This window comes from Delphinapterus leucas, unplaced genomic scaffold (assembly GCF_059928025.1).
Source record: "Delphinapterus leucas isolate spDelLeu-1000000601 "Yukka" unplaced genomic scaffold, BTC_Dleu_Yukka2 spDelLeu_asBTCV2_sq25, whole genome shotgun sequence".
In the NCBI taxonomy this organism is placed as follows: domain Eukaryota; kingdom Metazoa; phylum Chordata; class Mammalia; order Artiodactyla; family Monodontidae; genus Delphinapterus; species Delphinapterus leucas.
Window position 1 is genome coordinate 18,430,701 of NW_028322234.1, and position 134,919 is coordinate 18,565,619.

The 134,919-nt window shown below is 58.9% G+C and overlaps 7 protein-coding genes, 3 non-coding genes and 1 pseudogene across 24 annotated transcripts in view; 4 read left to right on the forward strand and 7 right to left on the reverse strand.

The window, feature by feature from the left end:
- Positions 1–1,580: 1,580 nt before the first annotated feature.
- On the reverse strand, positions 1,581–3,332 carry RPS15 (ribosomal protein S15). The gene is made up of 4 exons (XM_089905900.1): positions 3,075–3,332; positions 2,858–2,943; positions 1,823–2,057; positions 1,581–1,739 (listed from the first exon to the last, which is right to left on the reverse strand). The coding sequence occupies exons 1-4, from the start codon at positions 3,330–3,332 to the stop codon at positions 1,626–1,628; spliced, it is 693 nt and encodes a 230-aa protein (XP_089762026.1). The 3' UTR covers positions 1,581–1,625.
- A 3,070-nt stretch (positions 3,333–6,402) lies between these two features.
- DAZAP1 (DAZ associated protein 1) lies at positions 6,403–27,153 on the reverse strand. Of its 11 annotated transcripts, none has more exons than XM_022565613.3 (13): positions 26,922–27,147; positions 20,283–20,523; positions 19,867–19,907; positions 19,217–19,383; positions 18,878–18,943; positions 17,307–17,417; positions 16,433–16,481; positions 13,295–13,377; positions 10,836–10,989; positions 9,874–9,903; positions 9,634–9,774; positions 8,669–8,845; positions 6,403–7,300 (listed from the first exon to the last, which is right to left on the reverse strand). In XM_022565613.3, the coding sequence occupies exons 4-13, from the start codon at positions 19,328–19,330 to the stop codon at positions 7,128–7,130; spliced, it is 1,098 nt and encodes a 365-aa protein (XP_022421321.1). In that variant the 5' UTR covers positions 19,331–19,383; positions 19,867–19,907; positions 20,283–20,523; positions 26,922–27,147; the 3' UTR covers positions 6,403–7,127. The 11 variants fall into 11 exon arrangements, with proteins under 11 accessions (XP_022421321.1, XP_089761905.1, XP_089761906.1 ...); XM_089905779.1 differs by lacking the exon at positions 26,922–27,147 and adding an exon at positions 23,394–23,799; XM_089905780.1 differs by lacking the exon at positions 26,922–27,147 and adding an exon at positions 21,849–23,387.
- Positions 27,154–33,058: 5,905 nt separating this feature from the next.
- GAMT (guanidinoacetate N-methyltransferase) lies at positions 33,059–36,596 on the forward strand. Of its 2 annotated transcripts, none has more exons than XM_089905783.1 (6): positions 33,059–33,325; positions 34,355–34,500; positions 34,711–34,774; positions 35,062–35,129; positions 35,318–35,428; positions 35,707–35,976. In XM_089905783.1, the coding sequence occupies exons 1-6, from the start codon at positions 33,145–33,147 to the stop codon at positions 35,725–35,727; spliced, it is 591 nt and encodes a 196-aa protein (XP_089761909.1). In that variant the 5' UTR covers positions 33,059–33,144; the 3' UTR covers positions 35,728–35,976. The 2 variants fall into 2 exon arrangements, with proteins under 2 accessions (XP_089761909.1, XP_022421371.1); XM_022565663.3 differs by lacking the exon at positions 35,707–35,976 and adding an exon at positions 35,986–36,596 and having other exon boundaries at positions 33,063–33,325.
- A 406-nt stretch (positions 36,597–37,002) lies between these two features.
- NDUFS7 (NADH:ubiquinone oxidoreductase core subunit S7) lies at positions 37,003–43,720 on the reverse strand. 3 transcript variants are annotated; one of them, XM_089905785.1, is made up of 10 exons: positions 43,388–43,718; positions 42,338–42,472; positions 41,652–41,685; positions 41,190–41,312; positions 40,905–40,973; positions 40,268–40,385; positions 38,787–38,966; positions 38,609–38,655; positions 37,715–37,803; positions 37,003–37,171 (listed from the first exon to the last, which is right to left on the reverse strand). In XM_089905785.1, exons 5-10 carry the CDS (start codon positions 40,964–40,966, stop codon positions 37,074–37,076), a joined length of 594 nt encoding a protein of 197 aa, XP_089761911.1. In that variant the 5' UTR covers positions 40,967–40,973; positions 41,190–41,312; positions 41,652–41,685; positions 42,338–42,472; positions 43,388–43,718; the 3' UTR covers positions 37,003–37,073. The 3 variants fall into 3 exon arrangements, with proteins under 3 accessions (XP_089761911.1, XP_089761910.1, XP_022421372.1); XM_089905784.1 differs by lacking the exon at positions 41,190–41,312 and having other exon boundaries at positions 43,388–43,720; XM_022565664.3 differs by lacking the exons at positions 41,190–41,312; positions 42,338–42,472.
- TRNAN-GUU (transfer RNA asparagine (anticodon GUU)) lies at positions 43,667–43,740 on the reverse strand. The gene has a single exon. It is a non-coding gene; the product is annotated as a tRNA-Asn (tRNA).
- Positions 43,741–43,872: 132 nt separating this feature from the next.
- On the forward strand, positions 43,873–43,945 carry TRNAF-GAA (transfer RNA phenylalanine (anticodon GAA)). The gene has a single exon. It is a non-coding gene; the product is annotated as a tRNA-Phe (tRNA).
- A 1,282-nt stretch (positions 43,946–45,227) lies between these two features.
- PWWP3A (PWWP domain containing 3A, DNA repair factor) lies at positions 45,228–65,297 on the reverse strand. 2 transcript variants are annotated; one of them, XM_022565667.2, is made up of 14 exons: positions 65,193–65,297; positions 64,176–64,304; positions 63,512–63,597; positions 62,132–62,202; positions 59,851–60,582; positions 58,608–58,709; positions 56,845–56,915; positions 55,459–55,535; positions 54,937–54,997; positions 53,420–53,495; positions 53,032–53,082; positions 52,181–52,617; positions 50,949–51,037; positions 45,228–47,827 (listed from the first exon to the last, which is right to left on the reverse strand). In XM_022565667.2, the coding sequence occupies exons 2-14, from the start codon at positions 64,230–64,232 to the stop codon at positions 47,773–47,775; spliced, it is 1,965 nt and encodes a 654-aa protein (XP_022421375.1). In that variant the 5' UTR covers positions 64,233–64,304; positions 65,193–65,297; the 3' UTR covers positions 45,228–47,772. The 2 variants fall into 2 exon arrangements, with proteins under 2 accessions (XP_022421375.1, XP_089761908.1); XM_089905782.1 differs by lacking the exon at positions 65,193–65,297 and having other exon boundaries at positions 64,176–65,133.
- A 41,405-nt stretch (positions 65,298–106,702) lies between these two features.
- On the reverse strand, positions 106,703–126,058 carry EFNA2 (ephrin A2). Its single transcript, XM_022565644.3, has 4 exons — positions 125,761–126,058; positions 115,086–115,399; positions 112,965–113,030; positions 106,703–112,296 (listed from the first exon to the last, which is right to left on the reverse strand). Exons 1-4 carry the CDS (start codon positions 125,901–125,903, stop codon positions 112,175–112,177), a joined length of 645 nt encoding a protein of 214 aa, XP_022421352.1. The 5' UTR covers positions 125,904–126,058; the 3' UTR covers positions 106,703–112,174.
- Positions 108,359–108,484, forward strand: LOC115802306 (U6atac minor spliceosomal RNA). Its single transcript, XR_004022733.1, has one exon. It is a non-coding gene; the product is annotated as a U6atac minor spliceosomal RNA (small nuclear RNA).
- LOC115802304 (small nucleolar RNA U3) lies at positions 116,063–116,156 on the forward strand (annotated as a pseudogene).
- Positions 126,059–132,820: 6,762 nt separating the features above from the next.
- The window catches only part of FAM174C (family with sequence similarity 174 member C), a 2,796-nt gene continuing 697 nt past the window's right edge, over positions 132,821–134,919 (reverse strand). The window contains exons 2-4 of the mRNA XM_089905901.1: positions 133,972–134,088; positions 133,648–133,704; positions 132,821–133,201 (exon numbers count right to left, since the gene is read on the reverse strand). Coding sequence (XP_089762027.1) covers positions 132,898–133,201; positions 133,648–133,704; positions 133,972–134,088 — 478 coding nt within the window. The 3' untranslated portion in view covers positions 132,821–132,897. The remainder of the gene's footprint in view (positions 133,202–133,647; positions 133,705–133,971; positions 134,089–134,919) is intronic.

The window sequence follows — 134,919 nt, forward strand, 5'->3', positions numbered from 1 at the left end:
GTTGGCAGGCGGATTCTTAACCACTACGCCACCAGGTAAAGCCCAATTGCTCTTTTAAATTATGGAATTTCCAAAAAGACAACTGAGGCTACAGTGGAGGGAGGCTACCTACTTCCTTTCCAGTTGTGGGGCCGGGCAGGCAGGTCCTGTTCTGACTGAAGTGAATCTGGTCCATGTTGCCCAGAGACCTTCCATGGCAGCCCTCACAAAGGCCTTTAAACTCACTGCGAGGCAGACAGCTAATCTCACCTGACACCCAAGCCTCACGTGATGTATTCAAGTTTCTAGCTGGTTCTTCTGAAGCCCGATCAGGTTCAGGGGGCCATCCACAAGTGTGTCAGTGTTCTATCCATTGAATGGGCTGCCAGCCCCTCACTTCTCACCTTTGCCATCACCCAGGTGTCCTATCTAGTGCGCTGGACCCACGGGCTGCCTTCCCCACTCATCCTTCCCTCCTGCCAGGTGTAGGTCAGGCCCACCTGTCCTTTCTCAGCCCACGGAAGCTCATGGTTTCTGCAGGGCTCTGGCTCCTGGCATGTGCGCGTTAGGAACTAGAGGTCCAGCAGCATTTTGACGTCTGTCTGTTTATACATCAGCCCTGTTCCTAACGGGTTGCTCTCTTCTCCTTAAGGGTTTAAAGGAGCCCTCCATGAATCAGGGACATAAAACAGACTGCAGAGAATCTAGTCTCAGCACTTGGGTCCTTCTGCCAAACTGGGCCAACCCGAGTGCTTAATCCTGTCACGCAATCTGTGTCCTGCCTTCTCCACTCGAGGTTACACATGATGAGCTGTGCTTTCTGTTCAATTTAACTCCAAACCAAGATATAACAGTACAAGCAAATTACGTTAAAACTGAAATTCCGGAAAAGGAGCCCAGAGCAGCAGTCACAGGGGGAGAAGCTCCTTTCAACCATCTCCTCCCCACCTCCATGGCTGGACTGTGGCCACCCCTCACATTCTAAACTGAGGTGCAGACTTGGGTGCCTAAAGGCCACCTGCAGGACACCCCCCTGCTCCCCACCTTGGCTGATGGCAACTCCAGCCTTCCAGTAGCTCAGGCCAGAACCTGGGAGTCCCATCCACTTTCTTCCACATCCCATCAGCAAGTCGTAGGGACCCCTCAGGGCCTCACTGCTACTTGGACAGTCACGGTGCCTGTCCATCCACTGGGGCATCTGCCATCTTTCCCATCGTGAAGGAAACAAGATCTGACCAGGAAGACTTAGGGAACACGGTGGAGACCCCACCCACAGGACACCCCAGGAAGGCTCAATCCAAGGCTCGGGGCCCCGGAGTTACTGTGGTTTTCGGAAGCTGATCAGGAGCACAGGGAGAGCCGAGAGGAGGCACCGATGCAGGCAGCGCAGGCCCCTGGACATCCCGGGACTTAGCACAGAGCCCAACCCACCCATTCCCTAGCCTCAGCCTACCGGAGGGGCTGTGTCTACAGCAGGAAACCCAGGGCCACACGCTGTCCAACAATGGCCCGTGACCCACCTGAGCCTCCAGGTTTTGTGACCAGGCCCAGCCCCCTTCCCTGGGGGGTGGACCGGAAGCACCACACGTGGGAAGGACTGGTCGCACTCGGGACTAGACGAGTCTCTACCTTTATTGGCCAGCAGCCTACTTAAGGGGGATGAAGCGGGAGGAGTGGGTGGCCCCAATGCCGGGCCGGCCATGCTTCACAGGCTTGTAGGTGATGGAGAACTCGCCTAGGTAGTGGCCGATCATCTCAGGCTGAGGAAGAAGGGAGCAGGGTGGTCAGGCGGGCGTGGGTGGCCACGCCCCGCCCACCCCGGCCCAGCACAGCCCACACGCACCTTGATTTCCACCTGGTTGAAAGTCTTGCCATTGTAGACGCCCACCATGCTGCCCACCATCTCGGGCAGGATGATCATGTCGCGCAGGTGCGTCTTCACCACCTCCGGCTTCTCCATGGGCGGCGCCTCCTTCTTGGCCTTGCGCAGCCGCTTCAGCAGCGAGTGCTGCTTCCTCCGGAGGCCGCGGTTCAGCCGCCGCCGCTGCCGCGCGCTGTACAGCTGCATCAGCTGTTCACTGCAGGCACAGCGCACAGAGCGGGAGGCCTGAGACCCGGCTCACCCTCACCGCCCGCCCACTGACATTCCCGCTTCCCGTAGGGCCCCCAAAGCAACACTCGCAGCCCGGCCAGGGCCCACGGCACCCGCACCGAATGTTCGGGATAAAGCCCTCCGGTTCAAGAACCGCCCCCCGCCCCCGCTGTCTACAAACGATGAAGCCGAGCCAGGAAAAGAGGTAGCTCAGGTGAGGCGGCGAAGCCGCCGAACTTCACGGGCAAACTGCTCTGCCCCGAAGGCCTCAAGAACCCAGGAGCGGGGCCACCCTGAGAAACCCACAGCCAACGAGGACCCTGTGCTGTGCCCCCAGGAAGCCGGCCCCTCCGAGCCAGACCCGCGTACACCTCCAGGAAAAAAGGCGTCCCTGGCTGTCCGCAAGCCTCCCTCCCCATCTGGGGGCCAGGTCGTCGCACCCACCCTGCCTAAAAGCTTCCATCTCCTCCAGCCAAACCTTATACCAGAGATCGGCAAACTCCCGCCCACGTACCAAATCCCAGCCTGCAGCTGCCCGATCTCAAGAGGCTCGCGAGCTAGGACAGCGTTTACATTTCCGAGTGGACGAAAACACGTCCAAAGAGGACGCATAGAAATCCTTTTAAATTCGATCCTCAACGTCTCCACGTGGAGTTTTATCCGCACGCAGCCCCGCCCTCTCCTTTACACACGGTCTACGGCCGCGGCCGCAGGTCAGGCTGCAGCCCCCAGCCCTCGGGCACCCCCGCCGCCGCCATCCCCCTCCCCTGCCCGGCCGCCACTTACTAGGACATGTCCAGCAGCTGGTCGAGGTCCACGCCGCGGTAGGTGAACTTGCGGAAGGTCCGCTTCTTCTTCTGCTCCACTTCCGCCTGCGCGGGCCGGGATACTGGTGAGCGGGACCCCGAGACCCATCTCCCAGCCTGCGGCGGCATAACCGGGCCCGCGGCTCCCACCGAGAAACGTGCGGCCCTCCCGGGCACGGAAGCCCACGGGGACGCACCACCTCGGGCCCGTCCTGGGGCGGCCCGGGGCTACGGGGGCTCGGCTGGGACAAGCGGGCCGACACAGGCCTTCCCTGACCCGGGTCGTTCCGACACCCAGCAGGCCCGCCCCGCGCCCCCATGTCCGGCGGCGGTTCCAGAGGCCTGCAGGAGGCTGCCGCAGCCGCGCGGCCTGACCCCGGCCTCCACTGCGCGCCCAGAGCTCGGATGGCGCCGGATGGGCCCGGGACGGACACATTCACCGCAGCACTCACCATCTGGTCGGCTCTTCAGAAAAGATCGTCCTTTCTGCGCCTGCGCAGTTATCTCGCGGCCTCTCACGTGCCCCGCCCCCGGGCTGCGCGCGCTTGCGCTTCCGCTTTCCCAACGGAGGACGCGCGCCCTCTGCTGTCCGGAGGCCAGAGCGCTGGCTGCGAGGAATAAAGGAGCCTCTGCCAACCTTGGGTGCTGGGACCCCCCAGGCTGGAGCCGGCCGCCTAGTATTTGGGAGCCCCTTCCTCAACTGGGGGACGTGGGACGCGTCGCCGCCCGTTTTGGAAACTCATATTCGTGCTCCTTAATCTCCATAATGAAATCCACGTAAAAAAGTGTTTATGGAGTGCCTGTTTGCAGTAAGCGCGTTGTCTGGGTTCGGGACTGGCCCTCCCCTAGGGAGCTCGCGTCCCAGTGGGCGAGACAGACCCGTAAGAAACAAGGTCATACAGATATCTGAGCCAAAAGGAAACTCGGGGGGTTGGGACAGTGGCTTTGCACAGATGGTCAGAAACGGCTTCCCTGATAGGGACCAGCCAGCCTTTAACAGACGAACTTATATCGATATAAAGTAACAACTGCAACATTGCAGTGCTAGGTTTGCAACACATAAGCATGTAATATGTCTAACAAGAAGAGCAAGGACGGGCCGAGGGATGAGAGCTATATAGGAGTACGCTTTCAATAGTCACTGGAACAAGTGTCCATCTGAAGGCAATTCTGGTACATTAAGATGTATGTGGTACCATGTGGCCCAGCAATCCCACTCCTGCGTGCATACCCCAAAGAACTGAAAGCAGGGACTCCAACAGATTTGCACACCCATGTTCACAGCAGCATGATTCACAGTAGCCAAAAGGTGGAAACAACCCAAGTGTCCATCCATGAATGAGGGATAAACACAATGAGGTCCACCCACACAGTGAAATATAATTGAGCCTTAAAAAGGAAGGAAATTTTGACACATGCTACAATGTGGATGGAACTTGAGGACATCAGTGAGAGAATCCAGACATAGAAGGACAAAATACTGTATAATCCCACCCATGTGAGGTCCCCAGAGGACCCAAATCCAGAGGCAGGAAGTAGATGGTGGGGGTCAGGGGCTAGGAGAGGAGGATGGGGAGTTAAGAGTTTCAGTTTGGGAAGAGAAAGTTCTGGAGATGATGGTGGGGATGGTTGCACAACAATGTGCATGTACTTAATGCCACTGAGCTGTGCACTTACAAAGCAGTTAAAAATGGCCAATCTTGTATTTTTTTAATTTTTTTTTTTTTGGCTGCGTGGCATGTGGATCTTAGTTCCCTAACCAGGGATCAAACCTGTGCCCCCTGCAGTGAAAGTGCGGAGTCTTAGCCACTGGACCACCAGGGAAGTCCCCTACCAATCTTATATTTTGTCACAGTGAAAAGCAACCCAACAGATGTGTGTGGTAAACTATAGAACAACCCCCTAAAAACTCAAAAAGCACAATGAAAAAAATTAAAAGAATTAATTTTCTAGCTACACTAGAAAATAGTCACTGAATGCAAAAGAAAGCCGTAATAGAGGCATACAAGAACAAAAAGACGTGATACATAGAAAACAGTTAAACATTTGGCAGGAGTAAGCCCCATGAATAGATAGAGGATGCAACCAGCCCTGCAGGGAGGCTGAGGTCCTGGAAGAGGGAGTGAATGTGCAAAGGCCCTGAGGTAGGAATGAGAAGATAAAACAAGAGAAAAGGCCAATGCCCTCCCCTCCCCCCGCCACATGACTCCACCGCGCCTCACTCAATTTGCCCTCACTCAGTTTGCGTGTGGGGCACGAGGTGACTGTCTCCGGCCCCCTACCGACCAAGTGGCTTTGGGGGGAGCTGGGGCTGGCCTGGAGGGGACGGGAAGTCTGAGCCCTCCTCAGCTATTTCCACAACGGGGCGGGGCGGGGGGGGGCGGTAACCAATTAGGCTTCACGCGAAGGAGGTGACGTCCCTCCGTGCCCCAGTGGGGTACAATCACTGTGTTTGGGACTGCAGGAAGTGTCTATCAGGGTGTGAAGGTGCGAAGCGGGCTTGCCCAAGTTTACGGAGGCAAACGTGGTCCTGGGAGCTCCTGGCTGGCTGGAAGGCCCTTAAATGATAGCACGGCACCCTTTGGCCAAGAGACTGTAATTTTGCAGAGAATTCATCTTGTTGATGTAAGGAGCTAACTTTTAACAATGCGACGACACGCGGTGGGGACTGGAGGGTGCGGGCACGAGGCCCCCCACTCTGCCTGACCCTGCTGCTTCTGTGAACCGGAGGGATGGGAGGAGGAGGGGTGCAGTCTTGGAGGGTCGTCTTGGGTCTGGGGGAGAAGATGCCCGTTTCACTGGCTTTCTGGGCTGAGCCAAGCTTCCCTTCCCCCTCAAAGTGCACTGGGCTGGGGCTCTCCAGCTGTCTAGTTCACCGCATTCTCAAGCCTGGCACACTGGAGCCATCCAGGATTTATGTCCTGAAATCTTGATTGTTGTTTTTACGACGACAGAACGGCCCCGTCACTTCACGTGGCAGAGGAGACTCTGCAGGTGGGAACTCGTCCCACCCCGCCTCCCTGGCCCCCAGGTTCCCTCTGCATCTCTGGGATCCCCCTTGGCTAGGACTCGAGCTGCTCCACTGCCCAGGCCTGGCCCTGCCTCTCGGGCCCTGTGAACAACAGCTGGGCCCCACCAAGTGCCCACCATGACGACCTTCAGCTCCCTGAGCTGCACACCACCGGCCCTGAACTGGGGGTGCCGACAGCCCCAACCCATGTCCACGGCCCACTTCATGGAAAGATGAGCGGCCCGCCCAAGGCCACAGTCCAGGTGTCACTCCCGCAGGGGCGGGGGTGGCCTGGCCAGTCCCACCCACGTGTGTGCAGACGTCTCTTCCTCGGAGCCTGGCAAGTGGCCTCTGAACCCTGGGACCCAGGGTCCCTCACAGTGCATCTGCAGCTCTGACCAGGCACCCCACCACCACCAGACCAGATCCCCCAAAGCCCCAGACCTGCCGAAGAGGGCCCGGGCTCCCCACACGGAAAGGGGCTCCTCTAAGCAGAGGGAATAACAGACACAGCGTGGGTTTCTAATCCAAACGCACTTTCTTTATTCAAACCGGTCAGCGGGGACGCCCTAAAGCCCCAAGCGCGGGAGATGGGCTGGCCCGGCCTCCTCCTGGTCCTTGACACCAGAGCGGACGCAGGCGAGCGTGGCCCCACGGCGCACCTGCAGACATGGCCAGGCACGCCAGTCGACAAAAGCAAAGAATAAACAAAAAACAAAACACACTCAGTAGATTTCTTCTTTAAGCTCCCAGAGTTTCTGGACCAACGAGTCCCAACCCTCAAAGCCAGGAGTGAGGGACTAAAAACGCCCCTCACCTCCACCAGTGCCGACAGAAACCCTGTTTTAAATTAAAAAATAAGCGAGTATACATTGTAGAAAATTTCTCTTAAAAATCTCACAATTTGTAAATGTATATTTTTTTCTTTAACATAAAAGTTTACAATATACGGTAAAATAAAGGCTCAGGAAAATAATTGCAAAAAAAAGGAAGAAAAAGAAACCTGAAGTTTTGAATTAAAGCTGAAGAATTTTTTTAACCCTGTTGTTGAACCAGTGACTTTTTTATTGAGCTGATGGGTTAGAGAAATAATACGTTTAAAAACTTCGGTCCAGATGCCCACAGCCACCGCCAGAAGCCCCCCACACTCCAGTTGGTATTTTCCCCAAGTTTGTGATTGTCACGAGTTCACAAGTTTGAATCCTGGCCTCAGCCGCCCGACATCCTCAAGGTGCTACGGCTAGCGTCGGTAGGGGTGGAATCCTTGTACGTTGTGGTTCTGACCGCGTCCAAAGCCACTTCCGCCGGCGGGGGGACCCCCCGAGCCGGGCACCGAGGGGCCCCCGTAGGAGGGGGGCTGCTGGCTGGGGTCTGAGAAGCCCTGTCCGAAGCCCGCCAAGTCCTGTCCGTAACCTGCGGGGAAGGGCTCAGTGAGTTGGGACCACTTCCGCTCCCACTGGCACCCATGGCCAGGGCCCTGCGCGGGGCAAGGCATGGACCCGGAGGGTGGAGGGCCCACCTGGGAGCCTTGGCAGGACCCTGGGCAGCTGTCTTGCACAGAAAGAAAAGCAGCTCTGAGACCCCTCGGACCCCTCGTCTGTCCCGTCTGCTCTCAGCCCCTTTCCCCACTCACTGCCCTGCCCTCACGGCTGGAGAGGCCCTTGAGCCTGGAGACACAGATGATCTGGCCTGTCTTGGTGGACCACAGGCTTCTAGAAAGCTTGTCCTCGGGTGGACCACAGGGTGGACCACAGGATGGACTCAGCACAGATTTCAGGATGGGAGGAAACGTGACAGGCCAGCCTGAGGTACAGGTACAGAGCTTGGCCCTGACGGTGCTGCCTGCACAGCCCCTCCAGGTTGGGCAGCCCCTCCTCCAAGCAGGAGCAGACCCACACCATGCGCGGTGGAGGGGGCCGTCCCGGGGGCCCAAACGCCCACCGTGCTGCCCCATGGAAGGAGAGCTCGGGGCTAGCCGGGCGGTGGCCGGCCGAGATCCTTGCCCCGGCAAGGGCCCGTCCCCGAGGGCACCGCAGAGTCCACCCCCGCCCAGGATGGCAGAGGAGGCGACATCGTGGCCCGGGCGCAGGCAGTGGGGACCGTGGAGGAGGAGGCGCCACCTACCTAGGCCACATCACTGCTCAGCCTGACCATAAGAGTGTAAACAAAGTGAGGGCCGAAGCCTGGCGGCTCTGGAGAAGAGGTACCCAGGCCTGGCAAGAGACGAGACCAGGCTGACTGCCCCAGGCGGCCTCGGCAGAGGAGCAGGGGCGGGGAGAGGCACACGCGCTGTCGCTCGCACACCCCCACCGGGGGCCGGCGACCCCACACCCGCCACCACCGCCACGTCCTGCTCCGGGTGAGGCGAGAACCCACATGCTCAGGGACCACGGCCGGGCAAGGCCTCCAGGGGAACAAGAGCGTGCGGTGTAGGGGTGCTGGGGGCGTCTGTTCAGCGCCAGCAGAGCCCCAGGCCCACCCTGTCCCCACAGGAGCTCCTCTGATGGGTGCGGACCCCGGGCTCCAGCATCCACCTGGCAAGCACCCTTGGGGATGCACAATGCTGACGTCGCATGGCCCTCACACCCGCCCTGCGCCCTACAAACCCAGACACCCAAGGCGGCAGGGCCCACCGGGGCGCCCCCAGGCACAAGGCCCCGGACGCCTGCCAGCCGCGGATGCTCCTCCGCACCAGCGCCCTGGCCGAGACCCCAGAAACCAAGCGCCTGCTTCAGGCCCGCTCGAGCCGCGGTGCGTGGATGCGGGGAGCGAGGCACTCACCATACTGGCTGTACGGGAAGTCGGGCTGCGCCGACGGCGGTTTGCTCATGTCCGGGGCGGCCTGAGACGGAGGCGGCGGGAAGGCCAGAGGTGCAGCCCCCGGAGTGGCCGGTGGTGGGGGGACCCCCGGGGGGGCGAACTGATCCGGTGGGGGAGGTGGAGGCCCGTAGCCAAAACCTGCAGGCAGACAGGAAAGACAGACACAGACACGGTGCTCGCCCTCAGGGAGCCGCCCAGACCACCTCCACCCAGCAGCCAGGCCTCGAGGACGCCCACAGGCCGGGCCCACAGCCGAGGAAACGACCCCCACCGGGCAGAGCCCGACCAGCGGCCAGCCTGGCAGCACACGCCTAGCGGGGTGGGGCCGCAGGCCGGGTGGCCTTGGGAAGGCGGGAAGTTGTGAGCCGTCCATGAAGGGCGCCCCGCTCTTCCTCATCAGAAATGAAACTGGCCGGGGGCTGCGCCGGGAGCAGGCGCCCCTCCTGTAAGGACGCGCGGTCATCAGGTGGCCCGCAGGCCCTGGTCCGGGCTACAGGGCTGCACTGCCCGGTCCCGGGTCCCTGGCCACAGGGAGCTGCTGAGCACGCCGCCCCAAGGAACACGAGGGAAGGAAGGCAGAAGACACTTCCTGCCGGCCAAACGACACACTCAAGTGGCTGCTTGTCGGCCCTACAGGATCAGGTGAGGCACTTCTCTTTCCTGATCGACACACGGTCACCACGTGTGGCCACACCCCCTCTACCCATGGTGCTGGGGGACGGAAGGCCCGCCCCAGCCCTCCAGGGGCGCCTCTTCAATTACAGCTGGGCACAAAGCAAGTGAATCAAGCCCCCTCAAGTGAAGCACGGAGAGCAGGTCCCAAGGGATTAAGGTGAGCAAGAGGGTGGGGGAGGGGGAGGGTCTCTGTGCCCGACAACTCCCAGCCCCCCCCCCGCCACCCCCCAACAGGGCCCGCGGCCACTTACTGAACTGCGGGGGCGCGCCGTAGCCCTGGGGGAAGCCCTGGGGAGGGGGGAACCCTCCAGGAGGGGTAGACACGATGTAAGAGGTGAAGGGCGGAGGCGGCGGGGGGGCTCCTCTTCCTGCGGGGGGCGGTCCGTAGCCACCTGGAACACAGAGAGCAGGATGAGGGCGGGCAGAAGCCCCCAGCCCCATCCACCAGTTTCACACCCTGTTCTCTCCATCTCCTCCCAACAGGGACTCACCGATCGCCTGTCCTGCTGGCACCCACATCCCTGCGGGGAAAACAGAGAGGGGTGGGTGCTGCGTCAGCGCCGTGGCGTGGACTGGGGACCCCCGCCCCCCGCGGGACCTGGTGTCCTGACGCATCACGGGTGCAGGGGAGACGTCAGAGGGGAGCCTTCCTTGGGTCGCATGGCCCCAGCCCTTCCAAGCAGCCCCTCGGTCGGGAGGGCGGGGACGCCCACAGAGCAGGGACTCAGTCGCATGTGTGGGACTCAGGCTGGGAGGCAGGAAGCCAGGGCGGCCTCCGGCCAAGCGCTGGTTCTTCCCCTGCTTGTAGGTGCGAGGGCATCTGGTCTCACTAGATGGTCCCCTACAGCCGTGGCTTGTTTTGCAATAAAAACCATTCTAAAAGCCAGCCCTGGAGAGACCAGGAATAAAGCCTGGGGCCATGCAGAAACGGGTCTATGAGCTTGGGGGCGCCCGGTGCCCTTCCCTGTACAGTGTTCCTTCTCTAGGTTTCTAAAGGGAATGGAGGCTCCTGGATCCTGGCTCGGGGCCCCTGGCCACCCCAAGCCTCCCCGCAAAGCTGTCCGTAAAAGCTCTGCCAGCCCCACACGGAGGGCCCACAGCCCAGGGAGCTGGAATAGACCCAAAGGGCTCAAGAGGCAGGACTCCATGCTTCCTCCCCGCTGGGTGGAAACCCCGCTCTCCCCAGAGCCTCCGACCAGAGCCTGCGAGACAGTCAGCCACGTCCATCTCCCACTCCGGCCTCGTGGCACCTGCCCTTGGAGACACATCTCCGACCTCCGCCGGAGGCACCAGCCCAGCACTCCCAGCGCCCGTGGGCGGCAGATGGGACAGACCCACCCAGCCCTGGACAGGGAGGGGCCCTGGCGCAGGTTCCGGCCCCCACAGCCCGCACGCGTGCCAGTGGGCGCATCCCAGCTGTGGATGGGCCCGTCGGGAGGGACGCCAGCCTTACCTTGCGGGCCATACCCCTGCTGCCACGTGGGCGGGGGCTGACCTGCCCAGCCGTTGGCGGCACTGGGCACGACCCGGCTGCCCCACTGGCTGGCCCCCGGCTGGCCTGGCGCTTGGCTTTTGCTGTCCCGTGGCTCGGCCCGTTTAACTTCCACCTAGACAAATCGAGCTCTGGTTTAGGGAGATGCTGAGGGTCTCAGACCCCCTTCCCTTCAGACACACCCTCAGATAACTTACAACTACACTTAGCATCTTATTATGACTTAAAACTAAATACTTAACTATAAACCTTATTTAGGCCAGTAACTTTTTTTCTTAAAAAAGTTTTTAAAATTCTTTTGTCTAAAAAATGTTTCTCAGGTACAACAGATCCAACTGTAAGTCACATGAAGCCCCACCCACTGCAGAGCAGGGCTGAGGGCCAAGAGTCCGCAGAGTTCTGTGCGTGACAGGGGCCTTTCAGTCAAGTTAAGGGGCAGTGTCAACCCAGGGTCACGCAGGTCAGGCTCAGGCCAACCATCGTGGCCCTCCTCTTGGCCCCCCCAGCCAGCCGTGCAGGCCCTCTCCAAAGCCCCCGCCCTGCCTTCGCCCTTCAGCTCATACCTGAGAAACACAGTTGGTTTACTTAGGTTTTTTATTTAAAATGTCTAATGGAAGATAAAGACTTACCTTCCCCAGGCTAACGCTTAAAGAATCTCAATTAACTCAAAATAATGTCAGAGGGAATGGATGTGATAAGAGAATCTTACATTACATCTAACAAAAAAAGTAAACAAACATGCAATAAAATGGACATTTGAATCAGTAAGCAATCTTCATACTGTGTTAGGTCAGCAGCCCAGGACCCTTCCGCTTTTGGACGTGCCAGGAGCCACAGCATGTGGAGGGTGGGACAAGGGGACCGAGGTACCCATCCCACCAGGCCTAGCCCCACCTACACAGCCTTTCCAATGTGGGCCGACTGACAGCAAAGACCCCCGATTCCAGGGCTGCGTTAGCATTCTAGAATCCCCAGTTATTCTTGTTTGTAGGATAAATTTTAGCAAGGAGAAAGAGACAATGAATTCACTTGGAGTCGTCCTTGGGGTCTCACAGCCTGGTGCGCCAAGCATCCTGTATTCAGAATCCCATCAATTCTGCCTAAAGGCGTTCCTGGGAGAGGACAGACAGGCGGGGGACAGAGGCACAAAGACCCCACCTTCCGATGCCCCGAGGATGCTCCATGGACAGGAACAAAATCCCCAGTAGCTCAGGGCGGTGCGAAAGCAGGACCAGAGGACCCATTTCAAAGAACTCAAATTAATGAGTCTTCACACTTTCCTTAAGGGAATTTGGTTCCTGCTTACAAAGCAAAGCAGCCCTGTGATTTAAGAAGTATATATATTCTTTTAGTCTTCCTATTCTGCCCTTAGCTTTTAATTACAGGTGGGCCCCAGCCCTTCGAGACGGGACTGGAGCTGGACTCTGCCCCTGGGAGCAGATCCGTGCACTGAGCGGGCCTCTCTGTCCCTGAAGGAGGACCTCACTTCTCCCCAGTTGTAAACGCCACAGGACCTTAAAACATGAGACACGGGCTCTTCTGAACGTGTGTTCATAACAGCGCACACCCTTGGAATCTGCAAGCTAACCTTAAACTAGGAGCATCAATGAACGTCTCAAACTGAGAGCATGACTGTGTCTCCTGCACAGTCAGGTTCGCGTGGAACTGAGTCAGCCGCCCATCTGTAAAGCGAAGGGGCGGGGGGGGGGGTGCCCCTGGGGCCAGACTCCCTCCACGTCTCAGCCGACGCAGGGCTCCAGCAGAAGGGCTGGGCTTGCCGAGGGGACGAGGACAAGCCGAGGGCCTGGGAGGGGCGGCAGCCTGGCCGACTGCACAGCCCCCCACCAGTTACTCAGGTGAAAGCCGAGTTCTCAGCAAGCTCAGGGCCGGAAAATGAGGGGTCGGGCCACCTCCCGAGAGGCTCCCTCCGTGGCAGCAACACAGTATGAAGATGAAACACCAGAGGTCACTTGACTGCATGGAGTTAAGAACTATCAGGAGCATGTGGCCGGTACCGAGTTCACAGTAAGTGACCCAATTTGGAAACCAATCCTTCAGGATGTTTACGTTGCCTTCAGTTTTACACGGAACCTGTTCTCAAAGGTTCACGGCCCGGCACTTTACGGGGCCGGCGTGGGACGGGAGGGGAGGGGAGGGGACACACATCTGAAGGAGTGGTCACTGAAACCAAGCCTGAGGCAACCCGTGACTTCACTGGACGCCAGCCTGCCCGCCCCGCCGGCCGCCCCCCAGGGGCTCTAGAGCCAGGGGCTCCCAGAACCGGGTCCGACCCCCAGCTGGGGGTCCCGGGATGACTAGCCCGGCCCTCCTCCTGTCAAGGGATTTCCTCTCCAGTGAAATCCCTAGGTTGCCTAAGACTTAGTTTGGTCTTAAGGTAAAATAAAACTACAACTACACACTTTTTTGCCCATGATGTCGTGAAAATGCATGTTGACAGCCTGGTCCACTGATTGTTCGTCCTCGAAAGTAATAAATCCAAAACCTAGCCAACGACGAAGAGTGAATCAAGGTAGCAGGGTGTTGTGACACAAAACAGGATGATGAACAGTATTAGGGACGGGCCGAGGGATCGACCGAGGGTTTCAGCGAAGCAAGTGTGCGAGGCTGTGGGGCATGAGCACGTCTCAGCCCAGACGCCGCTTCCTCCACAGAGATGACCGTGGAACCACAGGGGCGCATCTTAGCAGCAGCCCGGACAGCAGGGCGGTGAGGGCCCGGCTGGCGGGCAGCCCCAAGTGTGTCGTGGGTGCGCTTCTGCTTTTCTGAAACCCAGGGTCCTCCCCCTCGGCTGGCAGTCGCTTTGCAGCTAGTGCTGACAGCAGCCGTACATTGTTCTAGCGCCTTAACAGAGGTACGTCTCTACCAGTTAGAGCCTCGCCAAGCTTGCCCAACGCTGTTGGGTAAGCCCGAGGAGTCCTGCCAAGGTAACGTACGTATGTATACAGGTGTCTATCTATACGTAGCTGCATAAATACACAGAGATACAGGCCACAGTGGGTTCCAGCAGGTCAAACACTGCTGTCGGCAGCAAGAGCAAGAGGCACCATGTCATCAAAAGGACAATTTCAAAGGGAAAAACAATTTAGCGTTTCCCAAACACAAGAGAGTGCAGTATAAACGAAGTTTGCTGGTCTGGTGAGCGCGGCTGCCTGGCTAGCGTGGAGTGTCCAGCCCTCAGGCTGCTGCTCTGGCTCCCCAGGGCCCATCTGTGCTGAGCACTACAGGCCCCCCACGGCAGCCAGCTGCCGGAAGACCCCGAACAACAAAGGACAGGCCAGGGGAAGGACGAGGGCCCAGAAGGGGCGGAAGATGGGTGTGGGGGGAGGGGCACGGAGCACCGCAGGAGGTGGACGCAGGGGGCTGGACGCAGGGGGCGGGGGCAGCCCCTGGCGGCAGGGGAGGGAGCGCCCAGGAAGGAGCAGCTGCCTCCAGGCCTCTCAAGCTGAGCAAAGAAGGATGCGGGAGCACAGTTGTGTGGACCGTGTGGAAAGACTCCTGGCAGGACTGTGGTGGGAGAAGGATGGAGGAGGGAAGGCAGCTCAGAACGGTAGGCGGCAGCCTCTCAGGGAGGCGCGCCCTCTCCGCACACGCGCGTGCCTGAGCGTGACACACGCACACAGGACCTGCACACGGCGTGGGGAGGAAATGTGAACAGACCGGAGGAGACAGGCCGCAGTGGCAGGCACGCGGGAGGGCATGAGGGAGCAAAGGCAGCGGCTGAGGTGTGTGGGGACTGAGCCCGGGGCGGGGACAGGGAGCCTCAGATGGACCGAGGGACAGGGAGGAGGGAGGGGGGAGGGAGGAGGGGAGGAGGGAAGGAGGGAAGGAGGGAAGGAGGGAGGAGGGAGGGAGGGAGGGAGGCTTCGGAGAAGACTCAGGAAGGAGAGAAAGTAGGGACGAGCTCTCGGGGAGCCCGCTGACCAACTGCTGGCTCTGGCGCGGCTCCCACCCTCCACCCGCCTAGCACTGGGGGCCGCGCAGGGACTCGCCAAGCCCCACGGCGGAGGATGATGGCAGGAGCTACATGGGAACGGGGCCGAGGGGCGAGCCCCGAGCGCTCTCCCGCAGCCCCTCCTGCCCAGACCCCGCCCCGGCCGCCTGGCGCCCCCAGGCCCGGGCTGAGGACCACAGGCGGCCCACGGGGTGACTAAGAGCAGCCTCGGGACCCCCGCGTCCCAAGGCGTCCCAAGATCAGAGGCAAATGGTGGAACACAACATGGGTGATGAACGGCATGTGAAAAAGTGAACGTTTTCTCCAAGTGCAGGAGTGTCTGAAGCCACAGGGCTCGCGGTCCTTAGAGTGCAAGAGGCGGTGAGTCGTGGGGAAGGAGCCCCAGGGCGGGGCTTCTAGGGATGCGTCTGTCTGTCAAGAGGCGACATCACCGCTGAGGAAGCGGAACAGAAACACACTGAAACTTCGTTTACACCCCACTGGAGCAAAGCCCGCTCCCTCCTCTGACTGCGGGACTGGCCTGTACCTGTGTGATATAATTTAGCACCTGGAGAAGAGAAATCTAAAGAGATATCGTTAATCACAAACAATTCACAGAGAGAAAAGGAAAAACAACTTACTTAACATTACTGTACTTTACTATGAAACACTTAAGTATGTCACTAAGCATGTACGTCTACATTAAAATTAAGACTAAGACTTAACAGCTTAATCGACATGAAGTGAGGATACGTTACTTAATCATGGAGGAAGAGGAGGATGAGGTTCAAATGGCAAACTATTCTCCAGCATGGCGGGCGCATGCTGTGGGCGGCGCCGGCCACGCTTGGATGCCTCGAGGGGCTGGGCAGGGGCCGCAGGGCCTGGCGCACCTAGCTCACAAGGCCGGCCCAAAAGCGGTTCAGGAACCAAAACAGGGACAGAGGCAGGGACACATAGCAGCAGCCAGGGGGAAAAAAAAAAAAAAAGAAAGAAAAACAAAGGGCACGGAAATTGGGCGCCCAGTGTCCCAGCCCCGCAAACCACAGTGGACGTGCAGGTGGCGGCTGGGGGAGGCTGGTGTGGGTGCACTGGGGCGGCTCCTTGCCCTCCTCCCACCCGCCCCGCCGACTTAGGGGACTTACGGAAAAAAGAACAAGAAAAGAAGAAAAAAGCATGGGATGGATCAAGGGAACTCCACGTTCAAGCCGAGCTGGGGCAGACCTAGCCTGACGACATGAAATGAGACTCCTGACTTCGCTGGAGTGAACTTAAAACAGGAGACGGTCGTAATTGAGGAAGTTCACAATTTAAAAGAAAGACTAATCTTTCGGGACACCCTTAAAAACATAAACCATGTTGAAATTCATGCCAAGTTGTAAAAACTTCAAAAGAACGAGCTTTAAAAAAAAAAAAAAAAAAAAAAAAAAAAAAAAAAAGGTTGTACCGCCTGCCCTTGGGAAGCAGACAGGCTGGGGCTGCGTGGGAATGGACTTCAGTCTCCAAACCACCCTCTCCTGAGGCAAGGCTCGCTACAACCACCACCTAATTGTGAGATAGTTTGCCATCTGAGGGGAAGGCCAGGGACAAACTCCATCTCTTTTACCTCGAGGCCTCTGCTTTTCCGCGTCGTAGATCATGACCACTTCCGTGACCTGGAAGGGAGATGGGCGTCTGAGGGCCCAGGTCTGCAGGTGGCACAGGCACATCTGCCTACAACACTCCCGGCCCCCGCTGCCTGGGACTGCCTGCCGAGTGCAGGAAGTTCCGAGGCAAAAGGCCGGCTTCCTGGGCTCTGAGACCCACGGGGCCGAGAGCAGGCCGAGGGGTGCTCACGGGGCAGGGTAGGTGGCGGGTCACCAGGGGCCCAGGCCCCACGCTCCAGTGGGGAGACGAGAGCCAGGACCTCCCACCCGGGATCAGAGTCCCTGGCCTGGCTGGGCCACCACGTTCCCTTCCTCGTCCGCTCCGCACAAGTTCCTGCCAGGCCCTGGGTACAAACAGGTACCACCAGGCAACCACGCTGCAGCCGGGGCACGCGTGGCCGGTGGAAGCCTGGGGGGACTTCGTGTCTCTGCTTCGGATGAGGGGACAGCCTCCCAGCCCACTGGCCCCCTAAGTCCTGCCTGTGTCCTGTCTGCCCCGCTAGAACTCAGCTCCCCAAAGTTTTTTAGCCTCTTCCAGAAAACAAACCCACCCGCCCCCCATCCTAGGGGAGGGGGCGGAAGCCTCACCCAAGCCCAGCCCCTTCTTCCTGACACCATCTAGAGCTTCCCACCACAGTGGCTACAACCGACCCGAGGGCCTTCCAGGAGGTCAGTCTGCCCCATTTACAGTAAGCCCTCTCCTGGGATGGTAACTGGCCACGCAGGGAATGGATGGGGCTTTGGTCTGCTTTGTGCCAGGCTCAGCCTCCCCAGGACACAGGGCTGCGCCACTCCCGCCCTGACCGACCTGCTGCTGGTGCAGGGAGAACTCACCACTCCGAATTTCTTGAAGTATTCCCTGAGCTCTGTCTCACCACAATTGTGAGGAATTCCACCGACAAATATCTTATTTGATTTACTGTTATCACTCCTGGGTCCTTTCTGCTGTTTCAAGGAGGAGAAGATGGTTAGTTCACGTGGGGAAACTTCCTAACACTCCCCGCTGCTGTGCACGGTATGGCCTCTGAAGGTCAGACCAGACACCCCAGGAGCCCAGTGAGTCCAGAAAACCGCAACGGCCGCTGTACGAATGAACGCGTCCACCCGCCGACAGAGGATGGGGCGCCCCAAGCACGCCCACCCATGGCGCCTGCCAGCTCTGCGGTGTGGAACCCAGGGCTTTAGGAGAGGAGAACGAGTACCAGGGTGGCCTGCACAAACCAAACTGGCAGACCAGGCTCGCTTCCAGGGGCAGTGTGTAAGCTGGTGACGCACAGATGGTGGAGAGGGGAAAGCTCTGGTAACTGAGGCTCAGTTGCCACCTCTTCCGCCTTCTGGCCCGGACCCCGCTCTCTATGGACACCCCGCGCTGCCACCTCCTCCCACCCCCCCAGACACCAGCAGCTGGGGACGCAGAGGCTGCACTTTTGGGCGTGGGGGCAGGGTGCCAGCGGCAGGGGCAGGCGCGGAGGTGGGTACACACACGGCCGGCCTCCGCAGCCACGGGTTCTGCGTCCTTGGATTCCACCAACCGTGGATCAAAAATATTCAGAAAAAAAAATTCCACAAAGTTCCACAAAGCAAAACTTGAATTTGCCGCACACCAGCCAACTATTTACACTGTATCAGGTATCATGAGTCATCCAGAGATGGTTTAAAGTGCACAGGAGGACGTGCGTAGGTTACAGGCCATTTTACATAAGGGACTTAAGCGTCTGTGGATTCTGGTCACCTCGGGGGTCCTGGAAGCAGTCCCCGCAGATCCCACCGAGGGACGGCTGTGTAGATCACTGATGCTGACCACTGATGAATCTGGGCAGTGTTTTATTTAGGTGTTCACTGTACCACTCTTTTTCTGTATTTGATATTTCCTAACAGAAAGCGGGAAAAATACGCCCTTGGTCTGAGGCCCCTGATGGAAATGCAGGTGCCCAGGCCCCAGCCCCGCACAGCCCCCAGGCCAGCCCATCCAGCAGGGCTTTCCTCGAGGACAGGGCACTCTGGGTGACGGCTGGCCTGGCGCCGGGGGGCACACGCGGCTCAGAGTCCAAAGGTGGGTTCTGAACTCAGCAGGCCTCCTCCCTGGAGGGGAGCAGTCAGCAGAGCGCTGAGTGGTGGGGGGTGGGGGGTGGGGGGCCAGGAGCAGTCGGCGCGGATACAACGGAAGGTTCCTAACGACAGATGGCTGTGAGCCGTCGTTTGCAAGGTAGACTAATAAGAAACTTCTCGGCTACAAGATAAAAAACTTCCAACACCGAATCGACCCGCGCCGTTCTCAGCTGCTCAACCTCATGCTGGAAGCCCTCCTGTTGCTCAGTCTGAGTGAGCAAGGACCCAGGTCGGAGACACAGCTCCCCTCGCATCAGCGGCTGCAGGACACCCAGCAGGAGCCCCCAGCCCCTTACCCAGCCTTCCTTCGGCCGCGTCCTCTCCGGCTGCATCCCCCGAGGCGTACAGGGCTTTGGGTCGATCTGTTGGAAGTTTCAAAGGAGCAGTGGTGAACAGGAGGCTTGCTTCCCCCAGAGAGAAGGTGTGAGCAGCAGGGCCAGGGGCACAGGGCCCATCAGGTGGCCCGGGCCGCATCCTGGCCCAGCGCCCAGTCTAAGCTCAGAGCCTTAACCCCTTCAAACCAACCCCACGGGAAAGCAGTCCTCGACACACACACACCACAGCTCGGGCACAGAGGCACGCCCAGGAGCCACACACAACAAGACAGAGAGCTTTCTTCGGGGACCGGCACTCACGTTTCGGCCATCGAGGGTGTGTGGTCTGCTGGCCAGCACTGTGCCCACGCAGTTTGGGTCTTTGAATTTGACGAACCCAAAGCCTCGAGACTGGTTGGTTGTCTTGTCTTTCATGATCACGCAGTCCACGACCTCTCCATACTGGGAAAAGTAGCTGCGCAGCGTCTCTGCTCAAAGATCGAGACACACGCACATGCACAGCAGGGCATTAGGCAGGTCACACACTCCCAGCCCATCAGCCTGACCTGTAAAGTGTGCAACTAGGAACCTTTAAACTGGCTGATCCACTGACATGGGGGCAGCAGAGAGGGTGAAGGACGGGGCGCCAGGGAAGGGAAGGTGCACCCCATCTCCGCGGGAAGAAAAAAGGCCACAGCTAAGTAGGCAGAGCCAGCGGATCCCTAGCCCTCCTGGCTCCACCTCCACACGCCAACAGCCTCTGCCTTCAGAGCTGGCCACCCTCCCCGACTGTGACCATGACCATGACCATGAAGCATCAGGACGAGATCAAGTTCCAAAGCCCACCATCATTCATCTCTGCCCCCATCAACTCCTGATCAAGTGCCCCTTCCCAGAAACCAAGACAATAAATAAGTCAGGAATTAAAGACAATTCACACAATCCAAAGACCGAGGTCCATTCGCACCTACCTTGGGTGGTGCTCCAGTCAAGACCGCCCACGAAGAGCTTCCTGCAATGCAACGAGAAAACATTCAGGGTCAAGAGGGTTCTGCCCTGGGAACTCCCCGGTGATCCAGTGGTTAGGACTCGGCGCTCACTGTCGTGGCCTGGGTTCAAGCCCTGGACGGGGAACTAAGATCCCGCAGGCTGCATGGCACAGCGCCCCCCGCAAAAAAAGAGGGTTCTGCCCAAGGTGCCGACCATCTGGCCTACCCTAAGGTGGTAACCCGGGGCACGGCCATGGCCCAGCCTCATCAGTCAAAGGCATGAAAGAGGCCTCCAAGATCTGCCCACGGGGCGGGGGTGAGGGTTAGAACATCCCAAGTCGCATGTACACGCTGACCTCAACCACAGTAAGAAAAGAGAGACCGACGGCACCCCCTACCGTGCCAGTTTGGGAGCAGGATCACGGGGCAGCTTCCCAACTGCTCAGCAAACACCAAAGGTTTCCAAGTCCAGAGCTGAGATCCCACGCAACAAACTCGGACGACAGCGGGGATGAGGGCTTTAGGACAAAGCTGGGATATGCAGCACGTGGTCACAAGTAAGGACCCACAAATCACTGGGGAGGTCCCTGGAGCTCAGACGTGGCAGGGTGGCCCGGGCTGTCCTTTTGGACAGGTGCCCTAGAATGTTTGAGAGGAAAACTTCCGGTGGCCTCCCTGCCTAGTGTCCACATAGTCCCAGGGCGGGTCCAGAACCCAGGAGCCTTCCAGTGCCCGCCACTTTCAGGCTGGCTGGGCCTAAGTGAACGGAGAGGTGCCCTGTGCTGCAGGCTCCCAACCCGATCCGGGGCAGGTGTGATAGGGCAGGCAGGGGACGGGGCTCTCCATCCCACCTGCCGCCATGGGGAAAGGAATGACACCGTCACCCTTGGAACAGCACCCAGGCACTGTCCCCATCCACAGCCAACCCCACCTTGCTTGGCGTGAAGACAAAACAGCCCCCCGAGGCTGAGCGCGCTGAGCCCCCGAGCACCCGAAAACCGGCAGCCGGGATGCAAGGACAGACCCTTGCAGGGCAGTGGCCCTAGCCGCACTCAGGGGTCCCTCCCACTGCGGCTTTCTGCCTGGGGGAGAGAAACTCAGTGTGGAAGAAACAATTTCCCCACCCCAGACAGGTGGCCCCTGCCATCCTCAACATGCCCCCGTCCCCCGACACAGAGCGCGTTTCTGGATCGGGAGGCCAGCTCACACCTGGGCCTCGTGACCTTCCTGTCCTGTCCCCTACGCACCCCTGCGAGGTCAGACCAGGCTCCTCCTGCCTCCCAGAGACCCTGGGGAGTACAGCCCGCAGCTATGCCCCACTGCCCCAGGGCCTGGCACCCAGGCAGGCAATGACCAAAGGGCCCTGAGGCTGGCAATGGACCGCCTCTGTGCCCAGGCCTTGGGCACAAGCACAAACGGGTTTGTTGTGGAAAAGCAGCTTGAAGAAACAAAGGAGCTGGAGCATTCTCAAAAAACCTGAGACAAACGCCAACTCACTTAGAGGAATACCCACCTCTGTTTAGCCTGCATGTGATCAGGACAGGAAGGTTGTCAGCCAGTCCCTCCAAGCAACCCAACCCCCATGCCGCTGAGGAGGAAGGAACTGGTCTGACCAGTCCAGGTTCCAGCCCTCGTTTAAATTTCAAAATCAGATGTTAAAGGGAAAAGAGAGAGAAAGGCCATCACCTGTGCAAATTGACAAAACCAGAATCTGCCCTGTGTATTAGATGATGATATGGTGTTGATATGTGCTTCCTGATTTTATCACTGTGCTGTATTTAGAAAATGTTTCTGTTCTTGGAAAACAGGACACACAGGAGCGTCCAGAGGCGCACAGGGCTGGAACGTGGCATGGAAAGCATGCAGCGGGGCCGGCGTGAGGAGATCGTGGCGACTGTGCCCCCGCTCCTGTCACTGCTCTGCGAGTCCCAAGTTATATAAACTAGGAGGCGAAAGCTGCTCACCCCTGAGAAGATGCCAGGAGCACAGCTGGCACAGGAGAGAGCTCTATGTGACCGGAGACCCCATGCCAGCGCTGTGCTGGGTGCTTTATATATTTCCTTTCCTCCTGCTCCCTGTCTGCAGATGGAAGGTTCCGGAAGGCCCAGGGAGACCTCGCTGACTCGCGGTGGCAGGGACTTGGGGGCTCTAGGCAGACTTGGCGCCATCGCCGGTATCACAGCCAACACACCTGCACAGGGCGCCGGGCTCTGCCCACCCTGCTGCCGTCGGGGGGTGGCCCAGACAGACTTGCTTGGCACCAGATGACCTCAGGCCTTTCTGGGCGTTTACACACAACTCAGCAGATGAAGGGTCAGCTGACCCTGCGTGGCAGCCTCTCTCCAGCCCTTCCCTGCTATGAAGGGTGCCAGAGTCATCACTCAGCTGAAGTTGGAAACTGGGGGGCCCTCCCACAGACCCCGCCCCGCCCCCAGGGGACCTCCTGGCTCTGTCACACCCTTCCATCCCTGGAGACCCAAGGGGAGGTCTGCAGTCAGTGCTGGCTGCCGGGGTATGCACCCCAACTGCCAGGATGGGATCGCTGCCTTCCTCCAGGAAGGGGTTTGGCACAAGTGACTGGGTGCTGGGGTCTGGGAAACACTCACCCTCTTCCGGCTGCTGAATGGAAACCTGCTCTGGATGACTCCCCTGTCCTTGCTCTGGGTACTTTAGGGCAACTGTGTGGTATGTACACCAGAAAGTCAGGCTCCGGTGGCTTCCCCGGCCCAGGCTGCCCATGGCAGGTACCACATGCCGCACCCAGGAGGACAGGGGGCCAAGGCCAGGACCCCTCACACGGTCCGGCAGGCAGCCCTCTCCTCGACAGCCTGTGTTCACGCCTTTCTGCAGCCAGGAAGCCACCCCACTTCCAGTCCTTCTGCTGTGACAGACTGGACACCCCAAAGACAGTGGTCGGGGCAGGGATCTCACTCCGAAGGCCGGGCTTCCCTCCACCGGCCGGTGAGATCACCTCTCACAAACTATGGGGCCACACAACACATGGAAAGCCTGGGCTGACCTTCGCTGAGCACGTGGGAGGCGCGCCAGCTCCCAAAAGACACCACAGCCCACCAACCCCCGCCGGCCGGAGTCCCCCAGACAGCGACCTCCGCCGAAACACAGCCGCGCTCCCCTGCAGGGGTGCCCCCAATTCTAGCCTGGCCACCCTGGGAGTGACCTTGGCCGAGTCCCCTGACCCTTCTAAGCCTCGGTGTGCCCTGCCAAGGGAGGGGTCAGAGCTGAAGCTACAGAGGTCCAGCGCAACCCAGGGCAGGGGTTCTGAGGAGGGGCCCTGCACAGAGGGCAGCACGCCACCAGGTCCAGGTGCTGGGCCCACTGCAACGGCCAGAACCAGAAGGGAGTCAAGCAGAGCAACCCCCAGCTTCACAGCCAACTGTACAGGCGTCCAAACACCCCTGGGACACACGTCCTAACCCACGGAAGCGAGCGGCATGGACACACTGGGAACCAGGCCTCAAAGAGCAAATGCTCCCAAACAGGGGTCTCACCTGGACAATCCTGCCCCCAGGGGACACTGGACCACGTCTGGGGACATCTGTGGCTTCTGGCATCGAGGGGGTGGGGGCCAGGGATGCTGTTCCACACCCTGCAGAGCCCAAGACAGCTCCAAAATGCAAGAGAGAAGCCCCAGAGAAAACGCCCTCCACCCCCACCCCTACAGGGCAGGAGACACCTCTTGCCCCACCACACAGCAGCCCCCCCAAAGTGTGCTCACGCCCACAGGCCTCAGGAAGCTCGGCCCTGCGTGCTCCCGGTCTACACCCACGGGGCCAGCCAGAGCTCAACAGAAGGCTCTCTGCGTTCAAAGCCTCCGCAAGTAACCATTCCAGAAAGAGCCACGCCCATGAGGGACCCACAGGCTCCACCCCAGGACCCCTCCAGTGCTAAGTCACCTGAGCCCTCATGTGCCCCCCCCCATCACCCACCTCCCGCGTTTCTGTCCTGAGCAGCCGTGCCCACACCTCTCTCCAGAGACCCAGTGCTGCTTTCCCTCCCCTCCCCCAGGTCCCTCCTCGCCCTGGGACCCTCCCCTCCCCTCAGTCACATCCAAGGGTCCCTGTCTCACCAGCCCGGGGGAACACCAGCAGAACCACATCTGCCAGATAAAACCCCCCTCAAACTCCTCTCCGGCTCCATGACACATCAGCCCCCAGAACCTCAGTCCGGGGACCCCTCTTTAAGCTGACTCTCCAAGGCCACGGAGGAGACCGGGACACAACCCTGACCGCTCCCCGGCCCTCAGCAAGGTGAGCACCTGTCCCGCCGGGCGGCCCAGGAGGGAGGACATCTGCCCGCCCGTGGCACCTGGCTCCACGAGGCCACACGTGACACCTGCTGCTCCTATTGGACCTCTGCCCTCAAGACCCGCCCCGGCTCTGCTCGGGCCACTGTGACAACCAAGATGACGAAAACATGAACTAAAAGCAGTGGCCTCACCAGCCCCTGTACAGTCCAGACGCAGGGAAGCTTTGCCTTCAAAGGCTCAAACTCAAAAGTGCAGATCCCCGATGGGGCGGCACCCCAGGCATCCACCCACTTCCTGAGGATGCAGGTACCTTCGACAGTGGAGCCGCCCCTCTGGCCTGGGAGCCGCTCGGGAGGGGCTGACCAGACACCAAAGCGAAGGAAGTCTGAGGGGAGGGTGGGTGTCGTCAGCGATCAGTGAGACCGTCACATCCCCATAACATAGCTACCACTTCGTCTGAGCATGACGCACGCTCCCACACGGTGACCACCCCAAGTGGGCAACGGTGGTTCCCCCCCCACGGGAAACTCCAAGAGGGCCCATCACCAGGGAGCCGGATGAGGTCACGAGCACTGAACTAGAACAGCCACACAGAGTAAGGAAGTCAAGGTGGACCCGGACTTCCAACAGCAAACGGAAACAAGCCTCCCACAGAAAACAGAAACTGACCAATGTTTTGGGGCAAAGCAATAAAGTTTCTGGGACACCTGACATCTACAACTTTAGAACTCAGGTAACCTGGGTGCATTCACCAGGGTGGCGAGGGAAACGTGGCCAGGCAGGTCCCTGATCCTGATCCTGGTTCTGCTACTTGCTCTGCGGCCTCCCCAAGCTGCCTATGGGTCTGGGGTGGGTCTGCGGTGCCAAGGGTGGGACCCTTCAGACCCAGCCTTGGATCCTTGCTCCACCATCTCCCAGGGGTTGGTACAAGCTGTAGGGGTGAACCGCCAGGGACCCCTTTCTGGCCGTCTCCTCGAGGGCACACCGAGGGGCAGGCCTCTTGGATCTGGAGGCTCCCTGCCTTCCCAGGCGAGAGAAAAGGCAGCCCAGGCCTAAAGAAGTCAGCCTCTTGGCCGCAAAAGGCTTGGCTGTCAGGAAAAGAGGCCCATGTGGCTGTGGAAGACCTGCTGCTGCCGCTCCCTCAGGTCCTGCCCCTTTCGCCGCAACTTTCTTTCTGCCCACATCCTAGTTTCCCAGCGGAAGCGCTGCAACTTTTCACTTACCCGACACACAGCTCAGACTTCCAGTGCCTGTACGTCTTTCCTAAACAAAGCAGGCTAGGAGCTACACGCCTTCTTTCTGGTCCTCTAAATGCTGTGGGGTTCTGGAGGGGGAGCCCACAAAACACACTTTATGTCCTATGGTGTAACGTGCTGCTGGAACCTGGCAGGGGCTCAGTGAGGCCAGCCACCCACCAGCCAACAATGACTTACTCACCAAATCAAGCGTTTTGTAAACACCACATCTGTTCAACGCTAAGTGCACGGAGAAATGTACACAAGGCCTCGGAAACCCAGCCCAGGCTGTTTTGCCATCTCCGCAAAAAGAATTTAACCGTAAAATTACGCTGATGCTGTAGAAACCAGTCTCTGCAAAGAAAACTAGACCAAACCCCTAGACTAGGGCAGAATGGGATTTCCTAGCTCCTGTGGGATCACTCTCCTCTCCAGCTCGTTTAGCATTAGGCAAGACTATAATTAAAAGGGAAACTTAGCTATAACAAATCTTCTCTCACTAACAGTTGCACCAAGGAGAAAGACCTCAGGAGCAAGCCTGTCTGTCCACCTCCCAAGTTTCTCTTTCTCTTTATCTTAAACCCGCCCATGGGGGTTAGGTGGGGGCTGAGCAGGAAGGGGCTCCAGCAACATAAAAACAACAGTTGCAGACACCCCATCAGGTGGCGCGGAGGCGCTGAGATGGTGGACACTGCGGGGTGCGCTGCTTGCAGACCGGGGACGGCCCCCCATGACCTTGGCCCTCGGGCCTTCGGTTTGCGAAACTACACTTGGGAGGAGAGTAGATGGTGGAGTGGGCACTCGCTGAGTCCCGAGTGGGATAAGCTGGGCGGCGGCAGAACTGGAACCCCCCCCCCACCGACCGGGCCGCCACGTGCGCTGACCCGCCAAGTTCGTGCACGGGCTAGGGGCTCCCTGGACCCCACAGGTTCCTGTTCGAGGTCCCCGAGGAAAAGCACGAGCACGGGGACGGTCCCGCCCCCCCCCCCGCCCAGCGAGAAATCCAGGCGCGGGGGCAGACAGGGTGCCCCGGACCCCCCCACACCCCGGGTTCCCGATCGAGGGTCTCCCTGCGGTAAACTCCGGCTCGGCGGCGGGGTCTCCCCCAGTCAGGAAACAGCAGGGACCCCCAGGTGAGGCTCGGGGTTCCTGGCCAGGAAGCGACGGGGCGTCCGGACCTCCAGGACTCCCCGGATCCCCCGGTGGAGGTTCGGGCTCCCCGACCACGAGGCGGTGGGACACCCGGACCCCCAGGACTCCCCGGATCCCCCCGTTGAGGCTCGGGGTCCCCGGCCACGAGACGGCGGGGCGCCCGGACCCACAGAACTCCCCGGACCCCCGGTTCCCGCTCGGGGTCCCCGGCCACGAGGCGGCGGGGCGTCCGGACCCTCAGGTCCCCCCAGGGGCCCCCGGCCCATCGCGCCCCCGGGCTCCCGGCCGCCGGCTCGGCACGGCCCCGCGGCGTGACCTTGACGGGCCGGGCGGGTCTGGGCGGGGGCCGGCCGAGGCGGCGGCGCGGGCCGGCGCGTCCTCACCCGATCTCGTCGGCGCCCGAGTTGTTCATGGCGGCGGCGGCGGCGAAGGCGCTCGGCGTCCGGGCCCCCTGGCTCGCTCCCGCCTCCGGAAGGTCACTGGCCCCGGCGCCCTCCCCACAGCCGCGGCCCGGATCTGCGCAACGGCGGCGGCCGCGCTGCCTCCTCCCCTCAGCGCCAACGGTCACCGCGCGTCCCCGCGCCCGCGCCGCCGCCCTGCGCTCGCCCGGGCGCGCTCCCGCACGGGGCCTCCGGGGGCGGAGCCAGGGGTGCGCCCCGTGTGCGTGCGTGCGTGCGTGCGGCGGGGCCCGCGCCGCCGCCGCTTGGCCGCCGCGCGACGGCCTTCCTCCTCGGCGACAGCAAGCGTCGCCGCGGGGCACGTTGGGAAGTGGAGTCCCGCGCGCCGGCGCCGGCCCCGCCCCGAGGAGGAGAGCGCTCGGAGCGAGCCGCGTGCGTGCGCGTGCTGCGAGCGTGCGTGCGTGCGCGGCGGCGCGGGGCGCGTGCGCGGCCGGGCGCTCGGGGCTAGGCACCGCGGGGCGCAGGCGCGGCTGCGGCTTCCTTGTTCAGTCTCGAGTGCGGGGCGGGGCCACGCATGGGGTCAGCCGTGGGAAGAGGCCACGCCCGCACCCCGCCGGGCCGCGGGAGGCTTCGGCGCCACGTTCGGTTCCTGCGCCTAGACTGCTCCCGCTGCCCCCAGAAGACGATACAGACGGTCAGAGAGGCTCATTCACCTGCCCAAGGTCACTTAAGGAAAGAACTGGAATCAAATCCAACAGTTGGCTGTAGATGCAATGATTATGAAAACACATTGAGTCCCTGCCATGTGCCAAGGATTGTCCTGCCCTCATTTGTCCACACCGGTGGTTTTCACCCAGGGTGATTCAGCCTCCTTCTCCCCTCGGGGGACAATGAGCCATGTCTGGAGATACGGTTTTGGTTGTCACCACTGGAGGTGGGTGCTACTGGCATCTAGTGGGTGGAGGCTGGGGATGCTGCTAAATATCCTACAATGGGCAGGACAGTCTCTCCAGCAAAGAATAATCTGCCCAACACGTCAACACGGAAGGTGGAGAAACCCAGGTCTACACGGACCATAATAAAAGCTGACCTGAATGGTGTTGTCAGATGGTGGTTTGTGCTGCGTGACTTTCCACTCACTTTCTCAGCCTCTTGGTGGCCTGACAATATAACTGATTCACCATAAAATGAAACAAATGTGAGGAATCAAGGAACCAAGTCACAGGCAAACAGTATAACATAAAACATTCAAATACACCTCACTTTGGCCACTTTACAGTTTGCAAAGCACACTGGCATCATCAGATCCACCAGAGGAGAGTAACTTGTTAGTCCCCATTCACAGGTGAGAAGCAGAGGCTCAGCAGAGGGGAAAGGAGTGGCCTCAGGTGGCATTGGGCAGGTGTTCTGTCTTCCCCCTGGGGGCTCTGTGAAGTTTTTCTGGTCAGAAGAAACCAGTAACACTTGCGGGGGGTGGGGGGGCTGGCTCCCCACTGGGGGGGGCGGGGGAGCACGGCCCAAGTGCTCAGTCAGACAGACACGCCCTAGGTTGCTCACACTTCACTATTAGAATAGCAGAAAATTGGAAGCAACCCCCATGTCCATCCACTGGTGACAGGATAAATAAACCACGAAGGGCGTGAATGACATGCACAGGATGTGGTCAAATGAAGGAAGACAGACACAAACTGTTAAAAAGAAAATACTTTTAGGGCTTCCTGGTGGTGCAGTGGTTGCGAGTCCGCCTGCCGATGCAGGGTACACGGGTTCGTGCCCCAGTCCGGTAAGATCCCACATGCCGCGGAGCGGCTGGGCCCGTGAGCCATGGCCGCTGAGCCTGCGCGTCCGGAGCCTGTGCTCCGCAACGGGAGAGGCCACAACAGTGAGAGGCTCGCGTACCGCAAAAAAAAAAAAAAGAAAGAAAGAAAATACTTTTAAAATTACAGACACCTACCAGGGCTAAAACAACAAGCAGCTATGTACCTGGCACTGAAACGAACACATGTTAGCGTTTTTGTCACGTTTGCTTCAGATCTTTTTTAAAAAATGAACTTGACAGTTTGCTTTTCCCTCCTCCCCGTTCACTTCCTTCCTCCCACCCCAGGGCAAACGGTGGGACAAAAACGGGTATGTGCACACTTTCCTGAATTTACTCCTAACGTTGGTTCAGGCATACCCAATACACAGAATATAGTTTTGGCTCTTTTTTTTCATTGTGGTAAAATACATGTAACATACAAGTTATCGTATCCCTTTATAGATGCACAGCTTGGTGACATTAAGCACATTCACATTGCTGTGCAACCATCCCCACCATCATCTCCAGAACTCTCTCATCTTCCCAAACTGAAACTTGGGAAGTTTCAGTTGGACTCCCCAGCCCCTCCCCCAGCCCCTGGCCCCCACCATCTACTTCCTGCCTCTGTGGATGTGACTCATCCAGGGACCCCCTGTGAGTGGAATCAAACAGTATTTGTCATTTTTCATCTAGCTTATGTCACTGAGCATCGTGTTCTCAAGGTCCATCCACGTTGTAGCGAGTGTCAGGGCTTCACCCCTTTTCGTGGCTGAGTGATGTTCCCCTGCGTGGAGGGACCACGTAGCGTTTATTCATCATCTGTTGATAGACACTTTGGTTGTTTCTACCCTTTGACTATTGTGCATAATACTGCTAAGAACGTGGATGCACAAATAAATGCCCATCTGGTCCCTTTTACTTTAAAACATAACTGCATGTAACACTGTATACACAGAAAACATACAGCTACATGGACATTGCCTGGTAGAGGGGAGACCTGGGCAGAGGGTAGGGATCATGGGGACCTTGTTCTGTCATAGCTGCCATGTGACTTGTAATTATGTCATGTACTTATTACTTATTCTTGTCCATCCCCCCAGTAGGCTATGAGCTCCAGAGGAGTCAGGGCTGGGCCCCCTGAGGTGAGGAATTCAGTATGTGCTGAATAAATGGGTGACTTTCACTTCCCAGGAAAGAGCTGCGGGCTGCTCTGTAAGGGGGGCTGACAAGCTTTCTGCTCAGGGCCACACAGTAAATATGTTTGGCTTTGCCAGCCTTCAGGTCTCTGTGGCAATGACTCTGTGCTGTTGTAATTGGAAAGTGCCAAAGTCCATATGTAAACAAGTGGTCCTGACTATAAACTTTATTTACAGACATGCCAGTGTGACTGTTGTATAATTTTCACGTGTCTGGAAATAGTCTTTTGATTTTTTTCAACCATTTAAAAATGGAAAAAGCAGGACTTCCCTGGTGGCCCAGTGGTTAAGACTTCATGCTTCCCCTGCAGGAGACATGGGTTCAATCCCTGGTCAGGGAACTAAGATCCCACAAGCATCGCAGCATGGCCAATAAATAAATAAATAAATAAAAATGTAAAAAACATTCTTAGCTCACAGGCTGTATCAAAACCACAGAAGGGGGATGTGACCTGCAGGCCAGAGTTTGCCAACTCTATAACGTTAGAATGTTTTGATCAACTGTGTCCCTTTTCTAATCAGAAAATAAATATTTTCCTTCTTTTAAAACATCTTTTAAGACTGTGGTCTGGAGTCAGGCACACCCCTGTTCCCATCCCCTCTGCCACTGATTTGCTGTGTGTCCTTGAAAAAGCCACCTTCCCTCTCTGAGTCCGGGTCTGCAAACTGCAGATAACAGCAGCACACGCACGCTAGACTCTCTTGAGAAAAGTGGACACAATGAATGACCACGTGTCGGTAATTCATTTGAAGACATCAGCTGGGCAAGAGTGGTCACTCCACTGAGAGAAGAGGACCCCAGCCAAGGCTGGAACACAGACCCCTTGGCTGAGTCGCCAGCCAGATTGTGCCATGCCATCAGCCACTCTTGGGGCTAGAGTCCAGGCTGCATGTAGGTGACCACTGGGAGGTGGCAGCTTGGCCAGACACGGGCGGTTCATTATTTCCTGGGCACCAAAGCTGCAGGAAAGGATCCCAGTTGACCACCACCTCGGCTTCCTCTTAGTGTCTGTGTGGGCAGTAGCCTCTGAGACTGACCCCTACTTCTTGATATTCATAGCCTCCTGGGATTCCCTACCCTTGTGTACCTGGCTTCTAACCTGTAGGATACGGCCAGGGAGAGGGGATGTCCTTCTGTGATCAGATGGCAAACGGTTCTGACTTCCGTCTTGCTAGAAGCAAGTTGTCACTTCAGGGAGCCCCACATGGCCAGGGACTGAATGGAGTCAACAGCCAGTGAACAAGCCTGGAAGCGGATGCCTTCCCCAGCTCTGGGCGACACCTTGACTGCAGCCTTGCCAGAGGTTGTGAAACACAGGACCCGGCTAGGCTAAGCTGCACCTGGATTCCTGACCCACCGAAAAATGATAAACATGTGTTGCTTTAAGTGGCTACATTTGGGGTAATTTGTTACATAGCAGTAGCTAATGAATACAGCCTGCCTTCTGTCTCCGGCCGGGCATTCCAGGGCATTGCTTGAGTTGGGTGCCAGTAGTGAGTGCCACCTGTTTACGTGGGTGGCCCAAGGATGCTGGCATAAAGATGCCTGCAAAGCCCCCACCACAGTAACCAGGACAGCTGTAAGGAAACTAGACAACACAAATTCACATGGGCTCACGAATTCAGCGTGAGCCCAGCCCTGGTGCCTGGTGACATCTACTCATCCTGCCTCCGCCTGAGGGTCTCATGGAATCTGTGCTGTCCCATCCAGACCACATTAGACCCAATGTGCCCTCAGGAGTCATCAAGCATTTTCTGTGTGCCAGACGGGTCGGACAGACGATATACCCATGAAGAAATACCTTCGCTGAGTGAAATACCAAAGAGAGGTACTGAGAGATTAAACAGCTTCAAATGGGCCATAACCAGCCTGGGGGGACCCGGGGGGCCTCCCAGAGGAGGTGTGGGCTCGGGCATGAAGCAGAAAGAGAAGGAGACCAGACCAGGAGAGAGGAGAAGCTGTCCAGGCAGAGGGGAGAGCATGTGCAAAGGCCCAGGGGCAGGAGGGACACAGGAGCTCTGCAGGGAGTGGGAAGGGCCACGGGGAGGACTCTGGAGCCACGTTAAGGCTGTGAGCAGCCATCCAGAGGTGGACACAGAAGGGCAGGGCTACCTGGGTTCAAACTCTGTGACCTCAGCCTCTCGGGGCCTCAGTTTCCCCACGTGTTCACTGCGATGTGCAAAACACTTGGCCCAGATGGGGTGTTCCAGGCTCACAGCTGGTGGCCCCCTGTGTGCAGATAGATGGGAAGGGGAAGTCATGTTTCAGAACCTGGAGGAAACCCCAGCTTACCTTGGGGGCTGGTCTCAGCGTGGCCGGCAGAGGACACAGCTGACCCCCAGGGCTGCCCTGGGGCAAGGCTTTAAGGGTGGGCGCTGCAGGGCTGCCTCGCCTGCCGTCACGGGCTGGAGGGCCCGGGGACCGCTGGGGTGGGCATTTCAGTCCCAGCACCGGAGGCCCCTGTGCGCTGAGCCCCTCATCAGGCCCCTGGGGTCTGAGGTGCCCTGGGAGAGTGAGGTGAGCTCAGGAAAGGGGAGAGGCAGCCCTGCACAAGAGTCAGAGTGGGGTTCATTAGGGGTTCCCACACCCCACCCTCCCGGCCATGAGATTACCCGCTTTGCCTCTGGAGCCTGTTTCCCCACCTGTAAAATAAGGACGATAGAAGAAACCACTGCAGCGCTTCTGAAGATTAAGTGATTGTATTTATTTATTCTATTTATTTTGGCCGCGCCATGCAGCTTGTGGCATCTTAGATGCCGGACCCGCGTCCTGGGCGGTAAAAGCGCAGCGTCCTAACCACTGGACCGCCAAGGAATTTCCTAAGTGATTTTATATACTTAAGGCACTTCCAACCGTGTCTGGAAAATCCTTAGACCCTCACACCCCGGCAAGGAGGGGGCTATTGACGCGGTGGTGACAGACGAGGAAACCGAGGCAGGAAAGCGACTGGGTGAGGACTCCGAGGGCTCGCTGCTCTGGTGCCGAGTCCGCCCGCCAGGCGCTGGCGGCCCGGGAGGCGGGGGCGTCGCGGGGGTCCGGGAGTCAGTGGGGGCCGCCTTCCCCGCTGCGGCCGCTAGGGGCCGCGCGGGCCGCCGGGCAGTGCACTCGCGCCCCGCCCCCGCCCCGCCTCCCGTCCGCCCCCTGCCCAGAAGGCCCTGCAGGGACGCGGCCGTTCCCTCCCCAGCTCCCGGGGCGCGCCGTCCAGCCCGCAGCATGAGCGTCCCCGCCGCGACCCCTATCTTCGCACCCGGAGAGAACTGCAGCCCCGCGTGGCGGGCGGCGCCCGCGGCTTACGACGCGTCGGACACGCACCTGCAGATCCTGGGCAAGCCGGTGATGGAGCGCTGGGAGACCCCCTACATGCACGCGCTGGCGGCCGCCGCCGCCTCCAGAGGTAGCCCCCGCCGGGCGCGCGGGGTCGACCGAGGCCGGGGCCGCTGGGACCCGGCGCCCGCCCGCTCTCCAGCGACGTGGCGGAACCTCTGCGCTCTTCTCTTTCCTCGCCTGGAAAACGGGGCCGCTCGCGAGGGCAGCGGGGTAGTCCTGGGGCGCTGCGGGCGCCCTGAGTACCGGGAACCCTCTCTCCGGGGGTCACCGAGGCCCCGACCCCAGGAAGGGGTCGGAGTGGGCCGGGGGATGGGTTCTCAGACGCGGAACTCAGCCGCCGGACCCCACCCGAGGTCGAGGACAGGGGAGTGGCGGCCTGGCGAGGTGCTGCCCAGGCCCACGTGGGTAATGCTCCTGCCCAGGAGTCGCGGGAGGCCCTGCCCTGGCTAAGAATAGCTCTGGTATCGCTGAGGCCTGGAGACAGCTGTCGGGGGTGGCCCTGCACCTGGTGTCAGAGCCCGCGGGGTGCCGAGGGCTTCCCACGACCCCCAGAGGCCGGGTGCACCAGCTCTGGGCCTGTGTTCCCATCTGGCAAATGGACACAGCCAGTGTCCCTGCATGGTTAGGGCGTTTCTCCCCTCCTCTTTGACCCAGAGGGTCTCGACCCCTGCCCCTCACTGTTCCAGGCCTGGGCCTTGAATCCTGGTCCTCCCTTGCCCTTACTTAGTAGACTTCATTGTTTGTTGTGGGGGGGGGGCAGGGGATGCTGCCCAAATCAGGAGATAAGCGCCCTCAGTGCAAACAGCATGGGCCAGAGCTCAAAGTCCAGGGTCTGCCCTGCCCCGTGGGCCAGCCCAGAAGCCGCTGTCCGTGGCCTCCCCGGCAGGCCACCCTCTCTGGCTACTGGCCCCGGGCCCACGCTGTTCCCTCTCAGGGCTGCTGTGTTCTGTCCCACCCCCCACCTTTGCTCTGCCAACCTGTTGCTCCTAGTAGCAGTCGTTTCTCTCTGCCAAGGCCCTGCCCCCGCGCCCCCTCCTCCAGGCAGCCTCCTCAGCCCCACCCAGTGTGTAAGGCGTGGCCCCCTCTGTCTGCCCAGGGGGCCGGGTGCTGGAGGTGGGCTTTGGCATGGCCATCGCAGCTACGAAGGTGCAGGAGGCCCCCATCGACGAGCACTGGGTCATCGAGTGCAATGAGGGCGTCTTCCAGCGGCTCCAGGACTGGGCCCCGCGGCAGCCACACAAGGTGCCCGCCTCTGCCCGAGGTCCCGCTCCTCACGCTCCTTAGGGGGAAGGCCCTGCCCGCGGAGTGGGCTGGGGACCTGGGGTGGTCGCAGACTTGGGGGAGGTGGTCTTCTCTCTTGGGAGTTCCTCTGCCCCCTCCCTTGCAACAGGTGGAGAAGTCCTGGGCCCCCTTTGACCCTCAGCCTTCTCTTTCTTTCTCCCCTGCACCAAGGTGGTTCCCTTGAAAGGCCTGTGGGAGGAGGTGGCGCCCACCCTGCCAGACAGTCACTTCGATGGTGAGGGGCTCTGGGCACTGGGCGGGGGGCCTCTGCCTGGTTTGCCAGCCCCTCCTTTGCCTGCTTCTGAGGCACACATGCCTTGATGTGTCACTGGGGTGGCAGAGCCCGGGGGGCAGGCACAGACACACATACAGGAGCCTGGCACTCAGGTGCGTGGACATCTCAAGAACGACCGGATGGGACACAATTCGTAGGGGCAGCTGCAGCATAGCGAACTCTGGGTTCCCGGCCGCCTCAACTTGCAGCCAGTGTCCTGACCATGTGGCTTCTGTCCTCCCGAGCAGGGATCCTGTACGACACGTACCCGCTGTCTGAGGAGACCTGGCACACGCACCAGTTCAACTTCATTCGGGTAGGATCGCTTGCGGTGGGATGGGGTCTGCCAGCCCTAAGGTGGGGGTCAGCCCAGTGGGTGCGCCTGCCGTCCCCACAGGAGGCACCTCTCCTTCCGGCGTTCCTCTGACCTGGCGGGAGGCCCGCTGGGAACGCCTCTGCCCATCCCCACCCCCTCCTGACCACTGTCCCCCCAACCCCGGCCAGGACCATGCCTTCCGCCTGCTGAAGCCGGGGGGCGTCCTTACCTACTGCAACCTCACCTCCTGGGGGAAGCTGATGAAGTCCAAGTACTCGGACATCACCACCATGTTCGAGGTGCTGCAGCTTGGGCACTCCCTGCCCCGCCCCACGCCCCACCCCTGACAGCAACTTTGGGTGGGGAGGCAGATGGGGTCAGCTGAGACCTGGGGAGGGTCCCTTGCCTCTGGCCCTGGGGGCTCATCTCTTGGGTGGACTCTGAGCCTCCACTTGTAAGTCAGGAGAGGTTTCTCCCTAGCTCAAGGACCTTAGATGGCTCCCAAGTGCCCTCAGGATACAGGGATTCAGCCCAAGGTCCCCAGCGGCATCCCCTCACTCTGCCCTTGTCCACTCAGGGTGCATCTTTATGGGTCTAGCCACCCCTTGTCTTGGGCCTTTGCCTACTCGGTTCCCTCTGCCTGCGAGGACGTGTGGGTGAGCAGCCTGGTGATACCCCATGACAGCCAGGAAGCTGTGTGTGGACACCTGGAGATTCCCACCCAGACCTGGGCTTCAACATTTTCTTAGCAGCCCCGCCCTGCCCCCAAGGGCCTTGGCACTTGTAGGGGTGGCTGGCAGGGTGCCTCCTGAGGCCCCAGGGCCCTGGAGGTGACTCGGCACCTCCCTCTGGCCAGGAGACACAGGTGCCAGCCCTGCTGGAAGCAGGCTTCCGGCCGGAGAACATCCACACACAGGTCATGGAGCTGGTCCCACCGGCCGACTGCCGCTATTACGCCTTCCCACAGATGATCACGCCCCTGGTCACCAAGCACTGAGCCCACTGGGCCCACCGGCTCCGCTGCCCACGCCACCCTGGGGGCTCTGGGCTTCAGGAACCCCTAACCCCCAGACCCCTACTGAGCGCCTTCGTGGCCGGGAGTGCAGGCTCTGGCCCCTCGGCCCTGGTCCAGACCCACACCAGCCACATGACATCAACAAGCTTCCCTAACCTTCTCTGCAAGGGGACGGCCACTATCTTCCTACCATGGTCCTGAGAATGAAATAAACACTAACACTGGGTTTAGCCAATCAGCACGAGGACACAAACGTGTGCTTGCTTTACTCTTCCTGCCCCTCCAAAAAAAAGTGAAAGGAAAGAAACCTGTTAAATTGACCACCACCGAGGCAGTGGCTCTACCACCCCAAAGTTTCTGATCCTGCCTCTGAGCCCCCCGCTGAAGACATTGCCAATTAGTGCCCACTGAAGACATTGCCAATTAGTCACCCATGGCCCCTCCCGTGTCCCTCTGGTGGGCAGCTGGGGTCCCCAGAGGAGGTGGAACTAGGTCAGGACCTCATAGCAGGTGGCAGCCCCAAGGCCCAGACCCTCTGGTCCCACCCAGTCAGGCTGCACCACGATGCCTCGCTCTGAGTCGACGCCCCTCCAGCCCCAGCACAGGGACACCCTGGATCCGTCTGCCCTGGACCCTGGTGCCCAGCTGGTCGCCACGGTGTCATCTGCTTCACCCCGACCCGCTCTTGGATGCGTCCACTCCCCTCCTTCAGGGGTGGGGCCTCCCACTGGGCCACGCCGGGCCCGGCTGTCCACTCCAGGGGCCTCGGCACCTCCAGGCACAAGAGACAGGCCTGACCCCGCCCCCCTCCCAGGCCCCCACCCCGGCCCACACACCGCGTGGAGCAGGGCAGCCAGGCGGATTTATGGGCTTTATTGACCGCCTCTGGGGGAACAGCGCAGACGCCGCAGGGCGGCCAGGCAGCGGCACTACCTGCGGTACCAGATCTGGAGCCTCTTCTCGCGCTTGATCTTCTTCTGCAGCTGCAGGATGCCATAGAGCAGGGCCTCGGCTGTGGGCGGGCAGCCTGGGGGGCGGATGGCACCTCAGTCTTCCTGCCCTTCCCCCTCCCCTCCGCTCTGCTCCAGGTGGGGGCAACCAGGCCACTTCCCAGGGTGGGGAGGGGCAAGACAGGGCTCTGCACCAAGAGAGCTGGGGGGCTTGGCCCATCACGGGAAAGGAGCCAGAGGCGGGCAGGGTGGGCAGCTGCTGACCCCAGGGCCGAGCTCCCAGCCAGGATGAGGGAGGCCTGGGCTACCCCTCCCAGGCCGAGCTGCCCTGTCCCTGGCCCTCCCGCACGTGACCTGGCTCGGGACCCGGGAGGACAATGTGGGCTGCCTGCCAACCCCCAGGCCACGCCAGCGTCCGGTGAGGACCCTTGGAAAGGAATGGGGGCAGACTCTTCAGACTGGGAGACCCTCCAGAGACAGCGAGGGGGAAAGGCTGCGGTGTCACTCTTATTCTTGGACCCAAATCTGCTTATTCTTAAAAGGGGGCAAGCTGTCTCAGTGGGGCTGTGGGGATTCTGTGAATCGGGTGAGGGCCGCGTGGGCACCACCTGGGGGCTCACCTGGGACGTAGATGTCCACGGGCACAATACGGTCGCAGCCCCGCACCACAGAGTAGGAGTAGTGGTAGTAGCCACCTCCGTTGGCGCAGCTGGTGGGGAGGGGAGCGCCAGCCGTGAGAGTCTCTCCAGCGACCACGGCCTCCGTCCCTCCTTGCAGCCCCCAACCCGCACCCCCTTCCAACCTCAAGCAGGTGCCAGGCGGTCAGGAAAAGGGCAAGACTGGGACACAAGTCACAGGAAAGACAGCGGCCACCTGAGACCTTCTGTGGGACCGGGTAGGACAGAAACAAACGGTGGGACTATAAACAGACGACCCTCAGTGAGAGAAGCCAGATGTGAAAGGACACAGCATGTGATTCCATTGATGGGAAACGTCCAGAACAGGCCAGTCCACAGACAGGGAGTGGGTTCCTGGTTGTCAGGGGCTGGGGGGGGGGGGGGGGGAGTGACTGCCGATGGGGACGGGCTTCTATTGGGGTGATGGAATGCTCTGGAATCAGATAGAGGTGATGGTTACACAACACTAAGAATGCATTAAAATCCACAAAATTGTACGTTTTGAAAGGGTGAACTTTGTAGTATGTGAATTCTACCTCAACCAAAAAAGTCAGGTGACTAAATGGCTTTTAATGATATGGAGAAGTGAGGTGCTGGCTAGACGGTGAGGAGGCTGCAACGCCCCCCCGAGCAGGACGTCCTTCCTGTGGTCATAACACAGAGAAACAGAACGAAACTGGACAGGCTGTTGGGGTTGGGGAGCGACTATAACAGGACAGAAGGGGACGTTCTGGACAACCCCAATCAGAAAGCAGCACAGAAATGAGACTGGAAGAGACAAGCCAGCGTGTCACCGGCGTGTCTGTTGCTGGAGCCCCCGCCCCGCCGGGCACTCACCTCCCCATAGACACGACGTAGCGAGGTTCTGGCATCTGGTCATAGACCTGGAAGAGACAGGGGTCTGCGTGCCGCTCGAGCCTGGGGGTGGGGGGGCGGGGCGGGGCTGGGAGGAGGGGAGGGGAGGGGGTTGGGGGAGGGGGAGGGGAGGGGAGGGGAGGTTGACGGTGGGACCCACCTTGCGGAGCGCGGGGGCCATCTTGTTGGTGAGCGTCCCAGCCACGATCATCACGTCGGACTGGCGGGGGCTGGCGCGGAAGACCACGCCGAAGCGGTCCATGTCGTAGCGGGGCGCTGCCATATGCATCATCTCCACGGCGCAGCAGGCCAGGCCAAAGGTCATGGGCCACAGGGAGCTCTGCAGGGCGGGGAAGTCGGCCCGTGAGTGGACGAGTGGCCCACTGTGTTTAAAGAAATTGGACAATTTCACATAGAAAAATCTGTTTCTAGCCTTTTCTGGGCCCTGCCCACAGCAACCATGTGACCTCCAGACCCCGAAGGCCGCCCTGGACACTGGTCATCGGCCTGAGCCTGATGCCCCAGCCCAGGACTGTGTGACAGGAGGGCCAATTGAGTTAGGCCCATGGGTCTACACTTCCCAACAGCCACATTACCAAAAAGAAAAACAGACAAAAATAAAACCAAGTGCAATTAGCTTTAATAATATAGTCCACATAACCCAGCATATCCTAAATCCCGGCCTCCAACATGGGCACTTGCTGCTCTGAGTGCCCAGTGGCCACACACAGCACAGGTCTAGACCCTGGGGCTCAGCACCCTGGAGGGTCTTGTTCCCAACACCGCCTGGACTCAAAGTGCCAATTCCTCCCAGAAGCCCTCCTGGATGCCCTCTGACTTCTCTCCATCCTTTGGTGCCTGATATCGCCCCTGCCCCCACCCACAAGCTGTTCTCCACCAGAGCTTTCTCTGCTTGTCTGTGTCCAGTCTGGGATCTGGCCAAGGTCCCTGCTGTCCTGTGGATGACCCAATTCAGGTAACAGGGCTCGGGTCACACAGCAGGCAAGGGCTGCCCAACACGGCAGGACCATGACTCCACAGCACACGGCCACAGCGACCATCGCCACCCTGGAGCTGTGGGCCTGGAGGGACACTCACTGTGGACTCGCTGGTCACACACAGATACCAGGACAGCACCAGCCCGCCCGTCAATGGGGGATTGTTACCCAGCTGGGCGCCCCGAGAGCACTGAAAGGAACCACTGTCCTGGGACAAAGGACACACGTCCAGGGGGAGACACGGACAAGCACGTGAGCGAGCAGACTGTCCCACGGCGAACGTGGGGGTGGGGTGGGGGATTAGGATATTTGCTGGGAAGGAGCTACTGTTTCCATCGTGTATTTCCAATTAAAAACATGGGTTTTACGTTAAGAGAGAAAAGAGGGGAATGAACAGAAGATGGAAGGAGAAGAACAGGAGGGAGGTGGCTCATCTTCTCTGGGGGCCGATGCGGGGGGCAGGGAGCACCGAGGGAAGTCAGGCCAGGAACTGCTGGGGGCAGGGCAGGGGTCCTGAGACAGAATCAAAGCCACAGGTCCCCACACGGAGGGGCCCTGGGGGAGTCCGGCCCACTCCATAGCCATGGGAGTGTGGCTGAGCAGCCAGAGGGGGCCCCACGGACGCAGACGAGGAGGGGCTCACCCGGCGGGCCCAGTTGATGAGGTCGTCCAGCTTGGCCACCACATACTCGCCCCGGCTGCTGGGAAGGGCGGCGGATTTGGGGACCACGGCTCCGGCCTGGGACACGGCGGGGTGGGTGCTGGGCACGGGACACAAAGCAAGGGGAGGCGTCAGCCAGGCAGGTATCCTGGCCGGGCCCAGCCCAGAGCAGCCTCTCCGAGGGCAGGACAAAGCCGTGGTCACAGCGGGTCCCCAGAGCAGCACTGGGAGTAGCCGTGAGGCCAGGTCTGCAACGTCCCTGCGCCCCGGCCTGGGGCAGGACATGCCTGCTCAACACCGGAGTGAAAGATGGTGTGGACAGGCCTCTACCGCCTCACTGAGGCCCAGCAGGACCCTGTCTTCTCGGGGACTGTTTCCCCGTCTGGAAAACAGGCTCGGCTGACACACTCTTTAGCGAGGGCCCTCCTGGTCTGGAGTTGTGCAGCCATTGGCCTGGGCGCACAGGAGCGGGCTGGGCAGGACTCTGAGGGCAGGGACCCCCTCACATACCCCGCTGGGTGGTGGGAGTGCCCCGGAGTTGCCACGGGCTGCTGCTGTGCTGGGGTGGGGGGATGTGGAGACTTCAGGGTGTGTGGGCTCCCGGGAAGGCCGACCTCACCTGCTCGGGGTGTCAGCAGCCAAGCTCGGATGGACCCCACGCACCTGCAGAGCTGCGCCCATGCCGGAGCTGCGGGGAGACAGACTGCCCATGACTAGCAGCCCAGGGCGCCCCAACACGCTGTGACAGGGTTACCCCGGGGCCAGGATGGGGAAGCTGACCAGGGGGTCTAACCCAGCCCACTGCCGGCTTTCGTAAATAAAGTTTTATTGACACGTAACCACACCTATTCACTTCCTTGGTGTCTGGGACTGTTTTTACAGAGGCAGAGTCAAAAACGTTTACCATTTGGCCCTTTAAGGAAAAAAAAATTTGCTGATCCCTGGTCTAGAGAGTGCCTGGTTTTCATTTGATACTTCCTTCATTTTCCCCGTCTTCCCTTTGCTTTGCAGTGAGTGTGTATTTTATCTGTAGGAAAAAGGCCGTATCAAAACAAACTCAGCCCAAATCCGAGGGCCTGGCAGCCACCTGCCTTCCTGCCCCAAGGAGGCCTACACGGGGCTGCCATCAGAGCAAACGTGCTGAATGCCTTTCGTGCACCAGGTAGCGACTGGGCTCTGAGGGTACTAGGGCAGGCAGATGTGGGGCTGGATGCCAGGCGGCCCCTGGCCTGGTGCTGATGGAGGGCCCGCCCGGATCTGAGGCCCCCTGACAGCCCCCTCTGAACCCCTCCCTGCCAGGGCCTCACTGCGGGGTGTCAGGATCAGAGATGCAGACACGCAGGCAGGCAGGCAGGCAGGCACTCACCGAAGAGCAAGGATCCCGCGGAGCAGGCCAGGAGCTGCAGAAAGAACCACAGGGTGGGGAGTTGTGGCAGCACCAGAGGCCACAAACGGCCCAGACAGTCCAGCCTCCAGGTGTTTGCCCGTCAGGCCCCCCACGTGGTGCACCCGCCCTCTCACCCTCAGTCTATCTACATTCCATTTAACAAACAATTGATAAAGAGCAATCTTTCAGGGGAATTCCCTGGTGGTCCGGTGGTTAGGACTCCACGCTTCCACTGCAGGGGGCCCGGGTTCGATCCCTGGTCGGGGAGCTAAGATCCCGCAAACCGCAAGGTGTAGCCAGAAAAAAAAACCCAGTGATCTTTCAGAATGTGAACCAGACAGTGTCATTCCCCTGCTCCCAACCCCACACTCCACGTCAGAGCTACCTTCCCTTTCCTCAGGAATGTCAGTGTCCCTCCTGTCTCAGAGCCTTTGTACTTGCTGTCCCCTCTGCCTGGAGCACCACTCTCATGGGGCAGCTTTCAGCTCAAATGCCTGGGTCTACACTAGCTCCGCAGGCCCTCTAGATCCTGTCACCCCGTTCTAACTCTATCCACATGTCCTCCTGTGGCGCCTGCCTCCCCCTGATGCTAGGGCTTCCCTGGGTTCCCCAGTGTCTGTCTCGGCCTTGGCTCAGCCTGACAGGCATGTGTCAAGTCAACAAACCCATAGACATCAGCGAGGCTCCAAGGCCTGGGCTGGGAGTTCCGGGGTTTCAGAGGCTGGGCAAGGAGTCCAGGCCAACGGCCCAGCCCCGGACTCTTGTGCAAGCTGTTCCTCTCTGAGCCTCAGCTCCCCCACCTGAAAATGTAGGGCTTTGGGTAACCTCACAGCACAGTAAATGCCCTTCACCTCCAAGGTGAGGGGATTCCAGCCTCTGGACCAGACATTCTTAGCAAGGGGCCGCTGGTGAGGATTCAGCAGACCGGTGAGCTTGCACGGGAAAGAAAAATACCCTCTCTATTGTCACCAACGTCTTACTGAAAATTGGCCTTTCCTTAAAATCTGAGTGTAGCCAAAACCACACCAGTATTAGCGAGACCGAGGCTTTTCACCAACAGAAATGACAGTGGTTTCCTAACCCCGACATAGAGGCTGCAGCCAACCCTGTGTAAAGGAACGTGTCCACTTCTCACTCCTTCAAAGTCACAGCAGTAGGCAGATCCGTCACTAAACCTCGGCTTTCCAGGCATGAATAATGAAGCACCCGGGCTGCGAATTGACCCCCGGTTCCCAGACAGAATCCTGGCAACTGTCAGTATAACCGCTTTCCTTTGCAACCCTGTGAATCCATCCTATGCGTTTAATCGCTAAACGGAGGAAAGGTCCCTGGAGCAGCCAGGGTTTGGACGCCTTCTCTGCAGGTGACCGTCCCCTTCCCGGGGTGGCAGGGTGCCCCGGGGTCGCGTCCCTGCCCGGACAGGCCGCGTGACCACCAGCGGTTCCAGCCGCTCTCTGGGCCTCAGTTTCCTCGGATGTCGGGGCTGCTGCCCCCTCGCCGCCTCCTCCCGGAAACTGCAAGGGCAGCATCCCGGGCCGAGCCTGGGTCTCTCCGGCTCCCGCCCCGGCCCCCTCCGAGGCTGGGAGCCTGCGTCGCCCTCGGCATCCGCTTCCCCAAGCGGCCGGGCGGAAAGGCGCCCGGAGCGACCCAAGCCCCGGCCCCGCCGCCCCGCCCCCGCCGCCCCGACCTCGCCCCCACCGCCCCGACCTTCTCACCCGCCAGCGCCGCCATCTTGGCCTCGGCCTTCAGACAACCTCTATGGTCCGTCCTCTTCAGAGCTCCGGGTCCCCGGGGCCGTCGCCCAAAGTGCCTCGGCTCGTGCTCGGAAACCGGAACTCGGGCGGGAACGTTCCGCCTCTGTGGAATCCCCAGCACCGCGCGCCGCCGGACGCCCCACGCGGGATAGAAGGATACGGAAGCGCGCGGGGAGGGTCGTGGCAAAAGAAGGCGAGCCGTCCCCTTTCTTCTTACCCGGGGAAGGAAAAGCGAAAGCACGTCCCTGGGTGGGCTCGAACCACCAACCTTTCGGTTAACAGCCGAACGCGCTAACCGATTGCGCCACAGAGACGGTGCTAAGGTCTGCTTCCCGGCGCCACCCTACGAGGCATGCGCGGCCCGCAGGGGCGGCCCGAGCTGCGCCTGCACGCAAGCGGCTCAGTGTGGGGCGGAGTCGGGGGTGGGGGCAACGCCCTGCTGCGCAGCCGAAATAGCTCAGTTGGGAGAGCGTTAGACTGAAGATCTAAAGGTCCCTGGTTCGATCCCGGGTTTCGGCAGACTTTTTGGTGCCCCCAGCGAACAGCGTTCTGTTTTGCTCCAAGCTGATCCAGCTTCTCCCAGCACTTTTACCCAGAATGTGTCGGTTTTGACCTTTCCTCCCCAGAATACTCTCCATTCTTCAGATGAGGAGCTGGGCTGCTGGCTCATGCCAGTGCGGGAGGGCTTAGAACAAGGCCTCATCCCCACCCACCCCGGTCCACCCCCAAAACTATGATCCCAGCCCAAATGACCCCCTTCCCCACTCCCATTTACAATATTTTTTAAGTGGCAGGATCAGAACGAATATAATTGTCAAAAGGAACACTACTGAATACCAAAAGGGAGTTTGCAGAGACACCTTCTGCTCGGATGTCGTTTAACTGTGACAGTCCTGCTGGGTACCTATTCTGCCCATTTTACAATACATATGGGGAAACGGAGGTTCCCCCGTTCCCAACGGGGGAACGCAGATGAGGAGCAGGGCTGGCTCCTGGCGAGGGAGGACCACCCCAGGTGTGTCGTGGAGCCCGACTGCGCGGTCCCGGGAAGGGGAGGCGGGGCACCGGTTGGTGTCACCATCCCGGTGGTGACACACAGGAGAAAAGAGAGGGGCTGGGCCGAGGGCTGGGTCTGTTGGGAATCCTACACCTCCTTGCCCTCAGTTCCCACAGCTGGCCAGGCTGTGGAGCTGGAATTTTTTAATTAAAATAAACCTTGTACTTCCAAATAGTTTGATTCAGAGAAAAGTTGCAAACCTAGTACCAGAGTTCGCTGTACTCATCACCCAGTCTCTCCTACTGCTAACATTTTACACTGACCTTAGCAATTCATGACCCAATGTATATACATCGCCAACTCATGTCCAGACACTATTCAGGCTCCTGTTTTCTCCTAACGTTCCTTGTCCTGTGAGCCAGGCACCTGGGAGCCGAGCCCCCAGCCTCGCTCGAGCCTTCAGACATCTGACCGCGACCTCCTGAGACCACAGCCCAGTCAAGAGAGAATGCTGCTTCCAGCCGCCAGGGGCCGGTACAGTGCTAAGGCAGGGATGGATAACTAATACAGGAGGGGCCATCGGCTGTCAGGGTGATGGATTGGATGGGGAGCGGGGGGTGGACAGGGGAGGTAAAAGCCTGCATCAGGAAACTGGGACTGTCAAGGGCAAGCCCTGAAACGGAGAAGCAGGTCTGACAGGGCAGGGAGTTAACAGAGGGTTCACCATAATTCCAGGAACACTGAGGGTGAGGGGGTGAGGGCAGATGGGTAGGTGGGGAGGAGGTGGGGGGGGGAGGAGGGGGAGCCAGGGCTGGAGGAGGTGGGGAGCAGGACCTGAAAGGGGTGGAGCAGGGGCAGGAGGATGGGGGGTGCAGGGGCTGAGAGGGGAGCCGGGACAGGAAAGCCTGGCCGTAGAAGCCATGCACTGGGGGGAGGGCCACTGACCACACTGCATAGACGTGCCTGTCTGATTTGAGATTCTGTGTGTGTGTGCATCCCTCGTCTTAATCAGCTTCCTAGATAAATGATAGACTTAAAGAGGTGCTCAAGTGAACACAAGGAAAACTCCCCCTTCCAGGAAGTGGTTTTGTTGATGCACTGCTCCTCGCACTGGGGGGTCTGATCGTCCCCTCATGCCATCTGGGCTGGAGCGAGAAAGGTACAGCGACTGTAGGACAAGCATCGCAGGGTCTGGGGTCAGGGGTCTGGCTGAAAAAGGTTCAGGAAGGGTGGCTGTGAGTGGTGGGAGGTGACCGGGGCAGGGGTGGACACCTGGGGAGGGGACGGGACACAGTGGGGGAGCAGGGTGGCCGTGCAGAGATGTGGGCTGCTGAGACGCCAGCTGGACGGAGCCCAGACAGCTGAGGGGGGACACCGGGTGAGGGTGGGTGCAGGGAAGCTGGGGCTGTGGTGGACGGGGGTGCAGGAGGCCACGGGCCGGCCGGTGGGGGCCCTGGCTGCACCCCGTGTTGTGCTGGGTCTCTCTTCTTGATGCAGAAACAGCCCAGTGCGCTGGCTTCCCGGGGGCCAGGGCCACCTCACTGCTCCTCCTGGAACATTCCTCACTTGGTCGGCTGGCTCTGCCTTCCTAACCACTACCCAGCGCCAATTTGGGGCATCAACAGACGCCCACCCAGCACTGCCTGCCCCAGTGGCCCTGGGACAAAGTTTCAAGACGAACAAAAACATAATACAGTGGGAGTGAGGAGCTGAAGACACCTGCCGGGGCACAGGACTGGGATGGGGCTGGGCGCCGAGCAGCGGAAGCCTCCAGCACTTCTGGTCAGCACCCGGCACACCTGAGACACCGGCTCGGCTGGGCTGACATGGGACCCGCCTCCCCAGCCAGGCTGGGGAAGGAGCCTCCAGAAGCAGCCATCGGGGACAGCGTGGCCGGCCCGAGTGCCCGAGGTGGGCTGCGCGTGGGGCCCAGGAAAGAACAGGCAGGGCTGCAAAACGGCATTTAATTCCAGTCTGAATAGTTCGATTCCACAACCAGAGCTCAGAACACAGATATATAAAAATACTTCACGGTAACCGAACAGTCCACGTGGATGCCTCACCCACAAGAGCACCCTGGTTCTCCATCCTGACCCACTTCAGGGAGGCTTGCTGTCTAGACCTTTCTAGAAGGGAGCGAGGCCACGGCGGAGATGCTGGCGGGGCCATTCTCCCAAGCCTGGCCCACACGGGATGCCCCTCCGACCGCCCTGGGGGGCAGCTCAGCGGGACCTCCAGGGCCATGTCTGCACCTCTGCTTGGGTTTCAGCAAAACCAGCAGAGACGCCACACACAGGTCCCCGCAGTGATCTCTGCACCTCCTTCCCGCAGGGACCCAGCCTCCCGTCAGGATCAGGGCCCATGTCCCCGGCGCCTGCGAGAACCTCTCCCCAACTGTCTTCTGCAGCGGCCGCACGCTGGCCGGTGCGGCTTCAGGGAGGACTGGCCGAGCTCAGATGCCGCGGCGCAGCCATCACGGTGGGGACTTGGCCGTTTCCTTCCACAGGCAGCCTCGCGTCAGCTTAGAATAAATAGTCCACCGTGTGTCGCTTTAAACCAGAACAGAATTTCTGTGACCACGTCAAGGACCGGGCCTTCACACAACTCTCTCCAAAGGTGGGGGGGGGCCTGAGCCTGGGACCCTCAGGCATCGGGGGACCCATCTGTGCTTCGGGCTTCCAGACAAAGGACTGGTTTCCACTGGTGCCGGGCCGCGACTCCACGGCCCAGGCCCAGGCTGTGCACACAATGACCTTGGCCGGGCTGGGGGGCGCAGCAGCCCGGTGGGATCATCACAGCTATCTGGGCAGTTGGCTGTGCGGTGACAAGGCCGGGCGGGGAAACCCACATGGAGGCCGGGCGGAAAGAGGCTGGAAAGACTGCCGGTCCGTCTGCTCTCCTGCACGAGTCCCAGCAGAGGCTAGAGCACGGGAAAGCAGCGGGTCTCAGGTCCTGCCTCTTAGAAACACGGGTTTGCCTCAAAAACACGTAACAGAGGCATAGCGAACTCAGGAGCCGTCATAAGAGGAGCCACACACAGGAGGGAAACAAACGGAAAAATACACTGATGTTGCGGGAGCCGTACGTTCGTATCAGAGTCTTTGAAGCTCCTGTTTAATGTTGGGTACAGTGCTTTTCAACATAAAACACAAACGTGCACCTTCTGTGAACCTACACGGTACAGTCACAGGTAATGACATAAAGTTAAAAACAAAAAAATGCCTCTGTCCTTTCAAACCCTTTCAGGAGCTGTACCTTCCACAAGAGCCAGGAAAACAGAGGCGGCAGCCGTCAGGGAGGCCAACGGCCCGCCTGTGCTCCAGAGCGCAGGGCCTTGCCTCCACCGGCCTCAGCTTCGCCGGCTCCTTTCTTCCAGGAGCTGCGTATCAAATATTTCTTTTTCCCTGCAAAACCAAAAGGAGATCACTTCGTTTTGGTCAGCAATTGTGTTTTAATAAACATAAACCCTCTCCCAAGGCAAGAGAAATCAAAGAAAAATAAACAAATGGGATCCTAACCAAACTTATAAGCTCTTGCACAGCAAAGGAAACCATCAACCTATGGACTGGGAGAAAATATTTACAAATGATGTGACTGAAGAGGGCTTGATTTCCTAAATATACAAACAGCTCATACAACTCAATAACAGAAAAACAAACAACCCAATCCAAAAACGGGAAGACCTAAATCCAAATTTCCCCAAAGACATACAGATGGCCAACAGGCACGTGAAAAGATGCTCAACATCACTAATTATTACAGAAATGCAAACCAAAACTACAATGAGGTATCTATCACCTCACACTGGTCGGAATGTCCATTGTTATGAAGACTACAAGTAACGGGGGATTTCCCTGGTAGCGCAGTGGTTAAGATTCCGTGCTCCCAATGCAGGGGGTATCACCTGATCCCTGGTCAGGGAACTAGATCCCACATGCATGCCACAACTAAGACCCGGTACAACCAAATAAATAAATATTAAAAAAAAAAAAGTCTACAAATAACAAATGCTGGAGAGGATGTGGAGAAGAGGGAACCCTCCACCCTCCTCCTACACTGTTGGTGGGAATGTTAAGTTGGTGCAGCCAGTATGGAAAACAGTACGGAGATGCCTCAAAAAAGTAAAAACAGAATTACCATATGATCCAGCAATCCCACTCCTGGCATATACCCAGACAAAACTCTAATTCGAAAAGACAGGGACTTCCCTGGCGGTCCAGTGGTTAGGACTTCACCTTCCAATGCAGGGGGTGTGGGTTCCATCCCTGGTCAGGGAGCTAAGATCCCACATGCGTCATGGCCAAAAAACCAAAACACAAAACAGAAGCAATACTGTAACAAATTTAACGAAGACTTTAAAAATGGTCCACATCAAAAAAATCTTTAAAAAAAAAAGAACAGATACATGCACCCCAACATGCATTGCGGCACTCTTCGCAACAGCCAAGACATGGAAACAACCTAAATGTCCATCGATGAATAGATAAAGAAGATGTGGTGCACATATACAATAGAATATTACTCAGCCATAGAAAAGAACAAAATAATGCCATTTGCAGCAACACAGCTGGACCTAGAGCTTATCATACTAAGTGAATTATTTGTAGTTTTTTTTGGCCACGCCACACGGCTTGTGGGATCTTAGTTCCCCAACCAGGGATGGAACCTGGCTGCGGCAGTGAGAGCATCAACTCCTAACCACTGGACCGCCAGGAAAATCCCCATACTAAGTGAAGTAAATCAAGCAGAAAAGGAGAAATACCATACGACGTCACTTATATGTGGAATCTAAAATATGACACAAATGAACTGATTTACAAAACAGACACAGACTCACAGACATAAACAAACTTATGGTTGCCAAAGGGGAAGGGTGGGAAGGGATAAAGTAGGAGTTTGAGATTAACAGATGCACACTGGTATATATAAAATAGATGAACATCAAGGATTTACTATATAGCACAGGGAGCTATACTCCATATCTTGTAACAAACTGTAGTGAAAAAAATCTAAAATGAAGAACACAGACACACACACGTGTGTACATATAACTGAGTCACTTTGCCGTACACCTGAAAGTAACATAATATTGTAAATCAATTATACTTCAATTAAAAACAAACAAACAGGGCTTCCCTGGTGCACAGTGGTTGAGAGTCCGCCTGCCGACGCAGGGGACATGGGTTTGTGCCCCGGTCCGGGAAGATCCCACATGCTGCGGAGCGGCTGGGCCCGTGAGCCATGGCCGCTGAGCCTGCGCGTCCGGAGCCTGTGCTCCGCGACGGGAGAGGCCACAACAGTGAGAGGCCCGTGTACCGCTAAAAACAAACAAACAAACAAACAAAAAAACCTACCAACCAAAAAAAAAAAAACCATAAACAGAGAAGTGAGTGTTTCATAGGGACCAAGTTTCAGTTTGGGAAGATGAGAAAGTTCTGGAAATGATGGTGGGGATGGTTGCCCGACAGTGTCAATGTGCTCAATGCCACTGAGCTGTGCGCTTAAAAGGGTTAAGATGTTGAATTTTACGTTATGGGTATTTCACCACAATGAAGAAAAATAAACTACAAAGAAAAAATGGTGAAACAGCAAATTGTCCTTTAAAATGGCTATCTGTTAACAAAAAATTACATGATCAGTTAGTTGACTGGCTGCCCCTCTCAGGATCAACAAGGAATATGCTCCTGAGGGGGACGACCCAAAGGTAAACGGAACACAGCAGCCTAAGAACCCCAAGAGGAGACCCAAACCCTGTCGTGGTGCCGAGGCTCGACGGTTTGTGCACAAGAACCTAAACGCAACTACGGTGTGAAAAGAAGCGGGAGGTGGATGCACCAGGACAGACCCACTGCCCGACTGACACCCGGCCCAAAGGACCCTGGCTGCCCAGCCTCGGCGCCTGAGGCGGCAGGGCGCGGCCGGGGCACAGCCCATGGCCCTCCATAGGCATCTGGGGTGCCTGCAGCCGGTTGAGGCTGCGGGAAACTCAGGACGCCCTCCGACCGGCAGCCCGAGCAGGAGGGTGGTGCCAGCTGGAGATGGGCCGCTCAGACCTCACTCTCCCGGGAGCACCGTCTCTTTACCGGGTGTGCAGGGCAGCCGCTGAGGCTGGGGACAGTCTGTACCACGAGACCCTAGTTGAGTCTTCAGCCTGTCACCGCCACGCGGCCCCGCCTGCTCCCAGCCAGGCCTGGCAGCCCGCCCAGAGACGGGATTAGGGGCTCCAGACCGCCAGTCCAGGGCGCTAACCACAGCAACGTGAGAGGAACATCTTGATCGCCGCATTCTTCCCGCCAGCCGGGGACGTCCGGACAGCGGCTGCTGCTTAATCTCACTGTTTCCTCAAATAGCCGTGGCATCGAGGCCACGGGGAAGAACGCCGGGGAGGCGAACGTCAGCCCCACGAAGGACGCAGGGCACGGCGGGCCCAGCTCTGCCCGCTCGGACCAGGGCCCCTCAGCCCAGCCACCACAGCCGCCGGCGCATGGAGACGGAGCCCTTCAGGACGCAGCGCGGCCTGCCTACCGGTAGCTGAGTGAAGGTCCTCGTATGTACTTCTCCTCAGCCGTCTTGTAGTCCACAGCATCCACCGCGGAAATCGCACAGATGATGGCCTGCAAGAGGGCAGCACACGTCAGGCTCGGGCCAGGCCCGGCCGCTCGCACAGAGCTTGGAGGAGGTCGCGTGGGCGGGTGGTCCAGCCATGCCCCAGCCGCCAGGGCCCTCCCAGCTCAACATTCGTGCAGTCTGCAAAATCTCTGCTCCTGGTGTTTCCTAATTAAATCTACAATGCTCTCTTTTGGATGAGATGAGAGTTCATGTCACTAAAAGCAGCGGAAGGCAGAACCTGGGGACTTCCCTAGCGGTCCAGTGGTTAGGACTCCATGCTTTCACTGCCAGGCCTGGGTTCAATCCCTGGTTGGGGAACTAATAAGATCCCACAGGCCGTGTGGGGTGGCCATAAAAAAAAAAAAAAGGAAAAAAACAAGAAAACACAAAGAAGTAATCTGAATATACAATAGATGCCTGATATCAAAAGATCACTGTTACTTTTTGCAGTGAAATCATAGTATCGTAGCTATTTATTTTTGAAGAGTTCTTCTGGTTCAGAGCAGGGTCTCTCTCCCCTCGGCACGCCTGACACAAGGGCCGTCCTGGACTGTGGGTTGTGGAGCGGCATCCTGGTCCCCACCCACAGGATGGCAGAAGCCCCCCACTCGTGACAACCACAGACAACCCCAGACATCCCCCAGTGTCCCCAGGGGGCAGGATCACCCTCTGTAGAGACACACATGAAAGTATGCACGGATAAGAAACAATCCAGAAGGAGGGACTGGAGGTGCAAGTGGAGCAAGGCCACACTATTCCAGCTGGTGACGGACACGTGAGGGTTCACGGTGCTACTTAATTTTTCTTAACGTATTTGAAACCTCCACAACGATAAAGCTCAACACTTTAGAGCCTGGTGACATTTTCCCACACATTCATTCACGGCCAGCAGCATCCTCCCTGAACTGAAGAACGGCCGAGGGGCCGTGCACCAGCTCCTCAACCGCCCGTGCCCCAGCTTAAGCCCGTTCGCAAAGCTTAAGCTCCCCTTCCCCTGGGCCAGGGACCAGCCGAGGGGCCCAGGCCGCAGCGCCCAGCCCACAGCGCCTCGGGGAGACGGCTCAGGCGGCACCGCCCCGGGAAGGCTTCTGGAGAACGACGCCCAGGCCCCGGCACCCCAGGGTGCCGCAGGGCCCGCCGGCGCTCACCTCGGGCAGAAGCACGTCCAGGACGAAGCGGATGCCGTCCGCGTGCCCGCGTGCCAGCAGCCTGCTGCCCGCCTCCTGGTACACCCCCTGCAGGTACTTCACCACCAGGTCCAGCTGCTCCTCGTCCTCCAGGTAGGTCTCCACGCAGGTCACGTACTGACCCGAGCTCAGGAACGTCTTTAGCCACCTGGACGGCTTCCTGTTCTTCAGGATGGCCCGCAGGTGGCTCTCGGCACCCCGCGCCTTCACGATGTACTCCACCAGCTTCTGGTTGGCCCGGTCCCGGGCGGCCCGCGAGCGATCAGGGAGCACCTTCCTGCAGGCTGGCCTCCTGCCCCGCGGGCTCCCGGCCGAGGCCTCCTCGGGGCCCACCCCGCTCAGCGGGGGGAACCTGGTCCCCTGGACGTCCCGCTGGATGGACTTGCGGACGGGGGAGCCTGCGGAGGAAGCGTACTCCCGTGACTGGGCGCCCTCGGCTGCGCCGGGACGGTCCCCGAGGGCTCTCCGCCCCATAGGACCCCGGCCCCTCGCCCCAGCTCTGCCCTCCACCCTGCTTCAGCGGCACCCTGCAGACGCCAGTGACAGGTGGGCAGGGAAAGGGCCACGCAGATGCCCCGGCCCCAGGCGGGTGACCTGGGCGCTGGCGGCAGGTGTGGGTGTGCAGCCGCCCTCCCGGCCCCACGGCAGAGGGAAGCAAGGGGACCCCGTGGACCCAGGCATGGCTGGACCGTAGGCCTCAGGCTTGGGGCGCGCTGCCCACCGCACACACCCCTCCAGAGCTCAAAGAAGACTGCCACTCCTAACGGGCAAAAGAGCGGGTCCCACCTTAAAGGAGCTGCTGGTGGACTTACTTATATCAGCCGCGTAGTATTCCAGGAAAGAGCCAGCGAAGGAACCACAGCCTGCACGGGGCGGAAGGGAAGTCAGGTCACACACAGGACTGGGCTCTGCCGCGTCGTCCAGCCGGTGTGCGCCCTGACCTCAAGCCCGAGGACCCCCCATGGCCGGACCTGGGACAGATGGAAACCAACCCGGATTCAAAGGAAACTGTTCTGTTCAGACCCAGGATGAGCCTCCACCAGGCACCTGCCCATCCGCAGGGACGGGAAGAAAGCCTGCTCGGGGCAGGGCTAGACAGCTATGGGGACCGGGCCACCCTCCGCCCTCGGGGGCCCTCAGGGGAGGCCCCGCACTGCTGCCCCCCGTCAATTCATGCAGGGGCTCCGGAGCCCCACGTACCCAGTCGGACCCTGTAGTCGGTGATGAGGGAGACGCACCAGCCGATGGCCTGGTCGAAATCCTCCTTGGCCTCGTCCTGCAACAAAAGCCAGACGGCGGGCGTCAGCTGGGAGCACCTCCGAGGTCCCGCGTCCTCAGTCCCCTCGTCCAGGAAGGGGCCTGCAGACGCCCCCGCACAGGGCTCCCTGCGAGGCATGTCTGGGGCCGGGGCTGCTCAGAAAATGGTCACCTGTGAGCCAAGCCCTCGGGGCCGAGAGACACCACAGACCCTGAGAGCAGGAGGGCGAAAACCCACCGCAGGGCAGCTGACGGGCCATCAGATTGACAAGACATGAGGTTGCAGGAGATGAACCCCGTGGGAGACGCCTCTGGGCCCGTGGCCCTCGACTGCACACGGTCAGTGGGAAGAAGTGCTGCCCCGGGGGAGGGACCCCTGGCCTGTGATCCTCACAGCAACCCAAGGTCGTCACCCCCGGTGAGAACCCCTAAGCTGGGATGACCAGCGAGACCAGCCTGAGACCCACAGGCGTGTGATGGGAGGGGCAGGCAGCTCCAGAGGAGGAGGGCACTTGGGCCGTGGCCAGGCCCGCTGACCAGCACCTGGGACAGCAGGGTGGCGCCGGCACATGCCCGAGCTCCCACGGCCCGTTTCCAGGGGACATGCCCAGGCATCCGGGTCCCGCGAGACCTACGCGCCATCTTCTTGAACCCAGGCGTCCTTGCGATAAAACCCATTCCTCAGGTATTTGAGGCACACGAATCTCAAACTCGATTCCCCCCTCCCCTCTGCCCCCGCCCTCCGGTCCCAAGAGCCCAAGGCTGGGTCCAGCGTGGGTGCCGACCTTCCGAGTAGCGCCCGCACTCAAGGCCCGTGGCCTGCTGCCCTCAGAGAACAGATGGTTGGCGGGAGACGCCCTGACAGTCCTACCGCATCCCACTCACTGTGGGAACCAGCTCAGACGCTGCTTCCCACACGGGAAGGCATCACCCCACGCCGAGCGCAGAGCCCGCTGACCGGGGGCCAAGCAGACACCCACGTTGGAGCGGGGCTCACGGGCCCCACTGCCCGACCCAGTCGCAGTCTGTGTTTTTGAAAGTTGGGACAACGAAGTGGTGGGTGTTTCAGAGTTAACAGACAGCACCGTGTGGACCAGCTCCCGGGGACTCGGGCTGGGCCAGTCACAGGGCCACAGCGATGGTGTTCCCTGATGTATGTGGCGCTCAGGCTCACGGCCTCGGGGTCTATGGTGCCCTTCCCGGGGGCGGCTCAGACACAGCCGCAACTTGTGGGCCTTGGCCCTGGGCTCTCCCACCTCCCTTCTGCGCAGGGAGCCCTGTCCTCCACGCCAAACCTGCTCAGTGGGGAATGGCCAGCAGCCGCCCCAGGGGCAGTGGCCCCCAGCGGAGCAGCCGAGGCCAGGCGTCACTCCCATAACTACCGCTGTCTGAAGGGCCTCGTGGTAGTTACCAGCCACCAAGCCAGCCCTTCAAAGCAGCGCAAACAACCATCCACGTACCAGAAGCGCCTGCTTTTCTTTACAATCAAAGTGCTTCAATCGCCGGAGGGACACCGCGATGCTGGAAGCAGAGAGAGCAGAGGTTCACGGGAACCAGCCCCATCTCGCGACCTAAAAGCGTCCTTCCTCTGGGAAAGCGTCGGGCCTCTGCCAGTGCCGGCTCGTCGGTGGAGGGAGCCTCTCGGAGCCGGGCCCAGGTGTGCCCACACTTCCAGGCCGGCTCCGGGCAGACGGTGCTCCTGCCCCCAGTCGAGGACTAGGGGGGTGACTGGGCAGGGGGCTGCTCACGGCCCCTGCAGGGAGCCAACTTTGCTGCAGTTTGTGGGAAACGGGGGCCCAAGGAGTGTCCGGCAGGGCTGACTCTGGAAGCCAACAAGCAGTCTGGAAAACCCGACCATCTGGCCGCGTCCCTGAACACAACCTTTACAGGGACCCTCATCTGGGGCTCTGGACCCCACCCCGGCCCCCTTCGCCAGCCTCCGCCCAGAAGCACTCGGCAAGAGCAGAGAACAGTGGGTTTACCCTCTCCCTTTGGGGTTCATGTTTCCTTCAATGAAAAGCACACTCGCTTTCTTATCTCTTCGCCTGATGCTTTTGACCTGTTGGCAGATCCAAGAAAACCACGTGTCAAGGACCCAGAAGGTCGTGGGTTTTCGACACTCTCCTGATGGCACCTCGTCAAGCATGTGACGAGGAACGCAGCCGGCTTGGACTGACAGCCGACACCGGGGAACGCTGAGAAAGCGTCGCGCGGCCCTCAGTGCCACTCCGACCGAGCAGAGCCGGGGCTCTACAAGAGGAATCAAGGCTGCTGCCTTCAGCTCTTCCGCTCGGCTCAGGGCGCGATCCTCCTCACTCTGGGGGATGGGCAAAGCGAGCTCTGGGAGGCCCGGCCGGGCCCAGCAGAGGTCAGGCGGGAGGCGGCAGGCTGTGGACCCCGGAGGGGCCCCCCCTCGGTGTCACCAGCGCCGTGGGTGAGGCTGGAGCCCGCAGGCCACTGGCACCCATGAACCAGCAGGGCCCCCGGGAACTGCGGAAAGCGGAAAGGCGGGGAGAAGGCTGCCAACCGCAGGGGGACACTGCACCTCGGGAAGCGAGGGTCCCCGATAATCAGCCCCCCGAACCCTGCCACGGAGCCGCACGGCAACCCCGGTTCAACTGCACGTCTGCGCTCTATCAACAGATGCCGCAAAGATTTCATTCTGTCCTTCCCGGGACGGTCAGTCACATGCCAGGAGGCCATGCTGACCTGGACGAGCTCAGACTCATCGCGACAACAAAAGCCGCTCCACTGTGGCAGCTATCTTTCGGATTTACACGCCACTGCCTCTTCCTAAAAGTTAAAGGACTACAGCTAGAACCATCAGAATCCTGTCCCTGCCAGAAGACAAAGGGGGGGGAAATTAAGGTGGAAATGGCAGGAGCGAGGGCAACCGGGTGGTGCCCCTGCCTCACAAATTCTCCAACTGACCATGGGCACCGTCCAAGCAGGCGGAGAAGGCACAGCCAGGACGTCAGCCACACTTAAGGGTGTCCCCTGCACTGGGGGCGCAGCCAGGACCTCAAACACCTGCTGTGCAACCGATGCCCACCCTAATCTGCTCGCTAAAAAGCTGAAATGTAGAATATTGAAAATGAGCAAACCGTGGGTATTTTTTGGAGGCAGGCTTTCTAAGCCTGCTTGATAAAAACCTGACCTATAAGCCTCACAATCCTTTGTGCCAGAAGGCTGAGACCCCCTTTCCTTAGGTAAACGTGTCCACGTCGATGCTCATGGACCCAGCGTTTCCCCGGTTAACAACAGAACAGTGAACCAGCTGCCCGGGTCCTGGTGTCAAGAATGGAGGACGCTGGACCTCAGGCTCGGGGGACCAACTGAGCAAGCAGGGGGCAGAGAAGGATTCTTACCACTGCGGGCCAGAAGGGGTATTTTTGGTATTTAAGCCAGACTAGCATTCCTACTTCAAACGAACGTGGTTCTAGAATTGAAAGAAAGAAAGGAAAACAAAAAGAGACAAGTTAGATCCATATCAGGCACCAAAAGCAACTGCTGGAGAAAACACAACCACGGAGACACTGTTTAAGCCCAGCGTTGACCCGAGAGTCTGAAGGGCAGGTTTGTAACTCCTGCCCCTGGAACCCAAATGCCGACCACAAGCGCGGCCAGGGTGACAGCTGGTTTCCTAGCAGTGACCGTGTGCCGTGCTCGTGGGGACAGGGGCGGGCAGGGGCTCGGTGCCACCTCTGCAACTGCTCTATAAGCCTCAGGTTACTCCAGAATAAAGCACTTTTTAAAGAGCTTGGCACATAAACAGAAAGGAGACCACAGCACACAATGAAGACCCCATATGGGGACTGAATTTCTGAGAAGCTCATCTGTCTGGGAAACTGGGGGCTTTAAAGGGTTAAAATAAAGAGAACTATTCAAGCAATCGTAAGATAACTACAAGTAACTTCTCAACAAAATTTAACTGCATCCTCAACCAAAAAAGTTCCAGAATGTGTAAATAACTCAAATATTCAAGAACCGGCCGCGCTGTGGTGTCTGACAGGAGGAAGGGCTGTGAGAGAAAGGGGACCTGGGGCACAGGGAGCTGCCTGGGGCACACGCAGAGCGCTGGTCACCCGCGAGAGGAGCGTCGTGGCCCCCAGGACGACGGGTCACGGGTGCAGACAGCCAACCCGGGCCGACCGGCCAAAACACCAGCAAACCAAAACCAAATGGAAGACAAAACCGGGAGAAAAGAGCCAACACCCGGGTTTCCGGGGCTGTAACTGACCCCCATGTGGAGACGGGGACGGAAACGCCCTCTGCAAGAAGGCACGGCGGCCCCCCTGCGCCCAGCGAGCCCGCGGGGAGCTGACCCCAGTGACTCCCCAGGAGCCCAGGCACTGCAGCCCAGGCGGAAGCATCCAGACACCCCAGTAACCAGCCGCCACCAGGAACAATCGGCAGAGCCCGCGGGAAACGCCCGAGACTCGCGTACACAGAAAGGGCAGGGAGCCTGCTGCGTGGGGATGACGTGGGACGGGGTGGGGTGGCTCTAGGCCAGCCCCCCGGCCGTGCAGGAGAAGCCCCCAGGCCTCCGGTGCTGCTCGTGCTACAGCCTGTGCACGCGTAAATGTTTCACAATAAAGAGATCCAAAACCCAAACCAAAACCACCCCCAGACCACGTTAAGACTAACGGTTAACGGGCGAGTCTAATACTGAAACCGGTCCTCAATTATTTAGTTGAAAGCAAACTAGCTTTCCGTTCCTGGCCGGTTCTGACCTTTGGGCCTGTGTCTGACCCCCTTCCGGGGAGGACAGGGGCAGCTGACCTGTGCCCGGGGGCGGGGGCACTGTGCACACATGGGGGCGCCAGGCCCCTGCTTCTCCGGACGCCACCCGGGAAGGCTGCGAGGCAGCACCAGGCCGCACCCAAGTGGTGGCGACAGAGCCCATCTATTCACTTGGCTGCCGTCCTCCGTCCCCTCTGAGGGGACAGCAGGGAGGCTGGGCTGTCGCGCCCCAAGGAGCCCCCCCTCACGTGGTTGTCTTGGGCAGCGGACCCCGGACTCCCTGTCTGTAAGCCCTCGGCTCAGGACGAAACCCAGGCAGCGCAGCGAGAGACCTTCCCCGGACGTCGGGCACCGCAGGCCTCCCCCAAGGAAGGCGCCGCCCACTCACCACGGTATAGGAGGATTCTCGGGGGCTCCTCGTCCTCCTCGTCCTCTGCCAGGAGAGAGTTCACGGTGTCCAACTCCACTGACTCTTCAGAAGGTGGACGGGCTGCCAACAAGGGTAGATCAGACTTTCCCCATCACAGTCCTGGGGACTCAGCCCGGGAACAACACCTCCCGATACGTGGGCATCGGCGCAGAGAGCAAAGCTGCCGCGACGCAGACTTCCCTGCGGCCTCGCTCAGGCACGTCGGTTAAAGCACGTTCAACAGAATAAGAGAGAAAGGAGGGCAGGAGAGACCGCGAGCGCAAGCAGGGAAGGTGGAGGAACTGGGCAAGTGGTCCTCGCGTGCGGCTTGTCCCTTCACGCAGGCGCCCTTGGACACGCGGGGAGGGGGCGGCCCTGGGGCCAGGCCCCTTGGGAAACCATCCCTGCGCCTCCGGCGCTGGGGAGAAGGCCCCTTTCAGGGGCCGACGAAAGGCAGAAACCCAGGAGTGACTGCGGGGCAGGCAGAGCACAAGATATCAGCCTTGCAGAAATGAAGATTTGCAAATTAGCATTTCAAAACTAAGTGGGATGCTACAATGTCCAAACGGAGGGAATCATAGCGCCTGGCTGCAGCCACACATAAATACATGAAACGGGAATCCTTAAAAAGTCAGGAGCCTTTCAAGTGAGTTAATCACTTCTGAGATTCCTGCCAATTTAACGGGAGTGCATCATGGCTTCTGCCACGGGAAGAAGAAAGGAATTAATCCTCGGGGAGCAGATGCAGCATTATCACAGCCACATGCTTCCGCCCCGCGCCCCTCCACTCCCTCCCTCCGCTTCAAAACAAAAATAAAAACACACAAGTATTTGGGAGCAGTTGAGGTAATTATAGCCCAGTGGGAGAGACAGACGAAAAGGACTTAGGAGATCTCTGCTTGGGATCTATCTTGGTAACAATCTAATTCAGGATCTGGTTAAAAATACACGGGTGGGGCTTCCCTGGTGGCGCAGTGGTTGAGAGTCTGCCTGCCGATGCAGGGGACGTGGAGTGGCTGGGCCCGTGAGCCATGGCCGCTCAGCCTGCGCGTCTGGAGCCTGTGCTCCGCAACGGGAGAGGCCACAACCGTGAGAGGCCCGCGTAACGCAAAAAAAGAAAAACAAAAAAACAATACACGGGTGTCTGGCTCCGGATGGGCCGCAGGAGAAGCAGACGCCACCCCCTCCCCGGCACACGACTCCTCCTCTCCGGGGCTTTTACCTCCCTCCAGGAGCCGGGCGTCTCTGGTCTCCTCTGTGGGGCCGAGCTGAGTGGGGCTGCGCGGAGCCATGCAGGGCCCCGGCCTCTGGCCGCTGTCCGGGCACAGGTGCTGGGCAGGGTGGCCACGGGCACTGGGGCCGCCCCGAGGACCCTCGGCCCCACCTCTGGGAGAGGAGCGCAGGGCTGCCAGGCCGGCCACCATCTCACTCTCTTCCTCCCGAGCTCTCTCTGAGGACGGAGGCGCTTCCTGACCCCAGCTGGGCCCCCGTGCTAGGTTCCTCTCCCGTTTACTCGGTGTCGTTGTCCGGTTCACCGTCCGGTTTGCCCGATGTTTTCTGGATCCCCGTCCGTCCTGAGCACCACTGCCGGCCAAGGAGACAGCTTGGGCGCGCAGGCCTCTGCTTCTCCGGAGCCCCTTCTTGTGGTCCACTCTGCACCCGGGGTCCTCCTTGCGAGCGGGCAGGCCGGACAGCCTCTGGGGCGCACGTTCCCTCCTCGTGTGCCCAGGACTGCCCGACGCGTATTCGTGGAGCAAAGGCGAAGGGCTGGGGTGGCAGAGCGAGGAGGCCGGTTCCGTGGGCTTCGCTCTCAGAGACCGAGTGGTCCTCTCTTCCCTGGAAGAGCTTCCTTGACGCGGACGGGTCCTCTCATTCAAAACATCCAGAGCCACGCGGAGCGACCGCCTGTAGGCCAGCTCCTCCAGGGGCGTGGCAGCAACCTCGTTCTGCGAAGCTGAAGGACAGAAAAGGAGCAAAGCCTGGTGATGGGCCCTCCACCGGCTGGGGCGTCTCACTGGGACCGCTGGTCTCGGCACCTGAAGGGAGGCTGACGCTTCTCACCTACATCTTCCCAAAGGAGGGACCCGGACGACAAAACAACAGTTGAGGGCTGCAAGGCTTCCCTTTCCCAAAAGCAAACTGACTGACCCTACCCTGATTGGGTTACAGAGATACATTCTTCCAGGTTACAAAACAATGCCGCCGGCAAAACCTGTTCAGAGTTTGTCCGATCCTCTCTCAGCCTCACAGTTTCAAATTCAATCAGGGTCAACAGAAACCCACACCAACTAAATAAAAACTCTGCGGGCAGTGTACTCTGGGGTGGGGGTGACGAACAGACAACTAAGAGGCTCCTCGTGGGCCAGTAAATCGCCCACACTCCTCTGCAAGGGCGTTTCCAAGCCAGCAAGCGGCACCAGGGGCCTGGAAACTTCAGCCTGACCTCCCCGCTGCAACAGCTTTCCTCGTTCACTCTGACGCGCAGGCGCCGTGCTCTTTATCTGAACAGGGGACGGAGGCGACACCACAGCTCAGCAGGCATAAATTATGCCTCCATCAACACAGTGTTTGCCTGTCTAACGGTAAAGGCGCCCACAAGCAAGTGGCCCCCCAACACGGGCTGCACGAACAGTCACGGCATCCGAGAGGTGCTGGTCGCTGCCGCCCGAGGCGGGCATCGTGCTCTGAACGAGAGCGGTTTCCCCAGAGACGCAGGAACATGGACCCTACGTCACAGCCACCTCTGGAAGATACCCTGGGCAACCTTTACGCAAGACAGAAAGCTCTCCGCACGTGAAGTAAGCACTCCCAGTCTCAGCAGGGAGAACGCTTCCGCGTCTGGGCCTGCGGAACGGCGCGCCTAGGCCGGTGCCCGGTCTGTCTCCCCCAGGGTGTGTGCACCTTGGGCAGAGCTGGGCCGGGCTCAGGCCAAGTCTGTCTGACCTGCGACGAGACGCCAAGGAGGCCGGAGTCTGGGCTCCACTTCCAGCCCGCCTCACGCCTCCCCCCGCCCCGACAGCCCGCAGACACCGTGGCAGCAAGGCTGGTGCCAGTCACACCCTTTTTTCTCCCCTGGGCTCAGCGATAGAATTTAAATACACATCCAACTGCTTCTCAGACCTTGGGCGGAGGCCAGACCAGCAACAGAAGCACCTCACTCTTGCTACGTGATAAGCAAAACACATAAAAAAAGGAAAAGCCTTTCCCCCTTTCTTCAGGGAGGTGCCCCCCTTCTGCATGGCCTGCAGGGCCGCAGATGTGGCCTGTGGACCCTGATGCCACCACTGGCCATCCTGGGAGTCAAGAACAGGATGGGCTCGAGGGGCAAATTCTAGAAAGGATGAAGAAAACAGACCCATCTCCTCCAGCTCAGGGAAATCACATTCCCTTGTATGAAGGGGAAACCCTGAACAGGGTCACTTTGCAGACCTGAGTCTCCATCTTCTCCCAAACTGCCTCTTACTTAATTAAAACCTCAGAGTTACTCAAAAACATGCTCTTACCTAACGAGGAAGCGATGCCTTCAATGTGAGACTTCTTCAGGATCTGGGCTCCCGTGCTTTTCACCTTAATTCTGCAGGGACAGGAACGGCCGTTATATGCCACCAGCCATGCCACCAAGACGTTTTCAAACATGTTTTGCTTTAAACGACAAAAGAATTAGATTCATTTTCTTCCTTTGCACCCTTCCACTCAAACCAAAAGTCACGGCCAACTGGGAAATCATGCACCTGAGGTGAGAGGCAGCAAGGACCCTGGTGAATGTTTTTTTTGTTTTTTCCTTTCCCCTTTTAAGACAGAAAAGGTTGGCTGGATTTAAGAGCAAAAATGAATTCAGGGCTTCCCTGGTGGCGCAGTGGTTGAGAGTCCGCCTGCCGATGCAGGGGACGCAGCGTTCGTGCCCCGGTCCGGGAAGATCCCACATGCCACGGAGCGGCTGGGCCCGTGAGCCATGGCCGCTGAGCCTGCGCGTCCGGAGCCCGTGCTCCGCAACGGGAGAGGCCACAACCGTGAGAGGCCCGCGTACCGCAAAAAAAAAAAAAAAAAAAGAATTCAAATTGTGACTTTTATGCGGCAAATCCCACTTTCAACTGCACAAATAACTCCTTTGTTAGATTTTCAGGGTAGAGCATAATGTCACTAAAAGCTGTTTACAGACCAGCAGGTGTGTTTTAGTTTAGAAGGATGGGCTTTCCTTTCAAACTCAAGTATTCAATTACCTTCCCAGCCTCGGGGAAAGTGTGAGCTGCGGACTAAGCAGGCTCAGGAGCAGCTCTGCAGAAAGAGCGATGGGGACGCAGGGAGGCGGGGGCAGGAGCTGACTTAGTTTCATTCTCTATTTAGAATTGGGAATTCTCCAGTCAGACACACATGACCTGGGCATTTGAATCATTCCCGGTCATCTACGTCCTTCCACCACGGACGATCAAGAACACAACGTAAGGTGCCTCCCCCACACCCATGCGTTTGCCTTCTGAACGCTAAACGACAGTTTCTTATGAGAGGCACAGGCTCAAACATCAAATATCCCAAAACTCAGGGGACTGTTACACAAGTTTCTGGAAAAAAAAGACATACAAATACATCTGTGAGAAGGAAACAGCCCTACTTGAACCCCAACGAGCGTTCACCTCCCGTTTAATTTACATTCATTCCATTTTTGTACTGATCTCGCTGGACATCAGTACCTCGTATACATCTTCAATTTCCAAACTTTCGTGAAATAAAATCAGTTGTTTTCCTCTTTGGGTTATTTTGACCCCATTTATAACTAAAAAAATAAGAAGCCCTTAAGAGTGCTCTTCGCTTTTTTGGGGAAGGAGTGGTGGTATCCGAAATCCCATATGGAAAAAAGATAATATCACAAAAACACAACACTTAACTTTTTGTCTAGGGAAAGTATCTGAACGTTTAGAAAAAACTCCTTTTTTCTCTTATTTTTGGCTGACTTCTCAGTTCCGGCCAAGACCTACATTAGAAAAAAAAAAAGAAGAAGAAAAAAAAACCCTGTTACTAAGACACAACAAACAGCTAACACAATGTAAGAAGCCGTGGCGACCCATAAATACAAATGCAGCAGGTGATTCTTAAAGGAGCAAAGGACTCCAGAGGCAGGGAAACCGAGGCACAAGGTGCAGCAGCAGATCCAGACCAGTACCAGGGTTTTATCTGGCCCTCTTCCCACTATGCTGCTGGGAAGTCTCCCCGAGATACTCCTGTTATTTACTATCAGGGCTCCCGGCCAGCTATTTCCTTGAGTTACAGCCTTACATGCCTTTTTATAGCTGACTCTGTTAAATTTGTGTTTTTTTTTTCCCCAGTGTGAGGAAAAAAAAAAGACACTTTCGGAAGCATAACCTTGTAAGCACTCAACCAAAACCCCATTAGACGGGGAAGGAGGGAGAACCGGTGCCAACGGAGAGGAGCGCCAACTGTTCAGACTCAATTATTTCGCTGAAGCAGCTCCTAGGTATCTCCTGATAAAGATTTTACTTGTCACCCGAAAGTCATTTCTAATTCCTGAAATTACAGAAGAATGGCTGTCACCTTTGCAGGCCATAATCGCTTTTTCCATCTGCAGAGGACATACTTGGCATCCATCATGATTTAGGCTCATGTGGTAAGCAGTAATGATTTGGCACAAACAAAGTACTTGAAGGTCTGACGCGATGTGCCCTGCAACAAAATTTGCACGGTGGTTTATAACATCGTTTGCTTCCCATTTCAACGCAGACACAACCCTCAAGGGCAAAGGTTAGCGGGGCTGATCCTCAAGGAGATGGTTCAATTCCATCATCCTGCACTGAGTGGGCTCAATGCCAAAAAGAAGTGACTGGCCTCAGTGCCTAGGGAGACGCCTGGATGATTTTCATAAATAAAATACAGCCAAAGTCCCTCCCAAAGGTTCTGTCTACATTATTTTTAAAAGGCTCCTGAATAAATCAGCCTGCCTCCAACGTCGGCAGGAGAGGCGTTGTAAACAATCAAAGCTTAAAAACAATCAAAGCTTACAACCCTCCCATGTTTGGGGAGTTAACAGTTGACCACAGCGCAAAAACATAAAATCAGAGGAAAATGACTGCTCTTTTGGCTGCCGTGTCCCTGAAAGGACTGGACAGCTGCAGACCGTTGATTACATCAATGGGGAAGGCTAGTCTGGCGGTGACAGTAAAGAAAAGGACGTGGGGGGGTTCGTTTGTGCAAAGAGGGGTTCACCCCGGCAGGAGAGGGTGGGTCCAGTTAGCAGACGATGGGGGCTTCAGGGAGCAGAGGGGGGGGGCTTCAGGGAGCAGAGACAGGGGTTCAGGCAGCAAACGAGGGGTTTCAGGGAGCAGAGGTAGGGGTTCGGGGAGCAGAGATGGGGGTTCAGAATGCAGAAGTGGGGTCCAGGCAGAAAAGGGGTTCAGAGAGCAAAGGGGTTCAATGAACAGAGACGGGGGCTCCCGCGGCTGGGCGGGTTACCGCCCTGGGAAGCCTCTTTCGGGGTTCGCCCCTCCCCCAGGCCCGCCCCGCCGCCTCAGCCCCCGCCCGGCCGACCCGAGGGGCGCAGCCCGCCGGGCTCACCCGGCGCCCCGCCTCCCCAGCACGGCGTCCCCGAGCCCGGCGCGGAGGGCGAGGTGGCCGCGGCGGTCCAACAGCGGTTGCACCCGCGCCGCCCCAGGCGCAGCCGTCCGCGCCCGCGCTCACCGCCTCCGCCGCCGCCGCCGCCGCCACCTCCGCCGCCGCCGCTCCCGTGGGCCGGGGGCGGGGCCAGCCTGGCGGCGGTACCAAGCCCCACCCTCGTCGCCGACCAATGGGGAGCCCGCGTTCGCGCCACGGCCCCGCCCCTTCCGCCCGGCTGGGCGCAGAGAGACAGGCGGGCGCGCGCTAGGCTGACTGAAGGGCGCGGGCGGGCCTGCGGGCTCGAGGTGGGCGGCGACGGCGGCGACCTCCATCTTCCGGCCCGTGCTCCCGCCGCCTCCTGCCTGCGCCTGTCAGGCCCGCATGGCTCTCGAGGCCCCTCCCCGCCGAGGCCCTGAGGAAAGCCTCCAGAGCCTTCCAGAACCTTCCATGGCCTGAGGCGCCTGAGGTGAGGCGTCGCGGCGGTTCCGACCCGCGACCACCAGAGGGGTGGTCGTGCGTTTCGCACATGACCCACTTGTGTGGGCGGTGACCCGGGAAGCAGGTACTCTGCCGGCCGCGTCAGTGCGGTGGTCGCCGTGGGGTCGGTGTGAAGACACAGTGTGGGGTTCAGGTGTGTGAAGTGGCGACCCCACAGACGGCCGCACACGCTAGTGTGTCCCCTCCGCCCGGACCCAGAGTGTCTGTTGGGTCGAAGGCAGAATTCTGGGTTCGGCGTCTCGTGGCGTCGCGTTCGGGAGCCGGTTCTGCTCGGCCCGCTTCGTTTGGGGAAGTTTTGTGTCAAACGCGGCGGGTCGCGAGGGGGCCGTGGACACCGGTGCAGCCCACGCAGGGCCAGGTGGCCGCTCGCCCCGGTCATGCGGCGGTCGGAGTCCCTGTTCACAAGATCAAGGTGTTGAGCGGGGTCCCTTCGTGGCCTCCTTAGGGCCCCGAATGCATGGAAACACGGCGGGGCGTCTCAGTCCACAGGCCATTTGGATGCTCTTTGAGAAAATACAGATTCCGCCGTGGTGCAGGCTGGGTCGCTCAGGGGTGTGTGTGTGTGTGTGTGTGTGTGTGTGTGTGTGTGTGTGTGTGTAAACACGTCTTCATCTTTGACGTGGTTCATGGTTCAGCAACAAACATAATACGTTTTTTCTGCCATCATCCAGTTAGCAAAGGTGAGAGAAATCCTCAGGCCCGGCCCCAGCGCGGGATGTGAGATGGGCAGCCGTAATTCGGGGCTGCTGAGACGTGTGAATTGGTACCTTTCTGGAAAACGACTTGACGTTACCTGTCAAATGCCTCGAAAACGTTGCAGACCCTCCAACCCTGCAATTTACACTTCCAGAGATTTATCGTAAAGATATAATCAGATGTGCACAAAGATGGGTGTGCAGTGATGTTTTTTGCAGCGTTACTTATATCGTGGAAAAAATCAGGAGGCCCTGAGATGTCCAACAGTAGAGGTGTGGTTAGCTAAAACATGATCGAAGTTATTTTTTGAAATGTCTTCGGTAACAAGAAATATTTATGATGCATTTCCAGTAGAAGGGGAAAAACTTTTAATGAAAGCCAAACAGACTTCTGAGAAGGGTGGATCTTGTCAAAGGATGTTCCCTCACTGACTCTGCCAGTCATTTGTGCTGCTTCAGAAGTAGACCCTTTGGTGCAACTGTGAGTCTCGATGATTTGGGGTGTGTGCTTATTCTTTAAACGAATGTTTGAGAGACTACTTGGTGACAGGAACTGGGCATACAGTGGTGAGGAAAATAGCACTCGGGGAACTCAGCCTGATGGAGAAGACATTTAATAAAATCACAACTAAGACTGAAACACTTTATGCTGGCACTACTATAAGCACTTCGAAATTATTAATTTTATTTAACGCAAGAACCCTAAAATGTTAGTATAATAATCGGCCCCGGGACTTCCCTGGTGATGCAGTGGTTAAGAATCTGCCTGCCGGGCTTCCCTGGTGGCTCAGTGGTTGAGAGTCTGCCTGCCGATGCAGGGGACACGGGTTTGTGCCCCAGTCTGGGAAGAGCCCACATGCCGTGGAGCGGCTAGGCCCGTGAGCCATGGCTGCTGAGCCTGCGCATCCGGAGCCTGTGTTCTGCAACGGGAGAGGCCACAACAGTGAGAAGCCTGCGTACCGCAAAAAAAAAAAAAAACGGAATCCACCTGCCAATGCAGGGGACAAGGGTTCGAGCCCTGGTCCGGGAAGATCCCACATGCCGTGGAGCAGCTAAGCCCGTGCGCCACAACTACTGAGCCCACGTGCCTAGAGCCCGTGCTCCACAACAAGAGAAGCCACCACAATGAGAAGCCCGCGGACCGCAATGAAGAGTAGCCCCTGCTCACTGCAACTAGAGAAAGCCCGTGCACATCAACGAAGCCCAAGGCAGCCATAAACAAACAAATAAATAAAAAGAATTATACCGTCAGTATGATGCATTTAAAGATAAAAAATAATAATCAGCCCAGTTGTTTTGGTTATCACTGTACAGCAAAGGACCATGAAGCCCATTAGCTGAAAGAACCGAGTTGTTTGCTCACAGTTGTGCAGTCTGGCCTGGGTTCAGCTGCGTGGTTCTTCTGCTCATTTCGCCAGTGGCCACATGGGTGCTTGTGTTCACCTGGTGAGTCAGCCAGAGCCTGGGCCTGTCGGGTTTGTCTCTCCACGTGCTCTCAGGGCCCGGCCCCTCTACATGCTCGCTTCAGCAGGGAAGCAGACTTGTTGCCTACACGGCTGCTCAGGGTTCCCAAGAGCACAACGGTGGACACTGCCAGTCCTTCTTAAGGTGTAGGCTTGGAGCTGGCACGGCCTCAGTTCCACCATGTTATCTTGGTGAAAGCAACTCACAGGGCCAGTTCAGATATAAGGGGAGAGGATTATACCAGCAGATGTGATTCATTGGGGACTTTCAAGGAAACTGAGATAGAAAGAGGTTAAGTCACCTAAGGCAGAGCTAAGACTTGAAACAGGAAGTCCCGCTCCAGAGTCCAGATTGGTAACCACTGTACCAAAAAATAAATAGACGTTCTAAAGAAGTTAATACAGGAGAAGCGCAGGGAGCTTTGAGAATTACAAAGAGACAACCTTGTCTGGAGCAGGGGTGTGGGTGGGGATCAAGGAAATAACGTTTAACCCTGAACCTGACATCTCAATGGGTTGGGAGAGAGCTTTCAGAGCTTAGGGAACTGTGCAAAGGCCCTGGGGTGGCAGAAGGCCCAACTCGTCAGAGGAACTAAGTGAAGCCTAGTGAGGCCAGGACCAAGGTGGAGGTAGAGTGACATAGAGGAGTCCCTCGAGGCTTGGATGTGCCCTAGGAAGATTTTTTTTCTATCTTATTATTTTTAAAATAATTATAGATTCATAGAAATTTGCAAAAGTAGTACAGAGAGGTCCCTTGTACCTGTCACCCAGCTTCCTCCAAAGGTTATCTTATGTAACTATAATATAGTATCAAAACCAGGACAGTGACATGGGGACAGTGCGTGTAGACTTCTGAGTCATTGTATCTCTTGTGTGGATTTGTGTAACCACCAGTCAAGATACAGGGCATTTCTCTCCCCACAGAGAGCTCCCTGCAGCTACCCTGGGTAGACCCCCACCTCGCTGCCACGCCTCACCCCGGGCACCAGGACTCTTCTCCATCTTCGTCATCCTGAGAATGTTCTACAGAAGCGACAGTGCAGCACGGAACCTTTGGAGGTGTGTTTCTCTTACTCAGTGCAACACCCAGGCGATGCCTCCAAGCCCTCGAGTGTATCAGGACTGCCTTCCTTTTTGTTATCGAGCAGTATTCCATGCTGTGTGTGTGCCGGATAATCTCCCTATCTTAAGGTCCCTAACCTCAGTCCCATCTGCAGAGTCCCCTTTGCCATCTCACATGATATATACAGAGTTTCCAGAGATGAGGGTGTGGACATCTTTGAGGCCCATCTGCCCACTGCAGGGATCGAGGGGCAGTGGGGGGACCTGAGTCACCTAGGCCTTGGATGTACCATGTCTGCCCCACATCCCACGAATCCAAACATACCCACCCAGCTATGCCTAGGTGCAGGCCGGCTGGGAGAGTTGTCCTTATTCTGGGGGGCCACATGCCTAATCAAGAATGGGGTTCTTCTATTTGAGGGAGAAGGGATATTGGAGGGCAGCTGACAAACTGTCACAGCAGAAGCCATCCACACCTCACCCCTGTGTAACTCAGAGCAGCATTTTTGTTACTTGGGACCCTTACCATAGCATGTAAAATAGAGGGGAGGCTGGTGCTGTGACTCTGGGGGGCCAAGAACAAACCCCAATGAGAAAGGCACCTGCGCGTCCTGAATCGCTCCTGCCGAGACCCCAGGTGCCAACGGCCACACCTCAAGCTGTTGTGCCAGCGGCCTCCTGTTGGCCGTTCTCCACCCAGTCTCCCCCCTGCTGTCAGTGTCTTTAACTGGGTGGCAGGCAGAATCCTAAGCTGGTCCCCAGTGGCTCACGCCCTTGAGCGTGGGTAGAACCTGCGATGTGATGAGCACCACATCCTGATCATGTGATACTCTGGCAAAGGCAAAGGGATTTTCCCGATGGAATGACGGTCCCTAATCAGTTGACCTGTAGCTAATTAAAAGGGAGATTATCCTGGCTGGGCCGGCCAGATCGAAGGAGCCATTTAGAAGAGAAAGAAGACTGGGTTCTCCCGGAGGCTGCAGAGGCTCTCCTGTGGTCCGTGGGGCAGGAAGATGCCATGCGTTATGCAGCTCCCAGGTAAGGAACTCAGCCAACAACCTGTGAACTTGGAAGAGGCCCCAGCCTCGGATGCAACCCAGTCCCAGGTGACACCTGGATCGCCACCAGGGGACCCTAGCAGAACACCCAGCCACACGTTCCCGGGCTCCTGACCCACAGAAGCTTTCAGATGGTGTTGTTTTAAGCTGCCATTTGTGGTAACCTGCTGCAGTGCAGGTGTCCCTTGGTCCACTGAGGCAGAGTTCCCAAGTTCCCTCTCCCGCCTTCCTCCGTTTCTGTTCTCTCCAGGGCCACCTCCCCCTCTAGTCCCAGCTCAAGTTTCGTGAAACCCTCCCTGGGAGCCCAGCCCAGGGAGCGGGTTCTCCCTCTGAGCCCACGGCCGGTCTGAACCTAAAGCATGGTGGTCACTGGCACTGTTCCCGACTGTTTGGTTCTCTCTCCTCCATAGGGCACATCCTGCCCACTTGATGCAGACGTGGTCAGGGCGCTTGCTTTGGCTGATGAAATGTGAGCAGAGCACCGTGGCCAGCATGCATGTCCCCTCATCCCCTTTCTGTCCACCCTGGGGACCGGCTCTGCCCCGATGCTGGCTGCCCCGCCAGCCGGGCCCAGGAGTAAGGAGGATGGTGATACACAGATGAGCGCCACCAGCTCTGGTGGACAGCTGGTGGATGAGTTCCCATGGCTGCAAACAATGACATCCCTGACCCCACACTTCCGGAGACATCTGAGATCGAGGTGTGGGCTGCACTGGTTCTTTCTGGGGGCTTGAGGGAGAATCTGCCCCACACCCCTCTCCCCGCTACTGGGGCTCTGGCAATCCTTGACTTGTAGACACATCCTTCCCCTCCCTGCCTCCATCTTCACATGGCTTTTTCTCCCTGCCAGGTGTCCCTGTGTCTCCTCTTATATGGACACCAGCTGTTGGATTTAGGGCCCACCCTAATCCAGTACGGCTTCATCTCAACTAATTACATCAGCACAGACCCTATGTCCAAATAAGATCACATTCTGAGGTTCTGGGTGGACCTGAATTTGGGGGGGGGATGATGTTCAACCAAGTCCCGCTGGTGTCTGTGAGAAATGAACCTTAGTTGTTTATAGATGCTGAGCTGCGGGGTGTTTGTCACTGCAGCACCACTGTGCGAAACCTCGCTGATTTATGCTGTAATGTAATTATTTGTCTACATACTCGTCTACCCGAGACGCTGACCTTCTACTGACAAGAGACAGTGTGTTTCGTTACTGTATCGTAGAGGATGGTTGGGGAAAAAATTAATTTTACCAGCTGGTATCAGAACTCATTTTAGAGAGCAACTGGGCTTGTTTAGGAAAATACCGTAATTAGTACTAGGGGACGGTGAGCGAGGCCCTGAGGACGTGAGATGAAAGGGCCCACAGGGAGACAGCTAAACTCTGCATGAGAAAATAGCTGCATTCTGGAGGAGAGGGAAAGGAGCCACGAGAGGTGGGGACCCGTGGAGATCAAGAGACAGAGAGACGGCGGGAGATGACGGAGCAGGTGGGGGTCAGGGACCTCCGACATCCCATTCGCGGGCCTCGAGCCACGAGGCGGGATTGGCCCGAGCCTTGAGGAGCTGGAGCAGCTAAGCTAAAGCAGAGAACTGGCCTGCCCGGCCCAGCCCAGCAGCCCACTGGGGCCCAGCAGCCCGGCGCCCCGGGCAGCACCTGGAAGGCGCGCAGCACAACCGTGTCCAGCAAAGATGAATGCTAGCGTGGTTGCTGGAAGGCGCCCGCAATTCACAAGGAACCCAAGGAGAACCAAGCTACTAATTAAAACAAGGAAACCCTAATGTGCCCAGGTCCCCAAAGAGCCGAGGCCCAGCTCACCTAGTACTGCTGTCAGCCAGACGTGGGCGCAGGGCCGAACTGGAGGGAGGGCACGTGGGCTAACGTCATGTTCTTTGGCTCTGTTTGGCTGCCTTAGGCCGGTATTACTTCTGTATTCTGTTTTTTTAAAAAAAAGTAAAAAATTTTAAGACCACCAACATAATGCTAGCTCTTCTGTGATCTGTGTCCGCCTCTGTCTAGGCCCCAAGGGGTCGTCAAGTGCTGCTGAGCTAACTGCTCTTTGCCGTACCGTGTTGACCCCCATCCCCACAGCTGCCCCACTGCCAGCTGTCCCGGGAGCCCAGACTCCTCACTTGGCCTTCAGGCCTCATCCATGGCTCTGCTGACCACTGTGAAGGAGCCGTGTGCCCTTCTCAGCACTAACCCCATTGTGCAGTGACCGGCTTTAACGCCAGGGTAGGGTCTCCCCCTGCGACTGCTGATGCTGAGGCCAGTCGTTTTCGGGGGGGGGCGCAGGCACTGTGGGGTGTAGAGCAGCATCCGTGGCCCCCATCCACTCGATGCCAGGGGCACCCTCAGTCGTGACAACCACATATGTCCCCAGACATGGCCCAGTGTCCCAGGGGAGCAGAATCCCCCTCAGGTGAGGCCCACAGCCATAGACTAATTGCATCCCTGCCAGCAGTCCTGGAAGTAGCCGCGCCTGGGTCAGTTTGCTCCCTGCAGTGTCCTCAGGACGAGCCCTGCACCTGCACCCAGGGTATGCTTGACTACTGGTGTCTGAACAAATGAAGGGAAAGGCAACCCTCACAGCAGGCAGATTTCCTCCAGAACTTCCCTGTGTAGGTCAGCCCTGCCCTTTGGGTGGGGGCCACAGCAGGAGGAGGGGAGAGCCCAGGGGTCAGGCGGCCTGTCCCGGGACGTCCTTCACCAGCTCCCGATGTCAGCCCACCCCATCTTTCTCCCTCCGCCATTTCCTGGCATTCCCAACCTGATTTTGGCAAATGGAACTTGGTTTTCCTCTTCACGCAAAACCTTCCTGCCTGAGACCCGAGACAGTCCAGCCACGCACCTCAGTAACCAGCCGTGTGCATTTGGCACATGGTTATTCTCGGGGCTCAGGACTTGGTGCCATCCACGGGGGCTGTGCTGGCAGGGGACTAGCACCTCAGATGAAATGCTAACGGGGCAGCAGCTGGAGTGCCTGGACCGGGAATCCCAACACAACATAGATCCCGTCTGTAGAGCGCTCCAGCTACCCCTGGCCTTGGAGAGAAAAGTGTGTCACTAGACAAGGATGCGGCCCCTCTAGAATCTGGAAAAGGCAGGAACCAGAGTCTCCCCTGTAGCCTCAAGAAAGAAATGCAGCCCTACCCACACTTGGATTTTAGCCCGTGAGACCCATGTTAGACTCCTGATTTCCAGGACTGTGAGAGAATCAATGTGTGTAGTTTTAAGCCTTTGAAAAAAATTGCAGTTGTGGACAATGGAATAAGAAGAAAATCATCCATGCTTTCTAATCCCCATTTTATGTATTTCCAACCCACCTTTATAAATACCAAAAATATTAAGCATGGTGATATTACTAAGAACACAGTTCAAAAACACATACCATCTCACACCCATTAGGATGGCAAATACTAAACAACAACAAAAACACAGGAAATAACGAATTGGTGAGGATGTGGGGAAATTGGAACCCTCTTGTGTGGCTGGGGGGAATGAAAAAAGTACAGCTGCTGTGGAAAGTCTGCAGGGTCCTCAAAAATTTAAACATAGAATCACGATATGCTCCAGCAATGCCACTCCTCGGTACATACCCAGAAGAAGGGAAATTAGAGACTCAGAGATATTTGCATACGCATGTTCATAGCAGCATGACTCACAACAGCTAAAAGGAAGAAACAACGCAAGTGTCCATGGACGGATGATGGATAAACACAGTGTGGTCCATCTACACATTGGCATGTTATTCCGCCTTAAAAGAGGAGTGACTTCCCTGGTGGTGCAGTGGTTAAGAATCCACCTGCCAATGCAGGGGACATGGGTTCGATCCCTGGTCCAGGAAGATCCCACATGCCGCGGAGCAACTAAGCCCATACGCCACAACTACTGAGCCTGCGCTCTAGAGCCCGAGAGCCACAAGTACTGAAGCCTGCTCGCCTAGAGTCAGTGCTCCACGAGAAGCCACCGCAATGAGAAGCCCACGCACCACAACGAAGAGTAGCCCCCGCTCGCCGCAACTAGAGAAAGCCCGCATGCAGCAACAAAGACCCAATGCGGCCAAAAATAAAAATAAATTTAAATAAAAAGAGGAGATTCTGACACCTGCTACAACGTGGATGAACCCTGAGAACGTGATGCTCAGAGAGGCGCGCTGACACAGAAGGACAAATACTGTCAGGTTCCACTCACATGAGGTCCCTGGAGGAGTCAGATCCACAGAGACAGGAAGTAGATGGTGGGGGCCAGGGGCTGGGGGAGGGGTGGGGAGTCAGTGTTTCATGGGGACAGAGCTTCAGTTTGGGAAGATGGAAGACTCCAGGAGATGGATGGTGGGGACAGTCGCACGACAACGTGAATGTGCTTAATGCCACCGAGCTGTGCACTTAAAAATGATACATTTTATATTTTACCACATAAAATTTTTTTTCTCTCTAAATTCATCCCTACAAGCAAGCATTTCCCGTACCGTGTGGGATGCTTCCTTGTGTGTTCACTGTTCGCATCAGAGGGCGACCGACACCCCGCCAGGAACATGACCCCGTCGTGGCCCCCCTTCAGTTCTCCTGTCGCTGCGTCCTCCACTCCACGGAGATCCCAGGCGTCCCCAGACCAGGAAAGGGCGGTGCGCTGCAGTGTCTCTTCAACAAAGAGTCAAGGATTAGGCCCCGTTGAGTTTCCATCCTGTTTGCCTTTGATTTTTTTAAAAAAGCCTTTCATTTTAACTATTAGGCATTTCAGGGCAGGCTGCACAGTGTCATCTGCATTTCAAAAAACGCCGCTGTGAGGATTTGTTTTCTTCCTTTTTTCTGTTTCCTTGTTCTTCTCCCAGACGTCGGTAATCTACAACCGTCTTTTGTTTTCTTCAAGGTCCTCTATCATATTATCTCACATTGTTCCAGGCAGTAACTTTCTTCTTTGTCTGCAACTCATCCACAGGACACAGCGCTGACCGCCCCCGTCCAGTCCCCCCAGGGTCCAAGCCAGCACTCAATGTGGCACCGAGAACCCAAATTTCTCAGGGTCACCCCAGCCCCGTTTCGGTTCCACCCAAGACACACTGAGCGGAAATAAGGATTCTGCCTTTCTAAGGCCCCGAGAAGCTCGGCAGCCACTCTCGGCCGCCCGCTGCAGGAGGACCCCAGAACTGAAGCACCGGGCTGGCTCCTGGCTCCAGGCTGGGCCCCAGCGGGAATCGGGCTGCACACCAGAGGCACAGTGACTGTCGCCTGCGTCTCACTGGGCGGGTGCCCCTCAGTTCCACCGTGTGGATTCGAAGGATTGTTTATTTCTGTGTCTAATTGTCACACGGGGACAGTTTTCAAAAATTGTGGTAAAACACACATAATCTAAAATTACCATCTAAGCGCACAGCTCAGCGGCACTAAGCACATTCACACTGTCGTGCAGCCATCCCCACCCTCCATCCCCAGAACGTTCCATCTTCCCAAACTGAAAGCCCGTCCCCGTGAAACCCTGACTGCCGTCCCCCACCCCCGCCGGCGACACTGGGGCCGTTTTGAAGCTTGGGTTCAACTTTCCGTGTCCATACACGTCTGTCGTTGGACAGAATAGGCCGTCATGGATCTGGTTAAGAGATAAAAACTGCAAGCATGTAATGTTTTAGTTGAGTCACATTTTATACTCGCCACGGTTCACGGGTCAGCCTACGACACGAACCGTGGTATATTTAGGCTTTTAATTCTTTGGATAAGGAGCAGACGACTTCTCTGTACAATCTTACTAAAACAAAGTGGGACGACGCCGGCAGGTGTCGGTCTCTCTACCATCCAGAATTCCATTCTCTAGAATGTGAAACTGATCAATAAAAATTGAAAACCCCACGACTGCATGTCAGAGCGACAAGAGCTGGAGAATGGTCGAGTTTCCAGCTGATGACGAGCACATCTGGAAGACGGACGCGCTGCTGCCCTGTTCGCGCCCCCGAGTGCACCCCTCTCCCAGGCTGCCCAGGTCTGTGTGTCTCCCACCGTTTGGGACATCAATTGCCGACGCCCTCGGCCTGGCCGCTGAACGGCCCCACGTCACCCATCAGCGCTCACCAGGACGCACTGCCTCTGTGGTACAATATAGCTGTGAACGTTTCCGTAAAGAGTCCCTCTGTTCTTTCTTTTCTTTTTTTTCTTTTTGTATGAAAATCCTAGGCTCTGATACCTGCTTTCAACAGCGCCATACATCAGAATATAAGGGAGTGAGGGAAACAGAGGAAAGATAATAGAAATAAACTTCTGTTTGGATACAGAGTGTGTTTGCTGTATTCTCAATCATGCTGCCGCCCGCTCAGTAATTTGCCTCGTCCTCAGGGGCGCGCGAGGTGGCAGCAGTAGCTCTCAGGATGGAGAGACGGCCTGGCGAGGGCGGGCCTGTGGTGGGGGCCTGTGTCCTTCTGTAACTTGACTGCAGGAGCTGTGATTCACATCTGCACATGTAACCGAATGGCAGGGAAACACAGACAGATGCACACGTGGAACTGGCAGGATCCGAATGGGCTCCTGGGTTGTGCTGGCAGCAGTGGCCTGGATTTGATGCTCTGCTGTCTGGTTACCCTAGTGTCTGGGATCTAGCTACTCTCTGGTATCTAGGTGCTGTATTATCTCGGTGCCATGGTTACAAGATGTCACCGCTGGGGAGGCTGGAGCAAGGGTGCTCTAGTACATACAGAACTGCCTGTACATTTCTTTGCACCTTTCTGTGACTCTAGAATTACTTCAAGTAAAAAGTTTGAAACTGCATTTAAAAAAATGAAGGCAGTGCTCCAGAAATCAGTTTTCTCCCCAGGCCGGCGGGGCTGCGGTGGACAGAGGCGAGTGGACACCTGTGTGACCACACGCCACGGAGAAGGCCTTTGAGTCCGCACGGCGGGGCGGGAAGCGGGAGGCCTGGGGATACGGGCAGGTCCTTCCTCTTGGGGGCTGCGCTGTCCTGATTCTGCGTCCCCCTCACACTCAAGTCAGGACCGGTTCCCATCTGTCCAGGAGACTTGGGGGCCTCTGAGCAGCCCTGGCTACCCCCAACCCCAGGCTCCTCCCGACCTCAGCGTTCGCAGGATGTCCGCCTGTGCCCAGACCCACGAGCGGGCAGCTCAGAGGGCCCGGACTGTGGGGTGTCCCTGATGGGGCCCAGCTCCGTGGGGACAGAGCCCTGTAATGCATCTAACACCCCGCAGCACATTGTGTTTCTGCAAACCCGTGTCAAGGTCGGCGTCCCCTACTTGGAGACAGTGTGCTGCGCGTGTCCTTCTTAGGATAAAGGAGGGCGTTAACATTCTACTAGCAACCGGAGGTTCTGGAAGCAACAGGAAAGCGCCGTCCTGAAAACGCAGCCATGGTGGAACCCACAGGACTCCAGGTGAGAGGGAGGCCACCGCTGTGCCCCTCAGGAGGGCAGTGGCTTAAAATGAAGTGCCCCACCGCCACAGTGACCCCGACACCCCCATGCTGGCTCTGGGTGCCTGGAAATTGCAAGGACTCCCTGAAAGCACCTGTCCCATCGGGGCACCGTCTCTGGAATCGGGGAGGCTGTCGCGGCGCGACGGTGCCCTCAGAGCTCTCCAAAAACAGTGCCTGTCCCCAGGATGGAGGTGGCGAGTTGAAAGGAAGCTTTTAAGTGCTGTTCCCGTCTCCTGAAGCCAACGGTCCCAACACAAAGGTGCCGGCAAGGACAGGACTGGAATCCCAACGACCTTGACAAGATAAAGACACCCTTCAGCAGTGGCGAGTCCAGTGTACAAAGAGAAAGCGGGTGTGGGGCTTGAATCGGACCTCCAAGTCCACGTGTGAAGACCTGAGCCTCAGGACCTCAGACCGAGACCTTGTTTGGATATAAGGTCGTCGCAGGTATAATCAGGGGGCCCTGATCCAACACGATGGTGTCCTTACAAAAAGGGAACATGTGGACACAGATGCGCACAGGGGAGCGCTCTGTCAGCCTAGGGCAGGGTCTCCGCCCCCCCCCCCACTGCTGCATCTGTGGTCATCCTCTTTGGGGACCGTCCTTGGCCACTGTGGGGTGTGGGGCAGCCTCGCTGACCTCCACCCACTCGATGCCAGGAGCCCCCCCAGTGTGACAGCCACAGATGTCCCCAGACGTCGCACAGTGTCCCCTGGGGGCAGGAGTGCCCCAGTGAGACCCATGACTGTGGGTAAATCTCTATTAAAGGTGTCTCAGGTGATGTGCTGCCTTGTTCAGTTTAAAAGAACATACAGTTTCCTTTAAAATGGTCCTAGAGAGACGCCACCAGCGATTAAAAGAAGTATTTCCTTCTGAAATCCAAGGAAGGGCACATACTTTTTTTTTTTAATATGAATGACCAAACATTTGAGTATTTTTTTTAAGGACACAGAAATGTTACTTTTTGTTTTCAGATTCTGAGATCTGAGGTTTTCCTTTAATTTTTTTTTTTTTCAGAGTATGATTCCCGTTAAAGTTCAAAAACAGGACAAAGTAGACATTTCATTTAGGATTGCAGATACAAGTGGTATCCTTTCATTTTTAAAGGTCATAAAATATGAGTAAAACATATATAACGCCAAAACGAAATAATTTTAGAAAACAGAAGAGCCCGGTTATCAGTGATGTGAAATATGCCAGAGGTGCTGACCCGAGGAGATCTGAACAAAGCATGGTGTCAGTTCATCACGTCTCGAGTTCGTTGTTTGTGACAAATGTACTGCACAAGGGGAACCAGGTGTGGGGCTCCCGGTTCCTATCATTATTTTATCGTAAATCTAAAACCCCTCTGAAATCTACAACTTATTCCGAAGCAACAAGGAAAGGGAGTTTGGTTTTGAGAAATGGGCGCAGAGGTGCGGGGACAGTGGGCCCAAGGGGAGACTGGGTGGCCATGGGCCGATGGACGGTGTCCAGGTGCCCCGTGTGCGAGGGCAGAGCACCGGGGAGAGGCTGGGGTCAGCTCTCCGTTCCAGGAACCACTCAAGCCAGCGCCTGGTCCTTCCGAGGGTGGTGGCCTTTACGATGCCTCGTGACTGCGGCGGAGGGAGCCATTGCTCCCAGGGCGGGTTTAGCGCCCGCAGGGCAGGGACAAGGCCCGACTGTGGGGGGCGGGGGGAGGAGCCAGCAGCAGGCGTGGGGTCGGCCAGGTCCCAGCCCCCGTGCAGCCCAGCCCCGTGGCCACCTGGGGAAGGCACACACCGAGCCGATGACAGTGCCTACCCCGGGCTCTCCCCTGACCCGGTGAGGGAGGGACGTGGACAACGGGCATGTCTTCTGCAATAATAGTAAAAATCAATGCCTGTGTTCGGTTAAAGGGCAGCCGTAACAAAGCACCACGAACAGGGAGGCTTAAACAACACCTGAGATCAGGGGTCCCAGGATGGCTCCCGCCGAGGGACCACCTGCACCCCACCCCCATCCCCGCTCTCTCCCGGCTTCCGGGGGACACGACGCCTCCCAGTGTGTCTGTGTCCGAACGTCCCCCCTCATAAGGACACCAGTCCTGCTGCGTTAGGACCACCTGCTTCCGTGTGACCTCCCCTTAACTAACTACTCCTGCAAAGACCCCGTTCCCACACAGGTCCCACTCTGAGGTGCGGGGTCAGGACTTCAACTTCTGAGTTATTTTGGGGGGGCACAGTTCAGTCGATAACAAAACCTGAACTCTAAGGACGCGAGTCCACATGCGACCGAAGCCAGCGCCGGCGCCCAGACCGTTCTCTCCCCTCCTTCCTGGGCACGCGGCATGAGGCCCCGTTGTCCTGGCAGCCCCACGTGGCCACGTGACCTCTCACGTCGGGACGAGACACAAGGGCATCTCGCTTGGGATCTCAAGGGCCGGCCGGGCACTTGCGCGCTCCTTCCCGCTGCCTGGACCTGGCCCGGCGCCCATCCTCACCTCCCGTGCTGGGATGCCTGCTCTACGCCTGCTCCCCCGCAGCTGCCCCGTGAGCTCCGCCGTGGGATTTGAGGGCGCCGCTGGGACAGCTTTGCTCTCCCATGGGGGCCCCACCCCTGGCTGTGCGCATGACAGTGATGCCGAGGCCCCAGGTCCACCTTGACCCCCAGAGCCCAGCCAGGGGTCCCGCCCCTTGGTTGTCAGCTTCTGTGGCAATGACCCCATTTCCAAACGGCAGAGAGGCCGGGGCAGCTCAAAGATCGACCTGAAACCACATGCCAGGACCAGGAGAGAGGCTTGCGTGGGCCCAGAGGCTCCCAAACCCCAGGCCCTGCACTGCAGGGACTGACACCGCTGCAGTGCCCGCTCCCCGGTCCTCCAACTCGGGCACCAGGATGCAGCCCCTCTCTCGGCAGGATTCTCAGAGCCAGCCTGCAGGGGCCCAGGTGGCTCCCTGCCCCATCTAGTCTCCCAGGGCCCATGCTCTGAGGCCCGGGCCTCGGTCTGGGTCCCTGAGGGAGGCTTAGGGGTGGAGGGGCTCTCTGTGTCTGCCCCCTGGCCACGCCCAGCATTCCCCAGCTCACAAAAGCTTTGTATACAGTTTGTCTCAAGGCCACAGAGATGGCTGCTGAGAGCCCAGACAGAACATTCACAATTTCCAGAGCAGGTGTTAGAACACAGCTCCCAGAGGTGTCCCTACCCTGGTTCCAGGACCTGTGGACATGTCATCTCACATCGTGAGGGTCCTCATAAGAGGGAAGAAGGAGGGTCAGACGCAGAGAGAGACGGGAGATGCTGTGCTGCTGGCCGTGAGGATGCAGGAGGGGCCGCGAGCCAGGGATGCGGCGCCTCTGGAAGCTGGAAAAGGCGGGAACAGATGCTGCCCTGGAGCCTCCGGAAGGACCAGCCCTGCCCACACCTGGATTCAGCCCCGTGAGACCCGAGTCGGACTCCTGATGTCAGCACTGTGAGAGAACCAAGCTGTGTGGTTTTCAGCCACCAAGATTGTGGTGACTTGCTCCAGCCGCCATCGGAAATGCCCTACAGTGAGAAGCCCCAGAAAATCAGCCTCAGGGTCACGCAGAGCTCCCTCTGGCTCCAAGGACCTAATGCTTCGATGACAGCCTGTCCTAAACAATAAAAACACAGTATGCTTATCAAAACGCTTTACATGTTCCTGCCCGAGTGGGGGCACCAGGAGGTGCTGCAAAAGTGCCGAGCAGCCATTTGAGGAGGACGCCACGTGTGCAGGACCCCGGGTGGGGGACTGAGAACCACCAGCCGGCCGGTTCCCACGCGGCCGCCGCACACAAGCCGGTGTAGCTCTCAGCCCAACAGGAAACTAACAATGCTTCTTGTCCAAGCGTTCCCAAGTTGTTCTGTTAACCATCCTCTCAACAGCTCCCACAGTACTTGGAAGTAGACCATGAACTGAAACCCTGACCTACTTCCTAGGACCGGGAGCCAGGCTGCAGTGCCCAGGAAGGGTGTTTGCAGAGCTTTGCTGGGAAAGGGCTTCATCGCCCTATTGCAGAGAATCATCAGGTCCCCAAGAAAAAGGGGCGTTCCGTAAAGATGAGCGGGAGGCCGATAAGAAAAGAATTACAAATGGCCAATAAACTTGTGAGAAAGGTATTGTTACCCTGCGTGGGAAATTAAAAATAGGGACTAACTCCAAATAGTCAATTTTCAAAAATAATACCAAGAATTGGTGCCGACGCAAGTGGTTAAAATGGCATTTTATGTTAAATATATTTAACACGCTTTTTTAAAACATTGATAATGTAATATTCCAGAAACCATTGAATCGTACACTCTAAGTACGTGAATTGTATATGTGAATTATGTCTCAATAAAGCTGTTTTGTTTTGTTTTAAAAGCAGTATAATGCTATGGTCTCAACCTTTTAATTTATATATTTTATTTTTAAAATATATACACATACATTTTATATTTACACATGTTTGTATATGTGTAATTAGTTTAGTGAATATTTTCTGCTCTCTTTTCTGAGTTTTCTCCAAAATTTCTACCACTTAAAAACTTTGTAATTTAAAAAGTGATTTTATGAAACCTACAATAACAAATGCTGGAGAAGGTGTGGAGAAAAGGGAACCCTCCTACACTGTTGGTGGGAATGTAAGTTGGAGAAAACTCTAATTCAAAAAGACATATGGGGGTTTCCCTGCTGGCGCAGTGGTTAAGAATCCACCTGTCAATGCAGGGTACACGGGTTTGAGCCCTGGTCCGGGAAGATCCCACATGCCACGGAGCAACTAAGCCCATGCGCCACAACTACTGAGCCCGCATGCTACAACTGCTGAAGCCCGCGCACCTAGAGCCCGTGCTCTGCAACAAGAGAAGCCACTGCAATGAGAAGCCCGCGCACCGCTACAAAGAGTAGCCCCCGCTCGCCGCAACTAGAGGAAGCCCATGCGCAGCAACGAAGACCCAACACAGCCTAAAATAAATAAATAAAATTTTTAAAAGAAAGATACACCCACCCCTATGTTCACAGCAGCACTATTTACAGTAGGCAAGACAGGGAAACAACCCAAATGCCCATCGACAGATGAATAAAGAAGATGTGGTACATATACACAATGGAACACTACTCGGCCATAAAAATGAACAAAATAACGCCATTTGCAGCAACATGGATGGACCTAGAGATTATCACTAAGTGAGGTAAGTCAGACAGAGAAAGACAAATACCATATGATGTCACTTATCTGTGGGATCTAAAATATGATACAAATGAACGTATTTACAACAGAGAAATAGACTCACAGACATGGAGAACAGATTTGTCGTTGCCAAGGGGGAGAGGTGTGGGGGAGGGAAGGATTGGGAGTTTGGGGTTAGCAGAAGCAAACTATTATACATAGGATGGATAAAAAACAAGGTCTTACTGTAGAGCACAGGGAACTATATTCAATATCCTGTGATAGAATATATAAAAGAATATAAAGAAAAGAATATAAAAAAGAATGTATATATGTGTATAAATGAATTACTTTGCTGTACAGCAGAAATTAACACAACATTGTAAATCAACTAGACTTCAATAAAAAATAAATTTAAAAAAAAATTGCTTTTATGGACCCTTGGTACGTATGATGCGTTGATCTTCCTCCCAAAAAGCCATCACCCCAGTCTGACCATGAAAAACATACCAGCAAACCCCAAGAGAGGGGCGTCCACATAACTCCTGACCCGTTCCCCTCACGAATGCCCAGGGCTCCAAACAAGGCACATCTGAGAAACTGTCACAGCCCAGAGGGGCCCAGGAGACGGGAGGCCTGGGCGTCTCGGGGGACCCTGCAGGGTCCTGGGGCAGAGAGCATGTGGGCTTCAACGAACCCTGACACAGCAGTCAGTGTGGGGTTGTTAGTTGTGAGCGACAGACGTACCAGGACACGGTAAGATGCTGTCTACAAATGGGGGGCACTGGGGGCAGGGCACATGGCAACTGTGCGCCGTCTTTGCAACTTTTCTGTGACTCTAAGACTGTCTGAAAAAATAAAGTCTATTAATAATAGTAAGAACAATAATAAAAGGTCCAGAAAATTCTTTACAAGCATGGCGTTCCTTGGCCTGTGAAGCAGTCAGCCCGGTTTGTCCTGGGGGCGGCCAAGGGATCATTCTCTCATGGGCAGTGGGCGCCCGGCTGAGGCCTGCGCTGCACGCTGCACATCCGGTCCCCTAGAGCCACGAATCCTTCCACCCTGGACCAGGGCCCGCCCTGACCTGGGGCTGGGAGTCGGCACACGGAGGCGTCCGTCTCCCGCAGTTTTGAAACTATTTACATTTTCACCTCCGGGCAGATGATGGGTTTCGCTCGTGTTTGGAAGCAGGTTTCTGTGATGCAATTTGCGTACCTGGTGCGCTCCTGGGGGCCAGGAGCCTGGTCCTTCCCGCCCAGGCCCGTGCAAAAGCTCTGCTGTACGTCCCGAGATTCCCGCGCCCGCAGCAGCTCCAGGGTCCGGCCTCCCGGGCTCAGGGTCTCCCGGTGCGGCGGGCCCTCCCGCGTGCGCACCGCGGCCTCACCTGCGCCTCTTCGCTGGGCCCTGCAGGAGCGCAGATGACCCCCTGCAGCCGGCAGTGCTGCACACAGATGTGTGTGTGTGCCAGAGGGGCTCTGTCCGGAGAGGCTGCAGGTGCAGCGAGTAGGAACCCAGGCTGTTGGCCGAAAGGGGGTTTCAGAGAGACGACCGGTAACTTTAGTGAAAGCGTGAGCCGCAGCACCTGGGGCCCGCTTACCAAGAACCTGAAGCCATCCAGCGTGCGACCCCACTGATGGGAAACGTCCAGGACAGGCAGATCCACAGGGACAGGGAGCGGGTTCCTGGTTGTCAGGGGCTGGGGAGGGGGTGGGGGTCACTGCTGATGGGGACGTGGGGGGCCTTCCTTTGGGGTGATAGAATGTTCTGGAATTAGAGGTGATAGTTGTACAACAACAAATGCCACTGAACTGTTCACTTGAAAATGGTTACTTTCACTTTCTGCAAGTTTCACTTCAATGGAAAAAAAAGAACTTCAGGCACCACTTCGGGGGGGGGGGCAATTTGTCCCGTAAGCCGGGGCATCCGACAGGCCCTGCTCTGCTGGTCGGAAGATGTTCTCCATAGGCGGGGCCGTGACATCCCCACCCAGGGCTTCACAGAGACAGGGACACCCCCCCCCCGCCCCGCAGTGGGAACAGCCACCACCTCTCAGCCCAGAAAGCCGTTCTGTGTGCAAGCGGGGCACAGACATCCAGATTCTTCCCCCACCTGCAGCCCCAGTTAAGGAAATACAGACCCCGGGTGGGGGTGAGGATATATTACGAGACTGGGATTGACATACACACAGTGCTATGCATAAAATAGATAACCTGCTGTAGAGCACAGGGAACTGTACGAGTACGCTGTAATGACCCATATGGGAAAAGAATCTTAGAAAGACTGGATATATGTATATATGTATAACTGATTATTTTTGCTGCACACCTGAAACTAACACAACACTGTAAATCAACTATACTGCAATAAAAGTTAATTAAAAAAAAAAAAGGAATACAGACCACAGTGAGGAAGGGGGCGCAGCCTGGCCCTGAGGGGGCACGTGGTGGCCAGGTGCCTAATGCACACCTCGGACCCCCGGTCCCCAGAGGTGCACCAGAGCAAGGACCAGCCGGCGAGGCAATCAGCCCTCTAGTGTGAATCATTGCTAGTCGCTGGGGTGCGGCCCCTCCACGCAGAGCCCCTCGTCCCTGCTGTTTTGCACTAATTATGCATTCGCCGGAGGAGAGGAAACGCCAACGCCCGGCCTCGTGTTTTATTCATGGTTCCTGGCTCTGTGTAACCATTACAGGATTTTAGCAGGGAGGCCAGGCCAGCACAAGGAGCTGTGGTCCCCACGCCGCCAGGCTTCTCTGGAGGTCAGGGGAGGGACAGCTGGCACCTCCAGGCTGCAACCCCACCGCGGGTTCTGCCCCGACAACTGGAGGCTCTGGTTGGAAATGTGCAGTGCCTGGTAACTTCTGGAACAGGCTGATGGGGGACAGAGGGCTGCTTATTAAAAAAAAATAAGACTCACCGCTTCCTGTGAGTCTGCTCTCCAAGCATCTCGGAAGTTGGGTCTGCCCTCATTTCTTTTCAGCGCCTTTCTGTAATTTTGCATTTTCTATAATTTTGCACCAGGCAGCTCGGAGGGTTGGCCTGAGCTGGACTGGGGGTTCCAGAGCCCCCCTCCCACCTGGTCCCCCAGATCGGAGCCACGATCCTTGGTGGTCAGATAATCGCCCCCTGCCCTCAGCCCAAGCCCACCCTGCTGCCAGCCCCTGTCACAGCTGGTCACTGCCTGCACCGTCCCTGTCACTGTGCGTGGAGGGAGACCCCGTGCCCCCGAGGGAAACACACCAATCAAGGGTCAGGATGCTGCTGGGCAGGGGTGTGGCCAGTACCCGCAGAGCTGGCCGGAGGGGCTGCGAGGACCCCTCCCCCGCTGCTCCCCTGAGAGCCCCCCAGTGCCTGGACGACAAGGGTCTCACTGTGACCACCATCGGCCAAGAGCTGTCACCCCGCCTTGTTCAGAGGGTGGAAAGGAAGGTGTCCCATATTGTCTCCCCCAAGGGACGCACAGATCAGCGACAAAGACAGCCAGCCAGGAAGGGCCCTGGGTCCCCGCTTTCCACAACGGCTGCAGGGATGGCAGACAGCAGGCGGGGACGGCAGAAAACTCGGGACGACAGTCCGCATTGTGCACCCTTCTCCTCACCGCGCCACAGGCCGCAGCTTTCTGCAACCGTGTCCATCCGATTTCGGGAGAACCGGACACCGGGGGAGGGTTCAGCGGCCCATTGTGCCCCCGCCTCCACTCCACGCCCCCCCACGCCTGGGGTCCCGCTGAGCATTGGCCCGCACGGCGTGTCCGGGGTTGGACGCCGAGGCCTGGGCCTTGTCCCCTTGTCATACGACAAGCTGAGCAGCGGCGGGTCACCCCCTCCTCCCAGCAGGTCACTCGGTCCCTCCCGGCCCACCTCATCCCCTCTCAGCCCACCAGGGTCCCCCTCCAGGTGCCAGTCTGCCCTCCCTTCCACGTCGGATCAGGGAGCTCTGCCTGCTGGCTGTGGGTCAATGTTCAGGGGCTGTTCAGGGAGGATTGAATGTAATCTGCAGGAAAATTTCCAGAAGGTTAAAGGAAGCAACATTCTGCTTGCAGCCAAAAGGAAACAAACTCAGAACCCGGCACGGAATTTCCTGCCTGGAGCAGTGGGCAGGGGGGCTGGGGTGGGGGTGGGGGGGCAGCGGCTCTCCGGCCTGCACATGGGGCTTCCTGGGCAGGGGAACGGGGTGGGCAGCCAACCTGCACAGCCCCATTCATTCGTCCCCTCCACTTTGCAGATACGGACCACCTCTGCCCGCAGGGCCCAGGGCCATCCTGGGGCCATCGAGAAAGGAGACAGAATGTCCCGCCAACCCCAAACCACACCGCTCAGCACCGCCACACCTCTCTCCCACCATCCAAGCCAGACGGGAGAGCTAAGCCCTGGCCAGAAGGAAGGAGACAGAGACCCAGAGGAAAAAATGGACCAGAGACAAGGCAGCAGGTGTCAAAAGACACACAACCACTAAAGATACCCGGCGGTGGGGGGGAGAAAAAAGGATCGCATTGCCCGTGATCGCACACAAGTTAGAGTAACCACCTACCTCTGGGCTTTTAAAATAGGCCAAGATGAAAAAGGAGGTCCACCCGGCCTTGCCCGGCCAGCAGGCATGCGGACCTGAGCCGCCCTCCTGGAGGGCAATTAGGTGACATCTGTCCAGAGCCCTCGGGGGGCGGGGGCTGCCCCCTGGGAAAAGTCCCAGCGAGCGTCAAGCCACGGCCCTGACCGGAAGGAGGACGGCGCAGACACCAAAAGTTCTGTCCCAGGAGAACAATCCACGTGGGGAAAGGGCCATGATGGTGAAACACTGTTACGCTTTAAACGGGTTACAGATCAGCAGGCAAAACACCTCTGATCGGGAAAAGAAAAGTGGATGAGCATGTGCACACAGGCGCTCAGATACACACACACGCACACGCACGCGCACACACACGGACATGGCGGGGCCAGGGGCTCACACCCCACGGTGCCAGTGTGGATCCTGGTAGGAGAACTTTGGGTGAGTTTGTGGCTTCGTCTGGAGTGCTTTTCTGTGCTTTTCACGCCTTCTCCGATGCTGGTGTGCCATTGTCACAAGCAGTAAGAAGACAAGAAGTGTCTGTAATGGGCAACGAGCCACAGGGAGACCCGGGAGTTGGCCAGCCCGCAGGCGAAAGGGCAGGCATCCAGGAGCCAGCTTTGCACCCCGGCCCGGCACTGACACTAATTCCCTGTCGGAGCAGGGGTTATCACTGCCCTTGCATGACCCTCCTCTGGGAAACGGTGACAACTGTAAAATCACAGACTGTCGGGTCTGCGGAGACCACGTATAATGACGGCTTCCAGTCATCCATCCGGGCGCTAAAGGATGTGACACACACACACAGGCTGCCCAAAATATAGGCGTGCATTTTCCAAAAATTAAAAACTGCTTTTTTTGTTTGTTTGTTTGTATGGTAAAAATACCTCCTTGTGTAAAAACTTTGTAAACATTCAGAAAAAGGAGAAAGGAGACACTCCCCCAGACCGGATGGATGTCACCATCTCGGGAACACCCCATCAGGGAGTCTGTGTGTTTTTATAAGAACAGGATCGTATTTTTTATGCTGCTTTATTTTTTTTTCTACTGTTTATTTGGAGCTAATGACAGAATCACATCCACGTGCACAGAGAGCACGGAGAGGCCCGTCTACCCATCACCCAGCTTCCCTCCAAGGTCCAAACCAGGAATCTGATGCTAAGATGCTACATAATGTCGAGCGTGTGTAGACTTCTTTGTATCAGTTGTATCACTGCATCTCCTGTGTAGATTCCTGTAACCATCACCCCAGTCAAGATCCATGCCTCACCCCCCCCCGCCCCCAGCACCACGATTGTTCTCTGTCTCTGTCATCCTGAGAATGTTCTATAGATGCAACCATGCAGCTTGGAGCCTTTGGAGCTTAGCGCAGTACCCAGGAGAGGCCTGCACCCATCCCCATGGCCGAGGAACATTCCACGGCGTGCATGTCCCAGCCGGCACGGCCAGTCACTTCTTTAGGGCATCTGGGTTGGTTCCCACTGGCGGCTTTCGAAAATAAGCTGCCCTGCACATTTGTACACAGATAGTGTGCAGGACGTGAATGTTCATTTCTCTGGGATGAACGCCAGGGATAAACACAGCAATTGCTGGGGCGCGTCCTAAGTGTTTTTACATGCTGTTTGGCAAGCTTGACACCAGCATATCAAGGACAATATCCCTCACCGCTGGATACTCTTGTTTACAGTGGCTGCTCGGGATCCCCTCCACACAGAGGTGAGTCCCTGGCTTCCTTGGAGATGAACGTGCAGGTCGCTGGCAGGGAGGCAGCCCCAGACACACGGTGCCCACTGACTGCTGTGACTCTCGGACTACGCTTTTCCAGAAGTGGAACCGCTGGGTCAAGGACTCGTGCTCGTGTTGTTACGTGGGGCCACGCGCCCTCCAGCGCATTGTGGGGCCACGTGCCCTCCAGCGCATTGAAACTTTTTCTATGTTGCCTTTTTTTTTTTTTTTTGTAAATTGAGATATAATTGACGTAAAACACTGTGCTAATTTCAGATGCACAACCTAATGATTCCATAAATATTTGTGCATATTACGAAATGATCACCACGATGTCTAGTTCACCTCCTTCCACACGGAGTTACAAATGATTTTTTCTTGCTTTTTTTGGCCCTGCTGTGCAGCATGCAGGATCTTAGTTCCCCCCTACCAGGGATTTAACTCTCGCCCCCTGCAGTGGAAGCTTGGAGTCTTAACCACTGGACTACCAGGGAAGTCCCAAATTATTTTTTTCTTGTGATGAGAACTTTAAATACCTCTATCAGCAACTTGCAAACACGGGATACAGTGTTAACTATAGTCAGCAAGCTGTACGTTACCTATCTTGTAACTAGAAGTTTGTACTTTCTGACCCCCTTCACCCAATTCTCCACCACACCCCCTCTGACACCCACCCATCGGTTCTCTGCACCTATGAGCTTGGGTTTTTTTAAAATTTATTTATTTTATTTATTTATTTATGGCTGTGTTGGGTCTTCGTTGCTGCACGTGGGCTTTCTCCAGTTGCAGCGAGTGGGGGCTACTCTTTGTTGCGGTGCACAGGCTTCTCACTGCGGTGGCTTTTCCTGTCGCGGAGCACGGGCCCTAGGCGTGTGGGCTTCAGTAGTTGTGGCATGCAGGCTCATGCAACTAAGCCCTTGTGGCGCGCGGGCTTAGTTGCTCCGCGGCATGTGGGATCTTCCTGGACTAGGGCTTGAACCCATGTCCCCTGCATCGGCAGGCGGATTCTCAACCACTGCGCCACCAGGGAAGCCCTAAATCCTATTGTTTGAAGCCACCCAGTTTGTGGTCATTTGCCACGGCTGCCCCAGAAAACCATATACCCAGTCACCTGCAGAGCTCTGGGCGCACAGTGCAGGAGGACGACCGGGCCAGGGCCAGGGGACGCCGAGTGGCTGCAGCACGTGGGGGCACCCTCCAAAATGCCGCTTCGGAGCTCCCCCCGACGGAGAGCCCGCACGCAGGCCTCTCTCCAAACCGGCTCTCCTACAGAGGGAGACACCACAGAGGCCGGTGCCCCACATCTGCATTTATTATGAAAACAGCAGATAAAAGCTCAGTGACCAAATGTAGCATCTCTGCCACAACGCAGGGCAGCCAGGCTGGCTGGGTGCTGGTGCACGGCTGGTGGAGCATGACACAGGCAGCCGCTGTGCAAAACAGGATGGCGGGCCCCCCAAATTAAACATTGACTCACCACGTGAACCAGCAATCCCACTTCTGGGTCACCTTTGGGTGTATGCCCAATAGAACTGCAAGCAGGGTCTCAAAAAGATATTTGCACACCCATGTTCACAACAGCGTGCTTTACGACAACCAAGAGGTAGAAAGAACCCAAGCGTTCATCAATGGATGATGGATAAACAGATGTGGTCCATACACACAGTGGAATATTATTCAGCCTTAAAAAGGATGGAGATTCTGGGGACATCCCCGGTGGTCCAGTGGGTAAGACTCCATGCTCCCAATGCAGGGGGCCTGGGTTCGATCTCTGGTCAGGGAGCTAGATCCCACATGCATGCCGCAACTAAGGAGCCCGCCTGCAACAACTAAAGGAGCTGGTGAGCCACAACTAAGGAGCTCGGCTGCCTCGACTAAGACCTGGCACAACTAAATAAATTTAAAAAAAAAAAAAAGGAAAAAAAAAACATGGAGATTCTGACACCTGCTACAATGTAGATGGACCCTGAGAACACGATGCTCAGTGAGAGAAGCCAGACACAGAAGGACACACAGGGTGTGATTCCATTGATGGGAAACGTCCAGAACAGGCAGATCCGCAGAGACAGAGAGTGGGTTCGTGGTTGTCAGGGGCCGGGGAGGGGTTGGGGGTTGACTGCTGATGGGGATGGGGCTTCCTTTGGGATGATGGAATGTTCTGGAGTTAGAGGTGATGGTTGCACAACCTTGTGAATGTACAAAATCCCTCTGAATTTTTTGCCTTAAAATGATTAATTTTATGTTGTGTGAAGTTCATCTCAATTAAAAGGTTGCCTTCCTAATTTCTGTTCTTTGTATCGCAGAAGTCAGGCATGGTCACTGCTAACTAAAGCCATCGTAAAAGTCTGTAGCCCGCCAGGAAGCTCGCACCTGTGTTCAAAGGTCTCTCCGGGGAGAGAGGTCTGTGCAGACAATGCCGTGTTTTTTTGTGTGTTTTTTTGTTTTTGCGGTACGCGGGCCTCTCACTGTTGTGGCCTCTCCCGTTGCGGAGCACAGGCTCCGGACGCGCAGGCTCAGTGGCCATGGCTCACGGGCCCAGCCGCTCTGCAGCATGTGGGATCTTCCCGGACCCGCGTCCCCTGCATCGGCAGGCGGACTCTCTACCACTGCGCCACCAGGGAAGCCCGACAATGCCGTTTTTATGTGACAGTGAAAAAGTAATGTCAGTCACGGCTGTGGTCCCCAGGCTGAGGGCAGCTCACGTCCACCCCTGCTGGCTGCGAAGGACCTCAGAGCCCACAGAGTCAAAAACGGCTGCTGCTGAGGGTCCCAGGCCCACCCATCCTTCTGGGGGGCCTTCTCCAGCGGGATCGCTGCTCTCGCGTTTGCAAATCTTAGCCTCGCATCTGCTTCAGACCCAGAGGGGCTGCTGGGTCCCTGCCCCAGGCCCGGGAAGGGGAGAAGGAGACCCGTGGCCTCTCCCAAGCCCCAGCTCATCCCCCTGGGCACTGCCCAGACATGATGCACTCGTGGGAGACTGGGACGCCAGCCAAGCCCCAGGCCCTGACCGCTGTGTCTGAGCCGCTGCAGGGCTCGGGACGCTGCAAGTGACTCCATACCAGCCCAGGCCGGGGAGGGTGTGTGTGTCCCACTTCACAGCCAAGAACACCGAGGCTCACGGAGGTCTCAGCAGGCCCCAGCCCCAGCCAGCGCGGGGCTGAGATCTTCTCTGTCCCCACGTTCCTCCCAGGGCCCCCATGCCCCACCTCGCTGTGCTCAAGCCCACAGCCTCCCGAGGCCCCCTGCCCCCAGAGCTCGCAGCCAGGGCCCTCGCACGGGGCACCTCGGGGAGGGGAATCGTCTGTTCTCCTTAAGCCTCCATCTTTAAGCCGGCCGTTGCCTTGGCAACGGTCTGTGGCTGACCTTTGTGCAGGAAGAAAGGGTGATCCTCCCAATGCAGCCCCCCTCCCTGCCATCCTCACCTCCCGCCCCGCCATGGTTTAAAGGCATCTGTCTAAACAATACATTATGGATTTCTCTGCCGGTGCTCACGGCCTGAGAATTTCAATTTCAATCTAGGTGCTCCACCGTGTCCCAAACTTGAGGAGGGAACGGTGTCCTGGGAGAGGGTGTTAGAAATGCATGCTCTGGGCTGGGGTGGGCCTGGGAATCAGCAAACACTGCCCGGACGGCCCAAGACACGGTCGGGCCAAGATCGGCACCCCAGCCTCAGTCTCCCCGTCTGTACACTGGACACGGCAGGACCCAGCAGGTGGAGGTGACTGGCTGGCCGTGCTGGAGCCCGTAAGGGGCAGTTACCCGAGCAGAGCCACTGCCACGCCAGGCACAGGGACGCGCTGGTCAGTGTGCAAACCAGGCCCCCCTCTATTGCCCAGGACGGGGCTGCAGCCGGTCAAGGCCCGGGGTCATCACTGGGCCCGGTGCTCCCTCAGCGGTCACACAAGGGCTGAGGGCGGGAAGGGGCGGCTGGCTCAGCTGGGCCACCCACACACACAATGGAGAGTGGCTTCGGGTACCAGGACCCTCGCCACCAGGCACAGGAACCAACCCCCAGGCCCCTCCCTCCAATTCCTTAAACAGTGAGGGAAACAAGGAAACGAGGTCGGGGAGGAGAAATTTTCCTCCAAGTTCCTGTTGGCAGGATTTCTGCCCTGGGCTCCTGCCCCCAGCTCCAGGCAGCCCTGTGTGCCTGGCCCTCCTGATGGGCCCACCATCGGATCACGTCCCTCCCCTGCTCCAAACTCTGCCATGGCTCCCCAGGGACCTCGGGGGGAACCAAACTCCTCCCTGAGGTCCCCCAAGCCCTCACTGGCCTCCCCACACCAGCCTCCCCCGCTGCCCATCACACCAGCTGCCCAGAAGACCTGCAAACACACCTGGCTGTCCCCCACCTCAGGGCCTTCGCACTTGCTGTGTCTTCTGCCTAAAGTCACCTCAAGACACTCCTCTCCTTTCAGCTCAAATGACACTTCCTCTCAGAAGGCCTCCCGTTCCTTCCCTTAGAGCTTGTTGACACAGACAGGGAGAGACTGAGGCAGAGAGAGATCCAGGCAGCTTTTGGAGCTCATAGACTGCCGGCTCCCTGAGGACAGGCACCAGCTCTGTCTTCATTTTTATTGTATTATCTTTTAAAATTTCATTTCATGTTCAGACACGATGCACGTGGATTCTGTGCCACACACTGTTCCAGGTGCTTTACAAATACAGACTCACTGGACCCATAACCACCCAGTTACCCCAATGTCTGAAGGTGGAAACTGAGGCCAAGGGAACAGGTCTCTCCTTTCCTGCCGCTCCCCTACCTACACCCAGAGCACACAGTTGGTGCTCAATGAATGCACACGTATTATGTGCTATGATACCAGTCACTGGATGAGGGTTCACTCTATTGACCTCATCTTCAGTTGATCACATCTGCAAGGACCCTATTTCCATACACGGTTCCATTCCAGGGGTTGGGACTTGGACACATCTCTCTGGGGACACGATTCCACTCATAACAGCACGTCAGTAGGTGTGGGCCCTCCCTCCTCCGCCCCACTCTGCACCGAACCCTCAGCCTCTCACCCTTCCCTGCGAGGTCTGGGGAGATGCCGTGAGCGTGCCGAGGGCAGTGCCTGAGGCTCCATCGTCTGAAATATTGGGACCTGACATTAAGAGGGGCCCCTCTTAGGGACTACCCTGGCGGTCCAGTGGTTAGGACTCCTCACTTTCACTGTCGAGGGCACAGGTTCAATCCCTGGTCGGGGAACTAAGATCCTGCATGGTGCAGCCCAAAAACAAAATAGAAGGCACCCCCTTAGATCCAGAGTCAGGCCAGGAAGCCCTTCCTGGGGGCCTGGGACGCTTGGGGCCAGCAGAACCCAAGTGTGTCTGAGCCCTTTCCTGAGTCCCTACGGCCACTCCTGGCATATGGCAGGTGCTCACAGATGGGGCCACCCCAGAGCTTCGGGACACTGGGAGCAGACATGAGGCAGCCCCTAGGCCCCCGGGGGTCCTGATCTGGCAGCATCAGCTCACCCTCAACCCCAGACTCCGAGAAGTCATGCGGCTGCCCGCCCAAGGCCACAGAATGGAGCCATCCGAACAGCCAGAGCGTGGGGTTCGGGCAGCTGCTGGGCTCAGGGGGCCCGGGAGTGAGGCCGCTGGCCTGGCAACATCGTCCCCAGCCCCGGCTCCTCCTGTGTCCCTCTGTGTCTGTCCCTCTCTGGGTCTCTGTGTCTCCCACCCATTGTGTGGCCTTTGGCCCCCGTCCTCTCTGGCCTCTGTCCAGCAGTCTCCACTCTGTCTCTGAGATCTCCTTCAGGAAAAGAAGGAGATGGATGCAAGGGCAGGGACTTATGCAACCCCTCCTCCTTGAGGACTGGAACGCAGGTCACCTGGCGCCCCAGGCAGAGCGGCGCAGCTTCCAGGGAGGGCCCGGAACCTACCAGCTGCCTAGCCAGCGGACAATGGGGCTTTAGTGGCCCCACCTTTAGGCATCAGGTGGGTGCTACCCACCCCCAGGCCGGGCTCAGGGACTCCATCCCCTGCCATCCCCACCTCTGAACAGCAGGTGCGAACTCACTCCTCTGGGACCACCCCTCCAAGGTCGGGGACCAGAGGAGGAGAGTGGCATTCCTGGACTTCTGGACAGAAAACCGAGGGGTCGTGGATGCTGGGACACCCCCTCCACATGCCCAGCTTGCCCTCCAACAAGAGCGGTGGTGAGACCCCCATCTGTGGGAGCATGCAAGCCAGGACCCCCTGCGCAGTTGCCTTTAAGTGAAAAGCAGGTCCGGGCACAGGTGCTGTCCCGGTGTGACGTGAACACATTAGGTGCTGTTAAAGCCCTTTGGCCAATGGAGACACCGGGGTCAGGGCAGGGTCACCCGGAGAGACTCGGGGTCCATGCCCCTGACCCCACATGAGGCTTTTTCCTGGAGCTGCAGATGCCCTGACCCGCACTATGCTTTTGGCCTTGGTGGGCCTTGACCTTGTGTGAGGGTTTCATGCACAAGGCAAGGGATGATTAAAGGGTTTTCAAGAACAGCATCCCCTAGGGCTTCCCTGGTGGTGCAGTGGTTAAGAATCCGCCTGCCGATGCAGGGGACACGGGTTCGAGCCCCGGTCCGGGAAGATTCCCACATGCCGCGGAGCAACTAAGCCCGTGCGCCACAACTACTGAGCCTGCGCTCTAGAGCCCGCGAGCCACAACTACTGAGCCCATGTCCCACAACTACTGAAGCCCAGGCACCTAGAGCCCGTGCTCCGCAACAAGAGAAGCCACCGCAATGAGAAGCCCGCGCACCGCAAAGAAGAGTAGCCCCCACTCGCCGCAACTAGAGAAAGCACGTGCACAGCAACGAGGACCCAAAGCAGCCAAAAATAAATAAATAAATAGATAAATAAATAAAATTAAAAAAAAAAAAAGAACAGCTTCCCCGTCATAAACTCCAACAGAGTGGGAAACAGCCCAAGTGTCTCTCAGTGGTGAAGAGATAAACACCATGTGGTCCCTCCACACACGGGAACATCACTCAGCCACGTAAAGGAGAGAAGCGCTGACAGTCGCTACCACGTGGACGGACCTTGAGAACACGATGCTGTGAGAGAAGCCACACACAGAAGGACACACAGTGTGTGATACCACTGACTGATGGGAAACGTCCAGAACAGGCAAATCCACAGAGACAGAGAGTGGGTTCCTGGCTGTCAGGGGCTGGGGTGACTGCTGATGGGGACGGGGCTTCTTTTAGGAAGGATGAAAATGTTCTAGAATCGACTGTGCTGATGGACACATAGCCTTGTGAATATAGTAAAACAAATGAGTCATACACTTTAAATGAATGAACTGTAAGGTATGTATCTCAATAATGTTGTTAAAACCATGACATGCCCTCCTGCCCTGTGTCCCATTCCTTCCTGACTTTGGAAGTCCACCCCAGGTAAGGCACAACTTCGCCCTCACCCAGGGCCACATGCAAGGAGGCCTTGTCTGGAAGCCTTGCAAGCTAGTGAGCTTCCCGTCTCCAGAGGCATGCAAGCAGGGAGCAGCAAGCTGCGGGCAGGGCTCCCTGCCCTTGGTGATGAACGGCCTCTGACTCAGGCCCAGCACGGAAAATCCTGGAACTCCTGGCTGCTAAAACTACCTGGTATCTCAGACACTGTGCCTGGTGTAGGGGCCCCAGGGGTGAGCCCTCTGCTGAGATGGCACCTCAGGGACGCAGCCTCAGGGCCTGGTGGGGCCGCTGCCATTGCACATACATACATGTATGTTCACATGCACACATATAACTGTTTGGGGATTTTTCCCTTCTTTTCTTCAAGTAAAGGAGCCTGTCATGGTCACGGGGCAACGGTGACACCATGGATTTCATGGTGCTTTCATCAACGCCGGCCTGGCTCACAAAGGCCCCTCTAAGCCGTCTCCTCTATTCTCTACGTGGGAGCCTCCTCGTTCCCTATTAACTACAAAAGTCTCAATCCCATTAGGGTGGGGGCAGAGGGACAGCAGGCCGGCCGGGGGCCCTGGGGACCCTAATTAGGCCAGCGGTGTTCCCGCAGGTCTGAGGGTCTCTGACAACCCCCCTCCCCACCTCAGCACCTCCGGAAGCAGCAGTAGGATGCTGAGCCACCCACAAGGGCCACTCCTTCCGGGCAGGAATGCCGGGCGGGGGGCAGAGGGTTCTGGGCATCTAGGGGTTCAGCTGACATCATTTCGTGCAGCTGAGAAGTGTCTCTGGACCCCGACTTATGCCGCATCCCCTGAACCTCCGTCTCCTTACTCGGAAAATGGGGCCAATGCCACATCCCCCAGCTGTCGCCCACCCTACCCTTCCTATCCGAGCCGGGACCCTCCTGAGGATCAACTGGCCTCGCCGTGTGGCTGCGGGAATGTCCGGCCACGCCCTGGAATTCGGATTAACCCTGAGGGCAGTGGGGAGCCTTGGATGTAGGCAGGGGAGGGTCACGGTTTGACTTGGGGTTTTGAAAAGTGCCCTGGTTGCCCCAGGAAGCAGGCAGTGTGGGGTAGTTAACCGCCCTGACCCAGAGCAGAGTCGTGGATGAGGGAAGGGGCAGATGCCATGTGTGTTGTACAAGATGGGGACAGACGCGGGGGTCAGGGAGGAGGCGGATCCCTGTGGGACCCCGGCCTGGGTGTGCTGGCCCACAGGGAGGAAGGAACGAATCGGGCTGCCTACACACCATATTCAGACACGAATCTCATCAGCACTCTGACCAACACGGAGAAAAGGACAGGACAAAATGGGAATATCCACACACGGGAGCATCACTCAGCCACGAAACGGGGTGAAGCCCTGACATTCGCTACCACGTGGACGGACCCTGAGAACACGATGCTCAGTGAGAGAAGCCAGACACAGAAGGACCCACGGTGTGTGATTCCATTGATGGGAAACGTCCAGAACGGGCCAATCCACAGACACAGAGCGTGGGTTCCTGGTTGTCAGGGGCTGGGGGAGGGTGGGGGGGTGACTGCTTATGCGGACAGGGTTTCTTTTGGGGTGATGGAGTTTTCTGGAATTAGACAGAAGTCATGGTTGCACCACACTGTGAATGGACTTGAAAACACTGAACTGCACACTTTGAATGGATGAAGTATGTGGTATGTGAATCACACCTCAATTAGAAACAAGAGAATCACTGGGTCTTCTGGGTAAGAATGTACCGCTCACTCCATCAGTGTATGAAGCCGTCCTTTTTCAAACACATTTGCCTCCTGTACTCGACCGTAACTTTCTGGAGGCAGTGGGGCACAATCCCCCAGCCTCTTTGTAATAAATATTGTTGAACTGAAAGTGAGAATGGGGTCGACACATGGGGGAGGGTGTGCCCAGTGGGGCTGCCCTTCACCTGATTGGCCAAGGGTTGTCACACACGGGAAGGGAACAGGCCTGTGCAAAGGCCCTGAGGCAGGCACAAGATTCATTTGTTCCAAAGAACAACAGGATGGCTGGGTCGGAGTGAGCAAGGAGGAGGGGCGGCCTATGGGGCCAGATTCCTTATTCTCAGTGCCGTGAACCCGTATAGAGAAGCGCCTGGGGAGAAGGTTCAGGGGCGGAGCAGGGCGGCTGAAAGACGCTGGAACCCCAGTGCCACCCCACAGCAGATGGCATGCTGGGGAAGGATAGAAGCCAGTGCTTTGCGGGGGACACCTCCCCACAATGAAAACAAGAATGGCTGCCAGGGCAATGTGGCCTTCCTGGGGCCCAGGACATGGGAAATGGCCACTAGATGGGCTAATCATACCGAAGGAGAGACCCAGGTGTGCTCATTACACAGAAGGGGACCACAATGTGCTAACTGCACAGAGGAAGCACCGCAAATGTGCCAATTGTACAGAAGAGGAATCCCAGATGTGCTAATTACACAGAGGGAGCTCCATATGTGCTAATTACACAGAAGGGGACTCACATGTGCTAATTACATAAAAGGGGTCGCAAAAGTGCTAATTACACAAAAGCGGGCCCCATATGAGCTAATCACACAGAGGGAGCCCCACATGTGCTGTGAATGACCAAACCCTCTGTGCCTCAGTTTCTTTTTCTGAGAGATGGGTCTTCCAAGAGGATGAAGCTGTACAGCAGAAACTAACAACATCGTAAACAGCATCGTAAAGCAACTATACTCCAAAAAAAAAAAAAAGAGGATGAAGCCAGAAGCCACTCCTCAGGCGGCAGGTGGAGCTGGCAGAGGCAGGAGGGGGGCACGGGGAAGGCTTGGGGTTCCAGCCGAGGGTCAGATCTGACCCTGAGGCTCTGGCAGACAGGGGACAGCCTGGGGCCGGTGGCTGACACCTGAGCCCACTCTGGTTGTCCACAGCTTGAACCCTGCGGCTCCGTCCCTGTCAGGCCCCACCTGGACCCCACCCAGCTTCCCCCCTGGCCCTGCTGGGCCCCCACTCCTGCCTGTGCCCAGGCAGCTGGAGGGAGCTGGTAAACAAAGTAACTTAGACCATATCATTCTCCTGCCCTCACCCACCATGGCTCCCCAATGCTCTCTGCACAGAATTCAAGTCCCTCCTACCTTTCGTAGCCTACAAAGGCCTGGGGTGGAGGCAGCCCTGCTCTGCCTCTGACGCCCAGCCTGTGGTCCACCTTGGGGCGGGGAGAAGCTGCCCGCTCTGTGCAGGACACTCACTCTGCCCAGTATCCCTCATGCCCCAGGTTTCAGCTGCAACGCCACCTCCTCAGAGAAGCCAACCTGGGTCCTTGCCTGGGCGTGAGGAGGGGGTCCTGAGGACCTGAGAAGACCCACCCAGCCTCAGCAGCGCCCTAACTCAAAAGGACCCTCGCAGCCCCTGCACGCTGACGGGCACCGAGCCTCAGCCTACCCAGCCGGCTACTCGCGCCGCTGCCAGGCTGCGGGCATTCGCTGTGAGCTGCCGAGTCTGAACTGTGCGGCCAGTTTACACACCGGCATCCGCGCGGCAGCCGGGTCAGGGGGTCAGGGGTCAAGGTCGGACGGGTCCTCACCGCGCGCGCGCTCTGGACCCCGCCCCTTCTGCTCACGCGCTTACCCCTCGCAGGCTGTCCGGGCCGCGGCCGGCGCTTCCCTCTCAGGGCCTCTGTTTGCAGGGCAGGGGGCTCGAGCGCGGAGTGGTCGCGGGCGTCCACCCAGCAGCGTCCGCTCAGGGCCACCGCAGCTCCGGACCGCGTGTCCGCCCGCGCCGCGTCTCCACCGGCCTCCTTGCTCCACCTAGCGGCGGCCGGAGCCGGAGCCACGAGGGGCCCAGGGAGGGCGCGGGCCGCCAGGCGCACAGCTGGGGTCGGGGCCCACGGGGCGCGCGGGGCCCCGGGTGCACAGCTGGTGTCGGGGCCCAGGGAGGGCGTGGGGCCGCCAGATGCACAGCAGGGTCGGGGCCCAGGGGGGTCCCCGGGGCGCACAGTGGGGGTCGCCCCCTGCCAGGTGCACAGGCCGGAGCAGGACTGCGAGGGTGGGCGGCGGGGTTCACAGCCAGGAGAGGTGGAGCTTCATACCCCACCCCTTACTCTGAGAGGGAAGAGTCTCCCACAGTCTCTTGTTACAAGGTGGGGAAACCGAGGCACGAAAGGGACAGGCATGCCCCAAGGTCACCCAGACCTTTGGTTCAAACCAAAGTCCACCGACTCTGGACCCCATTTATGTCCTTCCTCACCCCAGAAATTGTGGGGGCCCTGGAGTCCCCAAATAGTGGGGTGAGGAGAGGGGTACGTGGATGGGGGTGCGGAGGTGGTGGCTGAGAGTCCACTGCACAGGGACAGACGATCCCCACCACCGTCCTGCCTGGGACAGTAGGACAGATCTGAGCTGGGACCAAACCCCAGCTCTGCGCCGTCAGTAAACTTGGCCAGCAGCCCCCGCCTCTCATGGCCTCAGCTTCCGGATCATATGGTAGTTGATCATCGTGTAGTTGTGAGGGAGATGAGGCATATAGTAGGCACTAAATAAATGTTGGCTGTTGATTAGCATTGAGTCATACTGTCACCAGGCTCATCCACGCTCCCTCTGCTCCCCGCTCCTTACCTGCTCCTGCCACACGGGTCTCCTCTTGCTCTTCCAAGGCCCTATGCTCCTGCTGCCTCAGGGCCTTTGCACGTGCTCCACCCCCGCCCAATGCCTGAGAGTCCCCTTACCCTGATTAACTCCAGCTCAGTTTTGTCTACTTTGGTTCCCACTATGTCCCCAGTGTTCCGCCTGGGATCAGGCACACAGTTGGCACTCAAGAAACGCAGGAGGTCTGATGAAACAGGTCTGGCCCCAGGCTCCCTCCCCCCATTTCATTATTCCCGGGAAACCGAGGCCCAGAAAGGGGCAGCAACTGCAGAGCCCTCTTGGCACCAGGCGCAGGTGCCCGGGACCTGGTGGGGCAGGCTGAGGAAGCCACCACATCCCCCACCCCGACCCCAGCCCCCGAGGAGGGCCAGGCTGCAGAGGCAGAGACCAGGCCAAATTGAAATTGATCGTGGGGAACAGCTCGGCAGGGTGGAACAGACACGCGGCCACTGGGGAGCCCAGGGGCGCCCGGGCATGCGAACGCATCCCAGCCAGCGGTGGAGAATCGTTTAATCTTCACTGAAGGCTCCTAGCGGCGGCCTCCAAGGAGCTGGAAGGCTAAGTCGCCACGGCTGCCAGAAGCGGGGACACCCCCCTCTCCTCATGCCTTCATCCCGTTCTTCCTCAAGCATTTAACAAGCATCTGGTTATTCAGTGTCTTAGTTTCTCCTCAGCCAGCCCTGCCGGGTCGGTAGAAGCAGAAAGAGGCAAAATGCTCCTCCATGGTGGCCCAAGGTCAGAACTGGAGCCAGGGCTGAAGTCAGCAACGTCCTGAGCTGCATCTATTGAGCGCCTGCTGTATGCCTAGCCCTGGGCTCAGCCTGATTAGTGCGGTTCCTCATTTTATCTTCACAACAGCCCTGGTGTTACTATCCCCCGTAACCACTGGGGGAGGCCCAGAAAGGGAGACGGCTCACCCACACCCACGCCCACGGAGTGGGACTCACCCTGGGGGGTGGGGAACTGAGATTTGAACCCAGGTCACAAAGCTCAATGGCCAAAGCGTTTGCCACTGTTTCTGTGGCCCTTGTCCAGGTGGGGAAACTGTCTTGAAGACAGTGGGAGTTATGGAGGAGTCTAGAGCAGGGTACGGCAGTCCGGTCAGAAAGCCCCTCCCACACTCCAGGCCAGGGCCTCCTGGGGCCTTCCCAGAGGGGACACGGGAGCCATCCTTAGCCACCCCCCAGCCCAGAGGGGGTACACTGAGGCACAGAGCCAGTTAGGAGCCCAACACCCAGCATGGCTGTGGGATGCCTTCCAATATGCCCGAGCTGCCTGTGACCTTCCTATTTTCAGGCTCAGAGAGGGCAGCTGCTGGCCTCTGGTCACCAGCCTGGAGGCAGCAGGGCCTGGGGGCTTCCAAGGGCTCTGCCTGCCCTCAGTTTCTCCCACGGGCCTCTGCGGGGTGGTGACCAGACATGTGGCCAATGGGGTAGCCGTGTTCCCTGAAGCCCCTGTGACCCTGACCCGGAAGCCCCCCCTTGGTGCCTGGGGCGGGGGTCACACCCTGGCCCATCTCTCAGGGTCGCTCCCAGTGAGGGCCTCAACCCTGGGATTAGGGGGCCGGGGTCAGAGGTCAACAGCATTTGCCTCAGCCCCTTTCAGGCCTCGAGCAGATCCGTTCTCCCTGCCACCTCGAATTTCCTGGACAAAGGCTCGGTGGAGGGACTGGCCAGAGGGCCGGGCCGAGCACCCCTGGGAAAACTGCGGCAGCTCAGGGAGGGTGTCTGCCCCCCAGCCGCCTCTGCCCACACGGCCCCCGTCAATCCCCAAATGACCCATGGGCAGCCCGGCGGGCGCGCCCATGCTATAGGTGAGGAAACTGAGGCTGGGAAGGGACTCAGCTGGGCCACTGGGCCGGAAGCCTCTCTGCTGAGGGTCTGGTGCGGTTTTGTGCCGGCCTCACCCGGCAGGGGCCACAGCTCTAGTGCGGCACTAGAGACGGCGTCCGGGCCGGCGCGCAGGCGGGGCCTGCGGCGGACAAAGGCCGGCAGGCCGGGCCTGCGGGGGCGCGTTCCGCTCGTCAGCGTCGGTTCCACTTGAGTCCATCCTGGACAGGCTGGAATAATCCCTCCCGCGACCGCTGCTGGGCCGTGAAGACTTGAAGGGGCCCCGCGGGCCTGACTGATGGCCAGGCCGGTGTGGGGGGCGCCGGGAGCCCGCCAACAGCCCCCAGCGCTGGGAACAGCACCAAACCACCACTGATGACGATGTGGGGAAACTGAGTCACAGGAGGTACACACAACCTCTCACATCACACAGCCTCGCCGGGACCTCCCCGCCCCCACCAGCAACACAGCCTCACCTGTGACGAGGAGGAATTTGGGGGCCTGGGCCCTGCTGAGTCATGGGAACCACCCGCCTCCTGTTCATTCCCGAGCACCTGGGTGGCAGGTACACACAGGTGGCTGGACTGGAGCCAGGCCAAGGTACCAGGGAAGGCCCTGCTGGCTGCTGCCGAGGCCGGTAGACAAGGCTACCTGCCACGTGCCTCCGACTCTCTGGCTCAGGCCTGGAAGGGTTTCTGCAGGAGGGGACAGATCCTGGGAGGAGGAGGCAGCTGGAGGAAGGCCCAGGGGCAGGATAATTAGCAGACACGTGGAGCGTGAGGGTCGGATGGGGTCTGCGGGAGTGTGGGGACCAGGCTGGGGAAACTGAGCCTCAGGGGGAGGTGTCCTTGGGGGTCAAGGTTCCGCAAAGAATGCTGGGAGGGGGATGGGGACCAGTTGGGCTAAAATCCCTCACGGGGCTCCCTTGTCACCCTCAGAAGGAAAGACGAACTCCCTTTCTGTCAACCTCCTGCCACACCACCCTCGGGCCTTCCTGGGCTCCGGCCTTTACTGCTTCTACCCAGAGTGACTTCTGCATTGGCCTCCTCCCTCTTTGGTCCCCAGAGCTGCTCCCCAGTGGGCATTTCTCTCCCACCAGACCCCTGGCTGCACGGGCCCCAGTCTCCCTCCCTCCTGTTCACTCTTTGGCCTCAGCACTGGGCTTGGCAAACAGTAGGTGCTCAATAAAGCCACTCTGAAACCACAAAGGAATAGGAGCTGCTTAAAAAGGCCTGGGTTCCAGGGACCCTGGACTCATAGCCCTGGGATCCGGCTCCTCCCCTTATGCCCTGAGAGGCCCCCTTCACTCTGGGTCTCTGGTCTATCTGGGCCTCAGTTTCCCTCACTGAAAATGGGTCCTGGCTTCTGCAGAGGAAGACCTCTCTCTCTCTGCCTGCCCCGCCCCCCGCCCCCCAGGAATAGCTCCCTTGCAACCCTCGAGGGGCCTCGCTCCGCTAATCCACCAGCCAGCCTGCGCCTCGGTTTCCCCTCCCGGCTGCCTAATCCCAGGATTGTCGGAGGCCGGTTTTACATACATTTAGAGGCTTTTCATAATAGATTTACTGGGCCCCAGAACGGCCCTCGCTGGGTGATTAGCTTCTCCTTAATTGAAAACTCCCTTCCCACTCCCCCTGCCCCTTTGGGCCGAGCTCAGGCAGAGGGGTGGGGCCAGGGGGCACCCCACAGCTGTGCAGGCCCCATGGGGGCCTCCCCCTGTGCTCAAATGGGGTCTCCCTGGTATCCACCTTGACGGGGGCTGCCAGTACTGCTGCCACCCCCGCCCAGGAGGGGATGAGCCTGGATTCAAACCTGTTCTGTCCCAGCCCCACGTCCATTGCTACCATGGCTTGCGGGGGGTGGTCTCCCCAGTGCGGATGGGGGGGTCTCACTCAAGCCTGGGCCTGTAGGACCAGGTCGTGGGTGCCCACCCTAGGGCTCAGAATTCAGGTCTTGGACCCAGATCTCGCTCCCTGAGTTTCCCAGGATGTGCCCCACCCCACCCCGCCCAGTTCCGCAGCAGGCTCCAGGGGCGCCAGAATGTTCGCAGATAGAATGAGGGATGGTCAAGGGGCAAGAGCCAGTGACGCATCCCCACCCCCCACCCCAGCCGGGTGACTTAATGCCGCCTGTCACGAGGCTGTGGGCCGGGTTATTTATCTGGTGTATATATGCATTTTAATGTAAAGATCTGCCAGCCAGCACAGCTGACTCCTGCGGTGCTCCCACTGCCCCCCTCATCCGAGAGAGGCTGTTCCCCAACACCTCCCCAAACCCGGGCTTCCCCCAAGGAACAAACGCTGGAGGAGGCCAGCACCTGCATCGCTGTTGGAGCAAGAGCGCTTGATTTGGAGTCCATGTACAAAACACACTCAGTAAGGGCTTCCCTGGTGGCGCAGTGGTTGAGCGTCCGCCTGCCGATGCAGGGGACGCAGGTTCGTGCCCCGGTCCAGGGAGATCCCACATGCCGCGGAGCGGCTGGGCCCGTGAGCCATGGCCGCTGAGCCTGCGCGTCCGGAGCCTGTGCTCCGCAACGGGAGAGGCCACAACAGTGAGAGGCCCGCGTACCGCTAAAAAAAAAAAAAAAACACTCAGTAAGTCATTCAACAAATATTCGCTGAGGGCTGGCTGACATTGTGCCAGATGCTGGGGCCATGGTGGGAGGGGAGAACCAAAGGTCCTGCCCTTAAGGGTCATCAAGAACCCCCAGGCAGAGTCCCCTCTGTGTGCCATTATAGCTCCATTTTCCAGACTAGCAAACTGAGGCTCTGAGAACAGCGGTGGTTCATCCGTGGTGGGTGGCGGGCTGCCTCCCTCCCCACCCACCTCGTGCTGACGGCGGGGTCCCAGCTGTAGGGCCCGGGGCTGGCCCGCCCCTCCTCTGGCCTCAGCACCTCATCTGTAAAATGGGTCTCAGCTGGGTCTCATCTGCTCGCACAGAGGTCAACTGAGGCCCAGAAAGGAAAACGCCCCCTCCCTCAGGGGGTCCCAGTGGAAGAGAGAGGGTGAGTGGAGGCTGGGACCCAGACCTTGCACCACACCACACAGCTGGGGAAACTGAGTCCCAGGGGAGGAGGCGGCCTGTCCTCCCTACTCCAGACCGGAGCTCACACCCCGACTTTGTAAACAGGGAAACTGAGGCCCAGAGCTGGCCCTCCAGGGTGAGATGAGCGCAGGGAACCGCGCCGCTGGTTTCGGGGCCCATCTGGGGGGAGGAAAGGAGGGAGGGGGGAGTGCAGTGGGCAGGGCCTCACGGGAGGGGTGGGGCCTTGTCCTGGGTACCTGGGGGCCAAGCAGGGATTTGAGCAGGGGAAGGAGTGCGGGGTCCAGGACCTCGGCCTCTGTGGTGTTGGGCGGGCCGGCGGGGGGCGGGGGGGGGGCGGTGAGGGGGTGGGGGTGGAGGAGGGGGCAGACGTGCCAGGATGCACCGCCTGTCTCAGGGGCTAGGACTTTTCCGGTGGGGGCACCCCCAGCCTCAGCCCCTGCTGCCCTTCCCCCGCCTGCCCGCCTGCCTGCGGGTCCCAGAGGCCGCAGGAGGCTTTTAAGCACTTAGAGCTGGAAACCGGTGTGAGACAAGCAGCTGGTCCTCTGGCCTATCCCAGCCCGGCCCGAGGGCCCCCAGGGGTCCAGCACCACATCTCTACGCCTCTTCCTCCCCGCAGGAACCCCGCCAGGGCTGGGGCAACTCCCCTGAGGCCTGCCTCAGATTCCCGGGGAGGGATCAGTAGATGGTGCAAACAAATCCTGGAAGCCACGGAGGAGAGTGGCCCGGCGGGTGTGGGGATCCGGGGGTGCCATAGACAATACCCCCCTCACCTCCCTGCACTGGGAGGCCACACAACCTGGTGTTTCCTGGAGGAGGGGCTTGCAGGGCGGCCCCGACCCTGGCTGCTGTCGGGGAACCCAGGCCTCCCCCATCACCGGCTGCCCCCCCCTTCCCCAGGGATTGCATTGTCCATTAGGGCCCATCGATCACCTCCGGGCCTCAGCCTCCATTTCCGGATCAATGGGGCAGGTGAGGGGCTGTCAGGTGGGCGGCCCCAGAGGGAGGGGGGAGGGGTCCCGCCCCGGACACCCCCACCTCCACCCCAAGTTTCCTGGCTCCCATAAGTGAGCCGGTAAGCGTGGAGAGGATGGATGGGGTGGGCTTTCTTCTCCAGCAGAGAAGGCACAGAAGGGTCAGTGGCCTCTTGGACACCTCCCTGAAGGGAAGCCGGGGTCCTCGGGCTCAGCAGTTCCCCACCCAGAGTCCTCTTCTCCTCCCTGGCCTCCAGTCCTGCCCCAAAGCCTCCCGTGCCCCCCCCGCCCATCTCCTTTGCCCCTGCCCCCCTCCCCACCCAGGCTCCATCAAGATCAGGCGAAGAAATGCCTCAATCGCCCAGCAGTCCGTCTGTGTCCTGCACCTGCCCCGTGCCCAGCATTTGAGGCCCCTCCCTGTCCCAGGTCCACACCCAGCCCCAGCCCTTATCATCCTCACAAGTGTTGTTCCAGTAAGGACCACCGCCAGCAGCTCCGGGGGGAGGAAACTGAAGGTGGGAGGGGCTCCTGGCTCCCCCCGCCCCCACCTGTCTCAGCCACACCAGCCACACCAGCCCAGCTGCAGCCACTTGATTTCCGACTTGTGTGTCATCGCATGTGATTTATGGCTCCTCAGGGGCTCCCGGGCTGTGAACCGGCTTTTTATTTGTCTGTCAGTGGCCGCCTGGCCACCTGCACCCTGGTCCACACTTCCCCATTACCGTGGCCTCCTCCCGTGACCCATAAGCCCACCAAATATGGGGAAGGCCCACCGGGGCTGGCCCCACTGTCCTCGCCCTGATGCCACAGGCAGAGGGAGGGCCCTGCCCCCTGGCTGCACACAGCAGGTGCTCACTGTTTGCTGGGGGGCGCTGGCATTGACATGGGAAGTGGGGGTGGGGTGGGGCGGCAGCACCTAGACTGGGGACGTGAGCCCCAGAGCCCCCGGGATGGTGGCCTTTCCTCCGAGTGACATGACCCACTGCGTGACTGTGGTCAAGGGACTTGATCGGACCCCTGAAAGCCAGGGTGGTCCCCATCAGTCCAGAGGGCAAGGCGTGAGCCCCCTCGTCACGGTCACGGCGGTGGGGGGTGGTCGGGGATCCAGGGTGTGGCCTGGGGCTTCTCCTGAGACAGCGGCATAGATTAGATAGGGGCTCAGGGGCCCACAGGGGAAGGGCTGTGGGGTGCTCTCCTGTGACTGAGGGCATTGATGCCCCCAAGCCAAGGTGGCCATGAATCTGAGGGGGCCCCGACCGGGAGGCCTGGCTCCACCCAAGAGCGACCGTCAGGATATGGGGGAAACCTCAGGACCCCCCCTTCCCACCTCCCTGACCCCCCGCCCTTGGGGATCCTCTGGGTATGCACAGGACCCCTTTACCGATGGCTGCCCTGGGGGTACCCCACTGTGCCCAGTGCAGCCCCAGGAGTGAGGGGCCACTCTGCACCTTGGTGGTGGCCCCCGAGGCCGTGGCTGGTGACCAGTGATGGACAGCATGGCCCCTGAGAGATCCAGGCCCCAAACGCAAGCATGTGTCGGTACAGGGGTGCGCACAGGTGGGCGCGGCCATGGGGTTCCTCCACACACGTGTGTGCACGTGTGTCTGTGCATGTGGCAGATGACAAGTCCCAGGGGAGACTCCTGACGGTGGGACCCTGGGGACTCCCAGCCGGTGGGGAAGACGGACAAGTAAAGAATCAGATTTGTGTTGTATGAAAGGAGAGAAGGTTAGCACTCCCCTCGACCAGGATGGAAGAGGCCCTCGGGCCTGACAACACGCATATGGTTAAGGCATTGCCACCTACTTCGTGGCATCTAACCACTGTTTTTGACGTGTACCATAATGTTCATTGCAGCTCTATTTACAATAGCCAGGACATGGAACCAACCTAAATGTCCATCGACAGATGCATGGATGAAGAAGATGTGCCACATATATACAATGGAATATTACTCAGCCATAAAAAGAAACGAAATTGAGTTATTTGTAGTGAGGTGGATGGACCTAGAGTCTGTCATACAGAGTGAAGTAAGTCAGAAAGAGAAAAACAAATACCGTATGCTACACATATATGTGGAATCTAAATTTTTAAAAAAATGGTACTGATGAACCTAGTTGCAGGGCAGGAATAAAGAGGTAGACATAGAAAATGGACTTGAGGACATGGGGTGGGAGGGGGAAGCTGGGGCGAAGTGAGAGAAGCATCGACGTATATACACTACCGAGTGTAAAATACTTGGCTGGTGGGAAGCAGCCGCACAGCACAGGGAGATCAGCTCTGTGCTTTGTGACCGCCTAGAGGGGTGAGATAGGGAGGGTGGGAGAGAGAGGCAAGAGGGAGGGCATGTGGGGACATACGTATGCATATGGCTGATTCGCTTTGTTGTACAACAGAAACTAACATAGTATTGTGAAGCAATTATACTCCAATAAAGATCTAATAAAAAAAAAAAGATACATGTGGTAAATTAGATGTAAATAATGCCCGGTAAATAAATACACATTATTGTGGAAAAAAAAAGAAGAATCAGAGATTTAACAGCAGGGGGATGGGGTGAGGGCCACTTGGCCAGGGAGGTCTAGAGGGGACATGTACCCCTTATGAAAGGGCTGGGGGAGAGAGTCAAGCAGTGGTCTGCAGAAAGGGCACACCAGATAGGGGGAACAGCATGTGCAAAGGCCCCGCGGTGGGAATAGAGCTATTTTTATACTTACCCATCCAAGGTCACCTTTTTGTGTTAAAATTTTGTCTCAAAAGTCCTCAGAATAGCTAAAAGGAAAAAACCCAAATGTCCATAAAAGAGTGAATGGGCAGAAAGTCATCCCTCCACACACGGGAACATCACTCAGCCATGAAAAGGACAGAAGCCCTGACGCTCCTACAATGTGGGCGGACCCTGAGAACACGATGCTCAGTGAGAGAAGCCAGACACAGAAGGACACGCAGTGTGTGATTCCATTGATGGGAAACGTCCAGAACAGGCTGATCCAGAGGTACAGAGAGTGGGTTCCTAGTTGTCAGGCAGTGGGGAGGGGGATGGGGCTTCTTTTTGGGGTGATGGAATGTTCTGGAATTAGATAGTGGTGATGGTTGCACACCCTGTGAATGGATAAAAATTGTGGAATCGTACTTTAAACGGATGGATTGTGTGGTATGTGAACTATATCTCAATAACATTTTTTTAAATAACAAAATCAAAGTTAGCTGCTACGATTCTGCCCCACGACCCCTGCATTTAATCCTCGCCTTCCAGTTTCCTCTGTCCCCGTGGTCGAGTTGGGGTGTTCGAGCGAGGGGTCTCAGGGGGGTGGACATAGGGGGGCCTCCTCCCTCTCTGAGCCTCGGGGTCCTCTCCACAGAGTGGGGGGATCCCTCGGCTCTCCCTCCGTGGTGCTCGGCAGTGGCCACCCTCCGTCCCACTGCTGCTGGGCAGGGCAGGCGGGGCGCACACAGGGGTCTTTGTGCCGCTTCCTGGCCTCATTAAGAGGCAGCCCCCGTCGCTGGACCCAGCACGACCGAATTAATTAGCTGAGAGCCTTCCCTCTCAGCTAATTGTGCCCGGGACACCGCAGTCCCTGCGGGTGGCACTGAGGCAAGGAGCAGCCCTGAGGCCCCAGTCTCTCCGCCCTGTTCTGTGCCTCTCCAGGGCCAGGCTGGGGTGAAGGCCCCTGGGATCCCAGAAGACTCTGACACATGTCTTTTGGAAAGCCAGGAGGGAATTCGAGATGACAAACCCCCACCCTTGCCTGGAGCAGTTGGAGAAGCTGAGTCACCCCTCCACAGAGCTTGGCGACCAAGATGGCACCGAATTTGGTTGGATCCTAAAAGACCTGTCATAGAACCCAAGGACCGCCCCCAAGTGAGGACAAGGGTACAGGAGGTCTTGACTGGCCCTGGGGTCCAGGGATTCCCACCTGCTCAGGTGCATCGGGTGACACTTAACAAGCCCCTGCTGTGTATTCAAAGCCAGCCCCGTGTCTTCCCTCCATCCTCCCAGCTGCCCCAGGGGAGAGGGGCTTGTTCCCCTCTCCTAGGGGTGGTTTGAAGGGCACAGCACCCCATAAGATGCTCAGTTCGGGGCCAGGCACCCCAACGATACACAAAACCAAAGGATCACAACCGGCCCTGGGGTCTCCAGACATTCCTTAAAGACACCCCTCCCCAGCAGATTCCAGACCCGACCTGCAGCCCCAACACAGACACGCAGCCTGGATGCTTACGCTTATTTTATTATAAAAAAATACAGAATCCAAAGTTGATTGTGATGGGGGGGCGGGGCCCGTCGCCAGCTCCAGGCGTGGCAATGCCGCACGCCCACGACCCCTACAAAAGTCCCCCACTGGCGTGCCCGAGCCATCTCCCGGCGGCCACACGCCATATATATTTATATATAATATATATAAAACACAGATCAGGAAAGGCGGGTAGAAATATGAAATCTGTATAAATGCGCTGTTTACTTCATTAGAGTGTTTTGGGGAGGGGGTTTCTCTTTTTTGGTGGTGATGTTCCCCTCCCCCCCCGTTTTGTTTTGTCCTGTTTTCCCTTTTCTTACAAACATTATTAGTCATACAGTAGAGGGAAGGGGGTCTCACAGACAAAGGAGCTTATTTTGAAGTGCGACTTCTACGCTAAAAAGTCTACCCCAACCCCCCCATCAAAATAAAAGCGCCCCCCCATGAAGGGGTGAGAGAAAAAGAAACATTCCAGTCCATCCTCAGGAATACAGTAAAAATAAATCACAGTATATACTTGCTGGCTCTATTTACAGAAATATAACATCTTCTCGGTCTCGGGGGCGACTGTGTGAGGCTGGGGGGACAGGTGGGGCCTACGTCATCTCTAAGACGTTGTAATGCTATGATTTTGAGGGTGCCGGGGCTCCATGGTGGCTGCTGGTGAAACCCCGTGGTTTTCTGCTCTAGGAGACAATCACCAGGAGGGAGGAGGGTAGAGCTGGCAGAACAGGGGTCTGAGGGCCCCGGACCAGAATCGGGGGGACTCACCACCCACCCCTTCTGCCTCAGGCCAGCCTGTCCCATGGCACCTGGGGTTCCATTCCATGGTTGCCTCCACCCAGGACCCAACAAATGGAGTGACCAGGCCAGGGGTGCCCCAATCCCCCTCCCCTCAAGGGGGCCAGGGACCCCTGCCCCATCTGTCTATTCTGTTTCCTTCCCAAAGTCACAGGTGACAGCAAGGAATAAATTAAATTAAAAACTCAAGTCTTTCTGATGCAACCATGAAAAATACACTTAAAAAGCAAAAACAAAAACCAACGTCACCAAGAGATCCCAGGGTTCAGCAGGTCCCCCGGACAAGACAGCATGGCCAGCTGAGCAGACACCCGGCCCCTCTGGCACGGGGTGGAGGGACCTCGGCTGCCCTCACCCCCCTCCAGCCCTGGGGCGGGTGGACAGCCCCCTGCCCGGCGAAGCAGCACCAGTCGTGGGAGAAGCGGCGTCTCTATTTGGTCTCGGAGGTGGGCCATCAGGGCGGGGCCAACGTCCCATTGGGCACTAGGAGCCCAGGAGGGTCCACAGCACAGGGACGGTGCTGAGGAAGAGCTGGCAGCTGCGCAGGCCGCTGCATGAGTTATTGCTGGTGAAGATGGGCTCGGGGGCCTCATACAGGGTCTCATCTGGGGGGACAGGGAGACAGGGGGGTCAGTGGCAGGCCTCCCACCCCCCACCCTGCTTCCTAGACCTCACCACAACCTGACATTGTTAAACATCTCCATTACGGGACTTCCCTGGCGGTCCAGTGGTTAAGACTCCACACTCCCAATGCAGGGGGCACGGGTTCCACCCTTGGTGAGGGAGCTAAGATCCCATATGCACTGAGCAGCCAAAAAAAAAACAAAAAACAAAAATCTCCATTTCACTGCATCTCCAAGGGCACAGAGATTTCTGTCCACCTTGGCTGAGGCTGTGCCTCCAATGCAGAGCATGGCAAACAGAAGGCTCCAGGTGAAGTGACGAGGCTGTAGGACGCCCCTTCCCTATGTTTCAGGAGCTCAGAACACGAACCCGTTGGTCCATCTCAGAGAACTTCCATGATACCCGCTCACTGGGTGAAGGGGGCTTCGGCCTCAGTGAAGCCCAGCCATGGACTTCAACCCTCATTCTTGAAGGTCTGAAATGGCCCCATTTGCAGATGGAAAAACAGAGGCTCAGGCAGGGCCTGTCCCAGCCATCGCTGAGGTTGTGGGACTCCCCAGGCTATGCCATGACCGCCTCCTAACTCCGCTGATGACTCACTGGGTTCTGTGAGTTAAGGACCTTACATGAACCCCCACCAAGAACTTACTGGTCGGTCGCACGTAAACCTTCAGCCGCAGGCAGGGTCGGTCCACAGCATTGGGGGGCGTGGCAGCTGGAAGAGAGGGGTTGGGGGTTAGTAGGGCAGGAGGCTCTTGGTGCCTGAGGCCTCTTGGGGCTGTAGGCCCTTCCCCACACCCGTAACCCAACCCTGACCCCAGGTTGGGGAATCCACCCATAAAACTCCTCATCATACATCAAAGCCCCAGACACAATGCCCATGATTTCCCAGAAGTCCTCTTGCACTCTTCCCCTACCTCTCACTTTGCTGAATCCTAACCCCAGAGACGGGGGTCAGGTGAGGTGTCAATGTCACCCCAGGGCTCCATCTCACCCCAGGGCATCACAGGGCAAAGTTCAAAGGTGATGAATAAAAATAGGTGTGTTTCCAATCAGCAAAAAAAGGGAATTCCCTGGCAGTCCAGTGGTTAGGACTGAGCTTTCACTGCCAGGGGCACGGTTTCCATCCTTGGTCGGGGAACTAAGATCCCGCATGCCGTGCAGCACGGCCAAAAACAAAACAAAACAAAAATCAAACAGCAAAAAAAAAAAATCAGTGTAACTAAATGATTGACCAGGGATCAAATCCCTGCTCTCAGGGTGCCTGTCGGCAAGTCACCCCCTATGTGGACCTCATCTGGCCCATGGAAGGTGCTTTGGAAATCATTCTTTCCATCTGGGTGACGCCAGAAACCCAGTTACCCCTGGGAAGGAGGCAGCCTCCGGCCTCACCTGGAGAGCGACCCACACCACCAAGTCATGTGCAGGCCGAAGTGCATTGGGTCCTCACACCTAAAATTCCACCATAGGGCTCCCAGCTTCTTGGCCCACTTGGCGGGCAGGGGAGGTACCAGAGCATCAGCCATGAGTCAGGAGGGAGGAGCTCAGGGACCAGGACAGGGGCAGGGAGGGAGGCCTGAGGCCCTGCGGGTGGCGGGGCTCACACACGTGAACAGGCACGGGCACCCACACGGCTGCGGCTGGGCCTGCCCCCGCCTGTGCTCTCCGCCGGTCCTCTCTGCGGCCATCACCTCTGCCCGCCCCCCAGAAGCCCCTCGTGCTGGGAGATGAAGATAAAAAGCACGTAATAAAAGTAACATTCATCACAGAGATAGGACGAATAATTACAATAATTATCTTTATGAAACTCCCGTCTCGGAAAGAAAAATGTAATTTTTCTTATATTACGGAGACTTAATTTAAGCACCTTCTTCCCCTCCCCCACCCCTTCTTCCCTGAATTAAAAAGAAAAAATCCAAATAGAGCAGAGAAAGGAGGAAATGGGAGCCTTGTAGAGTTTAATTTGACTCAGCAGGAACCGGGGTGGTGAGGCGCTGGGTTCCTCTCCAAAGCCCTGGGGGCAGACCCCCCTTCCCACCTGCTCCCCATCAGCCCCCAGGACGCTGAGAAATGGGACCCCACAATCCGTTGAAGTCTCACTGCCTCGGGAGAGGCATGAGTCCGACGCCAAGGTGGGCTCCCTGATACCCCCTCTCGGCAGCGGCGATGCCTGGACCCCAGTGTTCCTGGTTTAGGTTCTCAGACTACAGTCTGCCAAGGCCCCACTGAACGGGAACTTGAACCCAGCCCCGACTCTGCCGCCTCCCCAGACCCTGCCCTTGGCACTTGATGGGAAGGAAAAAGGGGCCCCTTGGGAACCCCTGATGCCCAGGACAGGTGGGGGCAGCCTAGCCGGCCCCCCCGCAAGGCTCACAGCGGGGCACGCATGCGCAGTGTCCCAAGGCTGCCACCAGCCGACAGTGAAAAGCTCCTCGGGGAAACTGGGCGCGGGTGGGTCGCTGGGAGATGGGGGGGTGGGCCCGGGAGACCCCTGCCATGTCCAGGGTTGGTCGCCCTCACCCCCTCCCTCAAGATTCCACAGGCCTCAGTTTCCCACCTCCTGCAATGGGGGGACGGCACCCCTGGTCTCAGTGTGGGACAGGCTGACCACATGGTCCCAGTCCAGAGGCCCAGAGGCTTATCCAGAGGCCGAGGTCACAGGGGGGCTTGCGGGGAGGAGGGCGAGACCACCGGAGCGTCCGCCCGGAGACAGAGGCCAGCGCGGAGGAGGGACCCCCACCCCCCGCGCCCCTGCCCCGCCCCCACTCACAGATGTAGTAGTACTCATGGCCCGGGCGGAACTCGAAGCCCAGCGAGAAGGGCGTGAAGAGCTGGAACTTCTCCGAGAACTTGAGCGGCCCCCCGGGCGCCGCGGGCCGGTTACACTCCCAGCGCTTGAAGCCGCGCTGCCGGTGGTCGCAGGAGGCGTGGCCCTCGCCGTTGACCATGTACAGCACGTAGTGCTCCATGCGCTCGGCCGGCGGCAGTGGCGCCCCGTAGTGCGGGCAGTAGATGTCCAGGTAGTCGTTGATGCTCACCTCCACCGTGTAGCCGCCGCCGTCGTCCGCCGCGCCCGCGTGGAACCTGGGGGCGGGGCCGGCGGTCAGCGCGGGGGTAGGGGCGGGGCCCGAGATGCGGATGATGGATCAGTGCAAGGGAGAAGGGGAGGGTCAGGGATGGGGTAAATGGAGCGGGGTCAGCGGTCAGCGCGTGGGAGGGGACGGGGTAGGGGACAGGAAGCACGAAGGCGGGTGGGGATGGGTCAGTGCAGGTAGAAAGGGGTAGGTCAGAGATGGGGAAGGGGGAGGGGTTAGGGGACCGATGGGCGGGCACCCTACCCACAGACAGGTGCCAGGGTCCGAGCCCACGGTCCCCTGCCTGGCACAACCCTGCCCCACCAAGGCCACAGCAGGCTCCTTGAGACTGGGACTAGCGCTGAGCCCACGAGGTGGGTGCTGGGGAAGAGGGTCTGCCGCCAGGCATTCTGGGTAACCACATGCAAAACGAGCAGGCGCCACGTGACTCGGAGCCCCCCCAGTCTCTCCACCCCCTGCAGAATCCACATCTGGGCCCCTCAGCCACAACAGGCCTGGCACAAGATGTCCGCCCCCCCACCAGGAAGCCCCTCTCCAAAAACCTTACTACTTGACTTCGATGCCCCCTCCTCCAGGCAGCCCCCCACACCATCCCCAGATGCAGCCTCCTCAGCTTTCCTTTGCAGATTTGCCTGCCAAGAAGGCCGAGGGCAAGACTATACTTTCAGGAATCATTTCTATAGTTCGTTACTAGAAAGGTTTCAATATTACTCAGCCATAAAAAACAATGAAATTGAGTTATTTGTAGTGAGGTGGATGGACCGGGAGTCTGTCATACAGAGTGAAATAAGTCAGAAAGAGAAAAATAAATACCGTATGCTAACACATATATATGGAATCTAAAAAAAAAAATGGTTCTGAATAACCTAGGGCCAGGACAGGAATAAAAACGCAGACATAGAGAATGGACTTGAGGACACAGGGAGGGGGAAGGGTAACCTGGGACGAAGTGAGAGAGTGGCATGGACTTATATACACTACCAAATGTAAAACAGATAGCTAGTGGAAAGCGGCTGCATAGCACAGGGAGATCAGCTCGGTGCTTTGTGACCACCTAGAGGGGTGGGATAGGGAGGGTGGGAGGGAGACGCAAGAGGGAGGGGATATGGGGATATATGTATATGTATAGCTGATTCACTTTGTTATAAAGCAGAAACTAACACACCATATACTCCAATAAAGATGTTTAAAAAAAAAAAGGGGCTTCCCTGGTGGCGCAGTGGTTGAGAGTCCGCCTGCCGATGCAGGAGACACAGGTTCGTGCCCCGGTCCAGGAAGATCCCACATGCTGCCGAGCGCCTGGGCCCGTGAGAGCCTGCGCGTCCAGAGCCTGTGCCCCGCAACAGGAGAGGCCACAACAGTGAGAGTCCCGCGTACCGAAAAAAAAAAAAAAGAAGGCCGAGGGCAGTGTGGGACATAGGCCAAGTGTTCCCAGCCTCTCTGGGGCAAGCTCTGCCCCTCCTCTAGCCTCAGTTTCCCCAGAGGGGGCAGGGTTTGGCATAAAGGATGCTCAGGCCCTCCTTCGCTCAGTCCAGCTCAGGGGTGCCCTGGGTTCAAGACCCCCAGCTCCACCCCTTCCATCCTGTGTGACATCCTTCCTTCTTCTTCCAGAGCCTCCAACTCCCTGGTCACCCCACCAGCTTCCCCACCCCTGACACCTCCACCCCCAAGCCCTGCCTCCCAGGCTTTGCTCTGGAGGTCTCCCCACACTGTCATGCAACCTGCACCCCTTTCTCTGGGGGGAGGCCCCTGACCCAGGCTCATCTGTCAAGGATGGAGGTCAGCTGAGCGAGGGACCAGCAGCTCCCCTTCCATCACCGCCTCGGGCTACAGCGCCAGGAGCCCCTAGACCTCCTGGACGCGGTGCCCCAGGCCCCTGTCATGTAAACGTGGCCTGGATCGAGGGGGGACAAGGGGGCCTCCCGAGAGGGGCTTATTAGCACATAAAAGGCCTGAGCATCAGAGGGTTGGGGGGCGGGCTCCCCCAGCCTCCTCTACTCCCTGTATCGGCCAGTAAACTGAGGCCCAGTGTGGGTCGGAGGCAGGGAGGGCTGCTAGGATCCCAGCCACGCCGCTGCCTCCATGCCCGCCGTGCCAGCCGCCCCGGCCCATGGGAGGGAGCCAGGCAGCCCCCACGCCGGGTGCGCTAATTCCCACAGCTGGCACCTGAGGGGGCGGCTGGATTATCAGATGGCATCGGCTGGCCCCCCGCCACCCGTGAGACTGTGCCAGGTGGAGGCGAGGGGTCCTGGGAACTCAGAACTGGAATGACGGAGACAGGGGACCAGCTCACGGTGCCTGAGTCTCCCCCGCCGTCAGCAGGGACCCAGCATGATGATTCACGTCTGTGGCTGAGGTCAAGGGCCGCAGAATTTCAGCATGGGGAGCAGGGGGAGTGGATTCACCTCCAGCCCCTTCCCTGCTCCACTGGGTTCGTCCAGGGACGGGGAGGCCACTCCCTCTCGCAGAGGTGAGAAGGCGTTTGCAGAATAAATGTGTCTGGCCTCGGGGGTCAGTTGGGGGCCAAGGAACCTCAAGTGTGGTTCAGTCACAGGTTGGAACCCAGCTGGGTCTCAGCTCCTCTTCTCAAAGCCTCAGATTCCAACTCTGTGCCGTGGGGATGGTCCTCGAGGCTGATGGGAGAACTCTAGCTCTGTACACAGCAGACACTGCATAGATGCATGCGGGCCGGCCCTGGGTCGGGCTGGGACCCTGCCCGTCCCTCAGGCAGCTCCACGGCTGACCAGGCACGGGCGTCTCATTGACCAGCCGCATCCTCCGGCCCCTTGGGCACAATCGATGCAGAAGCTGCTCCAGGCTTTTTGAAAAGTCATTTTCGCTCTTTGCCGGCCCCACTGAAAGCCCCATTGATCAGCCGATCGATGGCAGCTGTGGCCCAGCAGCCGCCCAGGGACCCAGCCTCACCCAGGTGGGCCCTGCAGGGGAGGCTGTGACGCAGAACCACAGGCCGTGGGGGGAGTCCTGGTCCTGGCCTCCGGCCCTCAGTGTTCCCTTTTGTCCCTGGCACGATGCCGAGGGGTGTATACTCAACCTGAAAGAGAACGTGACTCCACGCATGGTCTTTCTGGAGAGAACGGACTCCAGAAGGTGGGCTCCCCTTTCCTCCTGCCTGTCCCATCAGGCTTGCCTCCCTCCCCCCGTGACACCTGCACCATCAGGTCCCCCCAGCTCACTTTCTGAAGAACATCAGAGACAAGCTGCTTTGCTGCCTCAGAGGCTGGACGCCTGGGCCCCACTAGGGCGGCCAGACTCCTGGCCTCCCAAAACCCAGGGCTCACTTTTCTGAGTGTATATCAGACCCCGTGACCCACTGTCTCAAAGCCCTCCATTGGCTCCCCACACACACAACAAAATCCACAGTTCTCCCAGGCCCACGAGGCCCCGTGTGGTCCTCATCCATACCCAACCTCATCGCCCTCTGGCTCCCCTAGCTCACTCCCTTCCAGGCACACCAGCCTCCGGGTTGCCCCTGGTCCCACCCCAGGGCCTTTTCTTTCCGGCTGCGTTGGGTCTTCGTTGCTGTGCGCGGGCTTTCTCTAGTTGTGGCGGGCGGGGGCTACTCTTTGTTGCCATGCGTGGGCTTCTCTTGTTGCAGTTGCAGAGCACGGGTTCTAGGCGCGCGGGCTACAGTAGTTGTGGTGCCTGGGCTCAGTAGTTATGGCTCGCGGGCTCTAGAGTGCAGGCTCAGTAGTTGCGGAGCACGGGCTTAGCTGCTCCACAGCATGTGGGATCTTCCCGGACCAGGGCTCGAACCCGGGTCCCCTGCATTGGCAGGTGGATTCCTAACCACTGCGCCACCAGGGAAGCCCCCACCCCAGGGCCTTTGCACATGCTGTTCCCTCTGCCTGGCACATTTTTCCCTACTTTTCCCAACTCATCTCGTTTGGACATCATCATATTTATACCTTTAAGCAGCCCATTGTCTGCCTTCCTTGGATCCTGGGGGTTGGCCTCCTTCTCTGCCCTTTTCCCTGTAGCCCGCACAGGCCCTGTATACCGTGGTGCTCGATATATGTTTGCTAATCAAACAAAGGCCAAAGACTCGAGGTCTTTGAGGTGCTAGAGTCATGGGGAGCAGAAAGCTGCCCCCAGGTGGGGGAGTGAGGACCCCAGACAGGCGGGTCCCCAGGAGACGCCTACACCCCCACACACGCCTGAGCTCTGGCCGCCTAAATGGACCATTTTTCTCCCTTCCCTGCTCTAAAATAGTGACGGCCTTGCTGTGTTGGCATTCCCGTTCCAAATTGGCGCCTCGCCCCTGCTCAGGGTGACGCTTATGCAGGGGAGTGGGCCCCCACCCCAAACGGCGTCTGGTGAGAGCAAGACAAAGCCTTCATTTCCTCCGTTAGCACCGAAGCCTGATATGCAAATGCTCGCAGATAGAGATAGAAATTCTCACTAAGGAGTGAATGACTGACTTGGGATGGTTCCCAGACAGAGGGCTCCCCGCCCCCGCCCCGCCACACCTTCACCCCCAGCTGCTCACCCTACCGGCCCCCTGCCAACGTCCACCCTGCAGGCAGCCCCCCCCAAAGCCCAGGTGACCCTTACCCGCCACCGACCCACCCACCACCCCTTCCCCAGCAACACCCAGCCCACAGCTAATCATCTCCAATCGGGCGACTGTCAAGTCATTAGATGCTAATAGCAAAAGCCACTAATTAGGAGTCTCACCCAAAATGGGGGTGGGGTGCTGTGCCACCTTCCCAGACTGGAAACTGAGGCACAGGCAAGGCGGGCAGGGGAGTCTGTGTCCCCCTCACTCCCTGTGGCTCTGCCTCTATCTCCCTGCTCTGAGTCCATGCACAGCTCCTACTAAAGGCGCTCAGACCTGCCAACAAAGATCCCAGGAAACAGCCCCAAGGCCCAGCGTGGGCCGAGCTCACCCATCCCTGCCTGCCACCCCCAGCAAGACCCCTGAGGCCTCAGTGTCCTCCCCCAGCTTTTCTAGGGGCCAAAAGACATGTCCCCATCCAAGGCCTGGCCACCTTCCTCCTGCTGGCGGGACGTGGGGAGGACCTCCCAGAAAATTAGGGCCCCAAGGTGATGCAGGATCAGCTGAGAAAGGACAATTATGGCCTTGTGTGTGGATGGGTAAACTGAGGCATGGGCCCCAGAGCTGAAGTAAGAGGTAAACAAATGGGGCTGGGTGGGCGGGAAAAGTAGGGTGAGGGCCTCAGGGCCACCCCACCCCTCAGGCCTTGGTCTGAGGCAGGAGGAGGCCCAGGTGCACGGTCCTCGGGGCACACCTGCCTCGGTCACCCCACCCTCCTCTGACCCCTGGTGTGCACGGTGTCCCTGATGCTCCTCGGCCAGCCCCAGACGTGGCTGCCTCTTGGAGGGGGTCACCCCACTGGACCCGACTTCCTCATGACCACAGATGAGTCACTTTCTCTGGGTCCATGAAACGGGGGCCTAAGGGGGAGCCCGACCCACAGGGTGGGCAGATTAGGGGGTGCATGGCTGGGTTGGGGCGGGCGAGGGGCAACGTGGCCCAGGCGGTGGAACGAGCCCCTCGAAGCCAGGGTCCCTGCGTGGGAGGGGGTGTGGGGACAGGCACCCCCCCCAGGGCCGGCCGGAGCAGAGCTCAGACTCTGGCTTCTGTGCTCCCAGCCTTCAGCTGCGCGTCTGCCACGGAGCAGCCACAAAGGCGGCTCTGCCCCTTCCCCGCATGGCCCACCAGGTGGGGGACGCAGCCAAGCCCCCTCTGGATCCATCTTCCAAAGAGACAATTTCCCCAAAGCAGCACCTTGGGGGGGCAAGGCTGGCCGAGTGCCAGGTCCTGAGGAGGAAGAAAGGGGAAGGAGGGGTGTCCCGGAGGAAAGCTGCTGCGAGGCGGGACCCCCCAGCAGGCCCAGCTCGGGAGCTGCAGAACCAGCCGTCGGCCCTGCAAGAAGCCTGTCTTCCAGAGCCCCGTTCACGCACCTGCCGTCCTGAGGAAAACCACCTTTGAACCCATGACCTCGAGGGACCCGTGAACCTCCCGGGACGTCTGCTGGGGGGTCCCGAGGTCAGAGACGGCCGCCCCTTCCCCGGCCCAGCTCCCAGGCAGGCTGGAGGGCCCCCCCGCACCGCCCTGCGTCCTGAGCTGGTCCCCAGCCTCGGGTCCTTCCTCTGCAAACTGAGCAGCCTGGGGAGGGGAGAGGCCCACTGCAGGGAGGGACCAGGGCTGGGGACAGGGAGCCTGTGGACCCCAGCTTCAGCGCCCAGGCCCCCCACAGGGTGGGGGCATCTCAGAACCAACCCCCAGCCCCGCATTGTGGTTCCCCCCCTAACGTCGCGACTGCTGCAGATGTGAGGGCCTGGTCCCCGAGGCTCCCCCATTTGCCCACAGGGGCTGCGTCGGTTTCCTCTCCCCCTCGGGGGCCTCTGATTCCCTGGGGTCACGCCCATGCCTCGCCCGTCCACACCGCGCCCTGCTGCCATCCGCAGGGCTGCCATCCACAACCCACCGGCCCACTTCCTGGAGGAGGCGCGGGGGCTCCGAGCAGCCAAGCTGCCCACCCGAGGGCACAGCCGGGCTTCCCGGATCCCCGAGTCCAAGCCCCGGCCCCCCACGGCCCCCCAGACCCATGGATTCTCACTCTCCAAGCCACCCCCCACCCTACCCCGCAAGCCGGCTGGTCGAGCCTCTTCCAAAGGAAACAAAAAAGCCTCATGCGGCAAAATATGGCATCGCCCCCTTCAAAGCCGGTTCCCCGGAGTCCTGGGCGAGGCTGGCAAGGACAGGGTGCCTGACATTCCCCGCCATGGGGAAGATGCTGCCCCAGTCGCCATCTTCCCACCCGGTCGCTTGAGAGGGGAACGTGGCTGCTGTCCACACCCGAGGGCAATCAGAGCCTCCACCCGGGTCCGCACCACTGGGTCCACCCAGGCTACAGGCCCCCAACCAGGTGGGGGCCCCGGGGACGGCGGGTGTCCTGCCGGTGCCAGCTCTGAACCTCGATGGCCCCTCTGCACCGAGGACGGCACGGTGCCCATGGGACCTGGCCGCGTCCCCCCAGCAGGAACCCACCGGGCTGGAGGAGGGGGCGGAGGAGGAGTTGCCGGGTGGGCAGGGAGGGCAAGCTGTGCCCCCACTGGTGTGGAGTGTCTGCCCCCTCACCGGAGCCCCCGGGACAGCCAGAGCCGGGCCGCACACGCAGACACTCTAAAGACATGCGTGCATCCCACATACAGATGCACCTGCTCCCCAGATGCCAATCTGCACACACAGATATACACACGCACCTCAGACACCACGTACATTCCACACCCAGACACACTGCTGCAAACATGCATGCACCCCGCACACGTGTGTACTCCAGGCACACTCACGTGGGCGCGTGCAAACGTCCAGGGCCAGGGTCGCTGTGCACACGTAGGCACACGAGCGTCTGTGTGGCAGGGTGACGCATGTGCTCCACACACACAGTTCTGCACCTCCCAGGGCCCCAGGACCCCTGAAAATCATGGGCAAGAACACGCAGCTACACGCAGTGACACATGCAGACACACCCTGCAGCCCAAAGAGACTCCTGGGTGCCCCCGGGTCCCCCACGTACACAGATGCACCCGCAGCCCCACGCTCGGCCCGTGAGCAGCCAGCCAGGACCCTTGGCCCAGTCCCACCCGGGCCGCAGACAGGTCCAGAGACACCCGGCAGCCAGCCCGGGAGTGTCCGGCCCAGGCAGGGGCCGGCCGGAGAAACGGCTGGACAGCCGGCTGGTCGGGGTGCCGGGGCCAGGTGGCTGGACTGCGCTCCGCCCTTTGGCTGCGGCGGAGGTGGGTGCAGGGCTCCCTGGCAACGTCCGCCAGCCTCACGTGTGCAGGAAATACACGGCACAGCAGGAGAACGCAACTGGGGAGACATAGCCACATACACATTACCTCGGCGCGGGTACCAGGCCCGGCCGGGCGAGGGTGGCCGGCCTCACTGCGGCGCCACCTGGGCCTGGCGGTCCCCCACCTGAGCGCACTCATCCCCTCCCACCCCTGCTCCTCTGCTGGCTGCCTGATCGCCCACCACCCGAGCCCGCCCAGCCCTGGCTCCATCCCCGTCCCCACGGTGCCTTTTGTGTGCACCCCTGTCTCCGGCCCGGCCCCGTCCCTGCGTTCCCCGTCACCTCCGCCTGCCGCCACCACCAGTCTCTCTGTTTCGACCCTATCCTTGTCTCTCCCCGCACAGGCCCGTCTCTGCCCGCGGGACTGCCTCCTGCGTGGGGCCCGCTCAGTGACTCCACACCTCTCCCCGCACCCCCCGACCCTGGCAGCTGCCCCTGGGACTGGGCGCCCTCAGGAAATCTCCATTCCGGGTGCCCTCGGACCCCAAGGCCGGACAGCACCCCTCCTCCTGTGACTGACACATACCCTGTCACTGAACGCAGATTCCAGTCCAGACACCCCTGGACATGAAACCTCCTGAGGGGCCCCCGGGCCTCCAAGGCCCCCTTTGGAAGAGCCCCTGAACCTCAGCGATGGATGGAGCCCCAATTCTGGACCCAACCGGGCTTCTTGGGCAAGTGGCTCCCCAGGGCCCCAGACCCCATCGCAAGATGTCGGGGAGGTCATCTCCCACCAAGGATGCCCCAGGCAGAGAAGGGGGAGGAGAGGTAGGAGAGGAAGGCCCTGACAGCCAGGGTCTGCTCTGGACAGCAAGGCCGTCCCCTCGGACGGCTGGTCGGAGCGGGGCTATCAGGTCAGCAACAGGAGGCGGCCGAGTGGCCGGCCGGAGCCCAGCCCCAGGGGCTACCTCCTTCCCGGCCGAGATCCTGCCTGCGGCCCAGTGGCAGGTGGGGCAGCAGGCGGCCCCAACGACCCCTTTCTGTCCCCGTTCGAGGCTCCTCGCGTGTCTGGCGTTTGCTAGAACAAAGGACAGGCCATGCCGGGACGGAGATTCCGGAGCTGAAACCAAAAACTTGGGCCGGGGAAGTGCTGCCCGCTGGGCTCCCTGCTCGGCCGGCCGCAAGGAAGAGCCTTAATCAAACCCACATGTGACCAGCGGGGCGGGCCGCATGGGGGACCAGCTCCATGATGGCCCGGCCAACCCTCCTAGGCCCGGGGTCTCTGCCCTCGGCCCCGGGGCCCAACCCCACAGCCAGGCAACGGACGGGGGTGTCTGGGCGTGCTCCCTGCCCCCACCCAGGACGCTGACTGCCCTGGTCCCAGGCCTGCCTCAAATATGGCCCTTTATGCAACTTTCCAGCGGAGGATGGAGAACGGTGGGGGACAGTGAGGGGACGGCGGGCTGTGGAAGGCGGTGCGGCTGGCGCTTGAAAACCAAGAGAAGGTGACTGGTAGCAGAGGGTCATGGGGCGGGGAGGCCAGCGGCTCTGCCCCCACGTGCAGCCCGGCTGGCCTTGATGCGACCGTGACCCTGACCGTGGGGCTGACCGGGAGCAGCAGGACCCCGAAGCCCCATCTCCCACGGATCCCCGGCCCGCTCCAGCCTCCCAGACCCTGGGTGGCCCGAGGCATCTGCAGCTGTCCAGGATGTGGTCAGCCACCAGCAAACTTTTCTCACTCGACAAATAAGGGCTTCTGCTGCCCCCCAGATGGCACTCAGTGCCTGACACCGAGGAGGACTGCAGGCAGGCGGGCGTGGCAGGCTGGGCACAAGGCCACCTGGGTCCCTGCCCCAGCTCTGCTCCCCTGGCCGTGACCTTGAGCCAGCCGCTCGGCCCCTCTGTGCCTCAGTTTCCCCACCAGCGCCAGGACAGGAGAGGACGCCACCTGGTCAGGACTCCCGGGACAGACCCCCAGCCCCCTTGGTGCCTCAGTCTCTCTATCCCTGCAAAGCAGGAACCAGGGACCCCCTGCAGCGAATGTGGACGCCGGGCCGTAGGGAGGGACATTCTAACTTCCCCAAGTTCATCTGGGGACCCGCCGGCAGAACGCACTCCTGGACCCCTCCCCCGAGGGGCCACGGTCCCCCACCTCCGGGCGCGGCTCAGTGACAAGGTTCCCGGGAATCCCCACCAACTCTAAAGCCAGCGGGGGTCCCTGGAGAGGCCAGAAGATGCTGTGCCCCAAGTCCGGGGAGGGAACTCAGGGCCGCACTGCATCTGAGGGTGCCAGAGGGGATCCCCAAACTCCAGGGCCGGCGGCGCGCCGGGGCATGCAGGGCGCCCAAATCTGCAGGCGGCGGGGCGCCCTGGGGGTAGATGCACACGGAGCGCGAGTCCCCCAAACTCTGGGGGCCGGAACTCCCTGGGGGCGCCCGTGGGAAGCGGGCGCCCCCACTCCGGGGGCAGCGCGCAGGGTCGCCCCGAGCCCGGGGCGGGAGACCAGGCTGGGATGGGGTCGTCCGGAGTCTCCCGGCGCCCGGTCCCCGCCCGCGGCCACGCTCACCTGGGGTTGCTGCGGTTCCAGTAGACGGCGTAGCGGTCCGAGTTGGCGCGGGCGGCGTCCTCGGCGCGCGCGAAGGGCGGCGGCGGCGGCAGCGGCAGCAGCAGCAGCAGCAGCGGCAGCAGCGGGCGCTGCGCGGGCGCCATGGCCCCGGTCCGGCCGCCGCGCTCGCCTGGCCGCCGCCTGCCAGCCGTCTCCGCCTCCTCCGCCGCCGCCGAGCGGGCGGGCGCGGGGCGGGCGGGAGGAGGGAGCGCCGGCGCTTGGAGATCCCCAGCCGCCCCCGCCTGAGCGCGCGCGACCTCGGGCGCCGGAGAAGTCAGGCGGCGGCGGGCGGGGCGCCGGGGTCGCCCCGGGCGCCAGCCCGGCCGCTCGGACTCTGAGAGCGCGGGCCGTCGCCGCCGCACCGCCGGGGAGGGGCCGGGACTCCGGCCTTTGTCCCGCCCGAGCGCCGGGAGGGCCGCGGGCGCCCCCTCCTGCCGTGCCCCAGCCGCGCGGGGGCTGGGAGGGGGGCTCCAGCCCCCGCCGCGCCCCTACCTCTCCACCCCCCGCCCCGCCCCGACTTTCCGGGACGCGTCCCCGCGTCGGGCTGCCTGCACTCCCGGGGTCCTGCCCCCCCAAGCCCCCCGGCCACCCCAACTCTGCGGGGCCCTGCATCTGCCCCTGTCATCACGAGACCAGGCCGGGGTCGCTGAGTTACTCTCAACCACCTCCATTCAAGCCACCAAGCGGGTCTCCAGAGCCTGGCCTGGCGCCAGAAGCAGAAGACACAGAGATTGCTCACCCCCATCTCCCCTCCCTCATTCAAACCCAGACCCCAAAATCCTAAACCAGGCCCAGCCAATGCCGTACCACCCCGCCCAGCCTGGTGAAGAGTTTTACTGTCAGGCTGACCAAAGTCCAAAGCCAGTGTCCACTGCTGCCACCCAGGGGGACCGCAGGGCAGTCACTTCTCTCTGAGTCTCTGTTTGTTCATCTAGGAAACAAAATAGGAATCCTGACCTCAGCCCCTAAGGGTGCCAGGCATAGTAGGTGCCCAATACTCCCAGCAGCCCAGAGTTGGGTCCAGGCCAACAGCAGGTGGGAGCACCGGTGTCTGACCGGGGTGGAAGATAGGAGAGGCGTCAGGCGGAGGGTGCAGCTTCAGCAAAGGGCTAGCTAGAGTGCCTGATGGGTTCGGGGCACTCAGTGACCACTCCCGGAGGAAGGGGGCAAATTGCTGACTGTGGAACTGGGAGACTGTCCTTCAATTCTGTGCTCATTCATGCCATAGTCTCCCTCACCAGACTCTGAGTCTGTGGAGGTACGCTGTCACCAAGTGCTGGCAGGAAAGTGCCAGAGGTGCCCAGCCAGATTCCACTTCTCTGGCTTTGTTTCACTCTCCCAGGCCTGGCGCAGGGTCTGGGAGCCAAGAGCTGGAAGGTCCCCATGTGAGGGATTATCCAAACTCCTCGCAAGAACCTTGAGAGGCCAGAGACCGGCAAACTAAGTTTTGCCCCAGCCAGGCGGGGATGGTAAATGCACCCGCCCCAGCTACACATTTCCGATATGCTGTGGCCATGTTCCACACGTGCCCTGAGCTTCCTGCTCTCCTACCGGCACTCACCCCTCTTTGCTTGGGCTGCACCGTGCCTGGGAGGCCTTCCCCGCTCTTCCTGTAAAATTCTGGTTCCTCCTTCAAGGCCCGTCGTCCTCCCTGTACTTCAGTCACCCCCCAATCTCCGCCCACAAGGTTCTCTGTTCTCTGCCCTCCAGGGAGCTCTGCCCATCTGTTTGGGGTGTTCTGGCTTCTGGGTCTTGTCCATTGACTGCAGGTGCCCAAGTTTGAAGTCCCAGGGCTGGCTGAGGTGGCTCCACAGAGGAGGGTGGGAACCTGCCCCCAGGTGGTGGGTGGGGCCGGCCCGGGAGGCCGAGGGAGGACCAGAACTGGCCCAGGGTCACGTGGCAAGGCCCCAAACAGACCATCTGGACACCGCTGGAGTGAGGGCCTGGGGCTCCAGCCACACAGGCCAGGCTCGGCCCGGGATGGCTGGTCTGGCTCTTTGGGAAGTGATGGGGCCACCACTCTGGAAGGCGTGGGGCCTGAGCCCAGGAAGAGGGGCTGCGAGCCCAGGGGTGCCAGGCCTGGCCGGCAAAGGGGTCCACCCAGAAGCTCTCTCTGCCCTGGGACGAGAGCACCCTCCATGGCATGGGACCTCATGGATGGGTGAGGGTCTCTTCTGTCACACCCAGCAGGACTTGGACCCGCAGGGTTGCAGGGGTGTGGGAGACAGAAGGGCACAGCAGGTGAGGGGACATCCGGCAAAGGCCCGGATGGGTCGGCTCATTTGCATGCAGGGGCCACCGAGGCGAGAGCCGCCGCCGCCGCCGAGCGGATTTGAGCAGAAGCTCCGTTTTCCTTCTGTTCTTGTCTCTCTCTCAAGGTCAGAGCCCGAGCAGGGACAGGAACAAAGGCGCACGTCCCCCATTCAACCTCCCTGCGCCCGCCGTGCTCCCGGAGGAGGGGCCCCCGGGGAGGGGAGGGGAGGGCAGAGCAGAGCTGCTCCACGGTCCGGCCCCGGGCAAGGCGGGGACGGGGCCGTGGGAACAGCTGCCCAGCTGCCCTCGCGGACCCCTGCCCGATGGGTCCCGCTGTGGGCCCCCAAGAGGCTCTGTCGCCTCCCAGAGTGGGTGGCCATCCCAGCCTCCAGGCTCTGCCAGCAGGGGGGGTCAGCTAAGGTCAGGGGTCGTTCTGGAGTAAGCTTCTGCTGGAATCAAGGGTCAGTGGTCAGGCTCACTTTGGGGACCGGGGTCAGTCTTAGGTTCAAGGTTCAATCAGGGTCAGGGGTCACTCAGAGTCGACTGTCAGCCCCAGGCCCAGACCCAGGGCAGGGTTTTTGATGGGGTCTGTCCCCGTCCACTGCAGTCTGCACTCCTGGGCTCAAAGGTCCACCTCAGACTCAGGGAGGGTTTTGTCCGAGCCAGGCCCAGACCTGCCCCTAGTCTGTGCCCAGCACCTCTGCTCCAGCACCCACTGCCCACCGCCCACCAACCCTGACCGATCACCCCTACCCACTGTCCCCTGCCCACCCCCACTGGCTCCTGACCCACCACTGGTCACCCACCGCCCACGAGCTCCAACACATCACACAATACCCATCACCCTCTGCCCACTGACCCCCGGCCCAGTGCCCACCACCCATTACCTGTCGTCCCAGCCCACAGGGTGAATTCCCAGGGCTTGGCATCAGCGACCAGTGCCGCCTCAACCTTCAAAGGCCACAGCGCTTTGGAGAAAGCTAAAAATATGCAGGCAAAAATTTCTCATTACAGAAAATATTGGACCCAGTCCACCGCCCACTCCGGCTCGAGTGCTTTTCAAGAGGCGGGATGGGGTCGCCGGGGAGGGCGGAGGGCCTTGGCGGGTCTGGGGCTTCACTGAACCAGTTCAGAGCGGGTCTCAAGGAGAGTTCTCCAGGCTGTGACTGAGCATAAACAAACTAACCTGTCCCTTTCTCTTGCTGGTAAATTAAAATTCCCACCCTCATGTCCAGTGTCCAGTCAGGCCCTTGAAACCTCAGCCCGGACCTCAGATTCCTGCAAGCTCCACAGCCAGGGCAGCGCCGGACCAAGCAGGCGTCATCCCAGCTATTCCCCCCCCTCCCCCCTCCCCTCCCTCCTCTCCACCCTCCTCCCCCTCCCAGCCCCAGGGCCCTGGACACAGACCCCCTCCTCCCAGTGGTCACCTGGCAGTCTGGGGGCTAGACCACTGCTGTCCAAAAGAACTTCCCACAAGGATGGACAAGTCCAACACAGGCACCACCAGCAGCTCCACATGGCTACTGGGCACATGAAATGTGGTCAGTGCGATTGAGGAACAGGACTTCAGACTTCACCTACGTTTAATTAATGTGGATATAAATAGTTAGTCATGGTCACCATACTTGTGGCACAGCTCTGGGTGGAGTCGTGCCCGAGTGGGCACCTGGACCGCCACTCTTGTCCGGGACCAGGACATCAAGGCCTGTGTGGAGAAGGGAGGTGGCGGCTCAGACAGCGCAGAGAGGAGACGTGGGTGGGGCTGAGCCCCCGGGTAGGATGGGGGATCAGGGGAGGGGTCCTGGGAACCCCAGGGAGGGCACAACTCCCTCGCCTGCTGACCCCAGGGGAGCGGGGGCCACGTCCGAGGGAGAGCACGTCAGAACCAGCAGAGGGGCTCCCACCTACAGGGAAGACGCCTGGCCTTGACCAGCTTCCCCGCCCCCTCCCGGCCCCAGTCCCCAGATGGAGAACCGAGGTTGGGGGCGAGGCCGTCTAGCTGCACAGCGACGCTCCCGGGAACCAGAGACCCCCAACGTGGCCCCCGGGCCGAAGGGGCTGCTTTGCTGCGCGTCAGTGGGCACTCCTAGGGTGGGGGCTGGGGGACGGAGGTGGTGGGAGGGGCCTCGAGGGCGCCGGGCTGTTGGTCCGCGCACCCTCACCCGGCGCGGGCTTGGGACCCGCTGCGGGCGACACCCGTGTATGCGCGCGTGTGGGCTTGTGCCCTGTGTCCGTCCCGCACGCCTGGCGGCCGTGTCGCCTTTCCTCGCAGCCGTGTCATGCCTGTGCCCGTGTGTGAGTGCGGAGAAGGTGCTGGAAGGCCTCCCGAGCCGGCATGCACACGCACACGCGGCCCTCCAGCCATCCGGGCCCGGGGGCCTTTCATCTCGCGCTGACAGGCCCCTCTCCCGTCTCTTAGCCACCGAGAACTTCCCGCTAATAGTGCATTAACCTTGGCGGGGGCTGCCAATTACTCGGCACTAACGCCGGGGGCGCGGTGCGCGCGCGGACGGCGCTGACAGGCGCAGGGGCCGGGAAGCGGGCGGGGCTCCCCCCCACCCGAGGGGGGCGGGCAGGAGGCGCGGGGCTGCGGGGGCACGCGGTGTGTTCCCGCCTCCGGATGGCAGAGCGCCGGGTCTCTCCTGACCTCATTATAGTAATTAATGTGCCTTTTGAAGCTCGAGAAATCGCTCAGAGCTGTGGGAAAGGGGCGCAGATCACGGGGTGGGGGCTGGGGGCGGGCCGTGGACGGTGTCTGAGCGCCTGTTAAAAGCGTGTCCCCCCCCCAAAAAAAAGCGTGTCCCAGCGGGTCAGACACGGAGAGAGACAGAGTGACAGAGAGGGACAGACGGAAACCCAGGGAGGCTGAGTGAGAGGCGGTGCAGATGGAGAGAGACACCAACAGGGAGATGAGCAGAGGTTCAAAGACAGAGACGCAGAGACAAAAAGACAGAGATGCATGGAGAGAGACCCACAGAGTGAACAGACGGGGAGAAAGGGCGGCCAGAGCCCGGGGGTCAGGGGGCCTGACATCTCAGGGCCTCCCAGGGACTATGGCCTCACTTTCTCAACCCTCCCTGGCTTCTGGGGACCGGCTCGCCACTCCGTACAGGACCCTCCCAAAGAATGGGGGTGGCAGGGGCAGTGAGGACTTCCTGGAGGCGGCAGCTGGGCACCAGAGCGGGGAGAGGAAGTGTGAGCAGACTTGGAGCAGGGTCGGGGGCTGCCAACAGAGATGCCCAAGGAAGCCAACTGGGGGCCAAGGCAGAGGACCCTGGCTGGAGAGAGGGGTGGCCAGCTGACCATGACAGCTCTTCCGCAGGAACCCGGGCTCAGGCCGGGCCAGGAAGACCAGCAGGACTGCAAGGTAGACGGGCCACAGGGGCTGATGGGTCTTGAGTGGGCAGCAGGCTGGGGCCATCCCATGGTGGCCATGGCAACAAGGTGGGGTCGAAAAGTCGTGCGAAACAGGGCCCCCGACTTCGAAGTACTTCCCCACCTGTACAACGATTTGCCTCAGGCCACCCCGAGACCACAGGCCAGCATGGTAGAGGCCGGGCAGCACAAGGCTGCCACCTGGTGGCAGCTCCTCCTAATGACAGCTCCGGCTAACGACACGGCCTCGGTGCCTCCGGCCAGCGGCCCGGGGAGACCTCAGGCTGTGGGCAGCCACAGGCCAGCCCCACCTCTCCCACTCTCCAGGACCACAATGACAGGGTGCGGGCGGGGAACAGGCCACAGCTGGACTCCGCCTAGAAGCAAGGCCCACAGAGGAACTCATCAAGCCCCTCACCAGGGTTGGGGACTGAGGTACCCCGATGGGACTCAGGTGCCCAGTATGGATCTCAGGTGGCCAGGATGGGGATTGAGGCACACCAATGGGGTGCAGGTGCCCAGGATGGGGCTCAGGTGGGAAAGGAGGTCAGGTGCCCAGGATGGGGGTCAGTTGCCCCAGTGGGATTCAGGTACACAGGATGGATCGCAGGTGGCCAGGATGGGCAGTCAGGTACCCCAGGGGGGGTCAGGTGCCCAGAATGGGGCTCAGGTGGGAAAAGGGTTAGGTGCCCAGGGTGGGGGTCGATTGCCCCAAGGGGATTATGGTGCCTGAAAGGGGTTCAAGTTCCAGGGATGGGGCTGAGGTGATCAGGATGGAGGCTGAGGTACCCCCCATGGGACTGGGGCGCCTAGGATGAGGGTCAGGTGCCCCAGTGGGACTCAGGCACCCACGATGGATCTCAGATGGCCGGAACGGAGGCCTGAGTGCCAGAATAGGCTTCCCGGGATGGGGGACCAGGTTCATCAGTGATTCCACAAGAGGCTGATGGGGGAGAGGCAGGGTGGGCACAGGGAGCCTCAGGCTGCAGAAAGCTCCAGACCCGTACACTACAGCCTGGGGTTCCTCAGGAAACACCCCCAAAATAGTGGTGTGAGTGTGGTGAGGCAGAGAGCATGGCCCTTAGGGGCCCCAGGCTGAAGGCATTATGGACAGGGGAACCCTGAGCAGGAGCTTTGCTGGATGAATAGGAGTTCTCCCTAGGCTCAAAAACAATGACTGGCAGGGTCTTTTTCCAGGCAGGTGGGAGTAGTTCTCCCCCATCTCTTTGTCTCCTTTGTGGGATTCCTCACGGGACCCTCTGGACACCTGAGGATGGGACCAAATGGTCACAGGTGGGAGAACTAAGGCCCACATGGAGCCCAGGTCTGCTGCCCACCCCCCACCTATGAGCCAGAGCGCTGGGTCTGGCCCACTGTGGAGCTGGGTACCAGCTACAGAACCACTGGCTGCCTTTATTGTCCTCAGCCCAGGGATATGGTGCTCCCAGACAGGCCCCCCAGCCCACCCGCCTACCAGGCCTCAGCTTGGGGCTGCCGCATCCCCACCAGGAAGGGTGATCGGCACAAGTCACAACGTGGCCAGGGGACCTCAGAGTTCTGCGTGCTGCTGCCGGGGACCCTCTGGCTTCCAGCCGGTATCCTGGGCGGTCTTGTCCGGGGGCAGGGCTGGGGCGGCTTCTGGCAGGCCGGGCAGGCCCCACACAAGCTCTTTGGCGGCAGGAGAATCAGCAGGGCATTCCAAGCCCTGGGAGGGGCCCTGTCTCTCGTCCTTCCCACAAGGCCGCTGGAAATGCTGCCTTCCCGACCTGTACATCTGGAAACGAGAGGTAGGAGGTGAGAAGTGTTGGGTGGGGAGCCCGCCCCGTCCCCGCCCCGCCCCCGCCCCACTGTGCCTGTGCCTCTAACATGCCCAGCCCCCACCCCCAGCCTGCAGACCCTGCCAACTCCCTACCCGGGGGAAAGGGGTGCCCCAACCAGGAGATGCCGGGACCAGAGGGATTCCCAGGCCATACCCGCACCTCCCTCGGGGGGCTTGGAAAGTCAGAATCGTCCTGTGGTCTCTCAGCTTCTGTGCCTGAGCCCCCGATAAGCTGGGGTTAAACAGGCCATCCCTCCCCGCTCAGGCCCTGTCAGTGGCCCTGAGCCCAGTGGCCACTGGGTCACCTCCGTTGTCAGCCCTCTTTCTTTGTCTCTGCCACTGCCTCTGCCTGGGATGCTCTACCCCTGGCTGGGGCCGTGGAGAGGCCGTCTCTGACCCACCCCCCAGCTTTGGTAGCACCTCGCAGTTCATTCTCCACCTCTGACACTGATCTTGGCCTTCGGGGTCAGGCCCAGAGCAAGTGCCCACTGACTCAAGCACTGCAGCCCATTCCCATCTTAAAGAAATGGGAAACTGAGGCTGGGAGATGGACGTCCCTGGGACAAGGCCACACAGCCTGCGACGGCAAAGCCAGGCCCGGCCACTGTTGTGTGCTGACCGCACCGAGGACCTCACCGGCCGACAGTCTTCCTAACTCTCTGGCCTGCTGACCCCACCCCCCCCAACCCAAGGAGCCCCTGAAGGTGTGTGGAGGGCTGCCTTACCATCTCAGGTTCCTTGTTTCAAAGACCGTCTCCTCGTCGCTGTCCAGCGATGCCATCTCGGTGGGGTCCTCGGTGTTGGCCAGGAGCCCGTACCTCCTCTGCTGCGGCTTTTTCAATCTGGAAGCAGACCCAGGCTCGCTCAGCGGCCCTCTCATGGCCCTTCGCTGGAGCTGCTGACACCCTGCCCTGCTTCCCACCTTCTCTGATAATGCTCGTCTGCTCGACTCCCAGAGTCTTGCTGTGAACTTTCCGGTTCCAACTGCGTTTCTTCTCATAATGGTCACAATCGTTATGAGTTGCTGTGCACATCTCCCTTGGCAGGCCCCCAGGGCGTAGGCCCTTGGGCGAGGACCCCTGGGAGGGGGGCGCTGTAATTCCATTTTACTAATGAGACGACTGAGCCTTAGAGAGAGTTTGCCAAAGATATCAAGTAGAAGGCTGTCACGGGCAGAAGCCCCGGCTCCTGACCACCACCAGGGAAAGCACGGGACCCTCTGTGGTGGATGTGGCACGTATTCAGATGGGAGACGAACATTGTGTACCCACAGCAGTGTCAATGCAAGACAGAAAAGGCCCCTTCAGAGCATCTGGATATGATCAGCTCTGCGTGACAAAGGCCCTCTGGAGATCAGCCCCAGAGAGGAAGCCAAACGGGGAGGACGGGCCTGAGGAGGGGGTCGGGGTCACGGGCCTGCAGGGGGCAGGGCGTATGCCGCGGGGAAGGCAAGGGGGTCCTCAACTCTTGGGGAGAGCGTGGGCAGAACCTAAACACTGACGATCACGGCCAGCTCTGGGCTGAAGAAACAGGAGGAGCAAGGTGCGGGGGCAGGCTCCCGCCGGGCCCTGGTCAGGCTGTGGGCGTTAACTACAGGAAAGGATGCGGCCAGGCCCGCGTGGCAGATGCAAGTTGGGTTAGTGGGCGCTGCGCTCGTCGTCACCGGGCTGGGG

Bases quoted from the DNA above. Each gene is read 5' to 3' on its own strand.
- RPS15 (XM_089905900.1), bottom strand. From the start codon at position 3,332: ATGGTGAGTGCTGCGGTGAATGTGTCCGTCCCGGGCCCATCCGGCGCC. The intron at 2,058-2,857 runs GTAAGTGGCGGC...CTGTGCCTGCAG, and splicing joins CAGCTGCTGGACATGTCCTA to TGAACAGCTGATGCAGCTGT. The intron at 1,740-1,822 runs GTGCGTGTGGGC...CTTCTTCCTCAG, and splicing joins TCAACCAGGTGGAAATCAAG to CCTGAGATGATCGGCCACTA.
- DAZAP1 (XM_089905776.1), bottom strand. From the start codon at position 23,440: ATGTCCCCAGACGTGGTCCAGTGTCCCCTGGGGGCAGGATTGTCCAG. The intron at 19,384-19,866 runs GTAGGTGCGAAT...ATCTTTGAGCAG, and splicing joins TGACTGGAGCACCACCCAAG to AGACGCTGCGCAGCTACTTT. The intron at 17,418-18,877 runs GTAAGGGGCTGG...TCCTTGAAACAG, and splicing joins CGCGGCCGAAGGAAGGCTGG to CAGAAAGGACCCAGGAGTGA.
- GAMT (XM_022565663.3), top strand. From the start codon at position 33,145: ATGAGCGTCCCCGCCGCGACCCCTATCTTCGCACCCGGAGAGAACTGC. The intron at 34,775-35,061 runs GTGAGGGGCTCT...CCTCCCGAGCAG, and splicing joins GCCAGACAGTCACTTCGATG to GGATCCTGTACGACACGTAC. The intron at 35,429-35,985 runs GTGCTGCAGCTT...CCCTCTGGCCAG, and splicing joins ACATCACCACCATGTTCGAG to GAGACACAGGTGCCAGCCCT.
- NDUFS7 (XM_022565664.3), bottom strand. The intron at 40,974-41,651 runs GTGAGTGCCTGC...GTCTCCCCGCAG, and splicing joins CGCGGGATCCTTGCTCTTCG to CTCCGGCATGGGCGCAGCTC. The intron at 40,386-40,904 runs GTGAGGTCGGCC...TCCCGTGCCCAG, and splicing joins GCTGCTGACACCCCGAGCAG to CACCCACCCCGCCGTGTCCC.
- PWWP3A (XM_022565667.2), bottom strand. From the start codon at position 64,232: ATGATGGATGCCAAGTATGTCCTCTGCAGATGGAAAAAGCGATTATGG. The intron at 63,598-64,175 runs GTGACAGCCATT...TTTCTAATGTAG, and splicing joins AGCGATTATGGCCTGCAAAG to GTCTTGGCCGGAACTGAGAA. The intron at 60,583-62,131 runs GTAAGAGCATGT...TCTGTCCTTCAG, and splicing joins AGGCATCGCTTCCTCGTTAG to CTTCGCAGAACGAGGTTGCT.
- EFNA2 (XM_022565644.3), bottom strand. From the start codon at position 125,903: ATGGCGCCCGCGCAGCGCCCGCTGCTGCCGCTGCTGCTGCTGCTGCTG. The intron at 113,031-115,085 runs GTGAGTGGGGGC...CCTCTCTTCCAG, and splicing joins CCATGAGTACTACTACATCT to CTGCCACGCCCCCCAATGCT. The intron at 112,297-112,964 runs GTAAGTTCTTGG...CTGTCCCCCCAG, and splicing joins GGTTTACGTGCGACCGACCA to ATGAGACCCTGTATGAGGCC.